Genomic DNA, 144,179 nt, shown 5'->3' with positions numbered 1-144,179 from the left:
TAACTTTTATTCCAAGAGTCAATTCGTTTGAGAAATGGATGGAAATGGCTTGAAGAATAAATTTATGGTTATTAAAGTTTAAGATTTAACATGATCAATTCTTATGATTATGAATGTATTGTTGTAATTAAGCCATGCACTAATGTTTACCCATTAGTTAGATGATCTTTGAAAGATATACACAGTCATGGATGTGAATGCATGATTAATGTTATGAAATGGCATGAAGATGCAATGTAATATATGTTTCAAGATGATGAATGTGAGCAAAAGGTAATGTAAATGGATTGATAATCCATAGATGAATCAAAAGTATTAAGCTCACTAAAACATGTATTTACATGCCATAAAATGTTAGAGGTGCATATAGATAGGATGGAAAACACGTAAGCATATCCTCGTATACCGGTTGAGGAAAGATGAATATATGCTTTAGATACTAAATAACGCGTAAGCACGCCTCTCAATGATATGAGTTCTAGATGAATTTGATGCTAGATGAGAGGAAAGATGAATATATGCTTTAGATGCTAATTAACGCGTAAGCATATCCTTGTATTCTAGTTGAGAGAAGATGAATATATGCTTTAGATGCTAAATAACGCTTAAGCACGCCTCTCAATGATATGAGCTCTAGATGAATTTGAGGCTAGATAAGAGGAAAGATGAATATATGTTTTAGATGCTAATTCGCGCGTAAGCATATCCTCGTATTCTAGTTTAGGAAAGATGAATACATGCTTTAGATGCTAAATAACGCATAAGCACGCCTCCCGATGGTATGAGCTTTAGATGAATTTGAGGCTAGATGAAAAGAAAGATGAATATATGCTTTAGATGCTAAATAACACATAAGCATGTGTCCCGATGATATGAGCTCTAGATGAATTTGAGGCTAGACGATATGAAGTGCTTAAGATGCTAAGAAAAGGCCGATTGGCTAGACGTTAAATGATTCATATGCATTTAGTTGCATTATAAGAGTTATGATATTATTTACATCATGAGATGATTTGTACTCATGTTAGATGATATTTAGATGTTATGTCATGAAATGTGATGTGTGTGCACTATGTTTACATACTTATTTGTATGTGTACACTTGATGTTTTATATGACCATGGGGAAGATGATGAAAAGTATATGAGTTAGTAAAGAAAAGAAACCATACTTAGATGCAAAAGAGGTGTAGTATGTGAATGGATGTGTTTGAATGAATGTCAAATAACATACTTGGTATTAAATGGATCATTCTTTATTGAGCGATTAGCACTCAACCTTTCATGGTTGAAAGTTTTACAGGTAATCCAGAAGCAAAGGATGCTGGAGACAACAAAACTATACGTGAGGGGAGATAATTTATTGTCATCTTGACGTTTTATATTGATGTAAATAATGTAAATGATAAATATTTTTGAAACACCTTTTTAAAGCTTCCATCGTATGAATGAAAATGGCATTAATATGTTTTGATTGATTGATGCCCAAATGAATTCAAGTTTTTATTTTTATTTTATTTTTGAAGGTACAAATTTTGATCCTTCGGTACATCCTATAGTAATGTTGTGGACATTATCATTATCCTTGCACAAGTTTTCTAAATATAATTCATTCCCTAGACATGAATTCTCTAGATTCTCATTAAGGGATATTCAGAAGGTACCTGACTGGGGAGGGGTTTTGCAGCTGCCTTTGTGCAGAGTGTTCTAGCTTCAGTTCTTTCCTTCAACAGTGTACCATCCCTCAGATAGGCGATGATCGCATCTATCTAACTGTATCTCTAACTCATTGTTAAAATTGGTCTTGCGGAGCGGAGATGCTTGGTTTTGGGAGGAACTTAACTGGGATAGAATCAGCCTACTCTTGGTTCATTGTAGAGGTTAAACGGGCTAATGCATCCACTTGCGTGTTCTTCTCCCTTGGGATCTAGTGGATTGTGAAAGACCTAAACTGCTTGAGTTCGACTTCAACTAGCTATAGATAAGACGACATCCTGTCCTCATCTGCCTGGTATTCCCCGGTAATTTGGTAGACCACGAACTATGAGTCACTATAAACCTTAACGGATTCTGCCCTTGTTTCCTTGGTGAGGCAGACCCCTATGAACAATGCCTCATATTCAACCTCATTATTGGAAGTGGCGAACCCGAACCTTACCGCGGCTCTGATCGAGTTTCCCTCTAGACTTTCGAGCAAGAGCCCTGCTCCTACCCTTTTCTCATTTGAGAAGCCATCTACACATAAATTCCATTGCCATAAATCATCGAGCTTCGGCTCTTGTTGCTCGATTTCTCCTGAGGTACCTGCCCTTGGTAGGCTTGACTCACCTTCTAGCTGATAGGAAAATTCAGATATAAAGTTTTCTAAGGCCTAACCTTTGATCGTTGTCCCTAAGATGTACTTGATGTCGTGTTGACTCATCTCCGTTGTCCACTGGATTAACCAACCCGATGCCTCGGGCTTTTGCATTAACTTCTTCAAAGGGAAGTTGGTTAGCACATGAATAGAGTATGCTTGGGAATAGGGTCGCAGCTTCCTGGTAGCGATGACAAGGGCAAGGGTAAGGGCGAGCTTCTCCATCTCAAGATACCTTGTTTCTGCGTCAAGTAGTCTTTTGCTTACATAGTATACCGGCCACTGCACTCCTCCTTCCTCGCGTACCAACACTGCATTGACAGCAGACTTTGATACCGATAAGTACAATAACAATGGCTCGCCCTAAATGGGCTTGGACAACAAAAGCGGTTGTCCCATATGTTTCTTCAGCTCCTGGAAGGCTCTTTCACACTCTTTTGTCCACTTGAAACCTCTCTTTCTTTTCAGGGTCTCAAAGAATGGTAGGCATCTATCTGTGGCTCAAGAAACAAACCTGCTAAGTGCAACCACGCACCCTGTCAAGCTTTGCACCTGTTTTAAGCTGGTTGGGCTTCTCATATCAAGTAGAGCTTGAATTTTCTCTGGGTTGGCTTCTACACCTTGCTGGTTCATGAGGAAACCCAGGAATTTCCCCAAGCTCACCCCGAAGTCTGTTAGAGTCATGAAAGTGACTATTTTGGTGATAAAAAGACCCTATGTAATTAAAATGAAATCATATTGAGATAATTAAGAGAAATTATGAATTTATGTATAAAAATCATATTTTGAGTTTTTCTTACTAATTTGACATATTTGGATTGAAATTTGAGATTGTGTAATTGATATTAGGATGTGATTTATATCTAGGGTTGATGTTGTCTCATTTATGCCATTCAGAGGTCAAATTGTCATAAAACTTGGGGTTGATTTTGTAACTTTTCTATCATGTAGGGACCAAATGGAAATTTTCCATATTTGGTATAAAAATGCAGCGCAAGGTCACAGATTAGTGGCTGTCGCCCACCAAAACCCTTCATCTTCTCCGATCCAGCTCCGACGAGAATCTTCGGCGACGGTTTGTCATCCCGTTGCACCGATCTTCATCATCCCACACTCACCACCGCGATTCACCTGATTTCCGACGTCGTTTCACATTCCAGCCATTTTTCATGCATTTTCTAATGACCTTCGACGACATTACACTTCCTTGGTGGTCAATCTAGCTTCTCCACAGCCGGATCTATCCATTCCAAGCTTTAGCTACCACAAAAAATGCAGGAATCCGCCATCACCGCCGTTGCGCCTCTTCACCTTCTAGCCGTGTTCTCTCCCATTTTCGGTGACCTTTCATCTCCTCAGGACTTGATCTGAACTTCCCATCACCTGAGCTTTCCATTTGTACCTTTGAATCCCATTTCTGCCACCATGTGCCAGAAGACCTGCCAAAAAACTAACGTATTCTGACAAGTGTGATTGTTCGTATTCTGGGTTGTCCGTTGGTTGTTTTCGCTCCTTCTTTGCATCATCTGGTTGTCGGTTACTTCCTCTTCATCATGACCAGCTTCGTTTCCACCGTTCCAACCTTCGTCGACACCACCATGAGCGACTAAGTTTCTAATTGCCTGTTACGATGTAGAGAGATCAGAATTGACACTCATGGATCTTCTCGGTAGTTCTTGACTAGTTGGATGGCCCAAATGTTGGATATTTAGTTAAGTTTCATGTATTCAGATTATATTTTTTTTCGTTTCAGTTTGTTTGCGATGCTTTAATATTATTCTGATGCTCGACGTGCTGAATTGATAATGTCCATTGAGAATGTTTGTTGATATATAACTTTTCGCATAATTGAATGTCGGTTTGAGATTATTGAATGTTGATTATGACTTTAAACTGCTTCGGTACTGATTGCAATCAAGTTGTATTAGTGTTTAATATCATTTCTACTAGGAATGCATTTGTTGTGTAATTAGTTGATTAGATGATACAAGTTGATAGGTTGTACTTGTTAACGTTGTACCAACTAGTGGTGTTTAAGGGTTTAGCATTTTTCGGTTAGGCAATGATAGTCTTTAACCAATCGATCTATAACTAAGACGACAAGGAGACAGGATAGATTATACCTAGATTGCCGGGAGATATTTTTATTGATTTGCCTAGCCTTGTAGGTTTAGGAAATTGAAGAGCAAGGAGAGGAATTGTGAGAGTTGGTCTTGAGTCAAACCGAACCCGTAGTGGCAACGCTTTTAATATTATGTTTTTGTTAGCAATTTATTTGATGTTTTTAACTTCCTGCAATTAATTAGTTTCCTTAGTTTTAATCAATCACTTTGTCAATTTCTCTTCTGTTAACTCAAATACTCATTAGGTCATTAGTCTTGCTCTCTGTGGATTCGACCCTGCTTACCACTAACTACGGTATTTAGGATTAATTTTGTGGCCGTGACGGCCTGTTCGACAAAATTTTGGCACTTTAAGGGGTTGAGCTTTATTTAGTATTTTCTGAGGATGTCAAACATTTTCCCTAGATGCTCAATATGGCTTTCTGCGACCTTTGACTTGACAAGCATATCGTCAATGTATACCTCCATAGTCTTGCCGATTTAGTCAGCGAACATCTTGTTCACCAAGCGTTGATAGGTCGCCCCAACATTCTTAAGGTCAAATGACATAACCCTGTAATAATAAAATCCATGGTCAGTAATAAAGGAGGTATGCTCTATATCGGGTTGGTACATCGAGATTTGGTTATATCCCAAATATGCATCCATAAGCTAAGAAAAGCATTCCCGGCTGTCGTATCTACTAGCTGGTCGATCCGTGATAGTAGAAAGCTGTCTTTGAGATAGGCTTTGTTCAGATATGTGAAGTCGATGTAAGTCCACCACTTTCCGTTCGAATTTTTGACCAAGATCGGGTTGGCGAGCCAATCTAGGTATTTGACTTCTCTGATAAAGTTGATTTTTAAGAGTTTGTCAACTTTATCTTTGAGCGCTCGCGAGCACTCTGCATCCATAGATCTTCTTTTTTGTTTTATGGGTCGAGATTCAACCTGTGACACATTACTTTAAGGTTGATCCTCACCATATTCACATGCACCCATGCGAACACATCAAGGTTTCTCTTCAAGAACCCCATTAGATTTTTGGCCATTTCTTTGCTCAAATTGCTGCCAATCTTCAGTATGCAAGTTGGATTTTCTTCGTTGACATTTATTGCTCGCAACTCTTCTGTTGACCCTATTGTAGGTTCTTCTTTATAGATGCGAGGATCTATTGTATCCTCAGTGGTCTAGGGTTTGGCTTGGATTATGTTATAACCATAGTTCTCGAGAGTGGCCACTTTTATGCCGTCTGTATGGCCCAGTTGTAACATTCTTGAGATTCCTTTCTATAGCGTCTAATCATCATGACCCCCCCGGGAGTTGGAAACCTCATTGCTTGGCAGCGGACTGATGTGACTACACTTAAGTCATCCAAGATCGGCCTTCCAAGGATGACATTGTACGAGGTAGGGCAGTCTACTTTTAAAAATTTGACCATCACTGTCTTGATCTTGGGCTTCGTCCCTAGAGTCACGGAGAGGTCGATCGTCCCCTTGGGAACCAGGTTGTCCTCAGTAAATCCATAGAGCAGTGAAAGGCATGCCCTCAAATCTCTCTGTGAACCTCATTCCTCGGAAAGCCCCCAGGAAAATGATATTCGCTGCACTCTCATTGTCGACCATTACCCTTTGCACTCAGGCATTACCGATTTTAGCTGCAACTACAATCGCGTCATGATTGTGGCAAGGGAATTCTTAACATTCCTCGATCATGAATCCTACTACCACGCCCTCCTATCTAGGTCGCTTGGGCGGCTTCTGTCCACAGCTCATTATCCGGAGAATCGAGTATGTCCTTGCATCATGAGCATATTACTCGCGAGCGCACCTTGAACTTCCTGCTATGTCGGGCCCCTTATAGATCATGCCTACCTAGACTTCATTGTTGGCGTTTAGTGGGGCTCGTTGGACCAAGATCTGGGCTTGGTTTTAGTCCTGGTTCTAGATCTGGTTGTTTTGCTTGCTTGGATTTTCGTGAGCTAGTGTCGTCTTAACAAATTCCTTTATGTGGCCCCTTCTTACCAGGTCATCAATATCATCCTTCAAAGCTCGGCACTCATTCGTGTTGTGCCCAATATCTTGGTAGTATCAACAATACTATTGTCGATCTCTTCTGCCTGGAGCCCTCTCCATTCTTTCTGGAGCAGGCAGTCTCTTTGCCTCATGGCAGACTTCGTAGATGTGGGCTATATCCTGAGTGAGGGGGTATATTCTGTGTACTGCGAGAAGGGCCACCTATCTCTACGGTTATCCATTTTTTGTCTTTTCTGGAACCTGTTACGATCCGTATCATTGCGGTCTTGGCCCTCGCACTTATCCGATGGGCGATCTTTTCACCTGGCAAGGGCCCCCCACACTGAACTTCTGGCTAATGCTATTAGCAAGCTCTCTACCCGTTGGTGTTTTACGACCATCTGATAGAACTTGGCCAGGCTTACATGATCTTCACTTTGGAGTTCTTTCCACAACTCCATCTTTGGTCTAATCCTTGCAATCAATAAAGTTTAGATGGACCCCTTAGGCACATCTACAACCTTTGCCTGTTCGTTCTAAAACCTTGTCAAGTACGAGGTTAATGTTTCGTCTTTCTCTTGACGAATGTTGCTCAAGTAGCTAAACAGCATTGTGAACTGTCTCATTGCTTGAAATTGTTATAAATACAGCAAGAAGAATTGTTGCCAAGAGTTGATAGAGTTCGCCTTGAGCCTCTTATACCACCTCTTGGCATCTCCCATTGGTGTGACTGCGAAGCACCTGCACTTCGCCAAATCAGAGACCTGGTATAGCTCCATAAGGTCATTGAAATTATCGAGGTGGTCTCTTGGGTCCCCTCTCCCATAGAATTTACTTTTTGGCACCATGAATCCTTACGGAAGTGGGGCTTGGCGAACTTCCTTTGAAAATGGGAACTTACTATTTCCTCGGCCATACCATTCTAGCGGGCTTTTAGATTGTCGAGTATTCTCTGTACACAATATAAGTCTTTGCTGTGGTTGCCCTGGTTGGCTCTGTTCAACCTCACTTCGAGCAAATGAGTTCGCAAATCCGTCGCTTGTGAAGCTCCTCTATTGTGCGCATTGATGTGCGAAGTTGAGTCATGATGGCCAGGTTGATGAGTGTTATAATGCTCGTCAATTTGTTACTCATGACGTTGGTTATAACCAGAACGTCTGTCATTTCCAGATTGGCGCACTTGGCTCCTCTCGCGAGCCGGCGAGGATCGAACTCGTCTTAGGTGTGGGTTAATACTGGCACGCTGACGTTGGGGATATCGTCGAGTGTATCGGGGATGGTCGTTGTCTTCACTCTCCCTTAGTGGCTATTTCCCTGGCTGCCTCCCAGGCTAGTTTGCCCTTGAGACTCGCACTTGTGAGCATAGTGTAGCTTGCGATGTCAGGGGTAGTGGCTGCTTCTTGGCATCGATGAACCAGAATGGCCGCTTGCAGAATTCATACCTGTTTGGGGTGGCACTGGTGAAGCGCGGCTGGTTAAGATCTTAGGCAGGTGGCTACTGATTCCTTAGCTCAGCCACGTTTTGTTGCACCACCTATGCAACCATCGTTCTGATCATTTCCACAATTGGTCATTGTTGGGATTTGAAGTCCCTGCCCCCTGGTTATTCGCAACATGCTAAGTCGGTGACACGGGTGGTTGGCGTACAACGACATCCTGTTGTACCTCGTGATGGGCGGTTTCCACATTCTCAAGGTTTCCGATGGTGGTCTTTGATCTAGTGTGCACCATTGTGGGCTTGGATTAGGTAGGTTGTTGTGATTGTTCGCAGGAATTGTTGTGATGTTGGCGAGGGCCCTTCCTCTAGCGCCAAAATGTTGATACAGGAATCTGCACCAACCAGAGAATTCTAATCGACCTTGGTGGGACCATAATGGATGTGCACGTGATTATGTGTAATTAGCAGTGGGTGAATAATAAATGCAATAAAGTAAATGGGAAAGAGATTTTTAAAGTGGTTCGGCGAGGTAAACTCTTGATCTTACGCCCACTGTTTTTTGTATTTGCTATGAGATCTTACAAGGTGAATTCTCTATCAAAGTCATAACCCATTTTTCATCATTTGTGGGGGTTTATATACAAGGTTTGTACATAGGAAATAGCAAAAATAAAGGGATTACAATTGATCTGAACTGCAATTCTGATATTATCACGATTGGGCGCTGCGATTGTGCTGAGATTGATGTTGATTTGGTTATTCCCGGGATATCTGGGATCTGAAGATATCTAGGAATTGATTGAATTATCGCTCGGGTTGTCCACGACTAGCTTATGCTGGGTCGAGCTATGTGTTGACGAGCTTGTGTTGGGTTGAACAACCGGTGGAGTCGGACTGGTCTTGGATCGAGCTATATTCTTGCAGTTGCCCAAGCTTGGTGGAAAAATCACACACAACACTCTTGCACCCAAAAGCTTCAAGTAGATGGATTTTTGTCTTCAAATGTTTACCAAAAACATTATTTTTTTTTTTCTTTTGCTTTTTCCGTAAGCCTCAACGATATCAGGAAATTTATTGTATGTATGATATATATACTTATAAATATTTTTTAAATGATTATGAATGAAACTTGATAAAATTAATTAAGGGTGTTTTTTTTTTTTTTTACTTTAATTACTTAATAATTTTTATTCTGTTATTTGATTGAGTTATAATTTTTTTTCTTTAGATTCTTTGAATTGTCAAAACGTAACTATGCAATTCAATGCTATGAAATCTTTAGTCCCCTGAAGGACAAATGGTTTTTTGTCAAAGATTGTGATTCAGATTCTTTTTCTACATTCCAGGAAATTTCTTGCTTTTTTTTTATTTTTTTATTTTTTATTGTTCATTAATTGGATAGTAAGTTCTCTTGAGTTTTAATTTCAAATTTACTCTAATCTCATTTCATTATAACATTTATTTATTTATTTTGTTTTACGTTAAGATTTAAATTAAAATGTTCAATATTAAGATGCTGTAGTAATCTTGTTATTAATTATATTTAGTATTGTTATTCTTGCTACTGTCATGTTTTAGCAAGTGTATATTGATTTTGTTATTTCAAGTTTCTGAATTTCTCCGATATGTTCTTATTTCTCATATTTTCTTTTATTTTTTTTTCTTTATTTGCCGGTTATGAAACTTAATTCTGAATTTTTGTTTTGTAATCCAACATTCATATGATTTTTTCAAATTTCAATTTATATAATTTTTATTTTATTTTGCGATTATTGTTGATGATAAGGATTCTAATCCTAAAGACCACGGAACACTTTACAAGCCCAATAGATTAAGAGAATTGCACAAATGTGATAGATATCTCTCCTAGCAACTCAAACATAATACCCACTGGGTATAAGTGATTATTTTAATGACTAAAAGGTTTGTCATCCAGCCACAAAGAGAAAGGTTAAAATAATAATTTATTGTGTGTTATTCAAAACAATTTGATTTCAAAAAAAAGTTTATCTTTTACTCTTGGTAAATAATTACGAGCTTGTTTGATATAGAATTTAAATATAATTTGTTTATTAAAAAAAGAGATACAATAAATCATTTTGTGTTTGGTAGAAATGGGTTGAAACATTTTCGAATAAAATTCTTAGAAATAATTCTAAAAACTACTGTAAAGTTAGAAAACAAATAAAAGTTTTTTTCATAATTTTCTATAGTATTTAAACTGAAAATAGATTTTGAATATTAAATAAAATACGTTTTCAAACATTAAAAATATTAAGTTACAACTCAAAAATTTGAATTTTATTTTAGTTTTTGAAAATTATTTTTGAATAATAAATTTCTCAACCATCCTTTTTTTTTTTTCCTCACCTCTCTTTCTCTCCTTTTTTTTTTCTTAATTCTTAAATTAGAAACAAGACCATAAATCTTAAAATAGTGTTTAACCCGAATGTCATACAGCCCACAACAGTGTAATGACCCAGCACACTTAGTGGGCCGTACTTCGAACAAAACATAACGTGGTCATCAAGGGCTATCATTTTCTTATCAAGTTTCATGTTAACCTAATTTTATTATCTTTAAGTATTTTACTTCTAATTTTTTTTTTTTTTTTAGAAAAAAAGTTCCATTTATCGTAATACAAATCTTAAAATTTAAAAATATAAAAGATGAGATCAAATAATACCACTATGTAAGGGTGTAATCTAACGATACATCCAATGTTATCTCAACTTAAGTCTTGACATATCTTGTCAATCTTTTTTTCAAAATATAGATCTTGTGATGTTTGACATGACCCTAACCTTTACACAACTGTTTTTATACCTCCAAACTCATTATCTTAGCTTGACATGTCTCATAAATTCCTTTTTCAAAAAATTGGTTGATTCACGATGACACAAAATGTTCAGTGTTATCTGAACTTGACATGTCTTATCAATATCTTTTTAAAAAAATCAAATTATGTTATGTTCAACACAATCCCTAATTTTACATCGCAATTTTCACACCTCTCAGTTCATTATCTTAACTTGACAAGTTTTGGAAATCGCTCTTTCAAAAAAAAAAAGGATCAATTTATAGTTGACACTATATATTCATTGTCATCTAAACTTGACATATCTGTCAATCTCTTTTTAAAAATCAAATCATTTTATGTTTGACACAACCCCTACCCCTTAGCTTACACCGCAATTTTTATACCACTTAGTTCATTATCTTAACTTGAAATGTTTCGTCAATCTCTCTTTCAAATATCAATCGATTTACAATTGGCACTATATGTTCAGTATTATCTCAACTTGACTTGTCTTGTCAATCTATTTAAAAAAAAAAAAAAAAAAAAATCAAATAATGTTATGTCTAACAAAATCCCTAGCTTTACACCACAATTTTCTCACCTCTCAATTCATTATCTGAACTTGACATGCGTCAATAATCCTTGTTTGAAAACATTAATCAATTTGCAGTTGATACTATATGTTATCTAAACTTGACTTATCTTGTCAACCTTTTCTCAAAAAATCAAATCATATTATGTTTGACATAACCCATAGTTTTATATTGCATTTTTTACGCCTAGAAATTCATTATCTTAACCTGATGCTTCTCATCAATCCCTCCTTCAAAAACTTAGTCGAGTTATGCTCAACACAATCCTCAACTAGTGTTCTAAAACCCAGATCAAACTGACCGGTGCGATTGGTCCAACCAGGAACCAACCCCTTCTCCAGTACAGAAACACTCAAAACCCGATCTTAACTTATGGCTTGGATTGGAGTGGCATAATAGTAATGAATTGTTGGTCCGACTAGCCCAGTAGCTAAACCGGGTCACCAAATCCTAATTACGGCAGCTTTCAAAGCCAACCATCCCACCAGACACCACTATCAACATCACCTTCATCTCCACATCAAAACCCCTATCATCTCAAACTCTGATTGGTTGTTGGTCGTCGTTGTCACCACTTGTTTGCTTCACGAAAATTGTCTTCCTCCTTGATTTCGACAACTTCTGGCTCCAACCATCCCACTTGGCACCACCATCAACATCACATTCATCTCCACATCAAAACCCCCACCATCCCAAACTCAAATTGGTCGTCGACCATCGTTGCCACCACTTGGCTGCTTCGTGGGTTCCTGCCTAGATCGTAGGGGTGTGTTTTGTTGGATTTCAAACCTACAAGAATTGATGTGTAATTTTACAGGGTGTTTTGGCTAGATTTCAAACCTGCTGGACATGCTGACATCACCAGTCCAACCGACCGATCCATTTTCGACAAGCTGAAGCTATGTAACATTAACGAAATATGCAATTAATGGAACAGGATGACTATTTTAGTCCTTGAGTTTGGGCATTGTTTTGTGTTGTTAAAAGTAATTGTCAACTAAATTTTGTCAATTGAAAAGTTCTGGGAAGTGAGTAAAGAGAAAACCCATGATATATGTCTAGGTCATTATCTTTACATTTTTTCCAGCAATACTACTGAATCACATTGTATGCTCATTTGCTGATCCAATTTTCATGAATGACTTATGATACATCTTTTATATGGATATCAATTAATGGACTTATACTCCTTCATAGTAAGATCCAATATCAAAGGTATCAAAGTCTATGATTAAATTATTATAAATGTGCCATCTACGTCCTTATAACCTGGTATTTTGCTTCGATTGAAAAATATTAATGTTTTAAAAACAATATGTTTTCTATTCTCGTGTATGGCTGTATATTTGCTTATGCAAATCTTTTGATGTTAACTGTGATGCATATCTTCGGTGGATTTACATTTGATTTTCACAGTATTTAATGCTTCTTAAGTTTGTTTTTCTTTATCCTTGTATATTTTTTTTTTCTAATTTAGTTTTTTTTTTTCTTACGAAAATGCTTTTTAGATTCTTTTATTAGTAATCATCGTAAGCTATATTGCCGTGTTTGTCTCGTGCCTATCTAAATCGATCAGGGTAAACCTGTGATGTGATACACTCCCATAAACAACCATTAGAAACAAACATAAGAATAAATCTGGGGTATGGTCCATAGACTTCTTGTATTGATAGATATTCAATATGTTACTTGTCAGTGTCATTTCTAGATAGGATAGACATATGTTGGAAGATTATTTATTATTACTTTTTTCAATATTAAAAATCAACTAGTATTTTGTACTACAGTCAAGCTGAATGCTAACTGGATGGTTGTTGGAACACTTTTTAGGTTCGATCAGTTTATGAATCCATTGGTTGACTAACATAGTATAGGTGAATGGCAATGAGAAAACTCATATAGGGTTGTGCTCGACACAATTCTTAACCAATGTTCTAAAATCCGGATCGAACCGACCGGTCCAACCGGGAACCAACCCCTTCTCTAGTCTAGAGACACTCAAAACCCGGTTTTAGCTTATGGCCTAGATTGGACTGGCATTATAGTGATGAACAATCGGTCCAACCGATCAGATAGCTTAATTAAGTCACCAAACCCCTAATTACGACAACTTCTGATGCCAACCATCCCACCTGACATGACCATCAACATCACCTTCATCTTCACATCAAAACCCCCATCATCTTGAATTTTCATTGGCCACCACTTGTTGTCGTTGCCACCTATTTGCTTTGTAAAAACCAATTGTCTTCCTCCCTGATTTTGGCAGCTTCTGGCACCAACCATCACATCTGACACCACCATCAACATCACATTCAACTCCACATCAAAACCCCTATGATCCCAAACACCAATTGGTCGCTGATCATTGTCGCCACCACTCGGTTGCTTTGCGGTTTCTTGCCTAGATCGTAGGGGTGTGTTTTGTTAGATTTCAAACCTATAAAGATTGATGTGTAATTTTATAATGGTGTGCTTGCTAGATTTCAAACCTGTTGGACATGTTGACATCATCGATCCAACCGAATGGTCTAACCGATCAGATCAGGCAACCTGGAAACCAGCCCCTTGACTAAGCAAGGGGCAATTTGAGTTTCGGAATATTGTCTTCAACTCAACGTGGCTATTTCTATACCACTCACCATAACTTTACATTCTACATTCAATTCATCTATTTATTTTTATAAGTTCATGTTTAACATTGCAAAATTGACATTATTATATATCGAGACACATATATCATATTAAAATCTTCATGTTCTTTCTGATATCTCACAGAAGATTGCGTCCCCAACATTATAGTCATTTCTTCAAGTTCCCACATGAAAAATTAAAAAGCTTGAAAACAATATTATTTTAAAATTAAATTAGGGAAAAATTAGTTCATCAAATATCCAAGTTAATGAAACTAGATTTCAAATGGCTTCAAGGGCTATGAACATAAAATTCAGCTTTTTTAAGAGACCCCATTTGCAGCAATGTCAAGTCATTTTCATTCTACTTTTTGTAAGATGATAATTAAAAATCATAATGTTTTTTACTTTTATGGACCATTCCTTTATAAGCCACTCTCTTTATAGCTTTGCTTCCTAGTAGTTCATAGCTTTAATACCTTTCCTAGCTCTTCACCTAATTTCAATTCCTTCCATCATTCAACTTTTGGCTATTTTTGACACCCATGCTTGCATTTTTTAGGATAAGGATTTTCCTAGAATGTCTATTTGTTGTTAGTATTAGATTACTATATTAGCATGATGAGATTTTCATTTAAAATTAATCATATATGCTTACTTATTTAATAGATTTCCTTTTCAATATTAACTATGATTGTTATTATGGTTTTTTGACAGCCGCCCTTAAGGTGAGTGGTTAAAACCAATTATCACTAGGGGTAAAAGTCAAGCTAAGCCTCTCGCGAACAGCTTAATAATTGCTTGGACTTGACTTGACAATAGTCTAATCGAGCTCGAGCTCAACTATTGTCACGAGTCGAGTTTGATCATAGTATAACTCGACTCAAAAAGTTTGCGAGCTCGAGGATGTAGTTTTTAAAGTTATAGGGGTTATATGAAATCTATAAGTTTTTAAAATTGCGAAATCCACCCATATTCAAATAATCTAAAATCGATTTGGGAATTTTGGGGATTAAGAAATTAGAATCTCCTTCGCCTTCATACTTTGTCATTCACTGGTTGTTGTTTCCTATCTCTCCTTCGCCCTTTTCTTCCCCCTCCTTCGCTGGTCGCCATTCTGCTTCATCTCGTCTCAGCCTCTCAAGTACTGTGAAAACGTATTGTAGCTTGCTTAAATTCTTTAACTTTCTTTATTCTTATTATTTGAAAACAAACTATTGAATGATTGAGATTTGCCAATTGGTTGTTGGCTGAGGGGATCCATTATTATTGTTTGATGCCTTCATCTTTTTTTTTTTTTTTTTTTTTTTTTGGACGGGTGGCTATGTTGCTCTTACGGGATGTTTGTGGGGCTGGTTTTCCGTGTGGGGATGGTTGTGTAGTGTGGTTTTTTTTTTATGCGTGGTTGTGGTTGTGGGGATGTTTGTGGCTTTAGAGTTCAAGTTTGCGGTACCGAGCTCGAGTTCGAGCTTGATTCCTTAGGCTTGACTGAGTTTGAGCTCTAACTCGAACTTTGTACTATAGCATCCTAGCCGAGCTTGAGTAGCCAAATACTCGGCTTGGCTCGGCTCGATTACACCCTTTCTTATCACTATCGGAAAAAACACTATGCATCAGCGTCGGGATCTCATATCGGTATATACAATTGTAATATGTTAACGCCTTTGTGGCGTCAGGGTAATGGCATTCCTTCAACATAGATAAATTGCTTTAGTGGAATACTAATTTTATTCCATAGGCCGATGTCATGCATGGATAATATTTTTGAATACTCTTTCAGGAAGATTATTAAGTGGATTCAACATTAATGAAGAGGTGCTCAATTCCCCAAACTACTTGGTACGTCTGTAGGTATTTCATGATTTTCTTAAAACAATGATCATACTTTTAAGATTGGGGAGAGAATTAATTTAGCCGTAACATCGAAGATGCATACAACATCTGTACGCATAGCTTTCATATTCAATAGTGGAGATATACAATTGTAATATGTTTAAACCCCATTATAATATGTTTTGAGGGGCAGCAAAAATACGTTACATAGAACTCATTAAAAACTCTTGTAAAAACAAATCACTTAGTTTATATATTCAACAATAATACTATACTTACAAATAAATCTTACAAATATTTACATACAAAGTGAAGTGACAAAAATTGAATGGAAAAGTGAAACAAAAAGCTTTATATTCAATAACATAACAGTGACATAGGTTTTGCATGATAACTAGTTGAACCACTTTAAAAAAATATGTTTTGTTCTTCAATATTTTATGTTAATTACCGCACATTCATCATCCTATTATCCCATCGTTGATCCATCATGATTACCACACATCTTACGAGATTCTAACATTATCAATCACGTACCCCTAATTGGTGTAAATCTTTGCATCAATAACAATCAATTTTAACTAAATGATTTTACTATATCACCACAATGATTTAGTAAAATTGACTCATGTAAAATTTTCTAATTCATCTTACCTTCAAGTTCATTGAATCGCTCCATACCCATGTTCAATAAATGATGTCTCAATTTAAGTCATTTAATACAACTTTCATTTCTTTTCCCAAAACAGAAAAAAAAAAGATATACACATATATATGTTGGAGCAATAATGTTATGCTTACTCATGAGTTTATTAACCACCTTATTACCTTTGTTAAAATTACATATGGTATCCGTACTATGCGTATAGTATCCGTACTATACGTTATATTTACAAAAGATAGTAAAATAGTTAGTAAGATCGTGAGTAAGCATAACATTACTCTATATTGGAGATTACAATGTCCCTACCACTAGATTGGATTGTCACACCAAATCTGATAAGGTGTAACTTTAATTCCCTAATATATAATCAAAAACAATATATAAAACAAACATTCATATCTTTTTTGCTAAAGGTTAAATGTCAGTGTACAATTTGCTACTAATCTTTTGAGGTTGAGGTGTAGTCCTTTTGGGTCGGATTCAAAACATGATTAATTAACCAAATTAATTTAATTTATTCTAACTTAATTCACCTAATTTTAAAATTTCATTACTAATCATCTTATTGTTACTTTTGTAAAATATTTTTTTTAAGGAATGATACTAAACATGTTTTTTTATTTTTTTAAAAGAAAATATAAAATTAAGTTTTTTATCATCATTTTTGGCACTAATTTTTTTTTAAACAAATTTGCAAGATAATATTGAATTTTTTGATATTGTATTAGGATATCATATGGTGGGTTTATTTCATTTACCCCTTATGTGTTCGTTACGCTAATTACAATAATTAGAAAGTATTATATACCTTTATCATTTAGGTTAATATTTTGAAACGCCCAACAAGTTTAGAAATATAATGAAATGCCCCCATTATTGATAAATATTCTCATTAATTTGACTAGTAATATTTCTAAGAATAATACTTACGATTTTAGAAATTCACTTAAGCATTAGGCAATCATTTTTCATTAGATTTAAAAAAAAAAAAAAAATAAAGGATATTTTTTAAAATTAACGGGAAAAAAAAAACTTAAAATAAGATTGCTGGTGATATTTCTAAAATTTGAAATGATGAATATTTTAGATTAACCCAAACTTCAATCAACTATGTTGATAATATTTAACTTCAAAAAAATGATGCTTTTCATTGAAAGTACAATTAGATGATTAAGATGATTCCTTGTATAGAAATTATTGAATCCTAAAATAACAAAAATGTTGTTATATCTCTCTCTTCTAGGATATCATGTTCCATGCATGTGAAAGACAATTATATCAAAGTACACAAATTTAGATTAATAATCCACACGACAACAAAGAGTTACAAGGCCGATAGACAGTTTAAAAGGAACTATAAAACAATTAAGGTTTCAAAATTAATCATATAAACATAATTTAATTAATTACATCTAATTAACTATCATACTTGAATCTAAAACTACATTATTAAAATTGCAATGAATCGAAAGTCAATACACTTAAGAATCACATCATATATTATTATTAATTTATGTAAAATACATTTCTTGAATTCCAATACAAATTATTCATCTCTCAATCTGGCACAAAAATCAACAAATCTTAAATTAAGCTGCAGAATTGAAATAAATTACACTTACAAGAAACTTCGAATCTCTTCATGCCAGACCATTTCCAATTTTCGCTTTGAATCTTTTTCTTTTTGGAACAGTCAAACTCCATTTTTCTTCTAAGAAATCACAATTAATTGTATCCACTGGTCAGAAGTCATCTTCAACCTGCACCCACATGACTCCTGAAACATACCATTTTAACACATTTTCATGTGACTCTTCACCTATATATTTAACTCAATTCTCAATCTCATATAAGTCCTGGTATATATAGATCTTGCACATCACCCCCAGCGACCATATTGCATCGAGACAATTTCACACAACAAATTGCTAAAATCCGAGGAACTGTTTTGATACCAACTCAATAACGTTATCATCATTTGATAAAAAAAGTATCATCCATGTTTTTAACAATAGTTAATTATCTGCACCCCAGATACTGAATTACCGATTTTTAACTCCCACCTGAAGCCCTCCCCTTAGCATAGCAGTGAGCCCAGGATCAAATTGAGGTGCAGCCCCAGGAGAAACAAGTTCAAAATCAAATTTGCGAAGCACGGAGAGGGCAACCATTTTCATCTCCACCAATGCCAATTCCTTGCCCAAACAAACCCTAGACCCGGCTTGAAAAACTGGATATTTATAAGGACATTGAGGACAAAATGTACCACAATTCAGCCACCTTTCAGGCCTAAATTCCATACAATTTTGACCCCAAATTTTTTCAATCCGCCGCATTGCATAAGGATGATATGTAACCCTAGTTCCCTTCTTGACAAACATTCCATCCGCTAGAACATCGTCGTTTAGAGCGAATTTCGAGTCAAATTGTACCGGTGGATACAGTCTCATACTCTCATACACTGCAGCATGTAAATAGTGCATTTCCCTGATTTGATTATAGCTGGCAAGGTCTTGATTTGGCGGTATGAATTTCTCTGATTCGTCCCGAATTTTCAACATGACCTGTGGATGATGTGCTAGTAGCAGGAAGAATGTTGTCAATGCTGAGGCCATTGTGTCACGCCCTGCCAAAATAAAGCTTATAACAATGTCCCTCAAGTGGTTGTCATCGTTGATGCAAGTCATGAATCTTGACAAAAGATCTTTCTGTGTGGAAAATCCTAGTTTCCTTTTCCGCATAATCACCTCCATGGCAAGAATATTCAGAGTCTTAATCGCCTGTTTGAGTTTTTTCTCCGTGCCAACGTTTAACAGCCTCTTGATCTTCCACACTAATGGCAATGCCACCATTGCTCTCTCGGCGGATAATTTCGATGCAAGATCAAAGGAATTCGCAAACACAGAAATTGGCAATGAGGATTCGAGATAACAAGGGTCTAAACCGAAGGAAAACTTGCAAATATTATCGAACGAAAATCGTCGAAAAACTTCTTGTAAATCCACAACATTGCTACTATCTTTTACAGCAATTGATGATAAAAATGGAAGCAGTCGAGATTTGATCTCGTTGGTGACAATTTCAAACGCATAAGTTCGAATGGAAAAGCTAGCGAGTTCCGAACTGGCAACTTTTCTCTGAAAATGCCATAACTCTCCATCAACATTGAAAATTCCCTTTCCGAGAAGATCACCAACAATCATGGAGAATGGTTTCCCTTTCGGATAGTTTTCGAATCTGGATTTGAGAATGTGTTGGACATTTTCAGGATTCGCGGTGATTGTGTTGTCAAGAACATGAATCCGAATGGTTTGAGATGGAGATTTCTGAAGAAGATGAGTGTACCAGTCACAAAGATTGTTGAAATCTTTGGACCAGGATGATGAAAGATATGCATAGCAAATTTCACAATTGCATAAAACCTTCCTCCTCCGTAAATGGAGTAACAGGAAGAAGATAAACAGATAGAGTGTTAAAACTAATGAGAAAAACACAAAACAAACACGAGTTTGAAGAAGAGACTCCATTATTGATGAAACAGGGAACATGTAGGTTAAGAGGGTGAATGCCCTTTAATTTATAGGGAAATAATTTAAAATTGAGAATATTTGATATATTTGTGTTTTTTGGAAACATTTTGTAATGCGTTAAAAGAGAATAAACTGGAAACCATAGACAGCAACTAGTGAAAGCAACAGAGGAATTAATGGCGTCAGTGCAGTAAAAAACAGTTGCACGACCTGTAGACGGTGGTGATCTACTAGTCATCAATAACTTTCATGACCTAGAAGTCATCTGACGTTCCAACTTAATTAATATAATTATTAACATATACTTCAATTCTAATTTTACGTCGAGAAAGCCTATCAGACACAGAAATTGCGTTTTCCGATGCTGGGTTTGCGTTAGCGCAAGCCTTAATTCCAGTAATGATCTCAATTGCAAATACAAAGTATAGGATATAATATTAGCATTTAAGTGTGAGATATTTGATTATAATGTTAAGAAATTAAAAGAAAAATTAATACCTAATTAAGTTGGGAAAGGATGATAATTTGGTTATGCGACCGAGAGGATGAAAAAAAATCCAGTGAAACAGTACATATTGTGTAAGGATTTAAACGTGTTCAATTTGCTATGGCTAGAAAGCCAGACAATTTCAATTTAATGCGGTAATCATTTGATTCTTAATAGTATTGTTGACAGAAATGAAACAACTTTTAAAAAACACATTTAAGAAAGATAATGTTTTTTTTGTTAATGAACAGGGTATTTGGTTAGCTTATACATACTTTTAACTAATCTTTAGGGATCTTAAAACTATCGATTAGAAAAAAAAATTTAGTAACTATCTCTATTAGTAATCGAAGAGGAACTCAAACTCAAGACTTTTTCAGTAATACACTCAAGAATTTCTATCGAACCACTAGAGTACTCAAAAATAGTTGACGTAATATTTTTTCCTACTATTTGTTATAAAAATATAATCTGTTTTAATTAATACTAAGTTACGAAAATAACTGAAGCACGTTTCAACCTTGGAACACCACTATTTTTATATGTAAATTATACTTAATAGAACACGATGAAGATGAATTTGATTAATTTAGTTTTGGTGAAAAGAGAAGAAGATATTTATAATGGGATGGCATCCACCACGTTTAGTGCGGAATCTGAGACCACAAATTTAATTGATAATCAAACGTCAATCTATACGTCATCCAATTCAATTTAATCAAATATACAAGCCACATGCATTTGTTTTCTCTAATTAAATCTTACTTTCTTAATTCCATTAACTCTCTATAAATTTCTTAATTTCATCGTGTAACATTATTTAATAATATTTATACACAAAAATCTCAAGTGTGATTTGTTCTTATTTTTTAAAATCTAAATTTATACTAAACTAATGAAGATGATAACTGAATTAATAATTCAATTAATTATATGATGAGTGCCATATCATATTATAACAATGTGGATGTTTTTATCATATTTCAAAAAATCAAACAACTGACACGTCATCTTCATTAGAAGAAAACTGACAATGGAACCAAAGGCCGCCAGAAATTTGCTCATGAATTATCAAGTGGATGTGAAACACGTTATGAAGTAGACATTGATGGTAATGTGTTTAAATTTTGTGATATACCTACAAATATTGTTAGTTGTAATGTCTCAATAATTCATAATGGAATTTATGATCGATACGTCCAAAAAATATAAATCTGTGGCGGACTATGATTCTCTTATGATCTAATCTTATTTCTATTATATTCTCAATAGATATGCAAATGAATAGTTTCTGATCACTAATTAGAGGAAAACTAAACCTAACTCAAAACTATACCCTACTAATTTATTGATGTAATTAATAAACTTGATTAAATGTATATAATTAGAATACATCTTAATTTTTCTAAAAGTAATGATGAATACATAAAAGGCTTTAAATATAAGAATATTTAAAAGTCATCTGAGCAATATCTATTGGTTGCTAATGTATTTAATATTGGCCGTATTAAGTTCATCACATTTCATTCAAGATCTAAGAACTGCATTAAAAGTCAACTGAATTAAACTAATCCACCAAACTCAATTAACAAAACAAAGTTATTATATATTAAAAAATAAATGACTTTTTCCCACCCAAGCTTTGCGTTAATGGACTTTTCCACACAAAAAAAGTTTTAAAATATCACTTTCCCACTAAAATGCCCAATATCGATTTCAGTCGATTCCAATGACAAAAATTCTTTCTGTCGCCATCATTTGAACCTCGGGTCTCTTCTTTGCAAAACCCTTCTCATTCTAACACTTGATTTCTCGTTGATTGTCGACCACTACAAAACTAAAGTTTCTTGTCTGTAACTGATTTTTGGTTGATTCCAGTAACGAATATTCAATCGGTAACTATCATTCGATCCACTTGTCTCTACTTTATAAAACCTCTCTTATTTTAACTTCTAATAATTCGTTGAACGTTGGCTGAAAAAGTGAAATATATTTTGAATATTAACTAAATATAAATTTTAGGAGAGAAAGTGGTATTTTAAAACTTTTTTTTTGGTAAGAAAGTCTTATTAAGGCCAACCTTGCGCGGGAAAAAGTGATTTACTCTATATTAAACTAATTAACTTCCATTGTTGATTTGTTGTAAGCAATTGAAAAAAAAAAAAAAAAACGTCTATCCAGCTCATTCTAACCATTCCATGACGTGGAATTATTAATTTAAATACCGACAAATAAAAAATATTAATTTTAAGATCAAACATGGAGATTTGTGTCAGATATTTTATGAAAGTCGGTTGTTTGTAGTAATTTTCTTAAACATGCAGTAAGTTTTTGGGTATAAGATATTAGAGTTAGATTAAATGGTTTGTTAATCTATTGAATTATTCAAATATTTTTAATCAATTTCAAAAGTTCATCCGATGACACTTGTTAGATCTTAAATATCTACTAATTGATAGTATTATCAATGGCAAAGTTTTAAGAAAAGAAGGAGATCTCTAACCTGACACTTGACATTTTATTTTTATTTTTATTTTATACTTTAAAATTCATTGAATTCTTTTACCAAAGAAATTAAAGAAATATTAGATCTCTAATAAAAATCACGAAAAAGAAAAGTCACCTTGTAAGAACAGTGTTAAAATTAAATCTAAATACAAGAGAGCCATTAACCCACTTCAAGAATTGAATAATTGATGTGATTAAATATTAGTGGTTTTTTTCATTTAATATTCTTTTACTCGTAATAATTTCTATGAAAAAACTTGCACTTGACTTCTCTGTTGGTCAATTATATGCTATTTACCTACCTTAACTTGTTTGGTGTAATTAACATATGGGACCAAGATGTATATAAAATTTAACGATTTATTATAGTCAAGCTAATTGCAATTGCTTTACAAGATATCAATTAAATAACAATTTTTACCTGTAGAATATTTTTGTCAAACATATGCTGTATGTGTGCACAAGTTGCCAAACTTTATGAACTAACCTTTTGATATTTTATTTGCTTATGCTATGAAATTTTCAGAGAGTTTATTCCTTAGAGGTTCACCTTATGTTATTGTGCCAAACTTTCATTATCTCATATATATATTTACTTGTTGATTGGCAGTTGGAACTTGATTTCATTGTTGATGCTGGAGCGTAGCTTTGGCGTGTGAAGCTTGGGTGGAGCTCAAGTGTTCTTCGAGTGTGTCCCAATGTGAAGAGGTCCTTGGAGCAACAAGACATTAGAGATTCAGAGAGTGGTGTTTAGTGTAACTAAAACATGGAGTTTTTTTTGTTGTAGCTAAAATCAACTTTGAACTATATTTTATAATGTTTGTTGTTTAGTGGATTTGCTTTGATTTGGACGAGGTGTCACGGATGTAAGCTAAGAGTGGTTTTAGCCGAACCATGTATATGATGGTGTACTTTACTTTTATTGCTTATGGATGTTGATTTATGATTAACTTGATAACCATTAATCAACTCGGTAAAAACTTCCATTACACTTGAAAAATAGGTACCTAAACGTTAACTAGAGTTCACCAACTCTAACACATCCTTATTCCATGAATTAGAGTTTTAGTGTACAGTTTAATAGATCAAATATAAAATGTATTAATTTAGATGACGAAAACCTTTAATAAACAATAACAACAGAATAAATTGTTATTTCAAATATGGGAGCAGAGGAACTGTTAATGAATGATACTTCGAGGGAGAATTATAATTAATTATTATTACATATTGGTCTCCTCCTAACCAATTTTAGAGTATAAGTTAATATTAATCATACCATTTCATTTTAAGTTACTTTTATTCCATAATTAAAATATACAATAATGAATTTAATAACATCACAAATTTTGATACATGAAATAAAATCTTAATTTTAAATCATGGGATGCTAACTTTAATCAATCTAATAAAGGAAAAAAAAAATATAAATTTTTAATAAATGTACACTTCGAGGGCGAGGTCCTCGAGGTTCGAGAATTTCATAGGCCTCATCCTCGACCCCATCCTCGACTATTTCAGGAAATCTTCACCATTCGAGAAGGGCGGGTTAAACACCCATCCCTATGTGATACGAGAGTTATCCACAGATGTCATATATATTATCAAATTTATAATGCAATGAAGTGTAACATTGTTCTTTTATGTGTAATTTATTTTTTGACATTTAGGTCATTTTCTGTTTCTTAGAGAGAAGTCAAAGATCAAATGAGAAAGTTGGGTCATGTTGAATGGAAATTTATCTTTTTTTTTTTTTTTTTTTTCCCTTGAGAATTGACAAAACAACCAACTTTATAATTGTATCTTTCTCTTCTACTAATAAGGTCGCATAATTTTATGATTTTGACAATTTGATGTTTTTCAAATTTCATTTTTAACGACATGATCTAGCCATAAACATGATGTTATATGCATTTTATAAATGCTCTCCACACCATTTCCAGTAAAACAAAATAGACCATTTTTCTTGAGGATTTTTTTTTTTTTTTTCCGATTCTTTTTCTATAAGGATCCTCGTAAATATGTCACAAATAGTTATTACGAAAATCATAAAATAATCCCACACTCATTTTGAAATACATTTAATTAAAAAATTTGAAATTAAATATGCTCAATAATTTCAAAGCACCATAGATAAAACTCTATATGCCATTCTAAATCAATGAAATAATACGACAAATTTTTTTTTTTTTCAATTTCCATAAGCTATGTGACACACTAACTAATGTGGTACTTGTTAGAAACTTTTTGAAGGTTAGTATTATGCAATTTTTTTTTGAAAAAATCAATTATTAATTTACCATTCATAAATAGAGATTAATTTTTAAATTACTAGTTCTAATGATAGTAGTGGTGTAAAACATTGTTGGATGCCCATTCATTTGATAAATTCAATTGGGTCTAATTTAAAGGAATTCGGCACATTTTTGAATGCTATCGAAGTATGACAAAACACAGTTGAATCAACAAATTAAATTGGATTGCCAAAACCTTTGCTTTTACTAATTAAATTTGTCTATAGTGTTCACAGGGATTAGGTATAGTATTTGTATATATGGTTTTAATGTTTGAAAACAATCTTTATTCAGCAATATCGTTAAAAAATTTATAATTTTTGAGAGGTATCCCAATACTACAATTTATCAAACAATGTGTGTGAAAGCTAAACAAGAATCCCAATCATTAAGCAAGGTCTAAAGTCGAGGATGCAGACAACTAACAATATAAAAGAATAAATAACACAACCACAAACAACACAACAATATAAAAGAGCAAACAACATAAAGATATAATTTGCTATATCGCCTATATCATGGGTAGTGATATGTTGGTTTTATTACATAAGGAAAAAAAGAAAAAAGAATATTATAAAACACTTCCACACCCATCACAATAGCCAAATATTTCAGGTTTACTCAAAATCTCAACCAAATCTAATCCTAGAGAGTTATTTATATAAGAACACAAACCCTAGTTTCTCCACAATAAGCTTTTTCTATTGAGAAGTATACCTGATTTGAGCCCATGTAAATTTGGGCTTTCAACTCTTATTAGACTAAAATGTTGTTAGACTATCCATTATCACTAACCCATACTTTTGACCCAAATATTAAGCCCTGTATCCAGAAAAATCTCGTTAAAATACATCAATTAATAAGGAAGTTGTGAGATGTAGATTTATAGAGGTAGGTGGTTGATATAATTTATTGATAGAAGAGGTAAGTGAAAGGTTAGTGCATAGAAATTTCCTTTGAGCACTACATTGTTTTTTTTTTAAAACCAAGGTGTTCGGACTAATTTTTACGCATCTCAACTAATCCTTAAATGAGACTATCACAACAATCCATCGCCACGATCCTCCACTTAAATCGTGGATGCTCAAATGGGGAATTGAATCTGAAACCGTTCACCTATTCACACTATCCAATTCACCCTAACTATTTGGGCTATCTAGGGATGGGTCTTTGAGCACTACAGACCAACTCTTACTGACCAACTCCTTCAATAAATTACATTAAACCGCATTTCTTTATAAATTCACATCTTACAACTCTTAGTAGTTGAAATATTTTTACACGATTTTTCTAGATACAAAACTTAATATCTGAGGTAAAAATATGAGCTAATGATAATGGATTAGACTAGTATCATATGGGTTTAATATAAAAGACAAACCCAAAAAAGAATTGGGCTAAATTAAATTTAATATTCAAAACCCTGCTTCAACTTAATGCGGAGTAAAAACAATAATAGGGTTAATTGATTGGACTATCTTCAAGCAGACGTAGAGCTTGTTTGGCCGTGTTTATAAACAGTTAGTGCTTATAAAGTACTTTGAGCTTATAAGTATTTGAAATTTAAATAATTACTTGTTTGGTTAAAGTATTTATAAATGATTGATAAATATATTTTATTATTAAAATAAATATTATTTTATGAAATAATAAATAAGAATATATAATTAAATTTTAAAATTAAATAGAGATAATGTAATAATATACTTAATCAAAGTAGTTTCTAAACCGAATGCTTGAGGTATAAGGTTTAGGGTATAAGCCAAAAAAAAAATAAAAAATTAGGCTCTACCAACTTATTTTTTGGCTTATAAGCCTCCAAAAAAATATAAACAAACACATAGAGTCAATTTATCTGACAAAATTCCATAACTGCTGCAAAATTACTCCAGCTATCACAACTCCTTTCCTGCTACAAAATTACTTCATCTGACAAAATTCCATCACAACTCCACCACTACTGCAAAATTACTCCAGCTGACAAAATTACTTAAACTGTCACAACTTCCTCACTGCTGCATCACTTCTAAAATCAATAATGTTACGGACGTGAATTTTTTTTCCGAAATTTTTTATCAAACGACATGACATCTAGTCAGACGTAGATAATAAGTCTCTCATAAATGGATGATCGTCCAATAATCATAGAAGACCGTCCATACTTTATGGATAACCGTTCATCATAAATGGACTCTCATCCATATTTTATAGATGTGTGTCCATTTACTATAGACGAGCATCTATACCGTATAAAAAAATTTAAAAACAAAATGATTGATACTTATCTATTTAATACGGACTAGTGGTCATATACAATGGACGGCTGTCCATATGCAATGGACGACCGTCCAAATCATCATTATGTTTATACATTTGCATAGACTTTTCCTTCAGATTTCGACGCATTATTGTCACAAAGGCTACCCACTGGCTCCATATTTCTTATCAATTTTTGTGTGGTCATTGTTATTAGTGAAATTTAATTGGTAAGTCAAGGCCAAAACAAGACCTTCTGTTTAATTTAACCTCTAAAAATAAGTTTTGAATTTACATTTATTTTGAAACACTTTTTTATCTGCCAGAGGAACTCCGTATCTAGACACTGGCTTGTGTTGTGGCACAAGAATGGTGACGCTTTCCAGATGACGTATTATATTGGAACAAATCTCAAATGTGGGTTAAATAACTATGGACGGTTGTCCATTGCATATGGACGACCGTCCATTGTATATAGATATCCATCCGTATTAGATGGACGGGCATCAATCATTTTGGTTTTAAAATTTTTTGAACGGGTGTCCATCTTATATGGACATCTGTCTATAGTAAATGAACACCCGTCCATATAATATGGACGGGGTCTATTGATATTTTTGTAGACGTTCGTCCATTCGTGATGAACGGTCGTCCATAAAGTATGGACGGTCGTCCGTGATTGTCCATTCACTGGAGATGTTTCTGTTCAACGTGTTCACGTCTTACTGGATGCCATGTCGTTCGGTAAAAAATTTCGGTGCAAAGAGTCGGTTGACCCTAGCATTATTCCTTCTAAAACGAATACAATTGCTGTTACCAATTATAAATACCAACACATAAACTACCCCAGTCACCATTTGAAGCTGAATATCGTAAAACCTTATTGCAGACTACTATTTCAAAAACAGCAACAACAGACAACACCAGACTACAAATTACTACTTCATCTTGCATAATACCTCATTTTAGACTACTATTAAGCAACACCAAACTACAAACTACTACTTCATCCTGCATAACACCTCATTTCAGACTACAAACTTCAGCAACACCAGACTATAAACTACTACTTCAACCTGCGTAACACCTCATTTCAGACTACTATTCAGCAACACCAGGCTACAAACTTCAGCAACACCAGACTACAAACTACTACTTCAACCTGCATAACACCTCATTTCAATACATGGAATTTAGCAACAGAACAAGAAGACATGTTATAGACTAGTAGAAAAATAGGGTGATAAACAACAGCACATAAATCGCAATTGCATTGAAGAATAGGCTCACAACATAAATAACTTTGGGACAATTGCAAGTCAAAATTGAAAATCAATAAAGTATCTCACTTGATCTAGAATCTCCTCTGCCAGGTGTTCAATGCGTAATACTCTACCAACAAATGGAACATAACGTTTATGCCACTCGAGGTCATGCTTCTTGTCCAACTTTAATCCATCGTCAATGAGTACAGCTGAGATATTTGCAGTTTTGAAGCATACTGAGCTAATGAATTCTAACCCTGAGGATCTGCGATATTCTTCAACAGCTTGCAAAGTTGATTCACAGCCATACAGTTCAGCAATATTCCTCAAATTCCTCTGCATTAACATAACAAACGCAATTCAATACAAAATTGAAGGCTACCAAATAAGAATACAACATCAGAAAATAAGAAGAAACACAATAATCATAATTGTATTTCACTAATTCGACAGTTAGAAACTACATAATATAATAATCCACACAGCTATCCAACCTCATAAACACGTGAATTCATAACAACAGTATATGACTCCTTATCTACTGTCGTAAAATAACAAAGCAACCAAGTCAACCCTCTAGATAGAAACATGGTATAATCATTTTACACAGTTAAAGCATATAATCCGAAACCAGATCGAGCAAGTCCTTTACAATAGCCAAATTTTACTTCAACAAAGTGTTTGATCTATATCTTTTAACTAAAACCGACTAGAAGTAGTCATAAACATATAGCAAAGAAACAATGAATAATGAATGAAGTTGAGTGTACAAATAGCAAGGACCTTGAAGGAGAGGGAGTGAGGAGCATCAGACAAGGCGTCACCCTGCGCTTCAGAGAAGGAATTGATGAAAGGAAAGGCGGAGTCGAGGGCCACAAGACTGTGAGCATGGCCGTCCACTAGCTGAACCTTCTCTATGGCTTCTCGTAGCTCTGAAAAGTCCATGGCTCCCAAAGTCTTGATAGTTTCAGAGAGTCAAACGGTGTGTTGTGACTTGTGCGAATTTAAGTTTAGTGTTTAATGAATCATGAATGTAACATTGCAGGTGCAGCAGGGAAGACTAAGGGACAATTAATATAAATATTTAAAGCCATTCTTTAATTGCTAAATCTCGCGTCATGTCCTCGACTCTGACAATTTTGAATTTCTGCTCCCGCTGATGTATGAAACCAAAGAGCCTAATCCACCTAATTTCTGCCGGCATTGTCAACTGAGCAATGCTGTATTTATCCAAAAAAAAAATACACCCAATTCATGCAGATATACGTGGTACCATCATTTTTTCTTAAAAAAATTTTATAATTAATGGATGATCAAGATAGTGTCACATCTGTTGGTGTGTGAATTCGGTGTATTTTTTCGATAACTATATCATTTTTCTTGTCAACCAGGGTGCACAAATCCCGTTCGGTTTCGCCAAATAGAATTAAGAAAAAATTTCCAACAAAATGGAACCGTACCATACCTTTTAGATTTTGATAAAACACCCCAACCTATAAAGTTTAAATTTTAACAAAATCACCCCCACCAGGCACCCACCCAAGCCACTGCCAGTTGTCAGTCACCACCGTCGATTGTGGTTGACAGTGGTCGAAACGATGCATGATTAGCTGGATCTGGTTGGTAGTGCGTCGATCAGGCTGATTTCAGCTAGATCTATAGCGATCTAGCTGTTTTCGATCGGAAACAGCCAGATCGAAGTACAACTAGCCGATCATGTCAATCAAAGACCGACGGTGGTGGCCAGCAGTGGCGGTTGACAATCCTCTTGGGTGGCTTGTAAATTGTTTTAAAATCAAGGGTATTACTGTCCAAAAATCTAATTAGTTAGGAGTAAAATTATAATGGCATGGTTCATGTAAATTAATTTCAAAACAAGGGAATTACTGTCCAAAAATTTTAATAGTTAGGGTTAAAATTGTAATAAAAATAAGATTACCAAATAATCTCATAATACATAAAAAAAAATGGTGGTATTCATATTATCACTAATATAACCAATAATAATTACTATTTGTTTTAAAAGATTATCGGAATCTTATATTACTTAACAACTAAACATTGGTAATATAGGTGCGTTTGGTTAAGAGAATGTTATATTAATGGAAATATAGATTACCTTGAAGATTATTGGGAATATTTAGAGAAATATGTTTGGTTGGTTTGAATAAATTGGTGGGTATGTTATATTAATATATTTGGTTATGAGGAATAAATTGGTGGGTACATTATACAAATTCCTAAATTGCCCTCCTTTTTATATATTAATATAATATTATTTATATTATTATTTTTTGAATCATCTCTTTTAACCCCCTACATTTCAGATTCAGCTAAAACACCACAGCAACAAAAAAAGTTTAAAACTTAACAAAAACACCCCAACCACCTTCCTAAGACTACCGGCCGCTAGCTACCACAGTTGATCGCCGCTAGCAGTCGCTCGAACGATGCATGGTGGACCGTATATGGCCAGTCGTGCGCTGTTAAGGATGTTTCCAACCATCTGGCCATGGATCTGTGATCCAAAGCCGAAAATGATAAGATGTGGCCATTTCACGACCACAGATCTACCCAAAAATGGCCTTATCAGAGCATGGTTGACCAGATCTGACTAGCCATGAGCCGTTTCGGTGACTGTCGGTGGCGGCTAGTGGTCGGCAGTCCTCTTGGGTGGCTGGGGTGGTGGCTATTGTCTTGGGTAATTTAGTTGAAGTACAAGGGTAATTATGTCTTAAAAATCTTGAGTATATGGCTAAAATTGTCCATAAATTTATTGTAAATTTTTAGATCAAGGTTTTAAAACCCGGCTTGGCCCGACCGGTTTAACCGATCAAACCAAAAACCGGCGGCTTAGCTGAGTCGGTCAGGGTAGAAAACCGAGAATAACAGTTAACTCAAAACCAGGTTAACTCAAATTCCTAAATTATAAAATTCAAATCCCTTTTACAATTTTCAATTAAAGACATGAGGCTAATCAACGAAAAAAAAAAATTAAGACTAATCAACAAAGCCACTCGAAGAAGAGAGAGAATTAACTCGAAGAAGAGGAGAAAAAACAAGTGAGAGTGTGAGACGAGTTGAAACCCTAGGTCGTTGCTGCTGTGGTGCGATGGTAGTGAAGAATGGTAGGGGCGCATATAATAGTGGCAACACACAACCATTGTTTTAAAAACCAGACCGGACCGACCGGTCGAACCGGTTCAACCGGGAACCAACTATGACTCCAGTCCGGCTTACTATATCAACTGTAATATATTCAAAACCGTTTTGGACCGGTAACAGACTAGAGGAATAGTGTTAAACCGCCGGTCCGACCGGACCGTTTCTTAAACTGGTCCACTAATTGAAACCTACAATAATCCTAAAACAATCGCATTCCCAAATGCATCTTCATTTCATTCTTTATTTCATTTCAATCGAGCTTCATCCTTCACTGATTTTGCTCCAAATCGCATCTTCTTCAACTTCAAACAAAGATCAAAGTGAAGAAACTCTAAAGTCTAAAGAAGATCGAAATCGATTCTTCTTCATTTTCTTCAACTTCAATGGCAAGCGAAACTCGGACAAAACATGTACTTCTTTGTCTTCTTCACTGATTTTGTAGGTTTATTCTCTTTTCCTTCAACTAAAATGCTTTTTTACTTTGCTCTTTATCCTGAAGTTCGTCTTCTTTTGCATTTAGTTAGCATTTTTAGCTGTTTTATTTGTTGTTCTTTACAAATATTTGATTACAGAATACAGATTACAAAAGCAGTTGAAGAGATTTTGCAAATATCTAAATATCTGAAGTTACAACTTACAAGGTCAGATGAATTTCGAGGATACGAATTAGATATTTAGATTGTTGGGTCTGGTGATTGGTGGCTAGTTTGCGTGAATATTTCCCTTTTATAGATTTAGAAATTTAGATTGTTGGGTCTGGTGAGTGGTGGCTCATTTGTGTGAATATTGCCCTTTTATTGTTTGTTATATTGTCTGTGTGTATGTGCTTATGTTGTTTTTCGGCATAAGGTATTCAAAGAGTTAAACTTTATTTTGCAAATGTTGTTCATTCTGGAATATATTGCAAATGATTTTGTTATTAATTATAATGTGACTTTTTTTTTCGGTTATTTAATTTGTAATCAGAGGAAAACAGCGTGACATTGGGGTTGTTTTTTAATTTGCGGCAAAGCTCCATTCCTTGCTTTGAGTTTTTCTTCAAGCAATGCCAACACTTGCCTCTCCATTTCAATGCCTGGAAATTCATCATCAGATGTCTCCTTGAAACTGTCAACCGGCAATGGAGAAGAAACAGATCACCAACACCAAAGTGGTGGAAGAGTGGAATCCCAACTGAATTGGGCCACAAATCAGGTGGCTTCAATGGGAGGCTCTGCGATCCTCCACATCTAATTCTTCGCCAACAAGCGTTCTTCATCAGTTGCCCAGGAGCTCTACCTCTGAGGCTAGCTTCGTTAGCACCTGAATTTAATTGTTTTTTTTTAACTGAAATAATCTGGTTTGAATTTTCTTTTTGATAATCGTCTCTTGTATAAATAGTGTGCATGGTTGTTATTTAATTTCTTAATTAAAAGTTCGCCTTTTATTGAAGACAGAGATTTATATATAGAAATTATAAATACAGTGCAATCTCTACTGTATGTCCAAGAAAAACTTAACACATAAATAATTTGAATCATGTTGGATAGTAATTAAGTTGTTATTGTCTATTTGTCTTATTAAAAAATGGAAATATTTAAAAAAAAAAAAAAGGTTTTTTTAAATGTGTTGATGTCATCATGCTGTATGATGACGTCACCGATCCAACCGACGGTCCAACCGGTCGAACCATGACCCGAGCAGCAAAGTGGATTGCCCTCCGGTCTGGGTTTTAAAACAATGCACACAACTAATAACAGAGAAGAAAATGAGGATTTTGTCAAAAAAGAAGAGTGAATGTGTTTGTGTGTTTTGGTGTAATCAAGAAGGATCTCGTTGTTGCATAGCTTCGGTCGGAGCAACGTGCCATCGGACGTTCAAGAGGCAGTCTCACAATCGGGCATGAGTGTTAGGAAGTTCCCCATACAGAACCGAAACTTGTGGATATAATCAAAACCGAAACTAGAACAAATACTGTGTGGATAGGTTTTGGTTCCATTTTATTGAAACCGACATTGTGCAATTCCGGTTTCGGTTTCGATCTACAGGTTTCGAAACCGAAACCTGGGAAAAGAATCTGAAGCGGGTACCCTGCTTGAAACCTGTTTGTGTTTTGGTTTTGATTTAGAAATTTTATGTAAATTGTGATGAATTGATTGAATTCAAGTATTGCCTAGAGATTAGAAGATTTATGAGTCACATTGGACACAAATGAATGAGTAATCAAAAGTTGAAAACTACTAAATGTGGGTTTTCTTAATTTGTTTGGGGTGTATTTGTAAACTTTTAAGGTATTTTTATCATTTTTTAAACTAATAGGAGGGTAATTGATTTTTTATAGGATACCCGGATAAGGAACCAAAACCTACATTTCAAGTTTCGGTTCCTTAAATTTAAGAACCGGAACTGACAAGTTCCAGTTCTGGTTCCTTTTTTTTGGGAATCTTCATTGTACGATTCTAGTTTCGGTTCCCCTAAAAAATGTAAGGTACCCGGAACTGCTCACCCCTAGAGATAAAGAAGGAGAATTAGACACATCAGAAAACATTGATTTAGTGATGAGGATAAAGAAGATGGCGTCACTGATATGACCCGTCGATCGAACCGGTTCAATCGGTCAATCCGAGACCTAGGTCATTAACCGGTTTGGTTTTTAAAATATTGGTTTAGATAACAAGAACATTACTATCCTAAAATTTTATTAATAAGAGAAAAAATTATAACAAAAATAAGATTACCAAATAATCTTAAAATACCTAAGAAAATAGAAGTAATCAAATTACCTTTTATATAACCAATAGTAATTACCATTGATTTTGAAAAATGAACGAAATCTTATATTATTTGACAACCAAATGTGGTAATCAAGTAATATAAGATGTCATTACCTCATCAATTAGGGATTATCCCCAACCAAAGAAACATGCCCTTCAAGTAAAATCTTTTGTACCAAACTCAAGACTTCACAGGCTTTAATAAGTTAGTAAGACTGAACATGCTAAACCAAAAAAAAAAAAAAAAAACAAAAACAAACAAACAAACAAACAAACAAACAAGCAAACAAATAAACAAAACAAAACAAATGTGTATTTTATCGTGAATGCAATGGGTTAGTTCACAATTTACACAAAGTAAAGCATTTTTACCTACAATGACAAACATAACAAGCCCACACAGAATTTGGGAGTCCTATTTTTGACGACACACTGGATCTCGCATCAGAACCATATTAACTTAAATCTAATCACCGAAATCATGCTTTCAAGAAACAAATTTTTGAAACCAGGAAGTGGGTGCAATTATCATCCCTATCTTTCAGGAAGAGGACTCTGCCGGGCCATCAGGAAGACGCTCTGACAGTAATGAATTTCCCTTGTCATCTGCTGACGGTACAGCTTTAGGGGCTTTTAGTGCACCTCCAAGTTTCTGCTGCTCCTCTATGATCTTCTCCAAGTATTTCCCCTGAGCTTCTATTCTTATTTGCAACTGTTTTTGCACCTGATACAAGTGAACCAAAATTTATTACGGTTTCATTTACATGAAGGCAAGCAAAATGTCCAGAAGAAATCCAATTCTATATTTAACCCTGTTTATGTTCTTTCTTTCAATAACTTGGAAATTGATTCCCCAATTCAACCTAAAAAAAGAAGCATGAAACCGAACCTCGAGCTGCTCGTGAAGACGTTTTTGAACCTCCATTTGTATCCTCAATGCTTCATTAACTTGCGGTCTCCTGAAGAAGACACGGTTTCCAAAATGTTACACTTAGCATCAGATCTAAACTTTTCCTTCAGAAATGAGAACATAAGTGAGAGCCATGGGCCAACGAATTTAAGAAGATGCAATGTTTCTGGAAGAGAACAAAGGTAAACACGGAGAAGAATCCACACCAGACAGGCTCTCTCCGGAGACTTTCTTCTCCTTAGAATGTACAGTTTAAGAAACAATTCCCTCCAACTTCAAAATTAAAAGTTTGAATGTAAAAAAAAGTCAAATAAAAAGTGACAAAAAACCAGTGAAATAAGTAACTATGTAAAACAAAAAGGGGTACTTTACCTTTAGCAGGAGATTCTGGCGACAACTTTGCAAGATGATACTTTTACAACAAAAATGAAGAGAAATTGCAATCCTATCAGAAATCAGATACATCAACATCAGTAGTTGCACATTTTTGTACTTAAGAGTCTAGTTGCATCCAGATGATAGCACCTGTAAATGGCTATTCATATGAAAATGGTCAGTCCAGGTACACCCATCACTTTTAAAACTCCTTTAGGTGTTGCTCCTAGTTATATTGGAAAAGGTTAATCGTTGTCAACAAAATTGAGCCAAATAGAAATTATCAATTTTACAAAAGTGAAAACCTTTCAATGACCTTTATAATTTTGAACAGCCTCATTCACATTAAGAAGTAATAGACATCAAATCCAAATAGAACATCCATCCTTCACTCCTGATGTAAACTAACTCTTTATACATTTGAAAATCTCCATAAAAATTCCTCATAGCTGAAATTATGTTAGCGTTGAAGCTAAGAATCTAGTACAAGCCAAACGAGATGGTTTGGATATATAGTTTTAATGAACTGCCATGAACTTCACAAAATACTTATGAGTTTTTGGATAACAAATTCAACCCAAATATAAGCCATATTGAATATTGAGTTTTTTTTTGCTCCTAACAACTAAAAAGAATTGAAAAAAGGGACTTGTATGTTTACAACCGGAGAGAGGTTTACACATGCATAAAGGAGTTACTTCAGCCAACATTCACACTACAAATCAATAAATAAAACAGTTCTAAGCAAATTTCAGAGATCAGAGACAGTAGCCAGAAACAGCCCAACAAGGCGTGCAATGAGTCTAGTATAATGTTGTAGATATATATTAAAGTCAAGTGCTATACAAAGAACAAATCTTTTAAATTATCATAGGCCTAGACACCAAATTCTTCATAATACCTTAATTAGCATACAAATATTTATTGACTAGAGAAAAATACATTTCTCATGTGCCACCTCTTATTATAATCAAATAAATAAATAAAAAGCTAGATGATCACAATTTTAAATAGAAATACTCACTCTCTGGTCAAACAAGTTGCATAATAGCATCCACAAAACAGTCATGAAGATCAGAAGACCACTGCAACTGCTGCCTCCCAGATCCACCACCAGAAGGTGAAACTATAACTGCATTTTTTTCAAGCTGCTCAACACCTTGAGGGTTTATGTTGCACTAAGCTTGCAGATGAAAATTTCTTCAAATGAAACATGTTGCATAGACTACAACTCAAACATACTCAGAAAAAATATATATACAAGATTCTGCTCGTGAGCAAATATGTATAAGATTCTGCTCTTGAGCTCCCACAAAATTTAGGGTGTAATTGGTATCATTTTCAAAACTGTTTTCTGTTTTTAAAATCCAAAAACCGATGAAAGAAAAAATTCTTTAATATATATGAAACAAATGATCTGAAAACACAATTGGTTAAGCTCGTTATTAAATTTAAAAATATTTTAACTTTTTTTTTTTTTTTTTGTGTGTGTGTGTGTGTGTGTGTGTGTGTGAAAGAAGACAACAAAGATATCACCATCTGCTAAAAATTCATACTAATAATCCAGATATCACTTGTACATGCTTTGCAAATCTGTTAGGATCCCACATTAGAAGGGAAAAAGGTGGGCATGTGGGTTATAAAGGGGCTTGGGCACCCTCCTTTGACAAGTCGGTTTTCCAAAGAAAGTTCTACCCAGACCCACAAAAGGCCCACTGCCCAGCCCAATTGTTTGAGTTGTTAGATGGGTATCTATCAAATGGTATTAAAGCCAAACCCCGCTCAAACCCATGTTCCGGAAAGGGCTACCTAGGAAGGGGCAACCTGGGAGAATAGGCCATCCAGAGCGAAGCCGTCCAGAGTGGGCCAACGTGCATGTTGGGTCTCAAAGCGCGGGGGAATGTTAGGATCCCACATTGGAAAGGAAAAAGGTGCGCATGTGGGTTGTAAAGGGGCTTGGGCACCCTCACTTGGCAAGCCGGTTTTCCAAAGAGAGTTCTACCCAGACCCATAAAAAGCCCACTGCCCAACCCAATTGTTTGAGTTGTTAGATGGGTATCTATCAAAACCCGAATACAAAAACTTGAGCTTCCGCTGAACCTCACGATTTTTCGGGTAGGCCAGACCATCTGGCTAACCCTAGTAGGTATCTTGTATCTTTTTTTGTTTCTGAAAGCCAAGATTCAAAAACAGAAGAAAACTCTTTTCCTATTTCTTCAAAGACTCTTTCGAGTACAATTACCAGATGTGTTTTTACTTCTTTTGTTCTGTAGAGAAAAAATAAAACATTTTGAAGATACCAGATTCATCCATTCTTGATTCAAATTCTTAATCAAAATTATGTTTCAACTCTTGCAAAAAGGGACCAGCAGAACCAACTACCGAACTAATATTCATATAAATCCTTTACATCTAATCGACAATAAAAATAAAAATAAAAACACTCTCCACCACAGGTTGTTTGTTTCCCTTAAAAGACATTTCCAGTTTCCAAATTAGCTACAAAAGCATACTCATATCTCAAAAAGAAAATTCAGTTACTCTGTTTCCCAATAACACCACAACTTGTTTGTTTCTCTTAAGCGACAAGCATCAAGTGATATAATAATCTCATATATATGCTGGTAGTTTTGCTTCATCTATTATCAACAAATCAAAGTAGATGGACAAATTCATGTAATTCTATGAAAATACGAACTTAAAAAATAAAAGAGGGAGAGTTAAGAGAATGGTACCCGAAAAGCCAGAGAGAGGAATGGAGTGACAGAGATTTGGGATTGGAGACTGTGATAGTAATTCTAGCGAAGTTTTTCAAAGAGAGAGAGAGAGCTTTAAATAGAAGGCAGTGCGTATTTATTTGTAGAGCTCTAAACTTTACTCTGTTACTGGCAGTTTGGTCCGTCTGGTTGGTCAAGGGTCAACCTTTCGAGACTGGTAGCCACTCGTTCGCCAATTTAAGAATTTACTGTGGATTTGCAAATGACTGAATGAGTAAAGCTTTTTCCACCCGCGTAATGGTTTAGTAGCATTTATTTATCCACCGATTTTTTAAATATTATTTTATTATCTAAATTTATATTCTATTTTCGATTCCGATATCGTTGCGATCTTAAATCACTACTATTATCTTCTTCTATCATCACTCACCAAAACCCTACTTCTATTGACCAACCCTACTTCTATCGACCCCACCAATCGTCGACAATCTAACAATTAGAGTTTGTGCAACCGTCTCTCCCAAGCTAAATTCTGATAAATTCCAACAACTAAAATCCAACCTTCTATATCAAAAGACTCAATGGTTTCCCCTCGTCAAAAGCCCCAACAACATGTAATAAGTTTACTTTCTGTTCGCCGCCGAAATATAAATTTAGATAATAAAGTGGTATTTTAAAAGTTTGTGGTTGAAAAAGTGTCATTAAACCATTATTTGGGTGAAAAAAAATTGATTAACTCTTTTACAAGTACCTCACTTTTCTTTTTCTTTTTTCTTTTTTATTTTACTGTCTAGAATATTATTTACGCCTTACAAAAATTTATTGACATTCAAATTTTTAAGTACCTCATTATTAAAATTTAGAAAATTTCTAGTTGATTTTTTATTCGTCATTTTATTAAAAAATATCATAACAAAAATCAAAATTTTGAATTATATACTACTACTTTTAATAACTAAAATAATGCTTAATATAATATGTAAAAATAAATTTCAGATTAAAAGTTAGGGTTTCTAATAAGATAACCAATTTTCTGGGGGCTTTTATAATTAACCAAAGTCTTGAAGCCTATACTCATTTCACTTAAAGTCGGGTGGACCGAGCCATGTCATGCCGTATGGTGCCTAAAAATTCAAGGTCTATCATGCCGTAGGTCATGTGGTACTAAGGCCCGCATAAATTCTTGACTTGTCGTGCTGTGTCGGATTGCCAGATCTAAAAGACCACGGCATGACGCACTATATACGTGTCGTGCCATAGGCCTAGCACGCCGGATGACTCGTGTGCTTTGTGGGTCAGCCTACAAATTTTTTAAAATTATTTATAAAGTATGGTAATTTTGATTTATTATAAAATATTTTTATATGTTATATTTAGTGACATTTTGTATTTGTATTAATTAAAAAATATATATATAATCACTATGAAATATAATAAAATAATGAAACATTGAAATATTAATTGAATTTCAACATTTTTTATTACTTATAATTATAAATTACAAGTACAATCTTAAAAATTAGGATTAAGAATTAACATTAACAATTAGATCTCCATCAGAAATACAAGTATACAAATACAATATAACCCATCTCAAATTTGATTCTAGTTTACAAATATTCAAAGTAAATGATTGACCAAAAAAAAAAAAAAAAAAATCATACAAATATTCAAACAAATTAATGAAAATGAAGATGTATGATATTTTTTTTTATCTATCATTTTTTAATATTTGTAAACTAGAATCAAAGTTGAGATAACTGTATTGTATTTGAATACTTGTATTTCTAATATAGATATAATTGTTAATATTAATTTTTAATCCTAATTTCTAAGTTTGTATTTGTAATTTATAATTATAAATAACAAAAGGTGTTGAAATTCAATTAATATTTCAATGTCTCATTGTTTTATTATATTTCATAATGATTATTGTACGGGTCACAAGTCATCTTGGGTCTTATCAGGCCCAAAAAAGAAACATCTATTACATGGCCCAATGTCATAGCCCAATTCTGATTGGGCCTATTATAAGATGCATGGGTCAGCCCAATACACCAATCAATCTTCTTATGGGTTGGATCATCCAAATTGGGCTTCCCCATTAGTCCACTTGGGCACAAGCCCATTGCTTTGGGATCACTCCAAGGAACCTAGAGTTCCATTCATATCCTAATTCATCTACTTCTTATTTCATCTACATTCTAATTCATCTAAGATCTTGAATCTTTCATGAATTATGACTCCTACACCTCCAAAGGCAAGTAAATCAGGACTTTCCTATTTACCAAAACTCTGCCATTATGAACTTAGAGTTCTACTAGGATTTGAAGATCCTATGTTCATTATATAAACAGAGGTCTAACCTCTTATTAAGCATATGTTATTCAATGTCATCTACTAGCTCCTAAAGTTCTTGCTCCTAATTACTAATACATTTGTCGTAGCTCTAATCTCCAATCAAACTTCGGTAGCGGACTGCCTACGGCAAACACCATATCGGTGTTTCTCGTGAGCTTCATATTTGTTTATTTGTATGTGCAAGTTTAGCAGATTGTCAATGACTTCAACCTCACATGATCAGTTCATTCTGTAACCGTAAATTTTTACCGTCTACAATTATATATATTTTTTCATTAATACAAATACAAAATATAACATATAAAAATATTTTATAATAATTATTAACAATACAAATACAAAATGTCACTAAATATAATATATAAAAATATATATTTTTTTTATAATTTTTTTAGTGGATCGTGTCATGCCAGCGCGCATGCCTTTTTTTAAGGCCGACTCGCATTATTATGGGCCTTGGCATGACACAAAAAAAATTCGTGTCATGCCGAGCTTTTTCTAAGGTGGGCAATGCTGGCACGTGAGCCAACACAGCCCACCACCAGCTCCATACCCATATAACCACCAAATTGCATACTATCGAAAATACCCTCATATAAAAACCAACTTTTCATCCATTTTTCACCATTTAAAAAAAAAAAAAAAAAAAAGGGCCCTAAGGTCACTCTGGTAATATGATAAATGTGTTTAAACTAAGAAAGTAGGGCCCAGCTACATAAAGACAGGAGACTTTTGTTTGGGGTTGTGTTGGGATTTAGCTTGTAAATTAATTAAAGAAAGAATATATTCCTGAGAACATGCTGAAGAGTGAAGACTTTGCACAAGTAAACGTTTGCTTTATTAGTTGTGAAAAACCAAAAAGAATCCTAAGCTCTTTCTTACAGTCGTGTTGTGTGAATATCTACCAAACCGTGTCTTGAAAGCTATACTAATCATTGATTTATATATTTCATCTTATTTTTAATTTTAATTAATTAAGATGATAATATACTCCCCCCATTAAATATATTTGATTAGGAATGGAAGCTTAAAATGAATGCATGAACTGAGTTGTAAGAGTTTAGAGAAGAAAACAAAAAGAAAACAGAGAGAGAGAACGAGAAAGAGATCTGAAAAATTCGTGTATTATCTTTTTTCTACTGTTTGTACTGTAAGTGCACTTTTTATAGTGCTCATAACAGTAACTAACTAGTGCAGTAGTTAACTAACTTAGGTTTAGTAACAAACTAACGCAGTGGGTTAAGCTGAACTTCTACATGACGAACTTTGCTTACTCTTACTAACATTTGGGTTTATAATAAGGCCTTTTGGGTGATGAGTTAGACCCAACTCAAATTCTAACATGGTATCAGAGCCAGCCCCATTTGAGCTGAGTGATTGACCAGCGGTGGGCTGCCAAACTACCTCCATTCATAGGCAAATAGACCATATGAGCTTGACCGTAAGGGGGAGTGTTGAAGATCCCATATCGACTAGACACACTCAAGCCAAGGGGTTTATAAGAGTGGGCAATCCTCTCACTCAATAAGGTCTTTTGGGTGAGAAGTTAGGCCCAACTCAAATTCTATCCATGGGTTTTAATTTGTTTTAAAGTTGGATTAGTATTGAGTAAATCTGGTTCAACCCAACTTAGCTTTATGGCTGCAGGGATATTAGCTTGTAAGAAAAAAAAATGGTAATGGCTTCAAAATTAATTCAACCAAATTAGAATTAACCATGATCATAGGAGGAAATTGAAATCAGACAGGTTGGATGATACATTTTGAGAGAAATGTACAGTTGGAAATTTGCAATTTCTTGCTAAACGTAAACGGCTAGTTTTTTTAAAATTTCTTCTATAATGTGCAATCGTGCTTTCAAAGCTACTTGGCTATATCCATGAAAAGGGAATCTCAATTCACAATCACCTTTTTCTTTTTTTTCTTTTTTTCTTTTTTTTTTTTAAATGGATGAAAAGTTGGTTTTTATATGGGGATATTTTCGATAGTATGCGATTAAAGTTGGCATTTGTGTTTGGAGGAGAAAATCAAAATCATTCATTTCATGTGATTGGAGTGAATAATAAACATCACGTTATTTCTTAACCCCTAAATCTTACAACAATACTCTCATTAATAATAAATAAATAGAATATCAATACGCAATCATTCTTAACTTAAAATTATAAAAATGATAACATGCAAGGATATAAGGATTTAAAGTAAGGAACAATCATGTTACTTGGATATAATGATTTTCTTGTTCAATATTGTGTTTATGGTGAGAGTTGTAAATGAGAGTTTCAATGGCTAGGGTTTTGCTTAGTCTTGGCAGGTTAAGATGAGGGTAAATGGTATTAAACTAAGTTGGTTACGTTGGTATAAGCTTTAGGATTTTAGCTAATCACCAAAAAACCCCCAAAATTAGTTATTTTATGAAAACCTAAAGTTATGAGAATTTGAGAAAATGGCTATTTTTAATTTTTTTTTTTTTTAATTTAATTCAAGCTTGAAAATATATTAGAAATATTATAATCAATTTCAGTCAGAAGCTTTTCTTGAAGAGTTTTTTATCTATTTTTCCAAAAAAAAAAAAAAAAAATATATTAAAGTTCTATACCAAATAGTTTTACTGACATGTTTTGTCCATTCGAACAACTTTGAAGTGTCCATGTTATGGAATTTATCTCTAGCATTTTTATGTTTTTTTTTTTTTTTTTTTTTTTTACGAGCCCTAAAGTTGACAACCAGCTAAGTCTCTCAGTGTATCCTTATTTGGTTTGTGGAGACTCGAACTCAAGAGTTTATGAAACTTCTTTACTTTTTATCATCAGTCACCCTGATGATTTATCTCTAGCATGTTGCCTCAAGCATTAAGTGAAATATTCGGTGGGATTTCCAATCCATCATATTGATTCTAAGATTAAGACAGCTAAGAAAAATTATTCATCAATTACACCATAAATCAGATTTCCCCAACTTTTTTAAAAGATTTAAATTTTCTATAATACTAATTAGTTTTTACGGTTTTTCTTTTTTCTTTTTTTTGTGTATTCCCATTTTGATGTAAGCTTTATACAAAAGTATTAAATAAATGAAAGGTTAGAAGATATTTTATTATAGCATTAAGTGAATATTCGGTGGGATTTCCAATCCATCATACTTGATTCTAAGATTAAGAAGCTAAGAAAAATTTATTCATCAATTACACCAGTAAATCAATTTACTTTTAAAAATCTTTAATTATATATAATAACTAATTAGTTTTTACGGTTTTTTTCTTTTTTTTTGTGATTCCATTTATTAAGCTTTATATTACAAAAGTATTTAAATAAATGAAAGGTTTTTAGAAGATATTTCTTATAGCATTAGTGAAATATTCGGATTCCATACATCATACTTTATTTCTAAGATTAAGACACGCTAAGAAAATTTATTCATCAATTACACCATTAATCAGATTTCCCCACCTTTTTTAAAAGATTAAATTTATCATAATACTAATTAGTTTTACGTGTTTTTTTTTTTTTTTTCCTTTTTTTGTGTATTCCCATTTTGATGTAAGTTTATATTACAAAAGTATTTAAATAAATGAAAGGTTAGAAGATATTTTTTTAGTACATACAAAACTTCGTTGCTCATTAATCTCCTATTGTTTCCTATTCCCTCTTATGGTAATGAGAAAAATAAGTTAAGGGTGTGTTTGTTCATTATATTGAGTAATTTTAAAAATATTAATTGTTAAATTGAGTTGGTGATTATTACGAGTAAGATTTGAAAATTAACAAAATATCTATAGATTTTTTAATTTAGCTAAACACTCCCAATATAAAAAGTTTATGAATTGACAAAAACACCCCACCTATTCACATTGCTAGATTACGCGTACCACGCCAGAAACTGGTGTCATTACGCAAACTGGTAAATTTGTCGGTCGTGCACTTTAGACTTTTTCAACCAGATTCACCACAGATCTGGCTAGATCTACGGTCGGATCTGGCTTTCAACGACAATATATTAGCTATTTATAGAAACAAACGCACATGTTTTTTCCATAATGGAATATAATATTTAAAAACAGGGAATGTATTACTATTTTGAGAAACATATTACTAAGTCATCAATGTTTCTCTCTATTTACGGAAGCTATAATTTAAATCTTGATTGAATTCTTTAAATGGTACAAAATCTTATAAAAATTCTTAATAATAACAAAATCTTGCAATTGTTAAAATAATATTGAGCTACATACTTGGGTGCACTCCTTTATTATCATTTATTTCCCTATTCTCTGCTTAATGCCTATAATATTGGTATTGCAGCACTAATTTTAACACTGAAAATCATAAACAAAAAGAATATTCAGCAATGGAGGTTCAATCTATCTTCGGCCTTACCTTGCCATTCTCTTCTTCTCTGGTAAGCTATTGCGAACTTTTTCTTTTGAATTTTTTCAATTAATATTAAGTTGTGTATATAATAATTTAAGGTGAAAATCCAATCAATCCGCCAAAATATAATAAATATAATAGTATTCCATTAACTAACGGAGATTTTTTTTTTTTTTTTAATTTTTATTGATTCATCAATTTATTTTAGATCAAATCGTATAATATTCAGCGTTTTGATGAACACGAAACTATAATTTTTTAAATAACATCTACAATATCACATAAGTATCACGTTGTTTTATCATCCGTCAATATATTATTATTATTACTCAAAATTATTGATTAGTTGTATGAATATATTTTTTAAGACATTTACTTCGCTAAGAATGATAAATACAGGAGCTCACTCAGCGACTTCACATTCACAAACAACTGTCCCTTCACCATTGGCCAGGAACCTTAACGGGGCAGGCAAATCACAGTTGTCTTCAACCGGGTTTGAGTTAGCCTCAAAAGCATCATCAACCTTAGACGTCCCGCCTCCATGGTCAGGCCGCATCTGGGCACGAACCAACTGCGCTTCCGATGCCACTGGAAAGTTCACTTGCGCCACTGCAGATTGCGGCTCTGGTGAGTGGCCTGCAATGGCGCTGGCGGGATCCCACCCGCTTCACTCATCGAGTTCACACTGGCAGAAACGGAGGACAAGATTTTTACGACATTAGTCTCGTTGATGGCTTTAACTTGCCTCTTTCAATCCCCACAAGGAGGATCCGGCGGCTGTCTGTCCACAAGCTGTCCGAATAATGTGAACTCGGTTTGCCCATCAGAATTGGCGGTGCAGGGCTCGGACGGGAGTGTTATTGCTTGTAAGAGCGCGTGTTTGGCGTTTAATCAACCGCAATATTGCTGCACTGGAGATTTTGGTTCGCCGGATAAATGTAAGCCGACGAGTTATTCTGAAATATTCAAGAATCAGTGCCCGCAGGCTTATAGCTATGCTTATGATGATAAGTCTAGCACGTTTACCTGTAGTGGTGGAGCTAATTAGTTATCACGTTTTGCCCCTAAGTTTCTAATTAGAAGAAAAAACTGTAGTTTTAAATTTTTATTGTGCAATGTTTTAATAAAAAAATTTGGTTGATACTTTATTACTTTTTGGTGACGTCAAGATGGTAGTAAATCTTCCTTACAATATGCGGAAACCAGAAATTAACCCATAAAAACAAAAAGAAGCATGTTAAATCTCCTAGAGCACGATTGTGTATCAACAACACCACCCCTTCGAAAGAAAGTAGAAAATGACTAAGGCTCACCTAGCTAAGTAAGGAGAAGGAGATGATGAGATGAGGAAAGTAGATTGATGGGTTGTTGCTGCTGTTTTGAAGAGAGGTTTCTGGTTGTTGAAATCATGAAAGATTGAGGTTTAGGCCTAAGGTTTGGTTTAGAAGAGTAAACTTGAGGGCTTCGAGAAAAGGTTGGGTAGAGGAGGAGGAGGAGGATAGAGAGAACAATTAGAGAAGGGTGAATATGGAGGAGGGGGAATCGACCGGAAAAGCACAGGTTGGATGCTGGCAGGCGGGGCTGGGTGCGGCAATAACTCGAACAGGCGGTGAGTGACTTTGGGCAGCGAGGTTGGAGTGATATGGGAGAGAACGGTGGTCAGAAAAAACAAAATACCAACACAACCAATCAAGCACCAAAAACCCAATGATTTACGGATGAAACCGCCGCAAATCGCGATTGTCCACGACCGAGAGCTGGACAGGGCGGCAAACGATGAGCATGGGGGTTAGGGGAGGGGTGGGTTTTGAAGAGCAGAGGGTGGGGAGTCAAACGGTGGTGGCAGGGGGCATTTTGGGTGATTGAATCAGCCGAAAAAAGGCCAAAAGATGGAAATCGTGCAAAAACTTTGGCGGCGATTTTCAGAAATTGGTAAGTGCACAAGGCTCAGGGTGAACGGATTAAGGGTGAGAGAGGCTCAGGAAGAGGATGGAGGAGGCGGTGAGTTTCAGGGGGTTTTTGACACTGGAAATGACTGGAAATCTGGTTTGAAGAGTTGGCCGTGGGAATGGATGTGGCGTGGGAAATGGTGAGTGATGACGGCAAATGGAGGCTTGAGCTTTGTAGAAGAGGTGATGGGGTTTTGTGGGATGGTCTTGAAAGTGATTTTGAACGTTGGGATTGACCAGAAATTGGCAAAACTACCGGCTGCGATGCTGCTAACATGTACCATCTCTGGCTAACATGCGTCGTCCTTTTTCTTTTCTTCTTGTCTGGCGGCCAAAAGTTTGTTGACTATCCTACCATCTTGCCCTTCATCATAACAAAATGACTAACAAAATTGTGCTTGGTATTAAAATGGAATTTTAAAAGTCTGAAACAGAAAAATGTCATCAAGTTTTTTTTTTGTTTGGTAGAAAAAGTCGTTAACTCTTGCAGAGATTACAAAATATTAGTGCATTCACCTTTTCACCCTCTTTAGTCTTTACAGAGGGAAACATCCCACGGGGCGTGTAAGTTACAACTAATACCTTATGGCTTTCAAGCAAACCTCGAGGGGTTTAACAATAATCCCGTTAATTTTCGAAGTACTTGATTTTAGCAGGTATAATGTGTTGAAAATATATATTATTATAGTGGTTCTATCCATCAGTGAATTTTTGGGGACCAAATGATAGTTCACACAATAGCCCAAGTGATCAATGACCACCTATCAGTTGGCTATCAATCATTAAAGACAAAACAAACCATAAATAGGTGGCCGATTGAATATCAATCATTAAAAAAAAATTCACAAATCAATTGATATTGGATATTGTTGCTAATTGCAATTCCACCAAATAATAGGTTGTCAGTGATCAAAACCACCTATAAGAATTAAGAACCTATAAGAATGATATCAACCGATACAAACCAATAGTTTGTTATCGGGCAATTTCTACAAGAAAACCCGATAGTCACACACCACCATTAACACCTCCTCCCACCGTATAAACTCCATTAATCCTGACAAACTCATACAAAAAAACTCCAATCAAACAACACAGACCAAAATCTAAATCGGAAACACTAAATCTAACCCAATATGTAAATCCTAAACACAAAATCTAATATCTAAACCTTGAACCAAGCACAAACCTTCCATAAACCAATTCATCAACCAAAAGTTTCTCAGACTACTGGTTATGGAATTGCAAGGGAGGGATGGAGTGTTGGTTGAAGACAAAGAGTTGGGAAATGGGTTAGAAAAAAATGGGTTATATATGAGGATAATTTGGTAATCATGGGATGTCAAAAACTAAGGTTGGGCTAGTTATGAAATACTTTAAAAAGGGGTTATTTTTAACTGAGACCTAAAAAGGGTTATTTAATGTAATTTTCCTATATTTTTTTTACAATAGATTATGAAAGGAATTAGGAAATAAAATATTATTTAATTATATTTGGCTAAATTTATTTTAATTATTTGTTATGTTTGAAAAATAAAACTTTGTTAAATGTTTTTTGGTTGATTGTAATATAAGTTTAGATACTAAATTACTATTAAATTATATTATATTATATTATTTAATATATATAATATATAATAATGTAGCATCTATGGTTGTCTAAAGAAATATATTTGGATGGATAAATTAGATAATTGGGTAATATTTTTAGATTGAGCAATGACGATATTTGGTTGGTTTGTAAAAATTATTCCCGAATATTGTATGACAAACAGTAACATTTGGGGGGTAATTGTGGGAATCTTAATACCTTGGGCTAGTAATACAATTTTGTTTCCTATGTCACCCCTAAACAGTTGAGCATTTGGTCCAAGTTAATCTTATATTTTTAACATTTACAAAACACTCAATCACTCATGTAAACACTTTTGTCCTCGCTTTTTAAATTTTTCGGATGACTAGCACCACCGTCAGCCATCGTCGACCGCCATCGAGGCTACTAAAAGTCGCCATAATGGCGTACGATCGACCATATAATCTATTTATTCGAACCAACCAAACATATTTTTTAAACATTCCTAGTAATCTTCAAGGTGATTTTTTTATTCCATTAATATAATATCCTCTTATAATAAATATTATATGATCTAAACGTCCTCATAGTGTGAAAAATTTTTATTAATTACTATAGTGCCAACTACATGTCCACATTTCGTTGTAAATAGCTAAGTAGTTAGAGAGATTCTTTTTTGTGAGAGATTCTTGTGTGAATGTACAAGATTGATGAAATCAAATAAAAGAGTTATTGCAAGATTTAGGTCATTAGAATTTACTACTAATTAATGGAAAAGATTTGTTGGTGAATCTTCCTTTAACTAGAGAGAATCACATTTTCAGTTCTATCTTGCCCATTGAAAACCTGCACATTTGCTCATTTTATACCCAGAATTTTCCTTCGTAGAATCTAAATGCAATGTCTGGCAAAGTTTTCCTTGCCAACTTGTCCTTCTTTTGCTACTTGTTTCTGGTATCTATAATGTCTTATTGCATTGCGATAGCCTAATTATGAGTTTGAAGTCAATGTATCATTTCAAATTTCAATCTTTTTTTTTTCAGTGGACACTCGGATATAATCTTGCATATAAACAATGAATGCACATTCACACTGTGGCTCGGTGCGAATCCGTCCATGGGTGACTTTAATTCAGAGAATGGACCAGGCACCCTGGAAATATTTTCCCTCTCTGAGCCATGGAGTGGAAGCATTTGGGCACGAACCAAATGCGGCATGAATGCCTCCAATCTCTTTTCTTGCGAGACAGGTGATTGCAGTTCCGGCGAAATTGTATGCCAAGGTCTGCAACCCAAATATCCCGTCACCTTACTCAATTTAGGGTCAGTCAATCAGTGGTCTCCTACGAGTGAGTTTGAACCACGGCTTCAATATTCCGATTCGGATTCAACCAATCGGTGGATCTTTAGTGGAGGTTCCGGACCATGTCCCGTCGTGGACTGCATTCAGGACTTGGGTAATGTCGTGCTGAATTGGTGGCTAAAAACAAAATGGGGCGTATGTTGGTTGTTACAGTGCCTGTGATTCGTTGAAGGATCCGAATTTTGTTGCACCGGTTCGTTTACTGGACAAGCTTGCCAACCTAATGACTATTCTCAAAGATTTAAACAACTTTGCAATTTGGCTCACACCTACCAACGGATATGATCCTCCCACTTACAGGTGTAGTTGGGCTGCTAAATATGAAATAACTTTTTGTGCATTCTAATAATAATTAATTAATTTTATGATTTAATCTCAATTAATAATGACTATGTTGCTGCTAATACATTGATTATTTAGATGAGTGCTAAATTAACCGCGTACTCTTATTTTGAAGACATCTTTCATATAAATAAAAAGCTCTTTATTAATTTTTAAATATAAATAACACAATTTTTATTCAAATTCAATAGACTCTTTAAATTTAATGAAGATGTTCGTTATTTGTAAGAAAGAGACTTAATGGAGAGAGAATTAATAAATTATAAAAATGCATAGGAACTTGTAGTTTATATCAAAATTATGATAGAGAGTAAAATTTGACTCTCTAAATGTGGAGAGTCAACTCACTCTCTAATTTTATTTTAAAAAAGAGTCTATTGGACTCTTGTTTTTACGGATAGACTCCTTATATAAAGTTTGGGTCATATAAAGAGTCATTTGGAGATGTTCTAAGATTGTTTTCTTTTTTTTTTTTTAGAATTGTGTTTTTCTTTTATTTTTTTTTAATATTGAAAAATGAAAAAAAAATTTATACTTGTCCGAATACAATATTTAAAACTTGTCTAAAAAATATTTAAAATGAAAAATGAAGATAAGTATTTGAGTTAGTAATCAGTAAACCCCCTAAATTACCTATGGTGTGTTTTGTTCGGGAAATGTTTTATTGCGAAAAGGTAGGATTATCAGTAAGATAGATTACTTTGAAGATTATGGGGGAATGTTTTATCAATATGTTTGGATAGATTGTGGGATAATAATTAAAATGTTTGGTAGGGAAGAATAAAATATTACGACAAAAGCTTTTATTGAATTGTCATTCCTTTTTAATATCATTAAATTATTATTATTATTAAATAAATACTATTAACCCTATATTTGAGAATTTACCCAACAACAAAGTTTAAATTTTAATAAAATACCCCCAGCAACCCAAGACACTGAAGACCGGCCCCACCACGCAGCTATTGGCGGCAGTCACCAAAACGGCACATGTCGACGAGATTTGCGGTTGTGCACTATTTTGGCTGTTTCTAGCCAGATCGAAGGCTGAAAACAATTAATCACGTGGATCTAACCGAAAAGGCCAGATCCACACCAATCTAGCTATTTAACTAGATCCACGCCAATCTGGCTGTTTCGAATCAGATTGAAGGCCAAAACAGCTAGATTGCCGTGGATCTAGACCGAAAATGGCTAGATCTATGGCTATTTTTCGACCAGATCCACGGCGATTTGGTCATTTTCGGCCTTCGATATGGTCGAAAACAAACAGATCAGCACACGACCGTTGCCAGTTGTGTGTCGATTTGGCGACTATTGCCTGTGGCTGGCAGTGGTCTTTGATGGCTAGGGGTATCTTGTAACTTTTAAACTTTTGTGACTGGGGTATTTTAGCTAAATTCAAATATAGGGGTCTGGGTAATGGTTATTTGATAGACATTTGAGGGCAATCAGTCCAAAATGGCTTTTTATTTAGGGCAAATTTGGTAAAAAAAAAAAAGATAACCCTAGTAAAAAAGATTAACACCTTTGGACTAGGTAATCTGATAACCCCCAAAATCACTAACAATATTCGCTTAGGAAATGAATATTTATGTAATTTTATTACTGTCAAACCAAACAAATGAATGTCTAGAATCAAAGATAGATAATAGGATTATCTACCCACAGCCCTACAATAATTATTATTAGCATTTAAAGATTACCAGAATCTTTTATTACTTTACAACCAAACATGGTAATGGCGGATAAAAAATAGATTACCAAAGTAATCTTTTATTACCTCAAACCAAACGCACCCTAAAGGAGTTTTTGATGATTTATAGATAATACAATTCTAGCGATAATGAGTGAAAATAAACGGTAGGCTTTATTTTTATCACTGGCTTGTATAATTAAAAGTGGAAAGAGATTATTTATATATAGAGATTGTTGTGGCCATTTTTGTCAAGGGAAGCCCAATTAGCTAATCATGCCTAATCACTCAATTAAGGTTCTATTTAAGGTACAAAGTATAACTTAAGTTTATAAATGTGTTTTGAGCCCAGATCACTACTTTTGGTTTTGAATCCCAATACGCCTATGACATTTTCCATAATAAGGTCATGGCATCAGCAAAACGTAAGCCTCTACATTCTTTGACATGTAAGCCCGAGACACTTGACATTTTTAATATGTAAGCCCAAGACACTTTGACATTACCCTTGGTATTCACTGACATGTAAGCCCATTGTACTTTGACATTCTCTAAGATGTAAACCAATACAATTCTAAAAGTCCATAGAATTTGCTGACATGGAAGCCCAAGACACTTAGCCTTCTTTGATATGTAAGCCCAATACAATTCTAAAAGCTTCTAAATTTCGTTGACATGGAAGCCAATACAATTGTAAAAGCCCTTAGCATTTGCTGACGTGAGCCCAAGGCACTTTGACATGTATCAAACAATTCTAAAGCCCAAGGCATCCTAGCACTCTGTGACTTATAAGCCCAATAGTATTCTTAAAAAATCACTGGATTAGGGTTATTTTTCAATTGAGAACCCAAAAAGGGTTATTTAATGTCATTTTCCTTTTTTTTTTTTACAAGACTATGAAAGGAATTAGGGAAATAAAAATATTATTTTAATTATTATTTGTTGCTAATTTATTTTAATTATTTCTTATGTTTGAAAAAATAAAACTTTGTTAAAGTGTTTTTTTGGTTGATTGTAATATAAGTTTTGATACTAAATTACTATTAAATTATATATCTTTGGTGTCTAAGGAAATATATTTTTCTTATAAATGCCGTTTGGATCGGGTTAACCTTATATTTGTAACATTTATAAAACACCCAATTCACTCATGCAAACACTTTTGTCCTCGCTTTTAAATTTTTCGGACAACATTGCTCTTGTATTACATTATTTACAGAAATATCATTATACCTAGAACTAGCCACCACCGCAGCCACCGTCAACCACCATCGGAGGTTGCCAAAAGAAGCCATAAATCATGGTCGAAAAAGGCCTGATCTGGCTGTTTCATGACCAGACCTATGGTCGTTTCATGGCCAGAGATGTGGCACGACTAAAGACCTGGCCATTTCATGGCCACATCTATGGCCGTGAAACGGCCAAATCTGTGGCATTGCCAGTGGCCGTCAGCGATGGGGCTATTGCCGGCAGGGGATACGAGTGTTTTGTTTAAGTGTAATACATTTTTTTTTTTTTTTTTTTTTAAGTGTTTTTGCTAAATCTGAAAAGTAGGGGTTAAAAGAAATTATTCAAAAAAAAATTGTTATATTAATATTTAAAAAGGAGGGCAATTTAGTATATATAGAACATACCCACCCATTATCCTCTCAACCAACATATTAATGTTAATTTTTAATCCTAATTCTAAGTTGAATTTAATTTATAATTATAAGTAATAAAAAATGTTGAAATTTAATTAATATTTCAATGTCTCATTATTTTATTATATTCATAGTGATTATTGTATAGGCCAAAATCGTCATGGCCCTTATCAAACCCAAACAAGAAACATCTACTACGTGGCCCAGTGCTATAGCCTAATTATGGTTGGGCCTACTCTAATATGCATGCCATAGGCCAGCTTATTACACCAATCAATTTTCTCATGGGTTGATCATCCAAATTGGGCTTCCCCATTAGTCCACTTGGGCCTAGGCCATTGCTTCGAGATCACTCCAAGGAACTCAGAGTTCCATTCATATCCTAATTCATCTACTTCTTGTTTCATCTACATTTAATTCATCTAGATCTTGAATCTTGCATGAATTAGACTATACTCTAAATGCAAGCAAATCAGGATTTTCTTTTTTACCAAAACTCTGCCATTATGAACTTAGAGTTCTACTAGGATTTGAAGATCCATATTCTATATAAACAGTGGTCTGACCTCTCATTAAGCATCTATTATTTATATCATCTACTAGCTCCTAAAGTTTTTGCTTCTAATTACTAACACCTTTGCCATAGCTCTAATCTTAATTAGACTTCGGTAGCGGAGTACTTACAGCAGACACCACCCAGTGTTTCCTGTGAGCTTCACACTTGTTTATTTGTGTGTACAGGTTTAACAGATCGTCAGTTGCCTCAACCTTACATGATCAGTTTGTTGTAACCGTAGATTTTTACCGTCTACAATTATATTTTTTTTTAATTAATACAAATACAAAATATCACTAAATATAACATTAAAATATTTTATAATAATTATTAATAATACAAACACAAAAATGTCACTAATATAAACATATATATATATACAGGGGTGGACCCAGGCCCCTTGAGGGTAGGCCCAGGCCTGCCCTCAGATTTTAAAAAAAAATTGCAAAGTTTTTTTTGTTTTTTGGAGATTAAAAAATAAATAAAAGGTTAAAACTGAAAAGTTAGCTTTGTCTTTTCCTTATTCAGCTTTTTCTACCCCAGTTCCCAACTCCCTTTTTACATGCGGCTGAAGCTCAACCTAGAAATTAAAAAAATCCCCCTTTTCAACTTCTCTCATCTGCGTGACTGCGGCTGTTGAAGCCCCTGAACTCTGAAGGTTGTAATTGGTATTTCCTTATTTAATGACATACTACCTGCTTTTTAAGAATCTTATTAATGCCTTTAGAGTATGGTTTGGCGTTTGGGTGAAAAATTTTAGTAGTGGTGGTCCTGGTGGACCCAGTTTTAGTGAGACAAATAATAAACTACTGCTTTTGAAGAATTTATTGATGCCTTTAAAGTATTGGGTCTGGCGTTGGGCGAAATATTTTAGCAGCGGCAGTCTGGCAGACTCAGTTAGTGAGACAAATAATAAACTACTGCTTTTGAAGAAAATCTTATTGATGCCTTAGAGTATTGGGTTTGGCGTTTGGGTGAAAAATTTTAGCAGTGGTGGACCCAGTTTTAGACTTTTATGAGACAAATAAAAGTTAAAGAATTTTTTTCTATTATCTTTGACTTTGTTTTCCTGGCTCTTGTTTCAAACATGTCTTATGTAATTAAATATTTGAATGTATTATATATGGTGACATATGACATGGTGTGTAACGTGTGTTAATAGATGTGTTAATTAAAAATGTCTTATGTATCTGTTTCATGAATTTAAATATATCATGGTTTGTTCATGTATTATTCAGAAAAAATTAGTTGCTAAATTAATTAGTTTTTTTTTTTTTTTTTTAATAGGAATCTCTTTGTCTTTATTTTGGGGATCCACTTTGGTATCAATTCAATAGTTTTATTGGATTTGGAATCCAAAGCATTAACAAATAAGATTATGATATCCAATATTTCAAGAGACTGAAGAAAAGTCCAGCAAAAAAAGTTGATGGAGACTCTACTGATATTGAGGTTAATCAAACCCCATTAGAAGAAGAAACCCCAAAACAGCGATAACAACACCAAGAAAAAGAAGCTCAACGTGCAATCGGGGTGTTCAATTTAGATGAGCTTGAAACTGACCCAGGATTGAGGATACCAATTAATGAGCTTTGTTGTACTGATAAACAAAAAGAGGAAGTTCGAAGAGCATACTTGTTGAAAGGTCCTTGCCAACCTAAAGATCATAACTTTCCTTTCACTCCTTTTGGAGATAAAAAGCGTAGGTTTACATCAGAGGTACAAAGAAGGTTCATGTGGAGGAATATAGTGTGGCAAAAGATGAATCTTCTGTTTGAATTGTTATCTTTTCAAACCCGATTATGGTGACCAAGCAGGTGGTGAAGTTTTTGTGAATAAGGATAGTAACTGGAAAGATAAAGCAAAAGTGAAAAAACATGTTGGTGATCATTCTAGTACTCATAACAATGTCATGCCAAGTGTGTTGATTTGATGAACCAAAGGCAACACATCGATGTAAATCTTGGTTGCGTGTCGAAAAAGGGCAAATGAATTATCGTATTCACTTGATGCATCAATTGATTGCATTAGATTTCTTTTACATCAAGGATTGCATTTCATGGTCATGACGAGTCGGTTGAATCTGAAATCAAGGTAACTTATGGAACTATTGAAGTTTCTATCCAATCACAATGACGACATAAAGAAAGTTGTGCTGGGAAATGCTCTGAAAAACCATCAAATGACGGCCCCCAAAATCCAGAGGCAACTAACTGTGTTTGTGCTCATTTGATGACCAAGACAATATTGCAGAAATTGTGAGAGATAAACAACCATTTTCTTTACTGGTTGATGAATCTCGTGATGTGGCAGTGAAAGAACAAATGACTATTGTTTTTCGCTATGTGGACAAATGAGTTGTGTTATCGACGATTGGGATTGTGCATGTTAAGATACTTTGCAAAGTCTTTGAAAACTGCAATAGATGCCTTTTTTGTAAAGTATGGATTGAGTTTGACAAGTTTACGGGGTCAAGGTTACGATGGAGCAAGCAATAGAGAGGGGCGAGTCAATGGTTTGAAGACTTAATATTGAGAGAAAATAAATTTGCTTTTTACATTCATTGTTTCTCTTATCACTCCAATGGCGCTAGTCAAAGTTGTAAGTAAACATTCAGCAGGGTGAATTTTTTCAAAACTCTTCTATGTTATCAAACACTGTGGCAGCATCTTGCAAGCGCAGAGATTTCTATGGACAATCAGTATGAATATGTGATATCTTTGATTTCTAATGGTGTATTGAGACGGGCGCGGTTTGAATCAAGAATGTAATTAAAAGACCAGGAGATACACGTGGGTTTCACACATAGGGACAATTCATAGTGTCATAAACTTATTTTCTCTGTTGGTGTGCTCAGAGTGATTGAGATTGAAGGAGATGATTGGCAAAACAAAAGTCAAGCCAGGAGTTATTACGAATCATGGAGAATTTTGAATTCGTCTTTTGTTATTCTTGATGAAGAAAGTATTGGGAATCACATATGAATTGTCAAAGCTTACAAAGAAAAGATCAAGATCTCCTTAATGCCATGCAGTTTGTACAAATTTCGAAGCGTCGGTTGCATAAATTGAGAAATGAGACACTTGCTTCGACATATTGTTGAAAGAAGCTTATGATCTGTGTAAAGATAATGACATACCAATCCCGGAGAACATGGAAGATAATTGGGAGGACAAAACGAGGGATGCGCCAATTACGAATAACATCATTTTAAGGTGGAATTGATACACAGTTTTAGATAACATTCAAGAAGAACTCAATAATTGTTTTGATGAAGTAACATGGGGTTGCTTCAGTGTATGGCATCTCTTGATCCAAGTAACTTTTTGCTGCATTTAATAAAGACAGATTACTTGAGTTTGCAAAGTTCTATCCTGTCGATTTTTCTCAACACGATTTGTGTGCTCGATAATCAACTTGAAATTATTATGGGTGTTAGTACCAATGCCAATTTCACTCATGTTGATGGGATTGCCGATCTTTCAAAAAAAATGGTTGAGTTTAAGAAGGATGTTGCTTATGACAAAGTTTTCTTGCTTATTAAATTAGCACTGGTTTTGCCTGTGGCTACTGCAACAGTTGAAAGGGTGTTCTTGCATGAATCTTGTTAAGAATACTTTGCGTAATCGAATGGGAGACGAGTGGATGAACAATTGCTAGTAGTTTACATTGAAAATGAAGTTTTTGCTACAATTCAAAATGAAGATATCATTGAACATTTTTAGACATAATGAAGTGAAATCGTGTTAAATTGAAGATCTTCAGGTATACTATTCTAACTTGCTTTCATCTTTAAATAATAAATATTCATATTATTTAGATCTTTAGGTATACCATTCTAACTTGATTTTTGGGTCTATCAGAGGATGTGTGGATCTTTAATATAGACGGTTGAGTTAGAATGTTAACGTCTAGATCTGGATTTAGAGTGATTGTAATCCATCTCTTTGTAAACCTTTGTGTATCTTACTTTTGTTAGAGTTGTAATTGAGCTCTAAATTTGTGTAGAATATTTTTGGTTGATTTGTAGTTATTGTAAACTCTTTTGATTATATTGGATTTAAGTGGGTCGTTAGATTCTTGTGGTTTTTTTATCTCTTCATATTGAAGAGGTTTTTTCATGTAAAAATTTTCTTGTGTTTCCCTGTAAATTATTTTCTTATGTTTTCACTACTTGATTGGCAAATAGTGACAGAGTGACGGGGCCCCCCTGGGCAAAAATCCTGGGTCCACCACTATATATATATATATATATATATATATATATATTAGTGAGTCGTGTCATGCGCATGCCAGCCCGCATGCCTTTTTTTAAGACCCCAACATGACTCGCTTTTTTTAAGACCCCAACATGACTCGCAGTATCGTGGGCCTTGGCACGACACAAAAAAAATTTCGCGTCATGCCGAGCATTTTTTAAGGCGGGCAATGCTGGCATGTGGGCTAACACTGCCCACCACCAGCTCTATATATACCCATATAACCACCAAATCGCATACACTAGAAATACCCCCATATAAAAACCAACTTTTCATCCATTTTTCACCATTTAAAAAAAATAAAAAAAATAAAAAAATAAAAAAAAAGAAGGTGACGAAGCCAACTTGATTGTTCAAACTCTAAACCTTCAATCACAATCAAATACGACATTAATCCATAAAAGAAGTAAATACATCACTTTCATTTTCAAGTTTTTCGGTCGCATTTGTGTTTGGAGGAGAAAATCAAAATCATTCATTTCATGTGCTTGGAGTAAATAATAAACATCACGCTATTTCTTAACACCTAAATCTTACAACAATACTCTCATTAATAATAAATAAATAGAATAACAATACACAATCATTCTTAACTTAAAATTATAAAAATGATAACATGCAAGGATATAAGGATTTAAAGTAAGGAACAATCATGTTACTTGGATATAATGATTTTTCTTGTTTAATATTGTGTTAATGGTGAGAGATTGTAAACGAGAGTTTCAAATGGGTAGGGTTTTGGCTTAAGTCTTGGCAGGTTAAGGATGAGGGTAAAATGGTATTAAACTAAGTTGGTTACGTTGGTATAAGCTTTAGGATTTTAGCTAATTATAAAAGCCCCCCAAAATTAGTTATTTTATTGAAAACCCTAAAAGTTATGAAAATTTGAGAAAATGGCTATTTTTTATTTATTTTTTTCTAATTTAATTCACGCTTGAAAACTATATTAGAAATATTATAATCAATTTCAGACAGAAGCTTTTCTAGAAGAGTTTTTGTATCTATTTTTCCGAAAACAAAAACTATATTAAAGTTCTGTACCAAACAGGTTTTACTGCACATGTTTTGTCCATTTGAACAAAACATGTGCAGTTAAATGGACAAAACATGTGCAGTAAAACCTATTATGACAAAAATCAAAATTTTGAATTGTATTTTAAATCTTGATTGAATTCTTTAAATGGTAACTGTAGATGCAAAAAATCTACCGTCATGAAAATAGGATGTGATCCCGTGAGGTTGAGGTCATTGACAATCCGTTAGAACTGCACACATGAAAGGGAAAGCGTGAAGCTTCCGAAAAACACCGAGGTGGTGTTTGCCGTAGGCACTCCGACGCTCAAGTCAGCAAGGCTGAAAGAGATTTAATAAGAATTAAGGAGAAGAAGAATTACCAGGAGTCTTGTCGGAGGCTAGGACTACGGCGGAGGCGTCGGGTTCTTGGGAGCAAGAACTTAGGAGCAAATAGATGGTTTTGAGTGGTGTAGATTGAATGTGAGAGATTGCATGCTTAATGAGAGAGCAAGCCTCTGTTTTTATAGTGAACCTAAGGGGTTGGAATCCTAGTAGGACAATGAGTCCTCTTTTAGGAGATAATCTCTATCATAAAAGAGATATGATTTCTTAACCTTATCAGATTAAGTTTAATAGTTTAAATAAGAGTTGGAATCTTAGTAGGACACTAAGTCCTATTTTGGGAGATAATCCCTATCATGAAAGAGATATGATTTCTTGACCTTATCAGATCAAGTTTAATAGTTTGAGTGAGATTTGAAATCTTAGTAGAAGAGGAAATAGAATGAGATTCTGATTTCCTATTTATACTCTGTTGCAGGCTAATGGGCTGAAACCCAGTTTAGCTTAACTTATAGGATAGCCCAACGCATAGAGTGGGTAGGTCGCAAGGTGATTTTAAGCGTGGGCCCAATCGGGATTGGGTTGAGGCCTTGGGCCATGACATGTTTATTTCGTTGGGTCCTGTCAAACCCAAGACGATTTTTGGCCCTAACAGTAACAAAATGTTGCAAGTGTTAAAATAATATTGAGTTATCAGATTTGCGTGCGCTCCTTTTGTTATCATTTATTTCCCTATTCTCTGCTTAAATGCCTATATATATTGGTATTGCAGCACTAATTTTAACACTGAAAATCATAAACAAAAAGAATATTCAGCAATGGAGGTTCAATCTATCTTCGGCCTTACCCTTGCCATTCTCTTCTACTCTGGTAAGCTATTGACTAACTTTTTTGTTTTTGAATTTTTTCAATTAATATTAAGTTGTGTATATAATAATTTAAGGTGAAAATCCAATCAATCCGCCATATCAACACCGCCAATATATATATATATATATATATAGTATTCCATTAACTAACGGAGATTTTTTTTTTTTTTTTTAATTTTTATTGATTCATCAATTTATTTTAGATCAAAATCGTTGTAATATTCAGCTTTTTGATGAACGCGGAACTATATTTTTTTAAATAACATCTACAATATCACATAAGTATCACGTTGTTTATATCATCCGTCAATATATTATTATTATTACTCAAAATTTATTGATTAGTTGTATGAATTATATTTTTTAAGACATTTACTTCGCTAATGAATTGATAAATACAGGAGCTCACTCAGCGACATTCACATTCACAAACAACTGTCCCTTCACAATCTGGCCAGGAACCTTAACTGGGGCAGGCAAATCACAGTTGTCTTCAACCGGGTTTGAGTTAGCCTCAAAAGCATCATCAACCTTAGACGTCCCGCCTCCATGGTCAGGCCGCATCTGGGCACGAACCAACTGCGCTTCCGATGCCACTGGAAAGTTCACTTGCGCCACTGCAGATTGCGGCTCTGGTGAGGTGGCCTGCAATGGCGCTGGCGGGATCCCACCCGCTTCACTCATCGAGTTCACACTGGCAGAAAACGGGGGACAAGATTTTTACGACATTAGTCTCGTTGATGGCTTTAACTTGCCTCTTTCAATTACCCCACAAGGAGGATCCGGCGGCTGTCTGTCCACAAGCTGTCCGAATAATGTGAACTCGGTTTGCCCATCAGAATTGGCGGTGCAGGGCTCAGACGGGAGTGTTATTGCTTGTAAGAGCGCGTGTTTGGCGTTTAATCAACCGCAATATTGCTGCACTGGAGATTTTGGTTCGCCGGATAAATGTAAGCCGACGAGTTATTCTGAAATATTCAAGAATCAGTGCCTGCAGGCTTATAGCTATGCTTATGCTGATAATTCTAGCACGTTTACTTGTAGTGGTGGAGCTAATTATGTTATCACGTTCTGCCCCTAAGTTGATAGTTATGCTTACGATGATAAGACTAGCCTCTTTTCATGCACTGGTGGGCCTAACTACGTTATTTATTGCTTTCTGTCCTTGAGAGATATATAGATTCTCTTGAATTAATAATTTGTTCTATCGGAAAAAATGAATGTACCTTGGATATTAATTAAGGTGTGAACCCATATATTCTAGGTACAGTATTCAAAATAAGAGATATCTACAAAGAAGAGATCAATTGACTAGAAATTTGAATATTAATTTATGGAAATATTAGGGATATTATTAAACGGAGAACAATTCTTTCTAAAACAAATAGAAAAATGATACAAATTTTATTACACACATAAAAAGAACAAATCACAGTTAGAGACAGATTTTACATTTGTTAAGGATAAAAATAGAATTTGACAAGTTTGTAATATTTTGCAATTATTTAAAATTAAAATTATATTTATAAATTAAAATCTGAATTATTTAATTAAAATAATAAAGATTCAAAAAACCAGAATAATAATAATAATAACAAAGCCAACGATCTAAATTTTGTGGTTCCAAAAATGATAAGTCTACTCAGTTAATTCAGTTTCTTGTTTAACTGGATCAAATAAATTATGTTTTGAAAGAAAGAAAGAAAAAAAAAAAAACTTAATTAGGTAGTTAAAGAAATTACTATTTTATTCAAATTAATGTTCACATAGTAGGGGATTAGTCATGAATTGAATTCTTAATTCTGTCATGTAATTAAGATAATGTTATTGTATAAAAGTACAAGATGAATCAAATCTAACTAATTGTGATATTGACATTAATTCACAAAGAGAAATAAAAGTGGGTGAACTTTCATTTGTGGACAAGGCATATGTTAAAATTGGTTCCATCAATTATTTATGCAAGTAACTCATTCATTGAATTGCAAAATGTACCTACACTCTCACACAAATATTTTTACTTATTCCTAAGTTGTTGCTTTCCCACCTGCTAATTTTATATGCAAATTTTCTTACTTAAAACAAAGCCGTAATGGCTGCCAAGGAATTCCTTTCCATCCCACTCCTTTTGTTGCTTATTCCGGTTCTGTAAATATTATATATATAACTGTAAATATTATATATATATATCAAATAGCATTATGATGTATTAGAAATTATAATCAATATAAGCAAATCTTTTGTTTTTTAGTATTTTTGACATGTGCTCCAAAGACATATACTGAGACAAACCCTATTATGGTTCCTAGATTTTTCGAAGTTCTAACATGCCTAATGGCAATTCGAATCAATTATTTTCAAGTGGGCACTCTGATATAAGTTTCAACTTTCTTTGAGAACAGATGTAGAGACACTGTATGGCTTGTCGCCAATCCAATCGCAAATACTAAAGGCCTTCTTCCCAATGAACAAAGAAACGAGCAATTAAATTTGTCCTTGCCTGATCAATGAAGCGGTGTCATTTGGGCTCAGACCAATTGCTTCCTTGATGCAATTACCCACTTACCCAATCACCCTACTCAATATAGCCATCGGGCAATCAGTGATTTCCTATGAATTGAGCTTGGACCACTGGTGCTGTTAGGATACAACCGGTTGGTGGATCAGTAGTGGACGGGTCTGGGTTGTGCCCCATTTTGGACTCCATTCATGACTTCAGTGAAGTGTGTCCTCAATCCTTGGAGGTTAGAAACCAAAATGGGGCATATATTTTAACCAAAAATGCAGTTTGTCTCACACTCATCCGGGAGATAATAATCCTCCAATTTATAAATGTAAAGGGCCAAACAGTTTCAGTGTAACTTATTGTCCCTGATAATTTGCTTGGTGCATACGTACGGATATCAAAATGGCCCATGGGTTTAGGGCTTCAAGGAGCTCCACCCTAATGGGTTGAATTTGGATAATAAAAATTTTGGAGTGGGTAAAATTTAAGTATTATTTACTCTCTTTTTTTTTTTTTTTTTTTTTTTTTTAACAAGAGAAAAACCCTAGCCATCGCAACCTTATTCCTCCACTGACTTACGTCAAATTGACCTCTTATCATCTTCTTCACTTGCGAAGATGAAATATGGTATTGTTTAATCTATAATTACTTGCACCATATATTTTATTCAACTTTATAATTGTATAAACATTAACTTTATATGTAATTGTTTCTTATATATTGTCAACTCAAGTAGTTTAGGTTATGAATTATTTTATAATTATGATTTTGCATTATTTGGAATCATATTTGTTATAAAATTATAATTAAAATTCAATATTATTTTATTTCTTTGGATAATTTTTGTATTCAACGCAACCCGCGCCATTGACATATCCATGTGAGTAATATTACACTTACAAAGATCTCCAAACAAAGTGATATGACAAAAAATGAATGGAAAATAAATATAATAAGTTTGACTTTTTGTTTTATTCTTCCATTCATTTTTTGTCATCTTACTTTATATGAAAATTTTTGTAAAATTTCTTTGTAAGTATAATATTATTATATCTATATATATGTTAGATTTGCCAAATTAAGTCAAATATACATGTTGATGTATATAATTGAATAATATTAAATATACAAACTCGTTCATACAAATTGATATGTCATAAAGTAGAATGATGAATACATGTAAAAAAAAAAAAATCAACTCAATCAATATAGATGAATAACATGTTAATGAATATATAACCCCTTCAAAATTTAAGTCAAATTTTTTACTAAGCTCAAAACTAACTCAATAGGAAGTCTAGATTTCTCACCTCAGAATTAGAAGACCAGTTCAGTAAATCAATTTAAACCTGCAATCTACATCCCAAAATATCTGCAACTTTGATTGTACAAAATTACATCCTAAAGTATATATAAACACACTTATATTTGACATGTAAAATAAGGGAAAAATTATCAATACATACATATTTCTCTCTGAATCTAATCTCTATCTCTTCTTCCTTCCTCCATCTTCAATTCTGAATTTTTGTTTCTTCTTAGTTATTTATTTTCTTTAATCAAATCCTCAGTTCAAACTCAAATAATACTTTTCACAAAATATTTAACCGCCAAAAAAAAAAAAAAATTGTTAAAAAAGGGAGAACGACATTTTCCCACCTAAGGTTTGGCGAAACAGCACTTTTCTACCCATCAAGTTTCAAAATGAAACTTTCCCACCCTTTGTTAGGTTCTGTTAGTATTTTCTATTAATATTTGACTGAAAATATGAAAATAACCTTATATGGTTTATTTCTTAATTATTTTATTATAAATTAAAATTTAGTTAAGTCAAAGTTTTTACTGGATTATTTATTAGTTCAACTGTAAAGATGTTTTTTTTCGTTTGTTTATTTAATAAATTAGGAATATTGATTTTCTATGTTAGTAAAAATGAAAAAAATTATAATATGAAAAACACTAAAAATTTAGTATATTATTGAATAATAGTGATGGGATATTGATGACATTATATATAAATATTAAAGTCATTTAACTTTAAAAAATTTCATAGTATTACTCTTAACTTTTTAGGTGGGACTAACCATTTTTTCTTTTTTGACTTTTTATCTAATTAAAAAATAATAAAAAATTTATAAAGTCAAATATTTAAGGGTATTTTCGTATTTTCAATAAAATATTAACGAAAAACATAATAGAATCTAACGAAGGGTGGGAAAATGTCGTTTCGCTGGGAAGATGTTGCTCTCCCTTTAAAAAACACAAATGCCAATAGAGGTGGGCAAGTACCAGGCCCAATCGGTCCCAGGTTTGGGCCCAATGGGTCTGATCCCAAATTGGGACAAAGCCCAATCGATCCCAAGATCGGTCCTAGGCCCATGCAATTTTTCAAGGCCCGAACTAGTCATGGGCCCATAGGACCGTTCCTTGGACTGACCCTATAGGTCTGGAAAATTTTAATATGGCCCCTAATATGTAAAATTTGGTTTAGCCCCTATATTTATTATCTATTTCGTATTAAATAAGGGGATTTTGGATATTTACTAGGGGTTTAAACAAAATTAGGTGGGAGAATTTGAGACCGGGCCTAGGACTGGTCCTAGGCTCGAGCCTTGGAGGAGGGATCGAACCTAGGCCTGGGCCCTCCTCCATGGGTCTGGTCCGGTTTTGGGACCAAACCTTATAGGACTAATCCTTGTGAGGACCGGTCGTAGGCCTGGTTTTTTGGGTCCATGCCCAAATTCCCACCTCTAAGTGTCTATATACACTAAAGTGCAAAAGTATAATCTTTTAAAAATGGGTAAAATTTTGTCCACCCTAATTTAAATTTGAATATATATACTGTAACAATAAAAATAGTAAAAAAAAAAAAAAAAGCTCTGAAAGTTTATTATCGTTTTATCAGGTTTATTTTATGAGTTAACGACTTTTTTCCATCCAAATAATGGCTTAACGATAATTTCTCATCCACAAACATTTAAAATACCATTTTACTATCCAAATTTATATTTAAGCGGCGAACAGAGAGCAAACTCGGCTCAGGCTGTTGGGGCTTTTGAAGAGGGGAGGTTGATGAGTCTTTTAGTGGTGGAATGTTGGATTTTGGTGATTGGGATTGATAGGAATTTAACTTGAGAGGGGCGACTGCACAAACCCTAATTACTCAATTGTCCACGATTGGCAGAGTTGGCAGGAGTAGGTTTGAGGGGTTTTGGTGAGTCATGATCAGGAAAGAGAGTGGTAATGGTGTAGAGTCGCAACGATGCCAGAATCAGAAACAAAATATGAATTTGGATAATAAAGTAGTATTTTAAAACTTTGTAAGTGAGAAAGTGTCATTAAACCATTATTTGGGTGGAAAAAAGTTGTTTACTTTTTATTTAATACACTCTTTTGTGCGATTGTTTAATATGAGTATGTCCAAGCCTTTCGAAAACCATCAAAAATCTTCTTATAATTATTAAATATCCCTTAAATTAATAAAAATCTCCCATCTCAAAAAGTTTTAATAATTATAAGGAGGTTTTTAAGAGTAATATTACATATACAAACTATTTATATAAAATATTCTTTACAGATTGATGTGACAATCTTGCATGTTTACTAGGGATGTTCGGTTCCGGGAACCCTACATTTTTTGAAGGAACCGGAGCCAACGATTCGCTAAAATTTGGAACCTGTTCCAATTCTTGGGTACCTAGAACCGAAATCTGTAACAACGGTTCCGGTTTCGGTTCTAGTATTGGAAAAATTACATTTACCCCCCAAAAGTTTTTAAAATGACAAAAAACCCTTAAAACTTACAAATACCCCCCATAAAAAACCCTTAAAAACTTACAAATACCTCCCCCAAAACTTATTAAAAAAATTACAAATATATTATAAACCCTTTAGGCCTTCCACCTTTAATTCAACTTTATGGAAACTAAGAATTTCACATTACAAATCTCAATACTCCGTTGAAAAATCAGAAATTCAAAATTATAAACTCCAAAATTAAAATTACACATCCCACTCTTTAATGTTATTGTCATATTAGTCTTGGTTCCGATTCCTAACTGCAGGAACTGGAATCGCTCAGTGTCGGTTCTAAATTTTTGAAACCGAAACCTACCCATTGATGGTCGATTTCAAGTCGAAACCAAATCCCAAGTACCCATTGGTTCCGGTTCCGGTTCCGATTCCGATCGGTTCTTTTGAACACCCTTAAATTGTTTACCATATAATCTCTTTTAATTATTTAATTTATTTTTAAATTTAAAGTTATCTAATCCTCTTAAAATGCATCAATGTGTAGGAAAGAGTTTGTATATGAAATATTATCTGATTTTTAATAATTTTCAAAAACTTTGAGTGTCTTAAAAATCAAGCAAACATGAAAAAATAAACGCTTATTGTATCAGATAATATTAATTTAACCTGAATTTGCGGTACTCAAAGTGATTAAAATATATTAAAAAAAAGTGTAAGTATATAAAAGTGAAACTCCTTCGAGACAAAGTATATTGTCACTCGCTCAAACATTGCACCTCAAACTAAAATCTGTAGTTTGATGGCGGTGTTGGGGATGACAAACAAGTGTTTCAAAATGACTGGGAAATAATTTTTTGAAGTGAAAATTGAACACACAGAGTCACAGAGATAATACTATTGACTTTCAGCTACCACACATTATCGTTCCTTGTTCCGAACACAAAGTTGATCCAATTTCCTTTTTATCTTAGTCTCTTTCAAAAAAATTATCTTTTGAAAAAAAAAAAAAAAATGTAAATGTTGGTTCAATATATAATATGATATCATGTATCTCTTTTAGAGTAAATAACTTTTTCCCACCCAAGGTTTGCCTGCATAACACTTTCCGACTCAAAAAATTTCAAAATACTACTTTCTCACCCAAAGGTTATATTCTGTTAATACTAAAAATATACTTAACTTTCTCAGTCAGTGTTCGGTGAGTTACCAGGAGCCAGGGTAAGAGGTGTTTTGTAGAATGGAGGCCGGTAGATCGAATGGTAATAACAGATTGAATATTTGTCGTTAGAATTAGCTAAGAATAGGAAACTTTATCTTTGTGGTGGCTAGTAATCGGCAAGAAATTAGGTGTCAGAGTGAGAGCGGTTTTGTAAAGAGAAGATCAGAGGTTCAAATGGTAGCAACGGAGAGAATTTTCGTTATCGAAATCGACTTTGGGTAATAATGGAATGTAAACTTTAGGTAAAAAATGGTATTTTAAAACTTTTTGGGTGGGAAAGTTATTAAGGCAAACCTTGGGTGGGAAAAAGTCGTTTACTGATCTACCCATCTCTTTTAGATAAGAATCACAACCAAAGGTGACTAATAACTAATAGATTAATATATATTAAAATGAATACATAAGAATATTTTTAGATGGAAGCATAGTTTAGGACACATCATGTGTGCCTTTTCAAAATGGTTTTCCTTATTTTTGCCATTTTGTAATTGAGAAAACATTAAGACATTATTAAAATGATAAAATTTAGGCCTCATTTTATCTTGTAATTGCTTTATAGGCTCAGTCTAAGTAATGTAATATATGTCTTAGGGTGCGTTTAGTTTAGGAAATGTTATATTATTGAGAAATGTTGTATTACTGGAAAGATAGATTACTAGGGAATCTTTAGATAAATGTGTTTGGTGGGTTGGAATAAATTGATGGGTATGTTATAATAATATGTTTGGTTGGGAGGATAAATGAGTGGGTATGTTATATAGATTACTAAATTGCCCTCATTTTTAAATAATAATATAATATTATTTTATTCTATTATTTTTTAAATTATTCCTTTTAACCCCCCTATATTTGAAATTTTACTAAAACACCCCAACCATATACAACTTTAATTTATAACAAAATCACCCTCACTCACCCCAAACCACCGCCGGCAGCCACCACCACCACCGACAGCCACCACCACCACCGGAAGCCGCCGTAATGGCGCACGACCAGCCGGATCTGGCTGGTCGTATGCCGATAAGGCCTAATCTGGCCAAATCTGGTTGTGAATATGGTCGTTTCACGGCTAGATCTGGCCGTTAATATGGCCATTTCACGGCCAAAGATGTGGCTGTGAAACGGCAACCATTTCATGGTCACATTTTTGGCCGTGAAACAGCCAAATCTGGTCGTTTGCTGCCATGGATCACAAATCTATGGCCGGAAACGTCCTTATCGGCACACGATCGGCAAGATCCTGCTGGTCTTGTGCCGATATGATGAATTTCGCCAGCGACCAGTGGTGGTGGCTAGCGGCCGATGGTGGTCTTTGATGGTTGGGGGTATTTTGTTAACTTTTAAACTTTTTTATGGCAGAGGTGTTTTAGCTAAATTCTCAAATGTAAGGGGTCTGGGTAATTGTTATTTGGTAGACATATGAGGGCAAATATGTCTGAAATGATAAATTATTAAGGGGAAAATAGGGTCAAAATTAAGATTACCTCGGTAATCTTATAATAACACCCATTGGAAAGGTAATCTGATTACCCCCAATATTACCAACAGTAAACACTATTTGCAATGAAAGATTACGTAATATTTTATTACTTGACAACCAAATGAGGGAATCTTGAAAATTAAATAAAGATTACAGGATTAATCTTATATCACCCTGAACCAAACGCTACCTTAAAAATTAATCTTTATAACATATAAGCAAATATGAAAAAGAAATACTACCGTTCGACGGTGCTAGCCAGTCATACTCCATTCCGACAGCTTCTGACCACTGTCCGGGGGTCCTGGCCGACTACCAACACTAGTTGGGTGGATAGGGGTGTTTTAGTTAATTTATAAACTTTTATTGTAGATGATCTTTTAAGTTAAAGAGTAATACTAGCTTTACAAAGAGACATACAAAGAGTCAAATTCAGCCCTTGAAAGAATGGAAAAAGAGAGAGAGAAAGAGACATTCATGAATTTTAAGGATTGGATTTGACTATTTGTATGCCTCTTTGTGTAACTAGTATTACTCATTTGATTAAATAATACTATTATAAAAAAATTTAAACAAACAGACTTAGGTACCCGCCCAACACGGCAAGATACTTATGTACCCGCCCAACACGGCATTATCACATATTTCCAAGACACTAATAAATAGTTGCTATATGAGCCTGTATCCTGTCCTCTAGTCCATTGTTTCCCAACTTCATCATCGTCTTCATCAAATGATTTCATCACAACATATCACATATTTCCAAGACACTAATAAATAGTTGCTATATGAGCCTATATATAACTGTCCTCTACTCCATTGTAGTTGCTATATGAGCCTATATATACCTGTCCTCTAGTCCATTGTTTCCCTACTTCATCATCGTCTTCATCAAATGATTTCATCACGACATGTCACATATTTCCAAGACACTAATAAATAGTTGCTATATGAGCCTATATATACCTGTCCTCTAGTCCATCGTTTCCCAACTTCATCATCGTCTTCATCAAATGATTTCATCACAACATACTGTAGACACCAAAGCATTCATTCCAAAGATGAATACTCAAGCAATATTTTGCTTTATCTTGGCCCTGCTGGTCTCTGGTAAACAACACTCTTGTTTTTGCATTGTTTTTGGCTACTGTCTTTCATTTTATATAGGACTTTGTTAATGTTCATTATTACAATTTTCTGATCATATAATATTCATTTGTTATTTTATCTTAGAAAATAGTAATTATCCATTTTTTATATTTTATGTATTATCTATTAAGTTTTATATATAACATAGCGAAATTTTCGATATTTTACGTTGAAAATCTTATCTTAATTAATTAGAAGATTTCATGCATAATGCATTACAATTGCCTCAAAAATTGATGCACACTTACATGTTTTCCTTTACATTCAGGGGCTCACTCAAGAACAATCACCATCACAAACAATTGTGCATACACTATTTGGCCTGGCACCCTAACCGGTGGTGGAGCACAGTTATCAACCACCGGGTTTAGTTTAGCCCCCAAAGCAACAAAGGCCCTGACCGTTCCTTCTCCATGGTCAGGCCGTTTCTGGGCCCGAACACTATGCTCCACTGATTCCACCGGCAAGTTCATTTGCGCCACTGCAGACTGTGGCTCAGGCCAAGTCACTTGCAATGGTAAAGGTGCAGTCCCACCAGCAACCCTTGCAGAATTCACGATTGCAGCAAACAATGGACAAGATTCCTACGATATTAGCCTCGTTGATGGCTTTAACGTGCCTGTTTCAGTAACCCCGACAGGTGGTTCCGGTAGTAAATGCACCAAAGCAAGCTGTACTGGGAATGTGAACGCCGTTTGTCCATCACAACTACAAGTTAAAGGATCAGGTGGGAGTGTGATTGCTTGCAAGAGCGCATGCGAAGAGTTTAATCAACCACAGTACTGCTGCACTGGATCTTATAATAACTCTAATACATGCAAACCAACCAATTATTCTATGATTTTCAAAAAGCAATGCCCTGACGCTTATAGTTATGCTTATGATGATAAGACTAGCCTGTTTTCATGCACTGGTGGGGCTAACTACGTTATTACTTTCTGTCCTTGAGAGATATATAGATTCTCTTGGATTAATAATAAGTTGTATCGATAAAAAATAAAGTTAATGAAAAATAAACTAAGTGAAATAAAAAGTTGTTAAAACATATATTTATATAGTTCAACTATTTTATATATTTGTTTGAATGAATGTTATTACTAAACATCTGTCCGTTACTTTAGCTTTACAAACGAGATGGATGTTTGTTATCCCAACCATTCTTCTTAGTACCAATCCCGATAAGGAAAAGGGGTAATTTATAACAAAGTTTTCGGGTTGTTGATTCCCAGGTGTAGCGCCTCTTCCCCTATATATGTACTAGCGTAGGAGGGTTGACTTGCAATACAGAACTTATATTTGTAACCTTTCTTTCAATACTTGAATTGATAATTGAAGCATCTAAGGCTGCATTAGTCCGGGATAAATGACAGAAGGAATTGTTTTATCTAGAAACTTCACCTTAGCATAGATTTTTTCAATAATTAAATAGGCAAAATCAATTTTAGTGTTGGGATTATTACCATGTAATGTTTACGTGATCTTGCAGCTAAAAGAGCATAATCATGTCCTGCTCCATTGATTTGTTACCTAATTACTGAAAGATTTACAGAGATTGCTGAAAAGAGTGCAGTATTCAAAATAAGAGATATCTAGAAAGAAGAGATCAATTAACTAGAAATCTAAATATTAAATTATAGAAATATTAGGGATATTATTAAACGGAGAACAATTCTTCCTCAAACAAATAGAAAAATGATACAAATTTTATTACACACATAAAAAGAACAAATCACAGTTAGAGACAGATTTTACATTTGTTAAGGATAAAAATAGAATTTGACAATATTTGCATGGGTTATCTTAATGTGTGGCCTAATGGACACACATTGAGGACATTAGAGAACAAAAAATTTAGAGATTATGATCTATTAGAAATTATATATATATATATATATATATATAGATCTATATATACGATAGATTATATATAGATATAGATATATATAGATATATATACTCTCTTTTTTTCAAATAAGAGAAAACCATAGCCACCCAACCTTATTCCTCTACTGACTTACATCAAATTGATCTCTTATCATCTTCTTCACTTGTGAATATGCAATATGGTATGTAATTAAATTGTTTAATCTATAATTACTAGCATCATATATTTGATTCAACTTTATAATTGTATAAACATTAACTTTATATGTAATTTTTTCTTTTATATTGTAAAATTAAGTAGTTTAGCTTATAAATTATTTTACATTATTTGGAATCATATTAGTTATAAAATTATAATTAAAATTCAATATTATTTTATTTCTTTGGATAATTTCTGTATCCAACCCAACCGGCGTCATTGACATCTCTACGCATACGTTAGATTTACCAAATCAAATCAAGTATGTTGATGTATATAATTTAATAATATTATATGTACAAACAGGGACGTAGTTAAGATTTTTAGTGAATGGGTTCAAAACATTTAAGTTGATAAATTTACAATAAAATTTTATAAGGTCAAATATGAATTTAAGTGAAGTCAAAATTGTAAATATTATAAAATATAAAGCTTTTTTTTTTTTTAGTTTGAATGAATATGAATTTAAATAAGGTCAAAATTGTAAATATTGTAAGATATAAAACTTTTTTTTTTTTTTTCAAAGTTTGAAGTGTGGCTACGTCCCTATGTATAAACTCTTTCATACAAACTCATATGCCATAAAGTAAAATGATGAGTACACAAAAAATCAACTCAATAAATATAGATGAATAACATGATAATGAATTTATAACCCCTTTTGTGCGATTGTTTAATATGAGTATGTCCAAGCTTTTTGAAAACCATAAAAAATCTTCTTATAATTATCCCTTAAATTAATAAAAATCTCTCACCTCAAAAAGTTTCAATAATTATAAAGAGATTAATTTTTAAGAGTAATATTACATATACAAACTATTTATACAAAATATTCTCTACAAATTAATGCGAGAACCTTACATGTTTACCATGCAATCTCTTTTAATTATTTAATTTATTTTTAAATTTAAAGTTACCATCTTAAAACAGATGCATTTGTATGATAGAGTTTGTATATGAAGTTTTACCTGGTTTTTAATAATTTTCAAAAACTTTGAGTGTGTTTAAAATTAAGCAAACATGAAAAAGGTCTATAAAATAAACCCTGATTGTATGAGATAATATTAATTTAACCTGAATTTGCGGTATTCAAAGTGATTAAAATATATTATAAAAAAAGTGTTGTAAAAACTAATTAATAAGTATATATAAGTAAAACTCCTTCGAGACTAAGCATACTTGTCACTCAAACATTGCACCTCAAACTAAAATCTGTAGTTTGATGGAGATATTGGCTATCTTCTAGGTCAAGGATATTGATGATTGTGTTCTCCATGACAAACAAGTGTTTCATAATGACTGGGAAATAAATTTTTGAAGTGAAAATTCAACACACAGAGATAAATACTATTGACTTTCAGCTACTACGCATTAACATTCCTTGTTCCGAAAACAAAGTTAATCCAATTTCCTTTTTATCTCAGTCTCTGCCAAAAAAAAAAAAAACTTTAAATGTCGGTTCAATATGTAATATGACATCATGTATCTCTTTTAGAGTGAACGACTTTTTCCCATCAAAGGTTTTACTTCATGACACTTTTCTATCCTAAAAAATTTAAAATACTATTTTTTTACCTAAAGTTTATATTCCGTTAATGCCTAAAATACACTTCACTTTCTTAATCAATGTTCAGAAAGTTATTAGGAGACAGGATAAGAGTTGTTTTGTAAAGTAGAAGTCAATAGATTAAATGAGGATGACCGATTGGATATTTGTCGTTGAAATCAATCGAAAATCAACTAAGAATAAAAAATCCTAATTTTACGATAGCTAGTAATCGACGAGAAATCAGGTGTTAGAGTAAAAGCGGTTTTGTAGAGAGGAGACCAGATGTTCAAATGGTGGTGACGGAGAGAATTTTCGTTGCTGAAATCAACATTGGGTAATAACGGAATGTAAACTTTGGGTAAAAAAATGGTATTTTAAAACTTTTTAGGTGGAAAAGTTATTAAGGCAAACCTTGGGTGGGAAAAAGTCGTTTACTGATCTACCCATCTCTTTTAATAGATAAGAATCACAACCAAAGGTGACTAATAACTAATAGATTAATATATCTTAAAATGAATACATAAGAATATTTTTGGATGGAAGCATAGATTAGGACACATCATGTGTGCCTTTTCAAAATGGTTTTCCTTATTTTTGTCATTTTGTAATTGAGAAAACATTAAGACATTATTAAAATGATAAAATTTCGTCCTAATTTTATCTTGTAATTGCTTTATAGGCTCGATCTAAATAATGTAATATATGTCTTAAAAATTAATCTTTATTATAACATATAAACAAATATGAAAAAGAAATACCACTTTTTATCTTTTAACACCAAGTATCAGGTTTTGCTAACATATCGTATTAAATTAATAAAATGAATAAATAAATAAATAAGATGATCTAAAACCATTATCTTAACAGATTTCTTCGAAGGCAGAACCAACACGGCATGAACACTTTGACTAATGAGTCATGACTTAGACCTTTCAAAAGATGCAGCCCTAAATTTGCGGTAACATTTTAATTATGTCAATCAATACTCAGGTGGGATGCTCAGACTTGTTTCCCAGTTGAATTTTCCACAACAGGATAAATATTAATCTTCAGTAACGTATAACCACACGGCACCCAACCCTATAAATACCTCCATTTATACATCATTTTACTTCATAGCCTGATTTACAGAAACCAAACCAAATTAAAGCAATGGCCAGCATGTCTGCCCAACTTATATTTTCCCTCACCTTAGCCTTCCTCGTCTCTGGTATGCATTTCATTCTCTTCATTTTATCTCTTTATTGTCGTTAATGTATATAAATAACAAGTATTTGATTAGTAATGATGCACATTTTAATTGGTTTCCATATGCAGGAGCTCACTTGGCAACTGTATCCATTACAAACAATTGTCCATACACTGTTTGGCCAGGAACTCTCGCCAACGCTGAGCATCCTCAATTAGCAGAAACCGGGTTCGAGTTACCCTCCCGAGGAACAAAGACCCTCAACATTCCTACTGGATGGGCGGGTCGTTTTTGGGCCCGAACACAATGCTCCGGCAACTTCAAGTGTGTCACTGCAGACTGCGGCTCAGGCCAAGTTGCATGCAATGGTAAAGGTGCAGTCCCACCTGCATCCCTGGTCGAAATAAAGTTCCAAACAGAAGACGGACAAGATTACTACAATCTTAGTCTCGTTGATGGATTTAACCTTCCTATTGCTGTCGCCCCACAAAATGGCAGTGGTCCTAAATGTATTAAACTCACATGCTCAGCCGACGTGAACGCGAAGTGCCCAGCAGAGCTACAAGTGAAAGGACCCAACGGAAGTGTGATTGCTTGCAAGAGTGCATGTGAACAATTTAAAGACCCAAAGTATTGTTGCACTGAAGCTTTTAAAGATAACTGCCCACCAACGAACTACGCTACAATTTTCAAGAACCAATGCCCTCAAGCTTATAGTTACCCCAAAGATGATGCTAGTAGCGTGTTTGCATGCAAGGGGGCTAACTACGCTATTACTTTCTGCCCATAAGGGATACGGTAGTTGAAACTCTTTGATATACTATATTAGATATATAGGACTAAATAAAACTCAGTCCGTATAGCTTATGGACGATGCGGATAATTTTCTTCCGAGAATTTGTTATATGTAATAACAAATGAAGAAATAAATCATTCTCATTATACTTTTCTTTACTTGTTTGACAATTGATAGTTTCTTTACTTGTTATTTCTTTCAAAAACGTAGTGCCTTTACGCATTCAACGTAAGTTAAGACTATGATATAAAACTACGTAAGTTAAGACTATGATATAAAACAGAGACGAAGATAGTTGGTTTTTATGTGGATGTTTGTGTTTTTGTTCTTGCCTTATCAATGGGCTGGTGGCATTTGGGCTGCAGCAAACTTCTTTTTGGAAGCCCAAAATCAAGATTACTTTTAAACACAAGATTGCCCAACTGGAAAAATGACTCTCAAAAACTCAGAATAATTCTCCCACTGACCTGGTTACCCTACTCAATGTAAATAATAACCATCTAATTTACAAATGTTAAAATTTTCAAATAATTTTCAGTCCAGGGAATTTAAATGTAATGGCCTTATCAGGCCTGGATTGTGTAGTGTTCCTCAATGATATGTATTTTATGTTTTTATTCATATCTTCAATATTTAAGGAATATCTTGAGTATGAGAAAATTTAGAGAAGTATTACTTGTCAATTATGAGACTTTAGATTACTTACCAAACTACCCATCATTAGAGTATAAAATTGGAATATTTAGTTAGTATTTATAATATTATTATACTCTTATAGAATATCAACTGAAAATTAATACTCAAGAAAGGTGGATAAATCAAATAACGAAAACTTGAATATTCTGAATTAATAAGCCAGGTACATATAAACCCTAGAATCTATGCACATATTTATATCCCACTCATTAAATGAAGTCCATTCTGATATGAGTCAAGACATCTGGATTTCATCCCTAACCAACTTTATATGATATGTATCGAATTATCATACCAAATACTTATAAAATTATCAAAATCTTGTGATAATTTTTAAACTACATTGTTTGTGTTAGTGATGTGTATGGTAAAGGCCTAAAGGGTGATTGTATCATCCAATAGCTATAGAGCCATTGTTAATTTCGTGAATAGCTTATGATGAGCTGTAGCTCAACAAAACACATAAAAAAGGGAAAGCAAAGAGAAAAAGAGATCAAAGTTTACCCGGCGTTTTCCATAATTTGTTTTGGGATTTTTTTTTTTTTTTTTTTTTNCACATTTGCATAATTATTAATTTCTTTTTGGAGTAAACGACATGTTCCCACCTAAGGTCAAGTTAAATGTCAAGTTCTCACCCTCGTTTCATAAATTTCATATTTTCTAATTTTAAATTAATAGAAAAATATTTAATGTTACAGCTAAAAGATAAAATAGTCATTTCAAATCTCAAATCTCATTCGACCGGAATCCTATCCCATGACCCAAACCCATCCTCACGACTGTCGTCTCACGCCAATCTGACTTGATTTTGGTGTCGTCAAACACCCCCGACACCACCAAACGTTTTCCCTTAACCCACACACCAAAACCCCTTTCATTACCACCCAAGAACACCCTTCAATCACCAACTGCCACTTATCCAGGGTACATGCACTCCAAGCCCATTTTTGGTTGATTCTAACACTGAAAATCAACCTGGACACCACCATTCACTTCACTAGCTTCCACGCACCAAACCTATCATCCCCACCCAAGATCACCCATCAGTCCTACACCTATTGGATCGCGTGCATAGGAGGAAGGCGAGCAGGTTGGTGGGTGGGGCGTTTCGTGGAACACCTGATGAGCGTTGGGGGTGGGGGCCGTGGAAAAGAGATAGTGTTGGTGCTTGATTTTGATATCAACTAATCGCATGTGAGAAATGCTAATTTGACTTAGAGGTCACACGTGATATAGAAATGTTTGGTTAAATAAAAGATGAAGAGTAATGTTTAAAGTGGTTCAGATCCCCAAGAGCGAATCCTACATCCACTGATATTGTATTAATAAGAAAATCAAGTCAGGTCGCGTTCAGTGACCTGAGTTACAATTTCGAGAGTACGAGAGAGAGAAAGAGAGAGAGAGAGAGTTATTCTAGAGTAAGATTAGCTAATCCCGCAAATGAGAGAGAAATCTTCTATTTATACTGGGATAAACCAAGTTCATGATTACTTATTCTGCAAGTGGGGTGGATACTGTGCAAATCCTTATCTGCGTCCCATTGCTCACTTGCCCGAGTGATTTCCTCGTCTTGTGCAGGGATTTGACATGTGGACAATATTCAGCCGTTCGCTAACCTGACGCTCACCCACTGCACTAACAGAAGCATGCCACTTATGTCATTATACGACGTGAGTGCGTGTGAGCGGTCGCAGAACTTTCCCAAATCCTAACCACTTCATGCTGATAGGGCATCCACGTCAGCCCTACTTTTTCAGGCATAATAGATAGGAATAGCGAAAAACCAAAAAAAAAAAAAAAAAAAAAAAACCCAATTAAACCAACACAAGCAAACTCAAAAACTCCTGCAAATCACCAAAAATCAATTGTCAATCCAACACTATAAATAACAAACCAACTTCTTTAACCAAATATCGACGGTCGTGCGGGTCGAGAAAGGCGAAGGGTGATAGATGGTAAGGGTCGGGTGTGTGATGGGGCGGTGAGGTGGGCACATCGCTATCATGAATTGCACGATGCGGTTGGAAAATGCAATCGTGCAAGCACAACGCAGTGAGGGTGGGCAGTGGCGGTTTTAGGTTGCGGTGGTTGGAGATGAGTATGGGGAGATAAAGGAGAAGAAGATGGAATGACATTTTGGTAATAGCGTCATCTACATCTATGTCAAAACTCAACAATCATTAACGGAATAACATGTTTCTTTACATGTGGGAATCTGAAATTTATAAAACAAGGGTGAACACTTCTCTTAACCTTTGGTGGGAACACGTCAATTGCTCTTCTGTTTATTATTCAATATTCATCAATCATCATTCATCAATAACTACTTTAATATCAAAATTTACTATGAAAATAAATGAATAACAGTAAATATTACGAAAGATCTTTCTCAATAAATCACTGAAAAGACAATCGTACTGAGCCATCTGATGTGCTGTATGAACCCAAATCAGACGGTGGAGAATGGTCCAAACATCCTTTCAAATTTTTTTTTTTTTTTCCAACTTTCCACCGAACAAACAGTTCTCTCTTAATCATGATTATAGAACACTAATCAAGTTCTAATTAATTATAATTAGTAACTCAACCCTAATTATGACTGCTCCAACAACTCCACTATAAGGAAATTATGAAATTAAAGATCATAAACTCATTTTCTGATGATTTTTTTTTGAAGAAGATGATGATGAAGATTTCTTGCGAGGAATGCATTTGGTTTTCACCCCATTATTGGTTCTTTTCTCTTCTTCATCTTCCTCCACTTTGATTTCCTCCATTATTGCAGCCTTCGAGCTCCTGAATCGTCCATGCAAAATCACATAATTAGGTCATCCTACGTATGATTAATCAAAAAATCTCAACAGAGTATACGATATATAAACCAAGAATCTTACAAGATCTTGTCTTTAATGAAAATAAAACATTATATATTTCAAATATAAAGATTAGTAAAAGAATATAGCAAAAGTCAACCTAGAAAGAATTTTTATAAACTTTTCAATTGACTCGAAACCGAGTCAGCTCATCAGTAACAGTTAAATAACAAGAGTTAGAAACTACTGACCTTTCTTCGTTATACGAATTTGATTTCTTGAGAACAGGCTGAGTCTGAACTCGGTCCTTACTCACTGACTCAACAATGCTCCCACTGAAATACTCTTTCTCTTCAGACTGCAAATTGCCAAACCTCGGATTCTCAGACATGAAGCTTATCATATCTTTATCTTCTTCTTCAGCAACCTTCACCGCCCTCTTACAAAGAACCCCTCTGTGTAAATCGCTGCTGCTCCTTCTCACGACATTGTTATTATTACTCTTTGCTTTAGGGACGGCTAGATTTCCGCAGGAAAAGAGTTGGAGGAAAACCGAGTTACGACTCGGTGCAGACTCCGTGACCGCTGGGTCACCATCTTCAAACCTTCTAGACGTGTTGTTGTTGTTGTTTTTGTTGTTATTGTTGTTGGTTGGTTTTTCTTGAGACAAGATGGAAGATAGTGATGGGGGTGAGCGAGTTAACGTTGGTGTCGACTCAGTGACCGGCGGTTTTGGCGGTTCTGGTTCGTCCAGTTCGTCCGTTGAAACGCCTCTCGAGCAGCGAGAATGAGAAGTCCTGGAGCTTGTAAAGCTTGTCTTCTCTTCGTCTTCCTCAAACTCGTCTTCGTAATCTTGATATTCATACGCTGGGGTTCTGAATGGTTCCTTTGGCTCTTGAATCAACTGCCTGGTACTCACATTCAACTGCTGCAATTTCTCTACATTGTCTAGAAAATCACAAAATAAATTTCAGTATGATAATAAATTTTAATTGATTTGAATAAATACAAAAAAAAAAAAAAAAAAATTAATTACCACAGCGACCTTCAAGAAGTTCAGAGCCTTTTAGTACATATTCACCTCCATTAGCTGGAAAAATAATATCATTTTCTGACAAATCATTCCACACATAGCCATTTTTGTAGCTCCTGAAATAAAAAAAACATTTACAATAAGATAAATATCGTGATTTATAAATAAATTAAACTTCACATATCACATAATTAATTTAATTTATATTATACCTTTTGCATGACCAAGAATATAGTGAGGGCATGCCTTTGCCTCTAAGAGCGATCAGCCTCTCCATTACATCTACAAAACAATGAAGAAATGAAGATTAATTTCACTTTCTTTTGAAGAAGAAAATGGATAGTTTAATTTACCTTTTAAGCGAAGGGGCTGAGTCGCGAAGTGGGAGACTTCCATGTAATGGGGGTGTTCGAGGAGGCCATTTCTGGTGACATAGTAAACGACCTGAACTTTTTTGATGGGTTTAAGCTTCGGCGGCTGGTGGTGGCGGGGGTGTTGCAGGGAGAGTTTGGCTCTGTCCGGGCTGGTTTGTCTAGTTCTTCTGGATCGAACGTCCATGTTGTTTTTTCTACGTGGTTGAAGTTTGAGAGGTGAAGTAGGAAGGCAATAACATCGATCGAGCGATCTCGTTTTATCGTTTGGTGATTATGCAACAAGAGAGAAGGATCAGAGGAATTCAGATGGTGAAAAGGAGAGGTAAGGAGAAAGTGATAAAAGACAAGAAGGATCAAAAGGTACTAAACTTAAATATCAATGCAAAGATTGGGTGAGAATTCTTTGGATTCTTTCGAACTTTGTGATCACTCAAGAGAGAGAATTTGTGAGTATGTTTGGTGTTGGGGGATATTTCTCATTGGCACCCCTTACGTTTACTGACAGACTTAAAACCCATAGACTTCAAGAAGTTACACTTTTACCCTTTAAATCGACAAGCTCGAGTGACTGAAATTAAACTAGTTACTTTCAAAGTAGTAGAATAACAAAACTATTGGAATGGAAGAGTCAACCAAAAGAGGATTTTCCACTTTCTTTATCTCATTCAAAGTTACAGGACAAAACAAGGTAAATTGGTTTTTTTAACTGAGATTATATAAAGCAATGACTAGAACGGAAGAGTCATTTTAAAAGATTAAAATTTTCATTTTTCATTTATTCCTTCATTCAAAATCGTGCATGAAACTTTCATTTTGTTTACGAGTGTCACTTTCTAAAAGTTATATAAGACAAAGTCAGGGTAAAATAGTCTTTGTAAATGAATGAGACTATGGGGGCATTTGGTTGGAGGTTATGTAGGATTGCTTAGATTACAGCTAGATCCGTCATCGATCTGTCACGTCTGACCATTTCTGGTTAGATTTTTGGCCGAAAATGGCCATATGATGCACGGAGGCCATTTCCTGCCTTCCGTGAGTCATTAGGTTGCCAGCTACCGGCGGCCTGCGATAATTACCGGTGGCGGGTAGTGGCTAGGCTGTGAGGGTTTTTTGTTGATTTTTCAAACTTTTATTATAGGGTTATTTTTGTTAAGTTTTTAAATACAAGAGGGTTATAATAACCCAAATAATAATTAATATTAAAAAAATAATATTAAATTAGAGGACAATTCAGTAATTTAAATAACATATCTACCAATTTATTTCTCTCAACCAAATATATTAATATAACTTATCTATTAATTAACCAAATATATTTTTTTAAAAAATTTTAATAATCTTTAAGGTAATCGAACTTTTCGGTAATCCAAATCTAATGTTTTCTGAATCAAACGTCCCCTATATGTCAAGTGATCAAGTCCATCAATTTGAAGTGTGTAAGTGTTACTTTACAAAACCTAAAGGTGTACGGAGCAAACACTCTTGTTAGTGTTAGGTGATGGTCACCGGTTGAAGAAAGAAATTTGACTTTTGGATATCAGGAAGAGCACTGATCCCGAACTGAGGCAAAAAAGCGACAGCCAGATTAAACTAGGCCACCAAGGCACCAACCAAACAGTGTATTGTTTTGGCAAAAGCTCTACATTATTAATAAGACTCATTAATGGTGTCTTTGCATGCACATCGATTCTCTCGTACACTGTTGATGATTAATGACTGATCGATGATGAAGAATGTAACCTAGCCATACATATTGGGTAGCGGCTAAACCTAAACAAGAGCAAAATTTTGAATTTTTTTTTTTTTTTTTGTTTTTATTTACCAAACTTTGGGTTTTAAATTATTGAATGCATTTTTGAAAATTTTAGTTATGTAATTACAGGGTCCATTCAGGTAGTTATTGTGATTGAGATGTGTATAATATTAAAAGGAATATTTGTTCCACATCCCTAAGCTTGATAGATTATTTTATATATATATATATATGATTAGATTTTCTTGAGCTAACTTTTTAGAAATAAGTTTTATGAAACTCATTTACCATTGTATTTGAGTCACGTTTGTTTAAGTTGATGGTAGGATTTGTGTACATGAAAACCATGTCTGTTTGAGGCAATGGACTCCCTCCTTCTTAGGTTAGCTTTTTGGGAGTGAGTGTTACTAAAACCTATTTATCTGATAATTTTCTTTTCACAAATGGTTGTTTGAAAAGAAATTAATCTTAGAATTAAGACGTACGTGTTAATTTATTTAAGTTTGAAAAGTTATGTTATTGTGATAATGCCTTTCTCTCATTTTTGTTTGAACCATTTTATCATCATTCAATAATTCAAATAAATAAGTAACAAGTTTAAGATTATTGGGATTTACTTTAGAGTAAATAATATATTCTCACCCAAGGTTCAGCGCAATCCCAAGTTTATATCATTGGTTTCATTTACTCCGATACGCACTCTTCAAGTAACATCATTAGTAACTATTGGGTTCTGGCATGTGCTATTAACAAATTGCCGTTTACCCCACTTCGAACCACCACCATAGCTAGTTGTTTTAGCCATTTTCCGTCTACTTTTCCACCTAAAACAAATTCCTCACTCTTCCCTACACCCTCCTTACCTTTCCCCAGCCTTCTCCACCACCGTTGCTCCTGTCGTTTGTCGAAAACCGGTGATCATTTGTCTTTGAAACCCCCCTTCTTTGCAGCCACTTTTCGATCAACTCCCTCATTGGAAATTCACCCAACCACCACCATTCAAACCCCCATTCCCCCTCTTCAAAACCCACCCTCGCACCACCTTCCCTCACTCACTGTTTGTCATCAACCGACCCTTCTTTTCTTGCCTTGTGGAAAGTCCCCAAACCAACCAAGCTACAATTCACTTCCAACCACAAAAAACACTTCAATTAATCCCTCAAACAAACCCCAAACTTCAATTTCATTAAACAACAATCCTCAACAGCCAATTTAAAAAAAAAAAAAAAAAAAAAAAAAAAAAAAAAAAAAAAGCAACAAACCCTAGGTTGAGTGGTGGGCGATGAATGGTGGGTTGTTGAGGTCGGGAAGGTTAAGGGTTTTGTTAGGGGGAAATCGGTGAGCCAAAGGGTGGCGGTGGATGGGGTTGTTGAAATCAGGATCGACCAAAAAAAGGCTGGAATCACATGAGTCAATCGTGCATGGCTGCCGGCAGTAGGGGGTGGAATCGCTCAGGAAAGAGATGTGAAGGGGGTTGTGGGGAGTTTGTTGGTAGCGGTGGGGATGCTCAACAACACCATATTCAGGCTGATTTGACTAGAATACGGCGGGGTGCAGTGGGAATGGGTGGGACGGCTAGTGGTGGTTTGAAATGGGGGGTTCAATTGCTACTTTAACCTTTAACTGCTACCAAAAATAATTTTATGTTAATTTATGGAAGGAATTTGGAATTTATAAAACCACGGGTGGAAACTTGTCATTTAGCTAAACCTTGGGTGGGAATATGTGGTTTGCCCTAAACAAGCATTTGAATTGACTACATATAATTTGTTTAATATTTGCATATGGGTAGCATAATTAATTACACCTACCATTGTAACTTTTCTTTCCTAAATAATAATAATATTTTCGGGAATTTTTTTTACATGTAATAATGATTTTGGTAGACCACAAATCACAATCATAGAAAAGTAATTTGACTTAACTAAATAAATTTATTTACTATTTATTCACATATTCGCTTCTATTTTTGCTTTCATTTTGTAACAATTATATATCTAGATCAGAGGCGGGGGCCTACCCTCATATATATATTTTTTTAATTATTAATATATAGACCATAAAATATAATTATTAATATATATATACATGGCCCACCTTTAGATTTAAAAAAAATCATAACTATTATACATATATCTAACTTCATATAAAATTTATTATTAATATATATATTTCAAATTCAGATCATATTAAAAATTTAAAACTCTCTCCACCCTATTTCTTCACGACATTTCCAAAATTCTTTACTCTTTTATTTATTTATTTTTTTTCTCGTGTTATTCGGTCTTAAAACTTTTACTATTCAAGGTGTCACAATTAACTCAATTTTTGTTTTATCAATGTTAGATATGCATATTATTCATTTCAATTTAGTTTATTTTAGAGTTAAATCTTGTTTTTTTTTTTTTTTTTTTGGGTTTCTAATTCTAATTTGAGAAAAAAAGACATGAGTTTTATGAGTTTATTTTGTGTTTTGTGTTTAAAAATGAACTTGCTTTTCCAAATTAAAACTTTTATTATATTTTAAAGGACGATATTCTTCATTCTTTACCCACCACTTTCCTACATTTCAAATGTCACCGTTCAGTTGCTCAAAATTATTAAGGAAATTTGAGTTACTATCTATATTTATACCAAGAAAATTCCTCATTTTTTTATTAATTCATATTAAAAATTAATATAACGTTGACTTGATTTAAGTTTTGGTTGACTTAGGTTAGGCTAGGTCTGATTAAAATCATGAAAATTATATTATAATCTTTGGAAGCAAAAAATTGAAAAAAAAAAATTAAAAGAAGGTTTTGCTTAAGGATTACTCAACCCATTTACTAAAAATTTTGCTCCTCATAGATTTAGTCAAATAGAAAATATTGTGTTATTATATTTTTTTCTCTTAGGTTCATGATATATATATATATATATATTTTTTTTTTTTTGTTTATAGTTTAATAATTTTTTGTAGTTTTTACTTGTTATTTCGTAAATAATGGTAGAGCCCCAGGGACCCCTCATAACAAATCTTGGATTTGCCACTGATCTAGATTGACCTAATACATTGAACTAAGATTACATATTTTATATCACATGGGTACTCATCATTAGCTCTATAAGAAATGAAAAGCACTCAATTGGCTATATGTAGATAAAATTTTATGAAATAGGGACTCATAAATTTTTTTATTAAAGAGAAATTTATGGTCATTTAAAAAAAAAAAAGAAAAAAAAAAGGTTTTAAGTGCTTCTCTTAATTGCTACGTATTAGCATATAATATTTAAAATATTTAATTCAATACGACAAATTTGTGTTAATGCATGGTTTATGATTTACCGTTGTATGGTTGGTTTTATCTATTGGTCAAAAGAGATTATTTAAACCTATAAACACTTTTAAATTTTTTATAGATTGTTTAGTTGTATCTCAAAAGTGCCACAAAATTTAAAAAAAAAAAAGTTAGCTTTTTCTAAGGTTTTTTGAGTTTATTTCATTTGTTTAAAAACAATTATATCTTGTTTATAAATTTGTTATTTTTTCTTGTGTATTCAAGGTTTTTTTTTTTGTTTTTTTTAAATTTAATACTAGAAAGCTCTTTTACAATTTAAATTTGAGTAATAATACTATATTGACAAACACTTTTCACTAACTTTTTCTCATAAACGCGACGTGTTAGCTCACATGGATTTTACCTATCCAAGTCAGTAGATCCCGTCGAACCATGTTAATTGCAAGCTATCACATGAGTTAGTGAGAGGTGTTAATGAGAGATGTTTGTGAGGCTAGTATTATTGTTTAAATTTTCATAACCAAACAATTAATAAAATTTCCGTAAAAAATATATTTGCATACATTTATTTTAATAAGCATTATTAACCAGATGGACATTTATTTACTTCTAAGTAAATGTGACAAATTTAATGCATCAATAAAATCCAAGAATTATTAAGCAATAACATCCGAGCTAATAGTACCTCTACAGACTCTGTATTTATATCAATGAATAATGATAATCCACAAAATAACAAAAGGTATTCACTTACACTAAAAAGAATCAAGCTAGCTGCCAGCCATACGATGAGAATCAGACCGGCATGATTGAGCAAGAGAGAATGATAAAAAGATGATTAAACAAAGGGAAGGAGAAGAATAAGAAGAAATGAATAAGCAGTGAGACCTCGTTTATGGAGCTTTAGCCTTAATAGAAGAAGATCATGTCTTGTCGTTTCGTATTGCCGTCAAGTCGTTTCGTGTTACAGAGAGACCACCAGCCTGTCGGGGCCCTTTGCTCTTCCTTCTGCTTCGTTGAATTATAATCGTGTTAATGGTGTCATAAATAATATTAATTTGTTCATAGTATTTAATGCATGGGTTGCAGATGTTGCAGCATATTCTTAATTTCTGGCAACATGTTTTCGTCTTCATTATTCAGTCCCAACTCCTTCCTTTGCCAATATGTTGCTTTTGCAGAGGTGAAATGATCGAACCAGAAACTTTATAGGTTATGCTATTAACTTCTTAGAATTATGCGATCCGATCACATGCACACAGTGCAAAACATTATGTACATCTCTGAGCTAAGTTTTGCCTGCCAAGAAATCACCTTATCCAAAAGTTTTAAAGTAAAATTTGTCCATCTTTGATGAAATGAAACAACTTAATTAGATCGTGGAATTGATATTCAAAGAAGCGTAATGCTTTACCTAAGTCTTTGAAATTTGAATGCAGTGTACATTGATTTTGGCGTCGAAATGCTTGTCTACGTTTGTTTCATTATTTCATCACTATCCTAACCGAAGATCTGATCGTAAATCTAATATTTTTTAATCAGATACGTGGTGGATCTGGTTGAAAAATACCAGATCGGACCGGTCGTGTGCCGTAACGCCAGATTCTGATCAGATTTCAATGGTGATGGCTAGAATCTGACAACTGTGGGTGGGTGAGAGATGTTTTTATCATTTTATAAATTTTTATATATTAGGGTGTTTAGTTAAATTAGTAAACTTAGAAAGTTTTTTTATTAATTTTTAAATTCTACCTCGTAATAATTATCTAACTCTATCTATCAATAATATTTCAAAAATAAAACTCAAAATACTAAAACAAACACACTCATTTTTTTGTTTTGTACTCATATGGAAGAGTTAAAAAAGACTTTTTTCAATCCAAATAATGATTTAATGATTTTTATTTATTTATATACTTTTAAAATACTATTGTATTATTTAAATTTATATTTTAACAGCAAATAAAGAATAAACTCGGTTAAAACTGTTAAAGTTTTTAAAAAAGTGAGACTGATAAGATTTTTGATGGTTTAAAGTTGAATTTTGATAATTGAGATTGATTTGAATTTGATTTAAAAAAGATAATTGCGTAAATCTTAATTGCTTGATCGATGAAGGTTGACGAAGTCTATGAAAATTGAGTTTAAGGGATTTGAATGAATGATATTAGTAAAGAGGATAACGATGATATAAGATTGTAATGTTTTCTTGATCAGAAATAAAATATTAATTTAAGTAATAAATTGATGTTTTAAAAATTTATAAGTGAAAAAACGTCCTTAAACGATTATTTGCGTGGAAAAAAATCGTACGAACGTGGTTAAAGAGATAGAGAAAGAAATTATATTTTAGCATTTCACAACCCCATAAAAGCATCTCTGAGCCATGCATGCAACTGGCCAGGACTAGGAGAGTAGGAGGTCTACCCGGAGCCCCCGATTACGCGTTACAGGTAGGGTCCACACTCCACAGGTATCTCCACACAGGGAAATCCTTGAACCTTGTGTCCCGACGTGACCCAACTTGTTTCTTTATCACTCTGCATAATATCCAACTTTAAAAGCTCACTTTCACCTTTCTCACTGTATTATTATTAATATATTATTGTTGCTATTATCTGTCTGTCTGGGCTACAGTACAATATCTTGCAGTAGCAGAGTAAAAGTTACTAAGTTTGTTCTACTAACTTCCCACTGGGTTCATTTAATTATTTTCTCGTAAGCTGTGAGGACTTTATGAATCTAACCGAGATACTGTATATTTGTAGTTTTGTATCGATGGTGATTTAGAATTTTCTTGTGGATGAAATTTGATTTACGTGCTTGGACACTAGTTCATGTACACGTGCTTCTGCTTTTGATACCAGAAACTCCAGCAGGTAGTGAAAAGCAGCTTCTCTGTAAAGTCAACTGTTGTTTTACCTTATGGATTATGCAGGTTAAATTTAAGTATTTACCTATGTTTACTCGGTTATCTATACCATTTCAGGATATATAAGTATGTTAGAACCATTTGCAGCCCCCCGTAGTTTGTCTTTATCATTGGGTGACTCATGAGTGGGCATAATACGTACGCTTTAAATTGTATTTCCTTAGTTATTTTACTATAGTATTGATCCGATAAAGTTAAAAAAGAAATCCATTTTGGGATGTATAATGTTATATGTATGATTAATATAATTTTATTTTACTACAATATTGATCTAATAACATCAATGTGACTTTGTTTTGGGATGTAAAATAGTATATGTATTAATAATGGTGTTATATGTTTAAATGTTATTGAGATAATATTAAAAAGAAAAGATTAAGACTCTTAAACAGTGAGTTTACCTTAATATTTTATTATATATACTTAAATTAAAGGTTAATTAAGGAGCTTGCTCATAATATCTAAATTAAATTCAATAATTGGTGTTAAAATTTTGGCCTGTCAGTCTGACTCTAAGGCACAATTTCTATTTGAAGCCCAAAATATAAACCCAAGTCCAGCTTAAATCTACTGCTCGCCCAGAAGACGTTCTTCCTATTGAAATTATTAGAAATCTCTCTATAAAAATATAAAATAAAAAAAAAATCCTTAAGAAATATTTAATATTTTTGTAAAATATAAAATATGAAATATCGAGATGGGTAGATTTCATGTAGTCTCAATAAATGAGAAATTTATTTGTTAACCTAATTAATATAAGAATACCATGTGAATTGATTACAACAATTGCCAGCTTCCTACGTTTAAAGAAGCTGCTTCTTGTTCTCTTGATGAGCCCCTCCGCATCAATAACGTTGTATTTCTGGGCAAAGAAACTTATTATATGGGAAAACTAAGGCTCATTGTTCTAGTATTAGTTATACAAATAATAGAATTTTAGTTCTATCCTCTGCCTTTTTGATGAAAGAACATGTTGGAAGCTTCTAAAAAGAACTAGTCTGATTGTGTTTTTGCTAATTTATAAAACTTTTTTGAATGTAACATGCATTGATTTTGGACACCGTGTTCTGATGAGATTTTGGCATCAGAATCCTTTATGTAATGCTTCATTTTTATTTATTTTTTGTTTTGTTTTGTACGCATTTTTAAAGAGAAAGAGGGAGAATGAGAACGAGCACGAGAGCGACGGTGAAAAAGAAGTTGTAAATTTTAGCATTTCACAACGACACAACCCTATCAAAGTGTCTTTGGGCCATCCATGCAGGTAGCTAGGAGGGCTAACCTGAGCCCTTGACTACTCGTTATAGTTAGGGTCCATAGGTATCTCCTCATAAGGAATCCTTGAACCTCATGTCCCGACATGACCCAACTTGTTTCTTTACCACTCTGCACAATAGCTTATCCCTATCGTACCCAAAATAAACATTTGTTTCCCTATTATGAAAATCGTATTCTATTTTATTCAATTATTTTTAAACCCCCTAAGTTTGTTAATTTAACTAAACATCCAAAAAACGTTTAGAATTTGACAAAAACACTCCACCTACCCACATTTGCTAGATTCCAACCATTAGCGGTGAAAGGTAACTAGAATCGAGCGTAATGATATATTATCGATTGGATCTAGCCGACCAGATCTTTGGCCGTAGCTGATTGTCAATGATTTAGAATTTTCTTGTGGATGAAATTTGAATTATGTGCTTGGACATGACTAGTTCATGTACACGGGCTTTTGCTTTTGATACTAGAAACTCCAACAGCCAGTGAAAGAAAGCAACTTCTCTAAAAAGTCAATTGTTGTTTTACCTTATGGATTATGTAGGTTAAATTTAATTGTGTTTTCTTGGTTATCTATACGATTTCAGGATACCCAATGCCATGACCCCTTAAGTAAATTATGGATAAAAGTATTACTTTTGCTTTCGGAGAGAAAATCTAACTTGGGACTGTGAGTTGTACCATTTTGTAGCCTCTTTGGTTCGTCCTTATAGCCGGGCTACCCATGGGTGGATATAACACATACACTTCCATTTGTGCTTCTTTAGTTATTTTACTATAGTATTGATCCGATAAAGTAAAAAGTGAAAAATTCCCGTTTGGGATGTATAATGTTACATGTATGATTAGTATAATTTTATTTTCTCATTTATTTTACTACAGTATTGATCCAATAATATTAACGTAATTTTGTTTTGGGATGTAAAATGATATATGTATTAATAATGGTGCTATACGTTAAATATGATTGAGATAATATTAAAAAGAAAAGATTAAGACTCTCAAACAGTAAGTTTACCGTAATCTTTTATCATACATACTTAAAACAAAGGTTAATTGAAAAATATCTAAATTAAGTTCAATAATTGGTGTTAAATCTTTGGGCTGTCAGTCAGACTCTAAGGCACAATTTATATTTGAAGCCCAAAATATAAACCCAAGTCCAGCTTAAATCTATTGCTGGCCCAGAAGACGTTCTTCCTCTTGAAATTATTAGAAATCTCTCTATAAGAATGTAAGAACAAGAAAATCCTTGAGAATTATTTAATATTTTTGTAAAATAAGAAATAAGAAATATCGAGATGTGTAGAGATCATATCACGTAGGCTCAATAAATGTTGAAAGATCTCAAATCTAAGCTTTTATTGGCGAGAGAAATTTCTTTGGTAACCTAATTAATATAAGAATACCATGTGAATTGATTTCAACTAAAATAATATTAATGGCTACAACTACAACAATTACCAGCTCCCTACATTTAAAGAAGCTGCTTCTTGTTCTCTTGATGAGCCCTCGGCATCAATAACGCTGTATTCTGGGCAAAGAAACTTAATACATGGGAAATCTAGTGCTATAAGTGTTCAAAACTGGTTAACCATCAATTGAACCGGTTTTCAGTTAAGAAATTTTCTTAAACTGAACTAAACCGGTTAAGGGGAAAATCAGTTTTTTAGTTAATCGATTTAGAATCAGTTTTAATTTAATATATTTTTTAATTTAATATATTTATAATAAATCATATATTTTTTTTAATTTAATATTTTTATAATAAACTGGTTTCGATTAATCGGTTCTCATATTCTCGTAAATCGGTAACGAAATCAAAAAAATCAATTTTTGTAGTTCTTTGAACTGAAACTGAACCGATTTTTTAAATAACCAAAATATCAATTCGGTTCGATTTGCATTTTTTTGAACACGCCTAATCGATAGCAGTTCTTACCTCTACATTCAGGAAAATGAATTCTTATCAAGACTTTGCTTAACCATAGCTTATGTATATACTTGTCCATACATTTTCATTTTCAACAAGATAAAGTGCAAACCTTCTTATAATTATTAAATATCCTTAAATTATTAAAATTCTCCCACCTCAAAAGGTTTTAATAATTATAAAAGAGGTTTCAATAATTATAGTGTCATTGCGCACAACCAGCTAGATCTGGTTGGTCGTGCACCGCTATGGCCTTTTCTGACTAGATCCACCACGGATCTAGCCGGAAAAGGCCAGATCTACGGCCGGGCCGTCAATGACGGCAAAAGATATGGTCATCGTTGATGGTCAACGATGGCCATCTATTAGTCGTCATTGACGGCCAAATGTGGCTAAAGATCTAACCGTCAACGGCCATACCTTTGGTCGTAGATCTGGTTTTTTTCGGCCAAATCTATGGTGGATCTGGTCAGAAAAAGCCAGATCAGCACACTACCGGCCATATCCAACCGGTAGAACGTCATTACGCCAAATTCTGGCTATCTTTTGACGGTGGTTGTCAGAATCTGATAAATGTGGGTGGATAGGGGTGTTTTTGTTAATTTATAAAATTTTTGTTATGGTTGTTTAGTTAAATTAACAAATTTATGAGGGTTTAAATAGTTAAATATTATAGGATATGATTTTAAGAATAGGGAAATAAATATACATGTTTTTTTAAGGATAGGAATAGAGTATTTGAAAAAAAAAAAAAAAAAGGAACAAACGCAACCCTGATTTTGCGGTATTCAGTGAGTAAAAACTTCTCCTCAAAGGACTTGTCAATCGCTTGTTGGAGAATGGAGATATGTTAATTTCCATATTGACTCGTCTTCTATTTGAGCATTCTAAGTCAAGGATTTTGATGATGTGTTTTAATAACAAACAATTGACTCGTAATAGCTGGAAAATAATTTGTTGGAGTGAAATTGAAGACTCAGAGATATTATTATTAACACTCCTTACTCCGAAAACAATGTAAACCATATATTTTATTATTTTTAGCTTCATCCAATAAAGAATCACAAACAAACATGACTAATAACTAATGAATTAATATCTCAATATGAATACATAAAAATATTTTTGGATGGGAGCATAGATTAGGACCCATCATATGTGTCCTTTCATTCTGGTTTTTCTTATTTTTGACATTTCGTAATGCAACAAAACAAATTATATATTTTGTCACATGGGTTGTTATGGATAACTTCCGTGACGATTAGTTGAGGTGCATGTAGATTTATCCGGATACATAAGTTTAAAAAAAAAAAAAAAAAAAAGCATTTTTTAATTTTATTTTGTGATTGCTTTATAGGTCAATCTAAATAATATATATAATGTAATATATGTCTTAAAAATTAATCTTTGATATAATATATTAACAAACATGGAAAAGATATATCACGTTTTATCTTTTAATACCAAGTAACAGGTTTTGCTAACATATTGTATTAATAAGATGATCTAAAACCATTATATTAACAGATTTCTTCGAAGGCATAGGTAACCCACACGGCATGAACACTTTGACCAATGACTAAGGCCTTTCAAAATAGGCAGCCCTAAATTAGCGGTAACGTTTTAATAATGTCAATACTTGGGTGGATGCTCAGACTTGTTTGCCAGTTGAATTTTCCACAGCAGGACTAATGTTAATCTTCAGTAACGTATCCCCACATCAACATGGCACCCTGCCCTATATATACCTCCATTTATACATCATTTACTTCACACTTCACAGCCAGATTTAGAGAAACCAAACCAAATTAAGCAATGGCCATCATGTCTGCTCAACTTATATTTTCCCTCAGCTTAGTCTTCCTCGTCTCAGGTATGCATTTCGTTCTCTTCATTTTATTTCTTTATTGTCATTAATGTATATAAATAACAAGTATTCGATTAGTAATGATGCACATTTTAATTGGTTTTCATATGCAGGAGCTCACATGGCAACGATATCCATTACAAACAATTGTCCATACACCGTTTGGCCAGGAACTCTCGCCAACGCTGAGCATCCTCAATTAGCAGAAACCGGGTTCGAGTTAGCCACCCGAGGAACAAAGACCCTCAACATTCCTGCTAAATGGGCGGGCCGTTTCTGGGCCCGAACACAATGCTCCGGTAGCTTCACTTGTGCCACTGCAGACTGCGGCTCAGGCCAAGTTGCCTGCAATGGTAAAGGTGCAGTCCCACCTGCATCCCTGGTTGAAATAAAGTTCCAATCAGACGACGGACAGGATTACTACAATCTTAGTCTCGTTGATGGCTTTAACCTTCCAGTTGCTGTCGCCCCAGAAAATGGCTCTGGTTCTAAATGTGTTAAAGCCACATGCTCAGCCAATGTGAACGCGGCGTGCCCGGCGGAGCTACAAGTGAAAGGAACCGATGGAAGTGTGATTGCTTGCAAGAGTGCATGTGAACAATTTAAAGACCCAAAATACTGCTGCACTGAAGCTTATGCAGATAACTGCCCGCCAACAAACTACGCTACGATTTTCAAGAACCAATGCCCTCAAGCTTATAGTTACCCTAAAGATGATGCCAGTAGCGTGTTTGCATGCACTTCTGGAGCTAACTACGCCATTACTTTCTGCCCATGAATGAGGGATACACTAACTGAAACTCTTTGATATAATCTACTATAAATATAGGATTAAATAAAACTCAGTCCGTATCATGAAGCTTATGGACGATGCGGATAATTTTCTTCCAAGAATTTGTTATCTGTAATAACGAATGAAGAAATAAATAACTCTCATTATAATTTTTCTTTACTTGTTTCACCATTGATGGTTTATTTACTTGTTATTTCTTTCAAAAACGTAGTGCCTTTACACACACAACGTTAGTTAATATATATATATATATACCGTCTGTGTGTAGAGAGAAAGATCATGGAGTCGATGAGATTGTTTAAGAAAATGGTTGCAGTTGGTTGTGGGCCTGATGTATTCACTTGCAGCATTTTGATTGATGGATTGTGTAAAACAGGGAAGATATGTGTTGCGATTAAGTTGCTTGATGAGATGGTTAATGGGAATGAAGAATTTGGTGTTGTTTGTAGGCCAGATGTTGTTGCTTATAATAGTATGATTGATGGTCTTTGTAAGGCTGGATTTGTTGAGAAGGCTAGACAATTATTTTTGGAGCTTATGATTCAGAGAGGTGTGGTTCCTAACATTTAGAAGTTCTGGTGTTGTTGTTCTTTACCATTTTGAAGAAAGGCGGTTGAGCTATCAAAAGTTTTACCATTGTGTTGTCTGGGTGCAGGGCCGTCTCTAGAACATTTGTGACCCTAGGTAGGAGTTACTTTGGGGCCCTCTAATAATATAAGCATATATTAAAAAAATTATTTCAATTTTTTTTTTTTTTTTTTNTCAATCTGAAAAATGATATCCTTACAAAAACTCATACAAACTATCACCGACCCACCAGCCTTTACCTGTGGTTCTTTATTACTACACAGTAGACACCACCTAGAATGAACCAGACAAAGAAGATGACAACAATGGCCCCATTTATGATCCATTAAATGAATAGCCAGCCAGAATGGCGAGAGCAACAGATTTTGATATGGGTTTTCCGGCCCAAGCTATTAATGGGCTGAAGCTCATCAAGAGTATTGTATTGATTTGTACGGACATACAATATGGAACTTATAAGTTACTTTGATTATGGGCATACTTAGACCGATCACCTTCAGCTTCCAGATGTACTCAATTATTGCCTTTTTGAACCCAAACTCATTCATTACCACTGCCAGAGTGCCAGTGTCTTTTCACTTGACACGCTATTGTCAATTTTTATGTTTTACTTATGAGTAATGCTATAGTTGTTGACGGGTGTGTATCGAATTTGTGCATCGAATGACGTGATACAATCCTGACCGTTGATTTATTATCAGTTAATATTAATCAACGATCAGAATTTTGCCACGTCATTCGGTGCACGAATTCGGTGTAAACTTTTCGATAACTCTATCATTTTCCTTTACTTATTCATTGAGTTCACTTCTTTTTCCCAACTAAATAATAATGATTTAACGGCGTTTTTTCATTCACAAATTTTTAAAATATTATTTTTCTATTTAAATTTATATTTTGACAAAAAATAAAGAACAAACTCGGTCTAAACTATTGAGGTTTTTGAAAAGAGGAGATGATGAGTCTTTTGGTAGTAGAATGTTGAATTTTGGTGATTAGGATATATTAGAAATTGACTTAGAAGGGATAACTACGCAAACCATAATCGCTCGATTGCTGGCGATTGACGAGGTCAATGCGAGAATAGGGTTTGAGAGATTTTGATGAATAATAATAAGGGAAGAAAATTATGGTGGTATGGAGTAGCAACAATACCGGAACTGGAAACAGAATATAAATTTGGGTAGTAAAGTAGTGTTTTAAAAGTCAGTGGTAGAGAAAGTGTCATTAAACCATTATTTGGGTGGGAAAAAGTCGATTACTCTTATTTATTTAATTAAAGGTTATTTTAGTAAAACTATTGTATTTGGTTACGTAATGAGTACTTGCTTGTTTTAGATATACAACTCTTATCACTCTCGTGTTTGGTCTTTTTTTGTAATGAACACTCGTTAATTTCGAAACTGTGACCTTAACCCCCATTTTTGGTAGATCGTTAGGTTACTCCGTGTAAGTTTGAATTAAGTGGCTTTTTAACTATTCACCCAAATTCAATCAACAATGTTGAGGCTAATATATTTTTTACAAATAAAATTGATAAAATTGTTGAAAAATTTGAATGTCGAATTGACAAACATTTCTGAAACCAACAAGTACTTATTTAAAAAAAAAGGCCAAACATATAAGCATTAGTGTCGTATTTCCAAAACTAGAGGGTACTTACTAAAAAAAAAAAAAGCCAAACACCCCGGATTTAAAAAACCCTTTAATTAAAATTTTCTATATATACATTTTGTTTTGGAAACATAATAAAATTAAAATGGTTAATTTAATTATAGGAGAAATATGTTAAGACAAATTTATCATGTATTCTGACATCAACCTATCATCTAATCGAAGAGTTTATGATAATGTCAATTGAATCTTAAGAAAGAAAGATTATTACTATTGGGCCCCCTGGCCCACAGCAAAAAAAGATGGGCCTGGTTGATTGAGTAGGTTGGGGCCTAGAATTGCCATTTCAACTGTCTTAATTAAGCTTTATTACACAACCACAACCACAGACAATAATAATAATTAAAAAAAAAAAAAAAAAAAAAAGGAAAAATTCAGACTTTGGTATTTATGTATAACATGATGTAAAGTGGTGTAGCAGGAAAGTGAGAGGTTAGAGACAAATAAATGGAAATGAAATGGGAGTTGGAGTTTGGAGGAAATAATGAAGGCAAAAGTAGAAGGGTTGGAAAGTTAGCATATTAGATAGAGAAAGAGAAGGTATCCCTTTCTTTTCTTCAAGAATGAAAGGTTTAAACACTAAGCAAACAATCTAAACTACTCTCTCTATATCTATCTATCTCCATCTCATCTTTGTTCTTCATATTCCTAAACTCTTGCTTTCTCTACTACCCAAAAGCCTCTCCTTTCTGTTTCCCTTTTTTTTTTTTTTTTTTTTTGCTTGAGGAAACTAAGAAAGGCCTGAACCTGAGTTGCTTAAACAAACCAACAGTCTTCTTTTAGAGAGTCTCTCAAAGCTCTTGAAGCTGATATAAACATGCCAATAGCTTGTAAGTTCTTTGATTATGTTATTGTGCCATTACTGTGTTTGGTATGGAAATTTTCATAGCATCAAGGCTACAGAATTGTTTGATCTATTTACATTGTACTGAAATAGTAAAAAGATCGAAGTTCTGGTTTTGTTCCTTCGTTTTGCTTTTTAATAGTGATTGTCTTGATCAAATTTGGTGGTTGGATGGAATTTTATTATAAGGTAGGTAAAGTTTCAGAATTTGATTTTGTCAGAGATGGCTTTTATTAAGTGCCTAGAATTTAGAAATGACATAGTACATAGATTATTTAGTTCCAAAATTCATATACGTTTTGCATTTGATGCCAAGTTTTGTCGTGGAGTTTGGTTGAGTCTCAAAGTTACTTTTGGTATAATTTTATGTTTCCTTAGCAAGTGTGAACCAGAAGGGTTTATGGGCCTAAGTTTCGGTTGGGTTTTTGCAGGGCGGTGCTATACCAAAAGATTATGGCGGGGATATGTTCAGATGAGGTTATCATATAGCCCATTTGCACCCTTAGTTCTTTTTAATTGAATGGATGGATTATAGTTGTACAGATAGCCTCCCCAGTACTTAGGCCTGCTCCACATACTAGTTTACAAGGTGGGTAAAAGTTATTTGTAGTTAGTTATAATTAGGTGATGATTTTCCAATATGTGAGGATAAACAAGTGTATACTTTTCCTTTCTTTGATTTTGCGTTTATTGAAATGAAGCTCTTCATATATATATATATATATATATATATCCAGGTTATGTTGATGGAATGCCAACATTGTCCTCAAAAGAAAGGAACGCTTCTCTAAGGGAATTTTATGGTCCTCTTACACTCTTGACTTCTTGTTCATTATATTCAATTCCTTCCCTGGTTTTCCATTACGTTCGAATGCATTTAAATTACTGTTGCAGCTGTTATCTATCCTTCACTAGGCAACTTGAAGGTGAATTTATTGAGCTGGAAGAAAACACTAAGAGAAACCGATGTACAGAAGTTTCAAGTCGGAGGAGAATTGAGACAGAAGAAAGCTATCTGATAAAGATTTGAGAGAGAGACAATGATGTGGAATATGCATGGAAAATTGCACAAGATGGTACACCTTAATGCGGGCATTCATTGTGCATAGTTGCTTCCATGACTGGTACCTCAATTCTCATTTCTACAATTCCCCTTTAATAGATAATTCAAAAAAATATTCACATAAAGAGATTGATAATTTAGTAAAAATATTTACACACATAATGTACTCTGTTGTTGAACTACAGGATATGCGATCTCAGTCCTGCCTTTTTGTCGTGGTGGCCTAAAAGAGTAAGCTCTAAAGATTTATGGGTTCTCATAGCAACATGATGTCATTGACACAGTTACTATTGCAAAGGAAAACCTGAGGGGTTTCTACCTTTAATAGAGAATTGCCCCACATACACCTGAAACACATCCATATGTACATGATACATGATCTGACTTACAGAGGAAGGGTGAAGTAGTGAATATGGTATGTGCTGGCCACCCATTGTATAGAGTATGGTTATGGGGAAGTTTGATCTCATTTACCTTGGCTGGTGAAGAACTATTTAGTTGTAGATGTATATAATTAACTGAGCGTCTGGATTCCTAGTTGAATATGGCGCTGAAAAGCAGGCAGCTTTGATGATGCACGATGTACCATTATGAGCCGCTTGAACGAAAACAAAGATTATATACCACGAGTATATGGCAGTGCAACAAATGTAAATATAAAGAATAAGGTATGCTTGGCATTCACCTCAGCTTTTTGGAACCTGAAGTGTTGGAATGAACATGCAAGGAAACTGCATCATAGTTGGTTTCTGCTATATCAGATGATGTAAACTAATACCATTATCAAATGTATTGTCTTTCCCCCCTTCTCTTGATGAATGAAGAATTACTAGATGCATACGATTAGAATGCTTTGTACATAAGTGGAGCATCACTGCAATCTCAGCAATGCAAGATGACTAGTCATCAATCAATAGTTTTCGCCAAAATGTAGCTCATGGTTAAATGGTAAATCACATGGGCGGTTAATATTCACTATGGTTTCTGATGGAACAAGCTGTGATTTTCAAGTAGAATTCGGTGCTTTGGTGATTACATAATGTAGTTTAATACCTTGTAAGATTTCTTTGGTATATACTTACTGTAATGGACTACTAGTGAATAAATACTCATTATTTTCTTAATCACAAGTTTAGTTTTTGTTATATGTTAAGCTGAGTTTAATTTGGTTATCTATATTACATTTATGCTGCTTTAAGAAACTTTTTCCCAGGTTCTGTTTCTCAGATTCTGCTTGTTCTTGTAAAGCTGAGATTATTTGGTCATGGACAATATAGGCTTCACAGTCAAATAGAGGCCCATTTGGCCCAAATATCAAAACAGAGGCTACATCAGGGTCCAAGGATAAAATATAACTCCCAATTTTTTTATTTTTATTTTTAGTTGTGGGGGTGATGTAACCAGAATTGTACTGGTGTACCACAATAGAATCACGATGTCAAGGGGCTATTATTGGTGGTACATAGCCATTAATAAAAAAGAGAAGGAATAAAATGATGAAAACATATTCAAGCTGAAGGCCCTAAACAGGCGCCACAATGCAGGAATGGGGATTGCCATTTCTCCAGAATAAAATTTTGATTGCATTATTCAGCATCTTGATGATGGGGCTAGTTACATACAAGAAGAAGGTAGTAAAAAAAATTAAAAATCTAAAAGGAATAAAACAGGTAAGAACAAACGCCACACCCTGAAGCATCATAGGAGAGAGCACAAGAGCAGAGGCTATAACTATATCTTACTTTTAATAAACTAATAAAAAGCAACACCCCACTTAATTGAAGTTGCATGGAGTTCATCCTCCCAATTTGTTTAAAACCAATCATGCTTACCCTCTATTAGTAATAATTCTCTTCCAGATAAGTAGTTGTTGTGGGCATTTCCTTTTACAGCCATTCAGGTTTTTGTTTTTTGTTTTTGTTTTTTCAATCTCCCTCTACCCCACTTCCAAAAAGTATACCTTTTAGCCCTCATTATTCAAGTTGAAATCCCACAAATAAACAAAGATATTTTGCGAATGAATGAACTTGTGAAATAGAAAATGGATTACATCCCACTAATCACCTTCATTATCATCTACTACTTAGTCCTTGACAATCATTTGGTTCAGTGGGTAACGGCTGTGGATACTTACTTGTTTGCTGCTCACGAAATAATGTTAATGAATGATTAGGGCAGAGAAATCATTCTTTAAAAATGGAGTTCACAGAAGATGCCATATCATGCCCTTGATTTTTAAGTTTATTTTCGTGAAGGCTTGGATGGCATCGTGGCCTCATTATGACATATATTTAACTAAATTAAATTTCTTCTAGATTAACTGGTTGGTTCCCATCTTTTTCATGTCCAAACCACTACACATTTATCATCCTTCTTCCAATTATCATCAACTGGAATCATTAATCTTTACTGTCATTTTTTCACGCATCACCCTTATGTCATCTTATTTGTGTCATGTCACCATTTACAGGCCTCTGTTTCTGTGATTCTTTCTCTTTCAAGTTTGGTGGCCAAACCATTCCAGCTTTAGGTAACACTTGCACCAAAAAACCATGAGCTGTGATTTGCTTGTAAATAGACTTCGACGGACGAACTATTCGAATCTCACTGAAAACAACTTGTGATTAGGGGTATTTACCTAAGCCTGACGAGAATAGTCTCATACCTTTATGTGTGGGGATATCTTTAGGCTTTCATACAAAAAAACTTGCACTGAAGTCCACTTCAGTCTCATTTTCAAAATTATCTTATGTTTTAATTTTATAAATTAGACGTGTTCTGTTGCTTAAACCTTTTCTTTCTATGTTACAATAGAAAGAAACATATTCCTTGGTGACTAAAACTAGCAGCATGGAAACAGGTAATAGATAAATCCTGAGCATTATAAAAATTACAACAGCAAAATTTTAATATTAGTTTTAGAATCTTTCCTCACTCCATTTGCAATATTTTTTTCATGTTGAAGAATGAGAAATTCAAAGCGTGGAAAGCACGGCCAATGACAAGAGACAGTTACTACATTCTGAGATATTTAAGTTGACTTTACAGAGATATTTGTCCCTCTGAAATGGACCCATGTGTTGCTTTGAAGATTTTCAGGGTCTAACAAACAAGTGAAGTCCATAAACGGTTGAAAAAGAAAGTGAAATTGTGGGGATGTCCTGTCCTGAAGCTCATTTTTATATTCAACAAAAACCCTCTCTCTCTCTCTCTCTCCCAAACAAGTACAGAGAAGATACTTTATTAGCAGAATTATCGAGAATCTATAGGCTTCTGTGTCCACTACATTATTTATGGTTTCCTGCTCAATCATTTACTTTTTTTTATCACACTTACTTCAAACACCTTCAGAGATGTCAATGCTGCATTGGTTTAAAGTTTAAACAATTCCAAGTCAAATGAAAACCCAAAGGGTATTTCAAAGTTCGGATTTTGTACCAAATCCATTTCAGTTTGTTGGCCCACATGACATGATCCTTACCTTATCCAGTCATTCCTCTACAGGTCTAATCAACATTTGATGATGTCTTCTTAGGCGCAACTCACGTGTTATTGCACTAAACAAACTTTTCATCCAATAATTCCCCACGAACTTGCTGTTGCTCTACTTGCTTATCTTTCCGTTTTTGTTTTCTTGTCTACGAAGTGAAAGCATTGCTTTTACATGTGTTATTGGTTTTTCTAATACTTATCTAAATTTAGGAGGCCTAAGGTGAAAAACTTCAAATGAAAATGGAAAAAGAAAAAGTTGTTGATAGGCTGAAGATAAAAGGGTAATTATTTGCACATATTGATTAGTCTCAATGAAATGTTTCTTAGGAATACAATGAATTAAGCATTCAATAAAAGAAATGAAAGAGAAAGAATACCTTATCTTGTCCAGTTTTATCATACATTAATCATAGCAATGTCCCTAGCAAAAGAACCAAAGACACGTCTCACCACTTATCTTCAGTGTTCAAACATAACAAGAAAAGAAAATCACATCCAATTTTGAGATATTTTTCATTCCAGCTTGTCAGTGAACACGCCTCTTAAATTGAAACAATTCCAATTTCAATGAACTCAAATATTACACTCTTCATAGAAACATTGCTATTAAACTGAAGTTTCCATATTCCATCTTTGCACCAAAATCACCTTTGGGTAGCTTAAGTGGTAGGATGAATGTCAGAATGTGTGGTTAAGACGCATGATCTTAGGTTTGTATCCCTCCACTCTCATGACGATAAGCTGCCTGGAAACCCTGTTCTGGACCCTGTAAATTTTTACACCAATATGATAAGGTCAATAATCAAACTTTTGTTGTCAAAAGATTAATATTTGTTTTAATAAGCTAACATACTTGATTATTCAAATATTCTTTCACACCCACTTTAGGTTCTAAATTTCCAACTCTTTTCAAAGATTCTACTTCAATCCCCATAACACTTTCTCTTACTCGTTGTGTTGTGTTTACTATTTTACTACTAGTATCCCTCACTTGTGTTAAATATGGCAGCCTGAAACAACGTCGTTTAAGTAACAATAACACGGCGTCGTTTTAGGCATATTAACTTGGATGAATTCAGACCACAGGATACACTCCAGATCTAACGGCCAGGATCAATCACGAAGTCAAACCATATATAAGCGCATGTTCGTTCAGATTTGGCAGAGTGATATACAGTCGTTAGGGTTCTCTGTGTTTGCTCTTCTTTGTGTTAGGGTTGAGATTATTCCTTCCAGATTGTGAGTTAAATCAGTCAAGTGATTAGGGGTTTTAATCATTCAAGTGAGAGTGTTGTTCTCTCGGGTAAGGGATATTCAGAGAGTATCTTGTAAGGCTGGTTGCTGTTGTAATCGGGTACATCTGGTGAGTGTTGAATCTATGTAATCTTGACTGTTTCTGATAATCGAAGTGCAGCGAGCTCATACCATTCTTGAGTTCAACGTGGATGTAGCTTATCCATAAAAGGATAAGTGAACCACGGTAAATCGTGGCTTGTCTGTGTGTTTGATTTTGTGGTGTTTTCTTGTTTCTTGGTGTGATTGTTTTGTGTTGGTAGATCAATATTAAGTTTTCGACTATAACAGTGGTATCAGAGCCATTTCTTGAAAGTGAAGTTCGTGTTTTACAAAATTAGGGTTTCGTAAAATTAGGGTTCTTCTGAGAAATTGGGGTTTTTTAAATCAATTCCTGTGAGTCTCCAAATTAAGTCCTAGAGAGTCAAGTCTTGATCGAGTGTGAGGGTATATTGGCTGGAAGACCAGTGACCGCCTTAAAAACTGCATAGCAGTAATTGGCAACCTCTGGTGTAACAACGCCTCGTACGCCTTAGACTCACCTTCTCTGTCTTTGTTTCGGTATAAGAAGTTCTTTTACGAAATTAGGGTTTTGTGAATTTGGGAATTTTTTGTTAAAGAAACAGAAATTAGGGTTTCACAAAATTAGGGTTTCGGGAATTGGGGTTTTTTTTGAATTGTTTACTTCTTTGAGTCTAGAATTGGTTCTAGAGAGTCAAATCTTGATAAAGTGTAAGGGTATATCGGCTGGAAAACCAGTGACCGCCTTAAAAACTGCACAGCAGTAATTGGTAGCCTCTGGTGTAACAACGCCAAGTACGCCATAGACTTTCCTTTCCCTGCCATTACAAGAAAATGAGCACCACCCGAATGGAGATCTCCCAATACGATGGGAAGATCGACTTCGGGAGTTGGAAAAAGAAGATGAAGACTCTTCTCTCACATAACAAGGTTGCAATTGCACTGGAAAAGGATCTCAAGAAATGGTCAGAGGAGAAACTGGAGAAGAAGGAAGAGATTGACGAAGAAGCTTATAACCTGATCGTGATGAATCTTTCAGACAGTGTCCTTCGGAAGGTAGATGGATTCGAAACTCCTCTTGGTTTATGGGGTAAATTAGAATCTCTATATGCCTTATAGTCTGCACCGAATTTGGCTTTCTTAAAGGGATCCTTATTCTCTTATAAGATGGATAATTCGAAGTCCATAGAGGAAAACTTAGATGAATTCCTTAAGATGAATCTAATCTTAAAGGGCACAGACCAAGAACTAGGACAAACTAGTCTTACCATGATATTATTAAATTCCCTAACTGAAGACTACCAAGTAGTCAAGAATGCCCTTCAGTACTCCGGTACTGTACCTAGCGTGGTTGATTGATAGTTCGGGTCTTAAGGCTAGAGAATTAGAGCTTAAAACTCTTAAGAGGACAATAGCACCTGTTTGTGAAGGGTAGAAATAAATCTGCTCATCTAGTAAAGGATTTCAGTCAAATCGGGGGGTAAATAAGAAGAAATGGAAGGGGAACAACAAAGAAAAAACAGAAACCAGGAATGTTACCACTGTAATAAGACATGCCCCTAAGAAAAACTGTTTTGATTGGAAGAAAAAACCAGAAACTGGGTAATACAGAGAGCAACCTAGCCACCACTAGTAACCAAATGGATGAACCAGAAGTCCTAACAGTGTCAATATCTGACACTACAAAAGAATGGGTTTTAGATTCAGGTTGTACTTTCCATATAAGCCCTAATAGGAGTTGGTTCCAAGACTTTGAGGATTCTGATCATGAAATAGTGTACATGGGGAACAACCAAGCATGTAGAGTTAAGGGGATTGGCTGCATAACCCTTAGGTTAAGTGGGGGAAAACTAATAAGGTTAACCAAAGTCAGGTATATACCTGACTTAAAAAGAAACCTCATATACCTGACTTAAAAAGAAACCTCATATCATTAGGCACCCTAGATGAAGCAGGCTGCTGCTATAAGGCAAATAGTGGGTGATTGAATGTCTATAAAAATGAAAATCTTGTGTTGACAGGAGAAAAGAAAAATTGTCTCTATGTACTTTGTGGTAGTTTTATTCTGATTGTAACAGCACAACTCTTGGGTCTCCAAATTTATCAGTAACTGAAAGGTGGCACTTGAGGTTAGGCCACATGAGTCAAAAGGGGATGGATGTACTAAATCGGCTAGGACAGTTTGGGAAAGATACTGTCACTATTTTAGAATTCTGTGAAAATTGTGTACTTGGTAAACAGCACAAGAACAGTTTTCCTAAGGGAGTTCACTTAGCAAACAACTGTTTGGATTATCTACATTCTGATTTATGGGGGCCAGAAAAGGTTAAATCTCATGGTGGAAACAGTTATTTCCTCTAAATAGTAGATGACTATAGCAGGAAGGTTTGGGTATTCTTACTTAGATCAAAAGATCAAGCCCTAGCAAAGTTTAGAGACTGGAAAACCCTAGTTGAAAACCAGTCTGGCAAAAAGGTCAAAACCCTTAGGACTGACAATGGGCTTGAGTTCTGTAATCTGGAGTTTGATAAGTTTTGTAGTGAACAGGGGATCTTGAGGCATAGGACAGTGAGAAATACCCCTCAGCAAAATGGGGTTGCTAAGAGAATGAATAGAACACTTCTAGATAAAGTTAGGTGCCTATTGATCACTTCAAACCTTCCAAAAACATTCCGGGGAGAGGCACTCTCCACAACTGCCTATTTAGTGAATAGGAGTCCCTCCATAGCAATAAGTTTAATCAGTCCAGAAAAAAGATGGTCTAGAAGAAGACCAAAACTAGGGCATCTAAGAGTGTTTGGTTGTGCTGCATATGCTCACATAGTGGGGGGAAAACTGGAACCAAGATCAACTAGGTGTGTGTTCCTTGGATATCCTGAGGGCACAAAAGGATACAGGCTATGGGACAAAGAGTCACTAGGGGTCAGGATCATAGTGAGCAGGGATGTTGTGTTTAATGAGGGAGTATTCCCATGCAAAGGCACTAACCCTGATGAAGGTACCGCCGAAAGCACAGAAGTAGTTACCAGACAGACCAGTACCACTCAAATTAAGGTGGAGCCTATAACCCATCAATTAAACCCACCTCAAGCACAAGCACAAACTACCCAGTAGCCTGAAACTGAAAATGCATCTGAGGAACCTGATCAAGCTGAAGATGAAGAAGCAGAAGAGTTCTTAGAACCACAACAAAATGAACTGACAAATTATCAACTGGCCAGAGACAGAACAAGAAGAGAGGTAAAACTACCCTCAAGGTATTCATATGTAGAACTAATTTACACTGCTCTGCTTGCAGGTACTGAGGTGCTTAGGTCTGAACCTGATACATATCAAGAGGCCATGGAATCCAAGGATAGGGACAAATGGAGAACAGCTATGGAGGAGGAAATGTAATCTTTAAAGGTAAATGAAAGTTGGACATTGGTTCCAAAACCAAGTAATCAGAAGCTGACCCAATGTAAGTGGTTATTCAAACTTAAAGAGGGCATTTCCATAGCTGACCCACCTAGGAATAAAGCCAGACTTGTGGCTAAGGGCTACACCCAAAGGGAGGGGATAGACTTCAATGAAGTCTTCTCCCTTGTGGTAAAATACAAAACAATTAGGTTGAAGCTGTTTGTAGTTGCTTATCAAGACTTGGAATTAGAGCAGTTGGATGTCACCACTGCATTCCTTCATGGAACACTAGAAGAAAAAATCTATATGATCCAACCTATAGGGTTTACTGACCCTAAGTTCCCTGACCATGCATGCCTTCAAAAAGGGTCTCTATATGGGTTAAAATAGTCCCCTAGGCAATGGTACAAAAGGTTTGACACCTTTATAATAGGTATAAGATTCACTAGAAGTCAATATGATAGTTGCTTCTATTTTAAAATGGACAATAATCTGCCTATCTACTTGTTATTATATGTTGATGACATGCTCCTGATCAGTAAGTCAAAAACCCAGATCAGTGAATTGAAGAAGAGGCTAAACACTGAATTCAGCATGAAAAACCTAGGAAATGCAAAGAAAATTCTAGGCATGGAAATAAATAAGGATAGAAAGAGATGTGAACTTAGACTACAGCAACAATCTTACTTACTAAAGCTAGTCACAAAGTTTGGCATGGCTGGTGCCAAACTAGTCTCAATGCCCTTAACCAGCTAGTTTATACTTAGTAAGTCCCAATGTCCCAAAACTGAGTCAGAACTGTTGAAAATGGAATCTGTTCCTTATGCTAATGTTGTGGGGTCACTGATGTATGCCATGATTAGTACTAGGCCAGACTTAGCCTTTGCCATTTCCATGTTAAGCAGGAATATGTCCAACCCTGGTATGGAACATTGGACTACTCTAAAATGGATGCTGAAATATATAAACAGTACTGTTTGTGTTGGGCATGAATACTGTAAAAGAAATACTGCACTTGATCTGGTTGGGTTTGTAGATGCTGATTTTGCAGGTGATAAGGATACCAGGAAATCAACTACTGCATATTTCTTTACACTGGGTGGAAATTGTATAAGCTGGAAATCACAGTCGCGGCCCATTGTAGCACTGTCTTTAATAGAATCAAAGTACATTGTAGTAACTGATGCAGTTAAAGAAGCCTTATGGCTAAAAGGAATTCTGATAAAAGTAAACCTAATTGGTGGAAAGGTGACAGTGTATTCAGATAGTCAGAGTGCGATTCACCTAAGCAAAAATCCAGTGTATCACGAAAGAACTAAACACGTGGATGTCCACTATCACTTCGTGAGGGATCAAGTTGCAAGTGGAATCATTGAACTTAAGAAGGTACCCACATAAGAGAATCCAGCAGATATGGGCACCAAGATTATCACTCCNAAGAAGCCTTATGGCTAAAAGGAATTCTGACAGAAGTAAACCTAATTGGTAGAAAGGTGACATTGTATTCAGATAGTCAGAGTGCGATTCATCTAAGCAAAAATCTAGTGTATCACGAAAGAACTAAACATGTGGATGTCCGCTATCACTTCGTGAGGGATCAAGTTGCAAGTGGAATCATTGAACTTAAGAAGGTACCCACATAAGAGAATCCAGCAGATATGGGCACCAAGATTATCACCCCAGCCAAGTTCAAGCACTGCTTGAACTTGCTGTATATCAAGTAGTCTGGAGTGATAAAGAGCTATGACAGAATGGTACTGGGCAAGCTGCACAAAGAGATTGTTTCCAGTGCTTCCAAGGTGGAGATTGTTAAAGTGTAAGCCTGAAACAGCGTCGTTTTGGGTAAAGGAATACGACGTCGTTTTAGGCATAATAACCGAGACAAATTTAGACCGCAGGATGCACTCTAGATCTAACGGCCAGAATCAGTCACTCAGTCAAACCATATATAAACTCTCTTTCGTGCAAAATAAAAGAGACACACGTTTCTTAGGGTTTTTTCTGGGTTTGCATTTTCTGAGTTAGGGTTGAGATTATTATTCTAGATTGTGATGTAATCAGTTCGAGTGGTTAGAGAGATTAATCATTCGAGTGAGAGTGTTGTTCTCTCGGGTTAGGGATACTTAGAGGGTATCTTGTTAAGCTGATTGCAGTTTGCATTTGTGTAGATCTGGTGAGTGTCGAATCTGTGTAATCTTGATTGTTCTTGATAATAGAAAATGCAACGAGCTCATACCGTTCCTGAGCTCAACGTGAATGTAGCTTATCCATAAAAGGATAAGTGAACCACGGTAAATCGTGTCTTGATTGTGTGTTTGTTTTAATCTTGAATCTTGGTGTGATTGTTTTGTGTTGGTGAGTAGATCAAAATTAGGCTTGAGTTCTAACAATAATAATAATAAAAGTGGACGCATTTATTGACTCTAAGGTGAATGCTGATTCTGGGCGGTGTGAAAAAGATATGTGAAATCCAAGTCCTACCACTTAAAGCCACTCTTCAACAAAAGAATTGGGCATATCTATTAAATGCTTTTTTTTATGACATTTCCACAACTAGCCAAACTCCATTTTCTTGCTCATAATTTTCTATTTTTTTATACTTTTCAAGAAAGTTGAATTCTTAGTGACATAATTAGGTCCGGCTTATACTAAAGAGGAGCATGAATTAACAAACTTTACAAATGATTGAAGAAGTTGGTATGGTTTAATAAAAAAATACTATGTTATGGGGGAGACAATATCCCCTATTTTAGTCCTAGAGTGATGTTGCATTTAGAATTGTAAAAGGGTTAGGTTGTGGAGTTTTGACTCATAAATATACCAAGTGGAACTAGGTTCACATTTGATTTGATTATACCTACCAAATAGAGAAATCGAATTGATTGAGCCGATCCAACCCCATTGGGCCCAAATCTCTAGGTCCGAGTCAAGTTGAGCTCAATTCAAATTGGGCCTCTAAAAGCCCGGACCATATTCATATCAGCTGTAGCTCAGAGAACGAAAATCTAAAAACAGGGCAGTGTCTGGATTCTGTAACAGGGCAAAGCAGCTTTGCAGCTGCTGCTCCTAAATAATGGGTTCTTCGAAGAAAAAGAAAGAGGAAGAGAAGAAGAAAACCAATGAAACCAAACCTAAAGTCAAAACACCGGAGAAGAAGAAGAAGAAGGAGGAGGCCAACACCAAGACCACACCGAAGACAACTCCAAAGAAACATAATAGTATCAACAAGATCAGCAATGGTGTCGTAAGCGACTCCGAGGATGTTGCGACACCGATATCAAGCAATGAATCGCAACAAGAACAACCCCAGAAGAAGAGAAGTCTGGAGCCCAGTAAAAATCAGCACAGCGGCAGCAAGAAACCCAAGAAAAGCAGTAAAAAACGAGAGCTTGACGATGAGGAAGAGAAAGAGGACACGAAAGATTCTGTCTTTCCCATGAGTAGGATTAAAAGGATTATGAAAACTCAAGGTTTCGATTCTGCATTAACTGGGGATGCTGTTTTTCTCGTTAACAAAGCTACGGTATTTTCTCTTCTCTTCTTTTGCTTTAATTTTTTCAATTGAATTTTAGGTAAAAAATTAGGTATTTTTTATTTGTTAGGTTTCTTTTTGAAGATCTACATTTGAGATTGTCGGCATTGATAGAAATTTGTTTTGACAAAATTTGATACAAATGCTGTGTGATAACATTTGTTAAATAATTTATCATGGTTTTTCTTGGTGGCAGGAGAAGTTTCTTGAGCAGTTTAGTGAAGATGCATATGCATGTTGTGTTAAGGATCGTAAAAAGTCTGTTGCTTACAAGCACTTAGGTAATTACTCTTTTCAATCAATTTTTAATTTTAGGGTTTTACTGCTTTTTCTTTTAGTTTGCTTGATTATAGAACTGACTGGTTGGGGCTTTTGGCATTTGAAGAGTAATCTTTTTGCCATTTTCATGTATTTGTAGATTCTGGGATTTATAGTTATGTTGATTAACATCTTGAAGGATACGTGATTCTTACAGTGTGGTAACTTGTACTGCATCTCCATTGTTTTTCTCTATGATTGTCAAACCTTCATGCTACTTGGTACTTAATCAAAATGTGTTTTCTGGTTCTTCTATTCAAAATCAAAATGTACCCTTTTAGTTTATTTATTTTATTCAAACTTTACCTCTTGGTTGTTGTATTATCAACTGTGCTATATTTTATGTAATATGACCTTCGGTGCATCTTTGAACCTTTGAGACACTTGAATTGAAGGTTGTTTAATTGGATTGACATGTACTTGTTCGGTTATAATCATTTATCGTTTACTCACAAAAGTGAGACATGATCAACTTACAAATTTAATATCGAACAACTTATGCGCCACTGAACATTGGTTTGTTTATTTTCTAAATTCACTGTAAGAATTACGTTCGCATGTGTCTTTGTAAATTGGAACACTAAAAAGGGGTAAAAACCTTCTTCACTTTATAATGAAAATTTGGTAGGGCAATTTTATCTATTTCCATTGTTTCCATGAATGAATCCCAAGAAGCCAAATCCATGGTAACAAGGACTTTCTGGTTCCTCTTTGTTTCTTCTTTCTGCAAAAAATATGCTCAGCCCTCATCTCTTCATCTGTCCCACTCTTAACTCTACTCTCTTCTCTGCCCCTCTATCCTATTTGAAGATTTTGCATTAAATGCCAATGCAGATGACATGAGAACAAGAACTTCTGGCAAGAATAGAAAAAGTTTCTTTTCTGAAAGCAAAAATAGATGTGTTTCTTTCCCTCTGAAAGAGCATTTAGTTTTCTCTATGGAAATCCAGTTTGTCCCTCAACAACTCAATTTTTTCCCTAAGTTTGTGATACAGAAAATAGCAAAAGGCCCAAATAGATGGATACATTCCCTCTGTGTATGCTACACACAAAAGAAAAATGAAAACCCTTCTTTGACAGGTGTGTCAGATTAAATCCAATTGACATAAAATTACTTCATGTAATTTTTTGCTTGGGCACATGCTATTGTAGCTTGAATTAGCATTTGAATTCTCCAGTTGCTTGATTGGAAATTGTTCATATAGAATCCAAAGTGCTACTGTGAAGATCTAAAAAATTCACCAGATAAGGTTTTGGTTGAACAGAAATCTGAATTCTAATCCGATTACATGTCATATTCCAATTTATGTCAACCGAAAGTAGATAGTTGTTTGATTACAGTTTGAATGATTTGATACTATAAATTGTTGCAAAATTTGAGTTATGGTATTCAACTAATGTAGTATTAAGATCCTTCATTCTTCTTGTTTCAGCATCAGTCGTTTCTAAACAAACGAGATATGATTTTCTCTCAGGTACTCTACAATATTCTCTCTGGCCTATATATCTTCTTAGATGTAAATGTTTTGAAAATTTTCCTCTCACCTTGCTATCATTTATGCTGATTACTAAATATCTTTTCTGTCTAGATTTTGTTCCTGAGAAAATAAAAGCTGAGGATGCCTTGTCAGAGAGGAAATTAGCTGAGATAGGGGAAGGATAGGACCTAGGAAACACGCTAATGGAGATGACAATCCTAACTCTTACCTCATCTGAGCTGCTTAGACAGTGAAGCTCTAGGCTTGATTTTGTTTTTGTCCATAGAAGGAGTATGCTATAGTAAAATGGTGTTGACTATTCAGCAACTGAAGATTGGAACCATGCATAATTGTTAACTCTGATAATGCATACAGGAACATTGGTGCGTCCTCCATTAATGCCTTGTGATTTAACTGTTACTATAGTTGACGAAATTAAATTATTTATCAGGATGGGTAGGTCTAAGTAATTATGTCCACTTCATTTATGACCACTTCTCACTTTGTAGTTATTTTTCCTTGTCTTTCAAATGCTTAATTTCAGTCAGTACTTGGTAAGGGTTGCATGAAAGTGTTACAATATGGCTTTATTATTAGAAGGTTCCCCTGCATTGGCTTTTATAACTGTCTAATCCCATCAGCAATATAAATATCAGGTCAGAGTATTATAGATTTTAAAGTAGATTAATAGCTGCAAACCATTCTTACCATTTTAAGCTTCTTTAGGAATTCAGGAATGATAGTCTAAATCTGGGTACAATAGTCGTAGATACTGTTATTGCAATAAACTGTAATGGGGGCTGATAATGCTCTAAAGTTGCTTTTTCTTCTTTTCCAAGTAAGAGTGGCATCGTTGGAACTTGGAAGTTTAATACTGCCGAAACCAAGTGCCACAAAACAATCTCTGGCCACAGTGCGGCTGGGGAATATAGGAGGCAGTTACTGCTTTGCCATAGAAGGAAATTGCTCAGGCGGTTCTCACCAGAAGTTTGAATAAGGATGTCAGGGTCCGGTGCTACATCCATATGTATATGATTCTCGACATCTACCAGTTTAATAACAGCCATCTACTGTTTATTTTCAAGCTCTTCTGTACTTGGCTTCAATGCTTGAGCCTGGTCCATCGATTTATAAATGCAGGATTCTTGGACAGCATACATGACTTGTGGTTGGAAGTATAGGCCAAACAGATGAGAATGACGATCCTGGTGTTCTTGGCGGTAGCTCTCATGACCTTTTCAGCTGCAACCCTGATTGGCTCATGAAGGAGCCCCATGTTACGGTGTTACCTATAAAACGTACTCTGACATTGTCTTGGTGAACGATACTTTTCTTCCAGGAGCAACACCTAAATCCTCTCTAGCGTTGAATCCAATCCATGATATACTGAACTTCACTGGGCTTTCTCTTATAATTGTCAATGCTGAAAGCGATAATTGAGACATGTTTCACTCCCAATTCAGAGCAATATTTGAGCCAAAAATCCAGCCCTGTAGCCTGCCTCTTGCACTATCAGATTGTGCTTCTTGGCATATCGTCGGTTGCCATCCAAGATAAATGCAATGTGATTGGTAATGGCACCCACCGAGAGCATTCTAAGCATGCATTTTCTCATAAAACTACTCAATGTCTTGAATAGGTGATTTCCATCAGCACCCGTTTGTGTCTCCATTCTAAGTGAGAAGAAGAGAGTGTGTTTTTGTTTTGGGGGGGGGGGCGGCGGGCGTGGTGTTTTATATTATCCTGGGGTGCATGCAAAGAGTTAGTGGAAGAAAAGGAGAAATGTTGCCGCCTGCCGGTCATGCAAAGAGACTGGACGGAAATAAGGGGAGATTCTGCAGCTAGAGCATGTAACATGTCAGGTGGGTTAGATGAATATTGAGCTTCAAGACCAAGTTTTTCTTCTTCTAGAGTATGAAAAATAATGAACGGCAATAAGATTTAATATATAATCTCACGAAATAATCTACATAAATTCATATCAAACCGATTAATCAAAAAAGCTTTTCACTAGATAATTTGAGAAAAAAATTACTTAATTTTGTTATTTAATACTATAGACTGGTAAGCACAAATGTTTATATTTAAGCAACATAAATTTGAACATACTACAATCTAAATCTTCCATTATTTCGTTCTTTTCTTTGTGTTTGACTTTTTTTACCTCTTTTAAACGGTGTTAAACCCTTATTTAAATAGTACGTTTACAATGACTTATGACTAGTGGTAGTAATTGTTAGTTAAGAAGTATAGGAATGGTAATATTAGTAGTATTTAAACAAAAAATATATATATACGTCACACTCTACACTTCCCGGTGGTTCAGGCTATCTCTACTACTAACTCCACACCAAATACTAAACTGATAAAATAAATAAATAAATATGAACCATCAACCGTTTTAACTTCCATGCTGATGTTTAGCAGCCATAAGCGAGGGATCCAGATGAGCCATCAGCGTTGACATTAACATTTGACAGAATATAATTTTCGTGAGGATAATGGATAGCATTAACGAGAGTCCATTTCAAAAATCACCCTTCATCTTTATTCATTGCTTTTGCAAAATAAATCTTCTTTCTCTGGCTCAGATCGTGGTGATATGTGCAAGTACTCAAATTAATTAGCTAAAGCTATCATACATTTGCCCAGAAAATCACTTGAAATCTCTTCGGTCTTTTCCTGCCTTTTCAGACAAATTAACTAGATGCCGGGATAGTATCATATTTCTCTTCATTGATTCCCCTCCACCTATCTAACAAAGATTGATTTTAGTGATTACTACTTAGTAACACATTTTAACTAGCTTCATCTTCTTAACGCTATTATAAAAGCCTCTCAACTTATCCCAAATTCATCAAACAATTTGTGTATAGTCTAGTCCTGCATTAAACATTTGTACATTAATTATTCTTTTCTACCAACAAACGCTGAAACAATCAAAATACTAGAAAGATGATGATGAAACAATCTTTCTTCTCTTTTTCACTTCTCCTCTTCTTTCTCCTTCATTGCACCTCAACCCAAGCCCAGCCGGCTGCTGCTCCAGCTGCACCAACTAAACCAACTCCACCGAGCGCCCCTACCATAGCTCCAACTCCACCGAGTCCAATGACCCCAATCGTAACCATAAATCCACCCCCTATTGGAGCTCCAATTCCGTCTGGCCCCACTAATGTCATCAAAATCCTTGTAAAAGCTGGCCGCTTTACTTTCTTTATTCGCCTTCTTAAATCCACCACTGTCATTAACCAAATCGAGCATCAAATCAACAGCACAAACGGTCGCCTCACCATCTTTGCACCAACTGACGGTGCGTTTTCTAGTCTCAGTTCAGGCACTCTCAACTCCCTCACCGACCCACAGAAGGAATCGTTGATTCAGTTTCATGTAATCTCTTCGTATATCTCGTTATCACAGTTTCAAACAGTGAGTAATCCATTGAGAACAAATGCGGGAGATAATAGTAGATACAGATATCAGCTTAATGCCACCGCTTATCCCAATTCAGTGAATATATCAACAGGCCTTACTAACACTAGTGTAGCTGCTATCGTATACTCAGATGGCCAGCTTGCCATTTATCAAGTTGATAAGGTCCTTCTTCCTTGGGAAATATTTGGAGCTAAGCCTCCAGCAACTGCTCCGGCACCGGGACCTGAAAAGCCTAAGAAGGAGAAGCCTGCGACTGTTGCATACAGTCCTGATGATAGTAAAACAGATGCCGCCGATGCCTCTGGCGCAGTGAGCCTGGTAATGACCATGCAAAATGTGGTTTTGTTTGGGGTTGCTATGGTCGCACCATTAATTACTTTTTCTTAACATTAAGAGGACAAGATGGGTTATTGGGTGCATTTTCCCTAATGGACTGGAATATGATTTGCCGGATTTTCCAATAATGCGCAGACTTGCAGAATTCATGCTTGTGTTTGTAATATTTTTTTTATTATTCTCTGTTATCAGGAAAAAAAATAAAAAAACCTTAGTGCTTCACTATTTTGAGTTTTTCCTGCCAAACTTTCAGAAATATGAAAGAACTCTGATATTTTTTTGGGCTGAATGAAACTTTCCCACCCGAAGTTCGGTGCATTTACAATTTCCCACCTTAAACTTTGAAAAAAAATAAAAAAAAATTCCCATTAATAGTCAAAATTCAGACTTTAGTTTTAGCGGTAGAAGGACATTCTCGTCAATTTATACAATATATTTTATAGGGTTAATGTCACTTACACCCCTAAAATACAAATAGATCACTATTTCCTTCACCAACTTGGAAATTAGTCACTTAGAACCCCTATTTTCAATTTTTACTATTAAAATAGAGGATTGACCAGATTGATCACTGAAATTACATATGTGTCCACAGATTTTTAGGTTTGCAATTTTATCCCTATACTTTCACTAAAATTATAATTGTGTTTCCATAAAAAAATGCAAAAACTTTTATTTGTAGTTATATCTGTAAATTAAAAATTATAAAACTACAAAACAATTTTCATTAAACTTGTAATTTAAAAAAAATATATATATATATTTTATGAAATTATATAAAAGTATAATTTTCAAAAAAAGTAAGGAAAACTGAAAATTTGTAAAAAAGAAAACAAAAACTTCCAAAAGTAAAAAAACAGAAATATTCAAAAAAATAATAATAATTCAAAAACAGAAAGAAATTCATTTGGCCAAGTACAATTCCGTCGGCGTCACTAAATCTCATTGGGCTAGGTACGACTTGATTGGATCAACCAGCCCAGGTACGATTTGGCTGGAATCACACTTGGATTGGTGCGATTCTGTCGTTGACAACAAAGGCTGTGAACGATTTTTTTTTTTTGTTAATTTTTTAAATAATTGATTTTTTTCTAAATTTTTTTTAACTCTTTGACCTTAAAGTTAATATGAAACAAACTATGGGTGAACATACATTTAATGGTATTTAGCCTCATTAAAAATGGTAAAGACAGACAGTAAAGCATATTATAGTCTTTTTGCTACTATACCCCTAAGATAACATAATTGATTGACAGGAATTAACGATGGGTGGGAAAATGTTTTTTTTCAAAGGTTGCGGGTGGAAAAGTGTACAGTCTACTTTGGGTGGGAAAATTTATTCAGCATATTTTTTTTGTGATTTTATTTTGCCTCCAGAAAACACGGTGTCTCAATTTGTACCTGTTATAAACAAAAATAAATTTTACATTGTAATAAGTTATAATTTTCCTAAGTTTTATCTTAAGGAACTTACCTCTACATAGTAATAATTATATGTATATTGCAAAAAAAATATATGCTATGTTACATTAAAAGTTTAAGATGAAATAAAATGTTTAGTTAAAGTTGTTTGAGACAATGATTTATGCTTTAGAATTGTTACATCTTTTATTTTATGGGTACGTAATAAGTCACCAGCATGGACACCTTCTTATTGAAACAAAAATATTTCTAATTTCTCAAACATGTTTTAGAGCTTCTTTTGAGACAATGATTTATGCTTTAGAATTGTTACTACATCTTTTATTTTATGGGTACGTAATAAGTCACCAGCATGGACAACTTCTTATTGAAACAAAAATATTTCTAATTTCTCAAACATGTTTTAGAGCTTCTTCACATAAAACTTTTGGTATTTATGTACTATCATCCTCAGAATTATCTCAGTTCTCTTCTTCTCTAATTCTAGTGATGATTTCTTATTCACTTAAAGCTAGTATACACGACTTGTTGCTCATTTGGATGATTAAAGAAGATATTAATATCCATTTGATTAATATAATGAAGTTATCGAATCTGATCACTCAATTTTGTAATGACTCTTTGATATTCATTTCCGTACTATTCTAATGTTACTTAAAACAGTGAATTGAAATCCTAATATTATTAAAACATGAATTATAAAATAAGAAATCAAAATAATAATTATTGTAACTATACCTCTCTATTAAGTTATAACCTCTTCATAGTAAATTTAACTGATCCAATATTATGACTATAAAAAAGTTCTTTTATTATAGTATGCAATTACTGGAGAAGAGTCAGGAGCAGCTAACTAAGAAGTGAGCGATGATCAAAATTCAACAACATTGACCCGATAATCACATATGTGATATAAGTATTCATTTGGATATTTATTTTATGACAAACTTTCTATATATAATTTATGTATTATTATAGGAAAAATAATATTACAAATACAATTAAACGCATTCGATTAGTGATGATCTGAACTCCTCATATATATATATATATATATAAATCAGCAGGGAAATCTTATAGTGTGATACATGAGAGATTATTTTTGGGTTGTGGTCATCTGGAAGAGTAATGAGCCTAGCTAACTAAATGTCATAGCCCTCATATCGCTCCACAACCAAACTTCTGCAGTACAATTCCAAATTTTATATAACTAGACTTAGATAACATAAATAATCCTCAAAATTCAAACTCAAACAGGCAAAATCATACACATATATATATTGCCTTAGTACATATATAGAGAAATGACAGTTACTGCAAAGCACTCATCGTAAATATATAGACTGATAATCGATCACCAGTACCGTTCCATTTGCCTAAGAAAAAATGATTGGTGCAACCATAACAGCGAAAAAGAATACCACATTTTGCATGGTCATCAGACTCGCTGCACCAGAGGCATCCACTTTAGTAGTATCATCATTAACAGGAGTAACTGCAATGGGGGTAGGCTTCACCTTCTTAGGTTTCCCAGGTGCGAGTGCTGGTGCAAGGGGTGCTGGTGCTGGAGCCGTTGCTGGAGGCTTAGAGCCAAAAATTTCCCAAGGAAGCAGCACCTTGTCCACTTGATAAACAGCAAGCTGCCCATCAGAATATATCACAGCAGACACACTAGCATTAGTAATACCTGTTGATATGTTGATTGAATTAGAGTAAGAGGTCGCATTAAGCTGATATCTGTATCTACTGTTGTCTCCCGCATTTGTTCTTAATGGGTTGCTTGCAGTTTGAAATTGTGATTGCGCGATATACGAAGAGAGTACATGAAACTGAATGAGTGATTCTTTCTGTGGATCGGTTAGGGAGTTTAGAGTGCCTGAACTGAGAGTGGAAAACGCACTATCGGTTGGTGCAAAGATTGTCATGCGACCGTTTGTGTTGTTGAGTTGATGCTCGATCTGGTCAATGACAGTAGTGGCTTTTAGGAGGCGAATAAAGAGTGTGAACCGGCCTGCTTGTTCAAGGATTCTGATGACATTGATGGGTCCTGAAGGAATTGGAGCTCCAAGAGGGGGTGGAGTTAGAGTTACGATTGGACCCGGTGGAGGAGCTGCGGTTGGGCCAGCTGGTACAGCCGGTGCAGCGGCTGGCTGGGCTAGTGTTGTGGTACAATGGAGGAGAAAGAGGAGGATAACTGAAAAAGAGAATGAAGATTGTTTCATCATCATCTTTCTTGTTTTTTGAGTGTTGTTGTTACTGCTAGAAAACAATTGCAAATGCAAAGAATATTAGTCCTTGCAGAAAACAATGCAAAGGATTAATGAAAGAAGTGTTTGATGAACTTCGAAACGAGGAGAGAGGGTATTTATTATGGTGGTACGAGGACGAAATTAGGTAAAATGTGCAGTTTTAGTTAGCAAAATCTTAGTTGTTATCACGAAGTAACTCCATATCTGTGTTAGATAGGTGGAGGGAATCAATGAAGAGTTAAAGTGGTTGTGGGGGCAAAATATAGATTGGTTTGATAGCTTACTAGCTTTGTTTTCAGTTGCGGTAAAAATGTTGAGTTGCTTATTGCATTGCAAGAGCAATATTTGGTGAATCGTGAAATGACCCAACTTCATGAATGTTACCCTTTATCCTTACCAGAATAATCTTATCATCTTCTGTCAATGTCTAAGCTGATGGCTCATCTGGGAATCCCTTAGATTGTGGATGGTCTACATTATCAAGGAAGTTGAGATGGTTCATCCCCTGATCTTGACCTTCTTTATATTAGCTGCTGTGGCTCATCTTGATTTCATATTTAGCATCTGGTTAATTGTGTGCATCACTATTGGACTTTAGCCCCATCCACACTGATGACAACTGTAGATCGCTTGGTGGCCCTTCACATCGCACACTCGTGTATTCTCAAGAGTAATCCATGACCCAAGGCACCAATAAAATTCTTTAAAAGTATTTTTTTAAGAAAAATATTATGTCATGATTTACAATCCTACCATCCAATTTTGTTGATATTTCAATATAGAGTAAACGACATATTCCCACCTGAGGTGTAGCGAAATCCTAAGTTGATATCCATGGTTGCATTTATTAAACTAACATTGTTGGTAACTATTGGAGTTAGTCGGAGAGGTGAGTGAGGTTGGCAAGTGAAAGTATGGGTTCTGTAGAGGAGGTTGTGGGAAGTCCAACGATAGTCTCGGAAGTAATTTTGGACTTTGGAATCAGCCGAAAAAACCCAAAAACTATCAGCTTGGATGCTACTAATGTGAGCATTTTTTTGCTAACATGAGACTGTTTTGTCCCAAATAAAGCGCTGGCATAATTTAGCATGCTAACGTGTGTCACGGTAGAGTAAAGAGTTGAAAATCTGTTAAAATGAAGGAAACAACGTTATTAAAGGTGAAAATTTGAAATAAATGCAACCAAAGATATAAACTTGAGATTTCGCTAAACCTCGGGTGGGAATATATCGTTTGCTCTTCAATATATTATCTAAGGTAAATCACTAAAAACCAAAAAAATTGACAGTTTATTTCTTAATAACAAATTCTTCTTATTTTATCATATTTTTGTTCATTAAGTCAAACACTGTATACATTTGTGAAAATTTCAAATTTATTTTAAATTAAGTATTAGAGTAAAAATGATGCTTAAAAGAGAAATTAATGTAGGTGGTATGAATTTTCTTTTTTCTAAAAAATTATGTGACTTTCAAGTAATTTTGATTAAGGATAAAATTGTAATTAATGACATATTCGGAATGTGGAGAATTAATTCGAACAAAGGGATACTGGCAGCCTTTAGTCCACAAAGATTTGTAATATAGGGGCTTATCGATATTTGCATATCCACAAGGGGTGTATTGGAAATTGATCATATAAGATAGGACACGTCATCCGTTTACTATATGACATTCGTTTTAAAGATATACGACATGTCGTTCAGGAAACAATTTAAAAAATTTATTCAAAACGAATATCATTGAAATCCATTATGGTAAACAAATATCGAGCAAAACTTGTATGAGATTGTCTCATGGTCTCGTACTCTCATTATCTGGGGTAAGATCGTCCAAGAAAATAAAGATATATATATTTAATTTTTAAAACTACCTTTTATGGTTGTGGACTTGTGGTTATTAATGGATAATAATTAGTTATTCTTGGATCATGGTGATGAGTGGATGAATTAAAAGAAAAATATGATAAATATGTGACAACATATATCATTAAACGATTGTCAATAAGGAAAGATAATAAGATTGTCTAATATAATTTATTTATTTATTTTTTTACAAATATAGGGCCTCTCAATCAGTGGCAGACCCAGGATTTTTGCCCGGGGGGGCCCCTTCGCTCCGCCACTGTTTGCCAATCAACTAGTGAAAACATAAGAAAATAATATCTAATTCACAAGGAAACACAAGAAAATTGTTACGTGGAAAAACCTCTTTAATGTAAAGAGATAAAAAAACCATGAGAATCTAATGATCCACTTAAATCCAATATAATCAAAAGAGTTTACTGATGCGTATTTTTGACAAACATGCAAATGTAATAAGTGCACTGGTCGCAAAAAGTAGTAAAATGATTAATAGAATATCGTTCCCACGAGGATAGTGTTACTAAGTGCCGATTTCTCTAGTTTAAGTCTTAATTGAAGCAACAATAAATTGGATTGATGAAAAATTAACGAACTAAATACAATTTAAGAAAATATAAATGAATGATAATGAAATTAAAGCAAAACACAACAACTTAACTAATTAAACAAAATGCTAAAAAAAATGCTAGGGTGTTGATTTCACCTAGATACACTAACCCGAATCATAGAATCTATTACCCAAGTTCTAATTCCTTGATTGAAAATGGAATTCCCAAGTTGTAAAACATACATTCTCAGGCTATATTTTCCTACTTATCTTTATTAAGCTTCCGCACCCAACAAAATGAAGATTAATAGTTCAAAGTCTTTTAAGCTTTATGAAATTCTATCTAGATTTCATAAATTGCTAAACCTATCTCTAGCGTTTGCTTAATCTACGGTATTTATCCCAAGAGGCACAATCACAAATCACTTCTCAGTCTTATTGTGAATAACACACATTTGAATGATCAAACATCCAAAAGTCATTAAGCAAAGAGATAAACACTCAATCATGAAATTAAAACTAAAAGTAAATCAATTCATATAAATTTGAATCATTGTATAAATGTTACATCAAACCCTAGCTAAACAACTCAGTTCATACTGAAAAACAAAACAAAATAACAAAAACAAACTGAATCAAGATTCATCATTGAAAAACAAGCAAAAGATGGAGAAATCTTCTCTAATTTGAAGCCTAAATCTTCAATAATCTTCTCCTTCCAAGAACTGCCTTCCAAATGAAGAACCAAGACCCCTTTTCTTTCATTTTCGTGCTAATTTATACCTCTTTCACTTAAGGACAAAGCCCTAGCAAGCCAAAACGTGTCGTTTTATTTTTCACATCTGACGCAGTTTCGCCGCAGTGAAGCTTTTTTCTTGCCATGACGAGAATCGTTCGGGCCAAATTTGAGCATGAAAGAGTCTAAATATGGAAAAGTGTTAAACATATGAATTGTAGCCCTTTAAATTATCTTTCTACTCGTTCAAGAATCAGCACAATCTGAGGTCTACAACTCAAGTTATGATAGAAATACTGAAGCACATCTAAAGACGTTTTTCTTTAGTTTCCAATGTACTGTTTACGACTTCAAGCCAAGTTTTCACCCTTGTCCAGTCAGAATTAGGAAAAACCCAAAACATAAAAGTTATAGCTCTGCTTCTTAGCTTTCCAAAAGTTCTAAAATCAGGTCATTATGAGTTTCCAAGCTCAAGTTACGTAATTTACGTTCAAAACTGTAATTTATGCTCAAAATCATTGTTTAGGCCTGTAAAGACAAATTAATAGAATTAGGTAACAACTATGACCCAAATTGTATGAGAAGTATCCTAAATCTTATCGAAATTTAATGCAAAATCATAGGAAAAAATAAGATTATCATTTACAACAACCACAAATCCACTAAAAATATTCTACACAAATTGAGAGTTTAATCACAACTCTAACAAAAGTAAAGTACACGAAAGTTTATAAAATTATGGATTACAATCCGTCCAAATCTAGATCTGTATGTAAAAGGGGAGTTGGGAATTGGGAAAGAAAAACTTAATATAAAAAAGACAAAACCTAACCTTTTAATTTTTTAACTGTTCTTTTTTTTTTTTTTTTTTTTGACCTTTCAAAATAACTTTTCAAATTTTTTCTTAAAATTGAGGGCAGGCCTGGGCCTACCCTCAAGGGGCCTGGGTCCGCCCCTACTCTCAATACCATGTAAATATATAGAGGTATAGTAATATTCGTTAAAAAAAAAAAACAATGACATATATCCCTTGCATGGAAAATGACATCTTGTTTCTCTAATAAGGTAAAGACAATCTATATAAAAACTCAAATCGTGTACATATAAACAAAAAGTAATACTATCTTTACACCACTTTTTACACTATTTTTATCACATCATGATGTGACATATGTCACGTCTAAACAAATTTTTAATTATTATGAATTTTTAATATTATAATAGAATTATTATTAGTAAAATGGTCATGAAGTAAGAGAATGGTGTAAAAAACTGGTATAAAGTTAGCATTACTCATAAACAAAATGTTGTTCATCATGGACGACATGTCGTGTATCGGCTATACATAAAATAAATGGTTGTTTATCATGGACAACATGACGATTAATCGGTTATAGAGAGACGAGATGTCATACTTTTTTGATGAATATCAATTAAACCCCTTTAGTTCAGCAAATATCATTCATAATAGTATAGGGTGTGTTTGTTTATTATTTTAGATATGATTTTTAAAAAAGTTGAGTTGGGTGGTTATTACGAGGTAGAATTTAAAAATTAACAAAAACTCATCCCTATGTTTGTTAATTTACTAAATACCCTTATAATAAAATATTAAAAATTAACAATAACACCCTCACCCACCCATTAAATGCCGCCAGTAGGCCACCACCGTCGGAGGGTGGGCGGAAGTCGCTATAATAGCGGATGGGGGTGTTTTTGTTAATTAAAATTTTTTTTTGGGTTGTTTAGTTAAATTAACAAACATAAGGAGTTTAAAAACAATTGAATGAAATATAATTAAATTTTCAGAATAAGAAAACAAATATGTATTTTGGATGGGGTTTTCCAAAATAGAGAAACAAATATTTTCGTACCTATGTGGTATTTGCTATAGGTAAAAAAGGGACGTGTCGTTTGGTTTTGTAATTTTCTATTCTTATTACAATTCTCTTCATTAATATTTTTGTTTCAATAATTTCACCTTCTAAAGTCCAAATTTAATATTAACCGTCTAATTTATATTTTAATTAAGAAAGCTAGTGTAACCTTGTTCATATTAAAATTCACAAGCAAAAAAAAAAAAAAATGAGAATCAGTGTTTCCCAAAATAAAAGCACAAAAAAACATCAAAATGATTTCATACAATTTCTTACATGTTTATGAAAAATTGGCAGCAAAAACTCAAAGCACCAAGACTTTTTTACTGATAACAGAGAACAATATAAAAATAATACTGCAAACACAAGCATGGCTTCTGCAAGTCTGCACATTATTGGAAAAAAGGAAGACTCAATCACCATCGTTCAATCCGGCAAATCATACTCCAGTCCATTAGGGAAAACGGACCCAATGAACTAAAAAATTAATGGTGCAACCGTAGCAACCCCAAACAATACCACAATATTTTGCACGGTCAGTATGAGACTCACCGCGCCAGAGGCATCGGCGGCATCTGTTTTACTATCATCAGGACTATATGCAACAGCCGCAGGCTTCTCCTTCTTAGGTTTTTGATCAGGTCCCGGTGCGGGAGCAGTTGCTGGAGGTTTAGCTCCAAAAATTTCCCAAGGAAGAAGCACCTTATCAACTTGATAAATGGCAAGCTGACCATCAGAGTATACGATAGCAGCTACACTAGTGTTAGTAAGGCCTGTTGATATATTCACTGAATTGGGATAAGCGGTGGCATTAAGCTGATATCTGTATCTACTATTATCTCCCGCATTTGTTCTCAATGGATTACTCACTGTTTGAAACTGTGATAACGAGATATACGAAGAGATTACATGAAACTGAATCAACGATTCCTTCTGTGGATCGGTGAGGGAGTTGAGAGTGCCTGAACTGAGACTAGAAAAGGCACCATCAGTTGGTGCAAAGATAGTGAGGCGACCGTTTGTGCTATTGATTTGATGCTCGATTTGGTTAATGACAGTGGTGGATTTAAGGAGGCGAATAAAGAAAGTAAAGCGGCCTGCTTTTACAAGGATTTTGATGACATTAGTGGGGCCAGACGGAATTGGAGCTCCAATAGGGGGTGGATTTATGGTTACGATTGGGGTCATTGGACTCGGTGGAGTTGGAGCTATGGTAGAGGCGCTTGGTGGAGTTGGTTTAGTTGGTGCAGCTGGAGCAGCAGCCGGCTGGGCTTGGGTTGAGGTGCAATGAAGGAGAAAGAGGAGGAGAAGTGAAAAAGAGACGAAAATTTGTTTCATCATCTTCTTTCTAGTATTTTGATTGTTTCAACCTTTGTTGATAGAAAATAATGCAAATGTTTGATATAAGACTGGACTCTAGCACTCTACACAAAGTGTTTGATGAATTTGGAAGGAGGAGAAAGCGTTTTTATAATGGTGTCAAAGATGGAGTTTGATAAAGTCTGCTGATCTAGTTAGCAACCATAGTTGTTGTCAAGTAGTATCTCCATCTTTGTTAGAATGGTGAGAGATATTGGGATGATACAATTGCAGAAACTAGTTAATTTGCTTGAAAAGGCAGGAAAAACAGAAGATTCAGGTGGGCCTGCAGTCTGTGGGCAAATGAAGATGGATATAATACTTAGTTTAATGTGACATATTTCTTGTGGTTAAAAGTGTGTTGGGTTTTTATTTCAATAGACATCATTCAAGACAAGCATAGGAAGATTAAAAATTGTTTCTTACAATGCGAATATGGAATTTTGCTTCACAATTTTTTTTTTTTAAATATATTATTACCAAATTATAATTGCTCCGATTCTGGTTTAGAGTTGGAAAAGTAACCCGCCCGGCCTGCGGCGGGTTACTACTTTTGGCGGGTTGGTCCTAACCCGCTCGCCAACAAAGGCAGGCTGGGTTAGGCCTGCCATGTTTGCGGGAATGGCTGGCCCAACCCGGCTCGCCAACCCTAACCCGACGGGTTAGGTTGCGGGTCGGGCCGGATTAACCCCCTTTTTTGAATTTGAATTTTTAATTTTTGATTTTGTTTTATTTAATTAACTTTTCAAATAAATAATTAACGATTTATAAATGAATAAATGTAATTGTTTTTAGTTAACTTTTCAAATATCAATAATTAAATTAATTTTTTTTATTAACATTTCAAATATTAATTCAATTTTAATACAATAAAATTTAATATAAGAAAAATTAGATTATTCATTCAATTGATGAAACTTTAGCATAAGAATGAATTATATTTTATACAAGATATAGAAATTTAAAAATAAGACTTCAGTAATTAATTTTTTTATATTTTACGTACCATAAAAAATAATAATAACAATGTGTCAAATATTACGAAGTTTTATACATTTTAATATTTATGATTTAGAAGTATAGTTTAATATTATTGTGTAAAATTATTTGTAGAAGTTCAATTATAATAATTTAATTAAAAGAATTAAAAAAATGGGGGAAACTTGAAAAAAATAATTAATTTTTTATTTTTTTTGGGGCAACTCGCCGGATTGGCTATTGTAAACAAATAGCAACCCGGCCCGCCCAGGGGTTGCATGCGGGTTGAACCCTCTCCAATGCGGGCCAGGTTAGGGTTGACCCGCCTAACCCGGCCCATTTGTTCCACCTTTATTCCGGTTCAAATGAAGGAGCAATTTTGTTATAGTTCGTATGTTCAAGCAAAAGCTTCACCTAGATAAGGGCCATAAGGCTTTAGAATAGAGTTAACCACTACTTTTTCCCATCCAAATAATGGCTCAATGACACATTTTCACCCACAGACTTTTAAAATACCATTTTATTATTCAAATTTATATTCCAATAGTGAACAGAGAGTAAACTTAGTCTAAACTGTTGGGGTTTTTGAAGATGGATGGCTGATGAGTCTTTTGGTGGTGGAAGAAAGTTGGATTTTAATGGTTGGAATTGATTAGAATTTGGCTTGGGAGGGGCAGTTGCGTAAACCATAATCGCTCGATTGTCGACAATTAAGATCGATATGATCGAAGAAGAGAATGATGATGGTGTGGGGTTGAACGATACCGAAATCGGAAACGAAATATAAATTTAGATAGTAAAGTAAAAATGTAATATAAAAAACAAATTCCTGAAAATTGACGTGAATTCATAGCTAGCATACTAAACATCTTGTTCTAATTGAAAGTGAATTTGCAGCCCATCAAAGTCACAATTAGTCAGTCGCTCTCAGTTTTCACCTTCACAATTTACAATTATACGTTTGGAGCGACCTCATTGTTCCCACAATTATTGGCATGTAATTATCCTAAGTGCTAAACATAGTTTAGTTCCAACAAAAGTACAGATGGGGCCAAACCCAGCTCACATCTCATCTGGAATTTAAAAATTAGGATATATAAAAGGAAAAATAACATCAAGATGAACCATTTCAACTTCCATGCTTAAGTGGAGTACCATCCAACATATAACTCTCAGATAATTTTCATTAAGATAGAGGATATCATTCATTAGGTTGGGGCTCTTCTTCATCTCACAAATCACCATCAATCTCCATGCAATCCTCTTTGCAACAAAGTACAGCAAATGGAACTTCTTTCCTGATAATAGCTGAGCCATTGTGGCAACAGAAAAACTCAAAATTTTACCCAGAAGATATGTTAAATGTCATGGGTAACTGAAAGCGAAGCTATCATGTCCATCTTTATTAAATTTGCCCACACACCCACTTGGCGTATTTTCTGTTTTTTATTTTCCTGATTTTGAAAGCAAACTAGCTATCTGCCGCCACAGGATCATGTCTCTCCATTGAGTCCCTCCACCTTATCTAATAAAAGATTGATCTTGCTATTTGCTAAAAACTAAAGTTTAATTGGCTAACTAAAGCTTCACATTTTACCTAATTTCATCCTTTTACAACCATTATAAATACCTCCTCCGCTTGTTCCGAATTCATCAAACACTTTCACCCAATTCTAGTCTTGCATTGTTTTCTAGAAAATAGCTTAACTAAACTCTCATAATACCAAAAACATGATGAAACAAACTTTCTTCTCCTTTTCACTTCTCTTCCTTTTTGTCCTCCATTGCACCACAAGTGTAGCCCAGCCAATCCCAGCTCCATTACCTCCTCCAACTCCTTCCACCCCCACCGCATCTCCTCCAGCTCCTCCCCACCCTAAAAGTTCACCTCCAGCTCCTCCCCTCCCTAAAAGTTCACCTCCAGCTTCACTGGTACCCGCTGCTGCTCCAGGTCCATCTGGCCCCGCCAATGTCACCAAAATCCTTGAAAAAGCTAAGGGATATTCCATCTTTATTCGTCTCCTAAAATCCACCTCAGTCGGTGATCAGATTGAGAAACAACTCAATGACTCAAGCAATGGCGTTACCATCTTTGCACCAACTGATGGTGCGTTTTCTACTCTCAGTTCAGGCGTTCTCAACTCCTTGAACGACGAGCAAAAGGAAGAACTAATCCAATTTCATGTAATCTCTTCATACATCCCTCTGTCACAGTTTCAAACCGTGAGTAACCCACTAAGAACAAATGCAGGAGACACAAGTAAATACACCTTTCCGCTTAATGTGACCGCTTATCCAAATTCAGTGAATATATCAACAGGTATTACCAACACTAGTTTGTCTGGTACCGTATACAGTGATGGGCAGCTTGCAATTTATCAATTAGACAAAGTTCTACTTCCCGTGAACATTTTTGGCCCCAAGCCTCCGGCACCGGCACCTTCACCAACAAAACGTAAGAAGGAGAACGATGATAGCCCTAGCGATGATAATAATACTGTTACAGATAGTTCAAGTGATGATGGTAAAGTGAACGCCTCAGGTGCAATTAGCCTCAAGATCATGACCATGCAGAATATGGTTTTCTCGGGGGTTGCCATGGTTGCAGCAATAGTATTGTCTCTATGACGACCATAAAGAAATGTGTGCTATAAGAGTAGTAGTCTATGATTTTGCAGAGTCGGATTGAAGGGTGGTGACGGAAAATAAATCGACATGGTGAGAGCTTTCAAGTAATTCTCCATTTCGATCAGTCCTTTGGGAATTTGTTTGATATTAATTGCTTGTTTATGTTTGAGTTTTGAGGATTTCTTTTATTAATTTTCTTTTTTCATTTTCAGTGATGTAACATCTGAAAATGTACTATAAATCTATTATGTGCGGCACTTTTTTTTAGATGCATGTGTATTAGGGATAAAGATGTTTCAATGGTTTGTTTTTCTCATTTAATGTAAGATTGTAAGGAATTTATATGTTAATATAAATAAATAAAGGTCAATGTGTGTGATCTTATCTTAAACGTAAAGTTTAATCGTCATTTATTTAATGATACATTTAGGACTGCTGAGGGAGGTAATTGAGAATTTAAAAAGTATGTGGAAGAATTATTACGAAACAGAAACCTCAGGGACAGAACGTTTATAAGCCATCACACATATTCTGGAAGATAAAAAGAGACATATTCTGGAAAAAAAAAAAAAAAAAGAGACATATTCTGGAAGGTGCCAGTGTGCCATAAATCACACTTTATCTTTTCTGCTTATTATTTCTCGCAAACCAAACACTTTCCCTTCACCGAAGCACAGAACATGTCAATCGTTCCAATCAGTGATCACCATGGCACAATCGCCACCCCCTTCCCCTCAGACGTATGGGAACCGTTCAAGAATTTCCCAGGAGGGTTCCCTTTTTCTCTTGACCTTTGGGACCCGTTCACTGATTTTCCTTTTCACTTTCCTTCATTTTCTCAGGAATTCTTCCCCTCTCTTGGATCCCAAATCAAGTGGAAAGAAACTCCAAGAGCTCATGTGTTCCAGGCCTTTCTTCCCGGACTTACCAAAGATGAAGTCGTAGTTTATGTTGATGAGGACAACATGCTTCAGATAAGCAGTGACGACGGCAAGTTCATGAGCCGGTTTAAGCTCCCTGAGAATGCCTTGGTGGATCAAGTTAATGCTTCGATGAATCATGGCGTGCTCACTGTAACTGTCTCCAAGAGGAACTCGACAAATCAGAATGTTAGAGTAGTTGAAATTACGGGCGAAGATTAATAAATTTTGTTGCTTTTTTGTAATATTGTTCATCATGTGGCTTGTTATGGGTTTTTAGAGTGGGATTTTGTTTCTCGCTGTCTGATTTAGTGGTGAACAGTGTTTGTTGTGAGTTATTGTAATAGTGGTTCCTGTGAAATTTAACTTTATCTTATGTTTAACTGCTTTCCTTATAGAATTGATGAAGAGGATTAAAGATTGAAGATGCAAAGTGTAGGAGGAAGCTGAAGCGCTAAGGTCATGTACTCTTCACACCAATCTACAACAGCCTGTTTCTTGGATGGGCTTAAAGGAAAAAAAATTATGATAATAAAGGATAAATAATAAGAAATATGTTAAGGGAAATTTCAACAACTGTTTCTGGGTTTTAGGTAAGCAAAAATCTTGTGTTCTGTTGTTCTCTTATGTGAGCGCCTCTGGTTTGAGTTGGGTTTTAGGCTAGCATATAAGGTGTCACAGTTGGCTACGGAAATCCTCGCCGTGAGAGGGGGTAGAGCGGGTAGAGCCCCTAGCCACTTGTCACTTAAGCATGCACTTTGGGAGTAAATCTTTCTTATGCAAAAGATTAGAAGGGGCTAGTCGCCTCTAGACACTTGACAGTGGTTCGACAGTAAAACAAAAAAAAAAAAAAAAAAAACTGCCTCATGTTGCGAATTAAGGGGCCTCATTGGGATAAAATTTACCCCGACTTACCCAAATTGTAGCACTAAATACTCTTTTCATTCTTTGATTAATTGCCAGGCAAAAAAAGATGGAAAATGCGGTTGTATGTAAACTTAGGAGGTGGGCTTTTGAGACTAGGTCTAAAAATTTAGCCCAAAAAGTTGGTCGGTCTTAGGAGGGGACCAGGCCTAAGGAGGAGGGCTTTGTCCCTCCACTGGGCCCTCTTTCAAGCTAAGACCCTAATTTTTTTACATATTTTCGTTTTAGTCTCTTGTATAATTACGTAAAACCCTTATAAGTTTTGAAATAAATATAAATTATAGGGGTTAAAAAAAATTTTACTAAATTTATTTAAAAAAAAATTCCAGGACCTAAAAAATTTATAAATTTTACTTTTGAAAAATACTAAAAACCCTATATAAAATTTTGTTTTCTCCCTAAAATATAAAAAAAATCGAGGGGAAAAAAGAATTTTTTTAGGCTCATAGGACCAGTCCTAAGGACCGGTCTAAGTCTTAAAATTGCTCATGGGCCTGGGATCATGAGCGACTAGTCCCATTTGAGATGAGTCTCAAAGAGGCTCAGGCTTAGGCCTGTTTGGGACTGGTCCTTGATCAACTCTATAAACTTGGAGTGACAAAGAGACATTTGGGTATTATAGATGGTAAAATAGTCAAGGTGAGGCCATTGATAATATCGTAGATTTATAGACACAAGAAGAGTAAACGCGAAAGCTCGTGAGTAGTTCAGCTCGTGGAGAGGGCTTACTATGGTCTGTACTAGCTCGTAGAATAAGCTAGTTCATAGAACAGTTCTTTTTACAAAGTGGGATATCTTATTTGATAGTCTTTCTTATAAGGTGGATTTAAAACGTGAATCCAACTAGCATTAAGTTAAACCAGCAGGCTATATAATGTTTAGTTGGTTATTAGGCTTGATGGGCTGACACATCCAAAACAATTTAATATATTCATATATCTTGGGGAAAAAAAAACACACATAAAACATATCATTTGTACAGTCGTAATGTCATGTCACTAAAATTGAAAAAAAAAAAAAAAAACCCTTAAAGTTCAAAGGAAATATGAAAAAAAATCAAACAAAGATGTTCATAAATAAGACTGGACAATTATTGGAAAGAGCTCACCATGTCCATTTATTGTCGATCAACAGCATTCAATCTGACTCTGCAAAATCATAACCCATTACCAGAAAGGAAATTCTACCTTAACGCACAAAAATTCTATTGCAGTCATAACGAAAATATTGTTGCTGCAACCATGGCAACCCCAGAGAAAACCATATTTTGCATGGTCGTGATCTTGAGACTAATTGCACCTGAGGCGTTCACTATATCATCGCTTGAACTATCTGTAACAGTAGTATCATCGCTAGTGCTATCATCGCTCTCCTTCTTACGTTTTGTTGGTGAAGATGCTGGTGCTGGAGGCTTGGCGCCAAAAATGTTCCAGGGAAGAAGCACTTTGTCTACTTGATAAATTGCTAGCTGCCCATCACTGTATACAGTACCTGACAAACTAGTGTTGGTAATACCTGTTGAGATATTAACTGAATTTGGATACGCGGTCACATTAAGTGGAAAGGTGTATTTACTTGTGTCTCCTGCATTTGTTCTTAGTGGGTTACTCACGGTTTGAAACTGTGACAGAGGGATGTATGAAGAGATTACATGAAATTGGACTAATTCTTCCTTTTCTTCGTCGTTTAAGGAATTGAGAACGCCTGAACTAAGACTAGAAAACGCACCATCAGTTGGTGCAAAGATGGTGACGCCATTGCTTGAGTCATTGAGTTGTTTCTCAATCTGGTCAGCCACTGAGGTGGATTTTAAGAGACGAATAAAGAGGGAAAATCCCTTGGCTTTTTCAAGGATTTTGGTGACATTGGTGGGGCCAGATGGACCTGGAGCAGCAGCGGGTACCAGTGGAGCTGGAGGTGAGCTGGTGGGGAGTGGTGGAGCTGGAGGAGATGCGGTAGGGCTTGGTGGAGTTGGAGGAGGTAATGGAGCTGGGATTGGCTGGGCTACAGTTGTGGTGCATTGGAGGAGAAAGAGGAGGAGAATTGAAAAGGAGAAGAAACTTTGTTTCATCATCTTTTTTGTATTTTGCGAGATCTTAGCTAGTAAATACTTTCTAGAAAACAATGCAGGACCAGAGTTGGCTGAAAGTGTTTGATGAATTAGGAACAAGGGGAAAAGGTATTTATAATAGTTAAAAGAGGATGAAAATAGGTAAAATGTAGAGTTATAGTTAGCAAAAGTTTAGTAGTTATCTAGTAGTAACTCAATCTTTGTTATAAAGGTAGAGAGAATCGACAGAGAGAGATGGATGATTTTGTGGCGGCAACTAGTTTGCTTAAAGAGGCAGGAAAAACCAGAACAGAAGACATTTCGAGTGTTTTGTATGGGTGGGCCAATAAGATGGACATTATAGCTTTTTCTTTTTCTTTTATTTTTATTTTCAATTGCAGGAGAAAAACTTACTGGTAAAAACTTAGAGTTGCTTATTACTATAATAGCTCAACCTGAGGAAAGAAGATTCACATTTACTTGCTCTACATCTTGCAGAAAAATTGAATGACATTTTGAACTATATTCATTTTGCTTACTTTATATTGATTTTGTCATTGAGACAGTATAGAAAACGTATCTGTTTCTCTCTCATTTCCTTTTTAATAGCAGATGTTTAAATTCTCAGTCATGATAAGAAAGAGTTCGAGAGATTAAGGTTGTGTCATCAGAAACTATATAGAATCTATTTTGGCTGACAGTCAATTACATAGTTTTGGAGGTGTTGGCAGTAGCCTTTATTGTGTTTTAAGTTGCAATGCTGACATGTTCACTCAAAACTCGAGTGTTTCAAGTTCCCTGTGAAGGACAATATGATCTACCACCATATTGATTCACTACCTTCTTTCCTTGAATAAATCCTCTATCTTGTAATTTAGCAGATCAATTGCATAATGAAACTCATTAGGCCATCTTTTGAATTATGTATCTATGCAGTAGGCATTGATGGTTACATACTTGACTCTCAAACCAAAACTATACGTAAAGAATTGACGATTCGATTGAGGAAAAAAACCAGACTCAGCCAGCCCTTACAGGGAGGTTATGCTTTTCAGCATAACAGAGGTTTCATCCAAGATAAAGGCAGTTAGGAGTGCTTGGTGATAGAATCTGCAGAGTACTGTAAACATAAATTTTCTCAAATTGTATCCAAAATTCTTCACGAACTGCGTTATTCTACTATTAGTTGATCTTTTCATTCTTTAATTACCAATTGGTACAAATAGATAATGCAAAGTAAATGTTAGTTTTCTCTCTAAATGCTATCATGAGAAGGCAGCAATGGGGCATGTGAAGAGTAGAACAAGAAGAAAAATTTCAGGCTTAAGCATATGCTATGGAATGAACAGAACAAAGGGTGAAAAAAATGGATAGACAATAACTTGGGAGATAACAGTCTAATTGCTTTTGAACAAATACATACAAAAAAATCTAATTTCTTAGTGTTTCTGTATCCAGATCCAGTGAAATGGGAATACTGCCGTTATGTTTCCTCTGTCTAGTCTTAAAATCAAGACTTTAATATATGATGAAACACTAAAGAAATTCATGAAATGGGAGCCTGAAACTAACGTGTGTATAATTGATAAAATTCCTGTTATATGGTTCGACATGCCACTCATTTCTCTTGCAGGATGTAGAGCAAGTTGAACATCTTACCTCAGGTTCTGCCATTCTGGAAATAAGCAATTCAATATTTTTACCCAGAACATATGATCAAGTGAATACAAAGCTATCATGTGTGCATCTTAACTTATTGGCCCGCCCACCAACTTGAAATCGTAATCCTGCCTTTTCTAGTAAACTAGCTGCCGCTGCAGATTGCAGTATCTTATATCTTTCCATGGATTCCCTTCACCTACAAAGATTGAGTTGATAAAAATTAAGGTTTTGCTAACTAAAATTTCACGTTTCACCTAATTATGTACTCTTACAGCCATTATAAATACCGTCTTCCTCGTTGGGAATTCATAAAGCAATTGCGTTGTTTTGTTGTAAAAAAGGCTAGCTACAACGCTCGAAATAAAACAAAGATGATGATGAGACAATCTTTCTTCGCTTTTTCAATTATCATACTCTTTTCCCTCTATTGCAACAAAACTCTTGCTCAGCCAACCGTAGCTCCATTACCTTCTCCAAATCCGCCAAGCCCCACCGCATTTCCTCCAGCTCCTCCCCTCCCTACCGCCACACCTCCAGCTCCACTGGTACCCGCTGCGGCTCCAGGTCCATCTGGCCCCACCAATGTCACCAAAATCCTTGAAAAAGCCAAGGGATTTTCGCTCCTTATTCGTCTCTTAAAATCCACCTCAGTCGCTGACCAGATTGAGAAACAACTCAATGACTCAAACAATGGGTAACCATCTTCGCACCGACTGATGGTGCGTTTTCTAGTCTTAGTTCAGGCGTTCTCAACTCCTTGAACGATGAACAAAAGGAAGAATTGGTCCAATTTCATGTAATCTCTTCATACATCCCACTATCACAGTTTCAAACTGTGAGTAACCCACTAAGAACAAATGCTGGAGACACAAGTGAATACACCTTTCCGCTTAATGTGACCACTTATCCAAATTCAGTGAATATCTCAACAGGTATTACCAACACTAGTTTGTCAGGTACCATATACAGTGATGGGCAGCTTGCTATTTATCAAGTAGACAAAGTGCTTCTTCCCTGGAACATTTTTGGCGCCAAGCCTCCAGCACCGGCACCTTCACCAACAAAACGTAAGAAGGAGAACGATAACAGCATTACTGATGATAATAGTGTTACAGATAGTTCAAGTGAAGATACAGTGAACGCATCTGATGCGATGAGTCTCATGATTATCAGTATGCATACCATGGTTTTCTCAGGGGTTGCCATGGTTGCAGCAACAATATTTTCGTCATGAGAAAGTAAAAGCATTTCCGTGCGTTAAGGTGTGATAGACACGGTAGAAGTTCCTTTCTGGCAATTGGTTATGATTATGCAGAGTCCGATTGAATGGTGGTGATCGATAATAAATGGACATGGTGAAAGCTTTCGAGTAATTGTCCAATCCAATTCATTGATGAATTTGTTCGTTATTTGCTTTTGAAATTGGAGATACTTTCCTATTATTCTTATATATTGTTCTATATTTTCCCATCTCATGTTCCTATCTTCTTCAGCTATTACATGAATCCACCATTAGCTGTTTCATAAACTTTATAAGAATGACAGAACTCAACTATATTTTGACACCCCTTTTTTCTCTTCTTTCTGATCTTTAGTGAATAAACTAAAACCCATATATTACCTCCGGGTTTGGGGTGATGCAATCTTTGGAAACCTCGTCGGAGTCATCTTAAACTATTCTTTTTTTACTTTTTCAATATCACATATTTATAAGATAGATTTGGAATTAATGAATAAGTTGTACTATGACAGCTTACGAAACTGCCACCTTAATATTGGTCCACTATCTCTTTCCATGAATGACGCCTCAATCTCCTAATACATCAGATTGAACCTCACTAATTAATCAGTCCATTTTCGAATTATATCTGCAGTAGGACACTCTCAACCTTTAGAAAAGCATTTGAGGATGGGACTAACTGTCCATTCCATCCATGATAAAGGAAACCATAGATTTTCTGATACACTACCCAAATTCTTTACGAACTGAGTTATTACTAATCGGTAAAAATAGCTGATGAAAGGTTAAATGTTTGTCATTTCTGTGAAATTTGCAATGAGAAGGAATTTAACATTGGCGCATGTAGAATTAGAAGAACAGTTGCAGGCTAAAGGGTATGATGTAGAATGAGTAGAACAAAAAGAGCAAAGACAAAAACCCTCAAGGATTGGCTTATCGGTTAAAGAGGTTTGTTCCCCTCCTTGAGTTTCAGGGTTCAAATCTTATGGTCACCTACCATAATAATATTGTAACTTACCTGATCCTTTGAACTTGTAGAGTGTTCAATGGGAAAAAAAAAAAAGGAGCAAAGACCAAGACATGCACACATAGAACAAAAAGAGGGAAGCAGAGTTAGGATAAACTCAAGTTTTTAGCAGGTTCAGGACAATTAAATATTTTTTTTTTTCTTGAAGACATTTTAGAGTATATTCATAAATCATAAGCCAATACTGAATTTCAATAAACGGGAACTCAGACTGTGGCATTTGAATGATAAAATATCGTGTAACATTCCTGATTATAGTTCAACATGTCGTTCAATATTCTTGCCAGAAATAGAGCAAAGGAAACATTTCGCCGTTGTGGCAATAACTCCTAACATTTTTACCAGGAAGATATCTGCAAGTGAAAAGAAAGCTATCATGTCCATCTTTTTTGGCCCACACACCAACTTGAAATCTCTTCTGTACATTTTTCCTGCCTCTTCAGGCAAACTGGTTGCGGCTGCAGATTGCACTATAATATCTCTCTCCATCGATTCCCTCCACCTATATAACAAAGATTGTGTTGCTAATTGATAATAACTAAGGTCTTTGTAACTTAAAATCCCCATTTCACCTAATTTCATCCTTTTACAACCATTATAAATACCTTCTCCCCTAGTTCGAAATTCATCAAACACTTTCAGAAAAGTGTACATTTGCACTATTTTCTGCAAAGCCATTAATTCTTCTTGCATTTGCATTGCTTTTAGCTACAACAGTCAATATACTACAAAGATGATGATGAAACAATCTTTCTTGTCTTTTTTTTTTTCACTTCTCCTCCTCTTTCTCCTACTCTAACCCAGCCGGCAGCTTCTTCTGTAGCTCCGCCAACTCCACCCAGCCCCACCGCATCTCCTCCTCTCCCTAAGAGTATAACTCCACTGATTCCCGCTGCTGGTCCAGGTCCATCTGGTCCCACCAAACGTCACCAAAATCCTTGAAAAAGCCAAGCAATTTTCGCTCCTCATTCGACTCCTAAAATCCACCTCACTGGCTGACCAGATTGAGAAACAACTCAATGACCCAAACAACGGCATGACCATCTTTGCACCATCTGATAGTGCGTTTTCTAGTCTTAGTTCAGGCGTTCTCAACTCCTAGAACGATGAACAAGGGAAGAATTGGTCCAATTTCATGTACTCTCTTCATACACCCCTCTATCACAGTTCCAAACTGTGAGTAATCCAGTAAGAACAAATGCTGGAGATACGAGTAAACTCACATTTCCGCTTAATGTGACCGCTTATCCAAATTCAGTGAATATATCAACAGGCATTACCAACACTAGTTTGTCAGGGACCGTATATCGTGATGGGCAACTTGCAATTTATCAAGTAGACAAAGTGCTTCTTCCCTGGAACATTTTCGGCGCCAAGCCTCCAGCACCGGCACCTTCACCAACAAAACTTAAGAAGGAGAACAGTGACGATGCTGATGATTCTCTTGCAGATAATCCCAATGATGATAAAGTGAATGCCTCTGGTGCAATGAGTCTCGAGATATTCAGTGGGATTGCAATGGTTGCAGCTATAACATTTTCTTTATAAGAAAAGGAATGATGAGCTGAGCTGGGTCCAAGTTCTTTCACAATTAATCGACATGGTGATGGTGAGCGCTTAATTTCCAATCCAACATGTCAGCTTCTGTTTGATATTCCCTGGCTTGTTCTGCAATTTGTTTCATTTATGTAACACTGAAATCTCTTCAGCTGTAAAAGCCCAACATAGTTTCTAAGGCTACATGACAATCGAGCCCGATATTCATGGGATCCTCGCATGAGCCTTGAAAATGAAGGCCCATCACGGAATTGGGCTGCTGTATTGAGCAATGAGCATGAGTGAATAATGTGAATCTGGTAAGGTTGCCTTACTTTATTTCTAGTTGCATTTACTGTTCATATGAGAGTAATTGCATAAACTTAATTTAGTATACACCAAGATGGAAATGGAAGATATTATAAATATTTCACACCTACCAATTAATCAATATCAAAAGTAATTAATCTATAATTGCTTTGTGTTACATTTTCTTAATCAATGATTACAGTATTAAATGATTAAAGTGTGTATTATCACAAGTTAAAATGAGGTTTCCACCACCAATTCATCTCTGTACTTTGACTTAAACATCTTGAGATGATCTTTACGTATAAGCAATGCTCACACAAAGAGCTCAGTTGTGGTGGAATAATTAGCAGTAGCCTCCATTGCCTTCATTTTCACCTGCTATGTTATGTTTTGTTAAATACTTCACCCGGAATCCAAGAACGCTGTATACACAGCTAAAATACCAGACTCATAGTCAGTCTTTTCATGCTGCTTCTATCTGCGGTTCCATCAATTATAAAGGCAATCAGCCTATTTGATTAATTGGTGGATGGAGTCCACAGATTGTATACCAAACATGAGTTTACTCACAAACTACCCAAATCTTCAAAAGCAAGCACCACTTGTACTCTTTCCATTATTTGATTACCAATTGATAATTAAAGATAGCTGATGCAGAATGGACATTGCCGCATGTGAAATAAAAGAGTAGAATCAGAAAAGGGGAAAATTTTCCTGGTGGGTAATGCTACAGATTTAGCAGAACGAAGATATCAGCAATATTGCAGAAGAAAAAATAACTTCTACATTATTGGTAGACAATCACTTTAGAGTGTTAACAGGCCAACAGCTTTGGAGTAAAGGCATAAATAAAATTTTAATTTCTTAGTGCTATATCCAAATCTACACAAATGCAGATACTTGTCACTGGTTGTGATTGCTCAAACTGAAAGAAAAATATTGATTCATTCATTGATTTTTGAAGCCAAAATTACTTTCATATGCCTGTTTCATACCTTCTAGATTGTCGAAGCAATTTCTATAGGTGGTACATTTGCTTTTATAATTGAACTTAGTACATATCTGAATATCAGACTGTGTTTAATCAGAAATCATAATGAGCTGTCGAAACAAAGACTAAACACTTCAACTTCCAGGCTAATTATGTGGACTGTGGACCATCTCCAATCAAATAGTTAGGGACCCAGATGACCCATAACCGTTGACAATTGCAGAGCATGATTTTCATGAAGATAGACATTAGTATTCATGAAGTTGGGCCACTGTCCCCATCTCATAAATCTCCATCCATATTTCATGAAAATACTGATCCTGCAGGAATTGAAGTAGAACAAAAGAAACTTCTTTCTTAAGGTTATGGCAAGCAAGCAACGCCCATTTTTACGCGGTATATTTATACAAGTGAAAGTAAAAGCTATCATATTCATCTTTATTTGCCAACACAACTACTTGAAATCTCCAGTTTTTCTGCTTTTTCAAGCAATCTAGTCGCTGCAACAGTGTTCATGATCTCTCTCTCCATTGATTCCCTCCACCAATCTAGAAAATTAAAGTTGCCAACAGCTAAGATTTTATAACTAAAACGATACATTTCACCTAACTTGATTATCTTCCCTCTATAATAAAACCCGCCCACTCTGTTCTCAGTATTCATCCAAAACTTTGTTCAAACTCCATTCTTTCTTATATTAAACGTCAAATACTACAAAGATGGTCATGAAAAAACCTCTGTTCCATTTATCACCGCTTCTCATCTTTCTTCTACATTCCACCACTACTCTTGCCCAGCCGGCTGCAGCTCCAGCTCCAGCTGGCCCAACAAACGTCACAAAAATCCTGGAAAAAGCTGGCCAATTTACGCTTCTTATCCGGCTCATGAAGGCCACTTCAGTTGCTGATCAGATCGATCACCAACTCAATGACTCAAACAATGGAATGACCCTATTTGCGCCGAGTGATAACGCATTTGCTGGCCTCAGCTCCGGCACTCTCAACTCCCTAAACGATCAACAAAAGGTGGCATTGATTCAGTTTCATGTAATCCCCTCGTACATCACTGTATCCCAGTTCCAAACTATGAGCAATCCGATCAGAACAAACGCCGGAGATAGTAGCCCATACAAATATCCACTCAACGTCACCACTTTCGGCAATTCAGTGAATATATCAACCGGCATTACCAACACGAGTGTTTCTGGCACCGTATATACTGATGGTCAACTTGCTGTTTATCAAGTTGACAAAGTGCTTCTTCCTTGGGATCTTTTTGGCGCTAAGCCCCCGGCACCCGCACCGGCACCCGCAAAGCCTAAGAAGAAGGCTGGTAGTGCTGATGACACTCCTGATGATACTACATTGGCTACATCTGGTGCCTCGAGTCTCAAGGTAACCGTGCAAAATGTGGTTGTGTTCGGGTTTGCTATGGTTGCAGCAACAATGTTATCTCGATGACAGTAAAAGAAAATTGGGTGTGTGATTTTTTGAATTGAACGGTGGTATTAAAAATCAATGGAGATGGTGGTGTTTTTCATAATTGTCTGTTTTCAATCTCATTTTGTATGATATTAATTGCTTGTTTGTCATGTATCGTTAAGATTGAATTTTGAGCTTTCTTTTTTTACTTTGTTTTTGTTCTCTTTTTCGACATCTATGTAATGTAATTCTTGAATTATGTAATTTTGTTCCGTAAATGTTAATACGGCAATGGACTTTGGTCATTTTATTTTATATCATGTTCATGTTCTCTAATTCAATCTTCAATGTAAACGAAGAAGACAACCAACCTTTAGGTGACTGAATGATTTAATAGGGATTTTTTGGTGTATTATTCAAGAGATTTTAAGTTTAAGTTCCTCCTAGGTTACTAATAAGGATAGTCACTAGAACTCTTATCTAGTTAATAGTTTTAGGGTCTCAAAAAATTAATTAAGATATAAATAATCATTAAAAAAAATAATGATATGAACGATTGATTGTTGGTTCAACTTTAAACTTAAATGAGATTCAAGTGGGCCGCATATAAAGCAGAGTGAACCCAAAATGGCCCACTATAATGAATGAACCCATACAATAAAGGACGATACGCGGTAAACTAGGCCTTTTGCCAGGCATGCTTTAATCCTATCAACGTCAAGATGATGTTTCTTGTACCATATAAAACACCTTATTTAAACAAGACATATATTGTTCACCAGTAATATTAGCTTTATAAGCTTCTTTCATAACCATTGACGTGATAACTCATAAAGGTTAGCTCCAAAATGGGTAGGCACGACCCATAGCAAGCAAGCAGGTCTCATTTACAAACTGATCAATTACGAACGGTCACATCAGAGGTTGTGAGAGAAAATTATAGACCCAGTATTACTTATTGTTCACAGAGACATTTGAACCGACTTGTCATTCAAAATAAAACGACTTATCATAAATGCTTCAGATAAGCAAACGTTTAATTTTTTTTTTTTTTTCACATTACTGTTACCCCCAAGATCCAGAATTGAAAAGCTCATCTTAATTAAGGGGGCCGTACATGTACATGTCAATAATTAAGCCCATGTTAATTGGAGTCGGAATTGGAAGCATATGATATGAAGATGTAGTTTAAATAATTGATTTGATGTAGGTAATTAATGTTTGATAAAGGGTCTTTTTCCATTTGGCCTCACATCCATGATAATTATGTATATAGTAGTGTCTAGTGTGTGGTTGTTGCATATATAGTTTCACTTCAAATGATGGAATTTTTGACAATGAAAGCAAAGCACCTTTAACTCAAATCTTAATCAAAATTAACGTTGCCGGCCCTTTCCCACCTCCCCTACATTATTATTCATCCATCAAAACTCCAAATTTATAAAATAGAATCTAA

At 34.7% G+C, this 144,179-nt stretch overlaps 16 protein-coding genes, 1 long non-coding RNA gene and 5 pseudogenes across 24 annotated transcripts; 14 read left to right on the top strand and 8 right to left on the bottom strand.

Annotated features, from left to right (window-relative positions):
• Positions 1-17,986: 17,986 nt before the first annotated feature.
• Positions 17,987-19,967, bottom strand: LOC116144580 (cytochrome P450 94C1-like). Its single transcript, XM_031430023.1, has one exon. The coding sequence runs from the start codon at positions 19,957-19,959 to the stop codon at positions 18,475-18,477; it is 1,485 nt and encodes a 494-aa protein (XP_031285883.1). The 5' UTR covers positions 19,960-19,967; the 3' UTR covers positions 17,987-18,474.
• Positions 19,968-28,612: 8,645 nt separating this feature from the next.
• Positions 28,613-29,758, bottom strand: LOC116144571 (protein fluG-like). Its single transcript, XM_031430015.1, has 3 exons — positions 29,556-29,758; positions 28,857-29,108; positions 28,613-28,669 (listed from the first exon to the last, which is right to left on the bottom strand). The coding sequence occupies exons 1-3, from the start codon at positions 29,715-29,717 to the stop codon at positions 28,613-28,615; spliced, it is 471 nt and encodes a 156-aa protein (XP_031285875.1). The 5' UTR covers positions 29,718-29,758.
• A 5,233-nt stretch (positions 29,759-34,991) lies between these two features.
• LOC116144575 lies at positions 34,992-38,811 on the bottom strand. 7 transcript variants are annotated; one of them, XR_004130278.1, is made up of 7 exons: positions 38,711-38,811; positions 37,000-37,107; positions 36,126-36,201; positions 35,973-36,045; positions 35,807-35,873; positions 35,580-35,649; positions 34,992-35,414 (listed from the first exon to the last, which is right to left on the bottom strand). It is a non-coding gene; the product is annotated as an uncharacterized LOC116144575 (long non-coding RNA). The 7 variants fall into 7 exon arrangements; XR_004130280.1 differs by lacking the exon at positions 35,807-35,873; XR_004130276.1 differs by lacking the exon at positions 36,126-36,201.
• A 6,588-nt stretch (positions 38,812-45,399) lies between these two features.
• LOC116144570 lies at positions 45,400-46,493 on the top strand (annotated as a pseudogene).
• Positions 46,494-47,314: 821 nt separating this feature from the next.
• LOC116144568 lies at positions 47,315-50,655 on the top strand (annotated as a pseudogene).
• Positions 50,656-60,961: 10,306 nt separating this feature from the next.
• On the top strand, positions 60,962-62,165 carry LOC116144576 (thaumatin-like protein 1a). Its single transcript, XM_031430020.1, has 2 exons — positions 60,962-61,031; positions 61,432-62,165. The coding sequence occupies exons 1-2, from the start codon at positions 60,980-60,982 to the stop codon at positions 62,109-62,111; spliced, it is 732 nt and encodes a 243-aa protein (XP_031285880.1). The 5' UTR covers positions 60,962-60,979; the 3' UTR covers positions 62,112-62,165.
• An 8,656-nt stretch (positions 62,166-70,821) lies between these two features.
• Positions 70,822-72,085, top strand: LOC116144578 (thaumatin-like protein 1b). The gene is made up of 2 exons (XM_031430022.1): positions 70,822-71,098; positions 71,406-72,085. Exons 1-2 carry the CDS (start codon positions 71,002-71,004, stop codon positions 72,083-72,085), a joined length of 777 nt encoding a protein of 258 aa, XP_031285882.1. The 5' UTR covers positions 70,822-71,001.
• A 3,759-nt stretch (positions 72,086-75,844) lies between these two features.
• LOC116144573 (thaumatin-like protein 1b) lies at positions 75,845-76,912 on the top strand. Its single transcript, XM_031430018.1, has 2 exons — positions 75,845-75,979; positions 76,087-76,912. The coding sequence occupies exons 1-2, from the start codon at positions 75,922-75,924 to the stop codon at positions 76,746-76,748; spliced, it is 720 nt and encodes a 239-aa protein (XP_031285878.1). The 5' UTR covers positions 75,845-75,921; the 3' UTR covers positions 76,749-76,912.
• Positions 76,913-79,856: 2,944 nt separating this feature from the next.
• Positions 79,857-81,998, bottom strand: LOC116144582 (protein UPSTREAM OF FLC-like). 2 transcript variants are annotated; one of them, XM_031430025.1, is made up of 5 exons: positions 81,650-81,998; positions 81,509-81,578; positions 81,300-81,412; positions 80,515-81,211; positions 79,857-80,246 (listed from the first exon to the last, which is right to left on the bottom strand). In XM_031430025.1, exons 1-5 carry the CDS (start codon positions 81,852-81,854, stop codon positions 80,093-80,095), a joined length of 1,239 nt encoding a protein of 412 aa, XP_031285885.1. In that variant the 5' UTR covers positions 81,855-81,998; the 3' UTR covers positions 79,857-80,092. The 2 variants fall into 2 exon arrangements, with proteins under 2 accessions (XP_031285885.1, XP_031285887.1); XM_031430027.1 differs by having other exon boundaries at positions 80,214-80,283.
• A 12,563-nt stretch (positions 81,999-94,561) lies between these two features.
• LOC116144574 (thaumatin-like protein 1b) lies at positions 94,562-95,668 on the top strand. Its single transcript, XM_031430019.1, has 2 exons — positions 94,562-94,720; positions 94,828-95,668. The coding sequence occupies exons 1-2, from the start codon at positions 94,663-94,665 to the stop codon at positions 95,490-95,492; spliced, it is 723 nt and encodes a 240-aa protein (XP_031285879.1). The 5' UTR covers positions 94,562-94,662; the 3' UTR covers positions 95,493-95,668.
• A 13,020-nt stretch (positions 95,669-108,688) lies between these two features.
• On the top strand, positions 108,689-109,279 carry LOC116144567 (secreted RxLR effector protein 161-like). The gene has a single exon (XM_031430014.1). It carries the CDS (start codon positions 108,689-108,691, stop codon positions 109,277-109,279), a length of 591 nt encoding a protein of 196 aa, XP_031285874.1.
• Positions 109,280-110,896: 1,617 nt separating this feature from the next.
• On the top strand, positions 110,897-113,753 carry LOC116144588 (cilia- and flagella-associated protein 97). Its single transcript, XM_031430032.1, has 4 exons — positions 110,897-111,404; positions 111,610-111,694; positions 113,165-113,206; positions 113,321-113,753. The coding sequence occupies exons 1-4, from the start codon at positions 110,955-110,957 to the stop codon at positions 113,392-113,394; spliced, it is 651 nt and encodes a 216-aa protein (XP_031285892.1). The 5' UTR covers positions 110,897-110,954; the 3' UTR covers positions 113,395-113,753.
• A 267-nt stretch (positions 113,754-114,020) lies between these two features.
• On the bottom strand, positions 114,021-114,893 carry LOC116144587 (annotated as a pseudogene).
• Positions 114,894-116,060: 1,167 nt separating this feature from the next.
• LOC116144584 (fasciclin-like arabinogalactan protein 12) lies at positions 116,061-117,266 on the top strand. The gene has a single exon (XM_031430029.1). It carries the CDS (start codon positions 116,165-116,167, stop codon positions 117,029-117,031), a length of 867 nt encoding a protein of 288 aa, XP_031285889.1. The 5' UTR covers positions 116,061-116,164; the 3' UTR covers positions 117,032-117,266.
• Positions 117,267-119,651: 2,385 nt separating this feature from the next.
• Positions 119,652-120,723, bottom strand: LOC116144586 (fasciclin-like arabinogalactan protein 12). Its single transcript, XM_031430031.1, has one exon. The coding sequence runs from the start codon at positions 120,628-120,630 to the stop codon at positions 119,779-119,781; it is 852 nt and encodes a 283-aa protein (XP_031285891.1). The 5' UTR covers positions 120,631-120,723; the 3' UTR covers positions 119,652-119,778.
• A 5,183-nt stretch (positions 120,724-125,906) lies between these two features.
• LOC116144585 (fasciclin-like arabinogalactan protein 12) lies at positions 125,907-127,127 on the bottom strand. Its single transcript, XM_031430030.1, has one exon. It carries the CDS (start codon positions 127,014-127,016, stop codon positions 126,153-126,155), a length of 864 nt encoding a protein of 287 aa, XP_031285890.1. The 5' UTR covers positions 127,017-127,127; the 3' UTR covers positions 125,907-126,152.
• Positions 127,128-129,654: 2,527 nt separating this feature from the next.
• On the top strand, positions 129,655-131,037 carry LOC116144581 (fasciclin-like arabinogalactan protein 12). The gene has a single exon (XM_031430024.1). The coding sequence runs from the start codon at positions 129,744-129,746 to the stop codon at positions 130,638-130,640; it is 897 nt and encodes a 298-aa protein (XP_031285884.1). The 5' UTR covers positions 129,655-129,743; the 3' UTR covers positions 130,641-131,037.
• A 186-nt stretch (positions 131,038-131,223) lies between these two features.
• On the top strand, positions 131,224-132,082 carry LOC116144583 (18.1 kDa class I heat shock protein-like). The gene has a single exon (XM_031430028.1). It carries the CDS (start codon positions 131,321-131,323, stop codon positions 131,780-131,782), a length of 462 nt encoding a protein of 153 aa, XP_031285888.1. The 5' UTR covers positions 131,224-131,320; the 3' UTR covers positions 131,783-132,082.
• A 1,411-nt stretch (positions 132,083-133,493) lies between these two features.
• On the bottom strand, positions 133,494-134,555 carry LOC116144590 (fasciclin-like arabinogalactan protein 12). Its single transcript, XM_031430033.1, has one exon. The coding sequence runs from the start codon at positions 134,553-134,555 to the stop codon at positions 133,698-133,700; it is 858 nt and encodes a 285-aa protein (XP_031285893.1). The 3' UTR covers positions 133,494-133,697.
• Positions 134,556-136,570: 2,015 nt separating this feature from the next.
• LOC116144566 lies at positions 136,571-137,430 on the top strand (annotated as a pseudogene).
• A 795-nt stretch (positions 137,431-138,225) lies between these two features.
• LOC116144591 lies at positions 138,226-140,011 on the top strand (annotated as a pseudogene).
• Positions 140,012-141,947: 1,936 nt separating this feature from the next.
• On the top strand, positions 141,948-143,035 carry LOC116144577 (fasciclin-like arabinogalactan protein 12). The gene has a single exon (XM_031430021.1). It carries the CDS (start codon positions 142,022-142,024, stop codon positions 142,760-142,762), a length of 741 nt encoding a protein of 246 aa, XP_031285881.1. The 5' UTR covers positions 141,948-142,021; the 3' UTR covers positions 142,763-143,035.
• The last annotated feature ends 1,144 nt before the right edge of the window (positions 143,036-144,179 follow it).

This window comes from Pistacia vera, unplaced genomic scaffold, assembly GCF_008641045.1.
Source record: "Pistacia vera cultivar Batoury unplaced genomic scaffold, PisVer_v2 Contig448, whole genome shotgun sequence".
Lineage (NCBI taxonomy): Eukaryota > Viridiplantae > Streptophyta > Magnoliopsida > Sapindales > Anacardiaceae > Pistacia > Pistacia vera.
This window is presented reverse-complemented; position numbering and strand designations above follow the sequence as displayed.

Coding starts and splice junctions, on each gene's coding strand:
- LOC116144580 (XM_031430023.1), bottom strand. CDS start 19,959: ATGGAGTCTCTTCTTCAAACTCGTGTTTGTTTTGTGTTTTTCTCATTA.
- LOC116144571 (XM_031430015.1), bottom strand. CDS start 29,717: ATGGACTTTTCAGAGCTACGAGAAGCCATAGAGAAGGTTCAGCTAGTG. Junction 29,109..29,555: donor CTCACTCCCTCTCCTTCAAG/GTCCTTGCTATT, acceptor ATGTTAATGCAG/AGGAATTTGAGGAATATTGC. Junction 28,670..28,856: donor CAGAGGAGATTCTAGATCAA/GTGAGATACTTT, acceptor GGTGTTATGCAG/GTTGAAGTAGTAGTTTGTAG.
- LOC116144576 (XM_031430020.1), top strand. CDS start 60,980: ATGGAGGTTCAATCTATCTTCGGCCTTACCCTTGCCATTCTCTTCTAC. Junction 61,032..61,431: donor TGCCATTCTCTTCTACTCTG/GTAAGCTATTGA, acceptor TGATAAATACAG/GAGCTCACTCAGCGACATTC.
- LOC116144578 (XM_031430022.1), top strand. CDS start 71,002: ATGATTTCATCACAACATACTGTAGACACCAAAGCATTCATTCCAAAG. Junction 71,099..71,405: donor CTTGGCCCTGCTGGTCTCTG/GTAAACAACACT, acceptor CTTTACATTCAG/GGGCTCACTCAAGAACAATC.
- LOC116144573 (XM_031430018.1), top strand. CDS start 75,922: ATGGCCAGCATGTCTGCCCAACTTATATTTTCCCTCACCTTAGCCTTC. Junction 75,980..76,086: donor CTTAGCCTTCCTCGTCTCTG/GTATGCATTTCA, acceptor TTCCATATGCAG/GAGCTCACTTGGCAACTGTA.
- LOC116144582 (XM_031430025.1), bottom strand. CDS start 81,854: ATGGACGTTCGATCCAGAAGAACTAGACAAACCAGCCCGGACAGAGCC. Junction 81,579..81,649: donor TCAGCCCCTTCGCTTAAAAG/GTAAATTAAACT, acceptor ATTGTTTTGTAG/ATGTAATGGAGAGGCTGATC. Junction 81,212..81,299: donor ACTTCTTGAAGGTCGCTGTG/GTAATTAATTTT, acceptor GTGATTTTCTAG/ACAATGTAGAGAAATTGCAG.
- LOC116144574 (XM_031430019.1), top strand. CDS start 94,663: ATGGCCATCATGTCTGCTCAACTTATATTTTCCCTCAGCTTAGTCTTC. Junction 94,721..94,827: donor CTTAGTCTTCCTCGTCTCAG/GTATGCATTTCG, acceptor TTTCATATGCAG/GAGCTCACATGGCAACGATA.
- LOC116144567 (XM_031430014.1), top strand. CDS start 108,689: ATGGAATCTGTTCCTTATGCTAATGTTGTGGGGTCACTGATGTATGCC.
- LOC116144588 (XM_031430032.1), top strand. CDS start 110,955: ATGGGTTCTTCGAAGAAAAAGAAAGAGGAAGAGAAGAAGAAAACCAAT. Junction 111,695..113,164: donor TGTTGCTTACAAGCACTTAG/GTAATTACTCTT, acceptor TTCTTGTTTCAG/CATCAGTCGTTTCTAAACAA. Junction 113,207..113,320: donor GAGATATGATTTTCTCTCAG/GTACTCTACAAT, acceptor TTTTCTGTCTAG/ATTTTGTTCCTGAGAAAATA.
- LOC116144584 (XM_031430029.1), top strand. CDS start 116,165: ATGATGATGAAACAATCTTTCTTCTCTTTTTCACTTCTCCTCTTCTTT.
- LOC116144586 (XM_031430031.1), bottom strand. CDS start 120,630: ATGATGATGAAACAATCTTCATTCTCTTTTTCAGTTATCCTCCTCTTT.
- LOC116144585 (XM_031430030.1), bottom strand. CDS start 127,016: ATGATGAAACAAATTTTCGTCTCTTTTTCACTTCTCCTCCTCTTTCTC.
- LOC116144581 (XM_031430024.1), top strand. CDS start 129,744: ATGATGAAACAAACTTTCTTCTCCTTTTCACTTCTCTTCCTTTTTGTC.
- LOC116144583 (XM_031430028.1), top strand. CDS start 131,321: ATGTCAATCGTTCCAATCAGTGATCACCATGGCACAATCGCCACCCCC.
- LOC116144590 (XM_031430033.1), bottom strand. CDS start 134,555: ATGAAACAAAGTTTCTTCTCCTTTTCAATTCTCCTCCTCTTTCTCCTC.
- LOC116144577 (XM_031430021.1), top strand. CDS start 142,022: ATGGTCATGAAAAAACCTCTGTTCCATTTATCACCGCTTCTCATCTTT.